The sequence below is a fragment of the Oreochromis aureus genome, linkage group 14 (assembly GCF_013358895.1).
Source record: "Oreochromis aureus strain Israel breed Guangdong linkage group 14, ZZ_aureus, whole genome shotgun sequence".
Lineage (NCBI taxonomy): Eukaryota > Metazoa > Chordata > Actinopteri > Cichliformes > Cichlidae > Oreochromis > Oreochromis aureus.
The window spans coordinates 9,615,159-9,748,763 of record NC_052955.1 but is presented as its reverse complement, the minus strand read 5'-3'; the positions used below and the strand labels follow the sequence as shown (position 1 = coordinate 9,748,763).

General features: G+C 39.3%; 6 protein-coding genes across 16 annotated transcripts in view; 5 read left to right on the top strand and 1 right to left on the bottom strand.

The window, feature by feature from the left end:
• The first annotated feature begins 12,376 nt into the window (after positions 1 to 12,376).
• On the top strand, positions 12,377 to 59,624 carry frya (furry homolog a (Drosophila)). 6 transcript variants are annotated; one of them, XM_039622703.1, is made up of 62 exons: positions 12,377 to 12,498; positions 26,517 to 26,716; positions 29,989 to 30,042; positions 30,893 to 31,032; positions 31,145 to 31,235; positions 31,383 to 31,462; positions 31,553 to 31,633; positions 32,540 to 32,708; positions 32,967 to 33,059; positions 33,359 to 33,457; positions 34,081 to 34,182; positions 34,394 to 34,497; positions 34,947 to 35,055; positions 35,173 to 35,259; positions 35,368 to 35,539; positions 35,671 to 35,803; positions 35,949 to 36,056; positions 36,171 to 36,426; positions 36,535 to 36,717; positions 36,805 to 36,891; positions 37,909 to 38,168; positions 38,373 to 38,562; positions 38,814 to 38,938; positions 39,369 to 39,426; positions 39,592 to 39,683; positions 39,929 to 40,101; positions 40,616 to 40,776; positions 41,011 to 41,121; positions 41,557 to 41,711; positions 42,441 to 42,543; positions 42,631 to 42,802; positions 43,128 to 43,384; positions 43,494 to 43,640; positions 43,743 to 43,911; positions 44,119 to 44,209; positions 44,304 to 44,386; positions 44,873 to 45,023; positions 45,198 to 45,301; positions 45,565 to 45,750; positions 46,538 to 46,736; positions 47,161 to 47,282; positions 47,392 to 47,579; positions 47,836 to 47,930; positions 48,026 to 48,606; positions 48,775 to 48,872; positions 48,946 to 49,116; positions 49,215 to 49,355; positions 49,826 to 50,005; positions 50,807 to 50,971; positions 51,315 to 51,389; positions 51,528 to 51,698; positions 51,902 to 51,910; positions 53,903 to 54,103; positions 54,450 to 54,593; positions 55,378 to 55,541; positions 55,624 to 55,831; positions 56,181 to 56,330; positions 56,413 to 56,511; positions 56,600 to 56,683; positions 57,681 to 57,791; positions 57,894 to 58,099; positions 58,201 to 59,624. In XM_039622703.1, the coding sequence occupies exons 2-62, from the start codon at positions 26,597 to 26,599 to the stop codon at positions 58,457 to 58,459; spliced, it is 8,877 nt and encodes a 2,958-aa protein (XP_039478637.1). In that variant the 5' UTR covers positions 12,377 to 12,498; positions 26,517 to 26,596; the 3' UTR covers positions 58,460 to 59,624. The 6 variants fall into 6 exon arrangements, with proteins under 6 accessions (XP_039478637.1, XP_031583652.2, XP_039478633.1 ...); XM_031727792.2 differs by lacking the exon at positions 12,377 to 12,498 and adding an exon at positions 17,488 to 17,883; XM_039622700.1 differs by lacking the exon at positions 12,377 to 12,498 and adding an exon at positions 21,573 to 21,716.
• Positions 59,625 to 59,891: 267 nt separating this feature from the next.
• Positions 59,892 to 74,277, top strand: brca2 (BRCA2 DNA repair associated). Of its 2 annotated transcripts, none has more exons than XM_039597944.1 (27): positions 59,892 to 60,053; positions 60,353 to 60,439; positions 60,803 to 60,870; positions 61,052 to 61,115; positions 61,429 to 61,481; positions 61,583 to 61,611; positions 61,737 to 61,848; positions 61,932 to 61,987; positions 62,277 to 62,367; positions 62,482 to 63,078; positions 63,194 to 68,599; positions 68,909 to 69,007; positions 69,097 to 69,166; positions 69,258 to 69,721; positions 69,795 to 69,985; positions 70,107 to 70,294; positions 70,403 to 70,573; positions 70,904 to 71,276; positions 71,362 to 71,517; positions 71,594 to 71,741; positions 71,823 to 71,935; positions 72,017 to 72,212; positions 72,317 to 72,483; positions 72,582 to 72,720; positions 72,815 to 73,071; positions 73,421 to 73,564; positions 73,683 to 74,277. In XM_039597944.1, the coding sequence occupies exons 4-27, from the start codon at positions 61,102 to 61,104 to the stop codon at positions 74,034 to 74,036; spliced, it is 9,588 nt and encodes a 3,195-aa protein (XP_039453878.1). In that variant the 5' UTR covers positions 59,892 to 60,053; positions 60,353 to 60,439; positions 60,803 to 60,870; positions 61,052 to 61,101; the 3' UTR covers positions 74,037 to 74,277. The 2 variants fall into 2 exon arrangements, with proteins under 2 accessions (XP_039453878.1, XP_039453877.1); XM_039597943.1 differs by having other exon boundaries at positions 60,637 to 60,870.
• A 746-nt stretch (positions 74,278 to 75,023) lies between these two features.
• Positions 75,024 to 80,386, top strand: n4bp2l2 (NEDD4 binding protein 2-like 2). Of its 3 annotated transcripts, XM_039622265.1 has the most exons (7): positions 75,083 to 75,178; positions 76,906 to 77,068; positions 77,315 to 78,366; positions 78,465 to 78,589; positions 79,318 to 79,406; positions 79,526 to 79,602; positions 79,701 to 80,386. In XM_039622265.1, exons 3-7 carry the CDS (start codon positions 77,315 to 77,317, stop codon positions 79,873 to 79,875), a joined length of 1,518 nt encoding a protein of 505 aa, XP_039478199.1. In that variant the 5' UTR covers positions 75,083 to 75,178; positions 76,906 to 77,068; the 3' UTR covers positions 79,876 to 80,386. The 3 variants fall into 3 exon arrangements, with proteins under 3 accessions (XP_039478198.1, XP_031583596.2, XP_039478199.1); XM_039622264.1 differs by lacking the exon at positions 76,906 to 77,068 and having other exon boundaries at positions 75,024 to 75,098; XM_031727736.2 differs by lacking the exon at positions 76,906 to 77,068 and having other exon boundaries at positions 75,034 to 75,178.
• A 5,901-nt stretch (positions 80,387 to 86,287) lies between these two features.
• trmt9b (tRNA methyltransferase 9B) lies at positions 86,288 to 93,257 on the top strand. The gene is made up of 4 exons (XM_031727735.2): positions 86,288 to 86,588; positions 90,423 to 90,622; positions 90,717 to 90,890; positions 91,242 to 93,257. The coding sequence occupies exons 2-4, from the start codon at positions 90,466 to 90,468 to the stop codon at positions 92,162 to 92,164; spliced, it is 1,254 nt and encodes a 417-aa protein (XP_031583595.1). The 5' UTR covers positions 86,288 to 86,588; positions 90,423 to 90,465; the 3' UTR covers positions 92,165 to 93,257.
• Positions 93,258 to 93,321: 64 nt separating this feature from the next.
• On the bottom strand, positions 93,322 to 97,483 carry hdac12 (histone deacetylase 12). Of its 2 annotated transcripts, none has more exons than XM_031727734.2 (8): positions 97,278 to 97,483; positions 97,035 to 97,178; positions 96,604 to 96,763; positions 96,329 to 96,525; positions 96,093 to 96,243; positions 95,765 to 95,881; positions 94,764 to 94,906; positions 93,322 to 94,657 (listed from the first exon to the last, which is right to left on the bottom strand). In XM_031727734.2, the coding sequence occupies exons 1-8, from the start codon at positions 97,377 to 97,379 to the stop codon at positions 94,634 to 94,636; spliced, it is 1,038 nt and encodes a 345-aa protein (XP_031583594.2). In that variant the 5' UTR covers positions 97,380 to 97,483; the 3' UTR covers positions 93,322 to 94,633. The 2 variants fall into 2 exon arrangements, with proteins under 2 accessions (XP_031583594.2, XP_039454283.1); XM_039598349.1 differs by having other exon boundaries at positions 97,297 to 97,435.
• Positions 97,484 to 107,395: 9,912 nt separating this feature from the next.
• The window catches only part of stard13b (StAR-related lipid transfer (START) domain containing 13b), a 60,919-nt gene continuing 34,709 nt past the window's right edge, over positions 107,396 to 133,605 (top strand). Inside the window, exons 1-5 of one of the 2 annotated variants that reach the window (XM_031727768.2) lie at positions 107,396 to 107,542; positions 108,899 to 109,938; positions 115,422 to 115,565; positions 117,445 to 117,594; positions 122,516 to 122,549. In XM_031727768.2, the coding sequence (XP_031583628.2) occupies positions 109,015 to 109,938; positions 115,422 to 115,565; positions 117,445 to 117,594; positions 122,516 to 122,549 (1,252 nt within the window). In that variant the 5' untranslated portion in view covers positions 107,396 to 107,542; positions 108,899 to 109,014. Of the gene's footprint in view, positions 107,543 to 108,683; positions 108,811 to 108,898; positions 109,939 to 115,421; positions 115,566 to 117,444; positions 117,595 to 122,515; positions 122,550 to 133,605 lie in introns of those variants that run through there. The other variant, XM_039597997.1, reaches the window with a different exon arrangement.

The window sequence follows — 133,605 nt, the reverse complement described above, 5'->3', positions numbered from 1 at the left end:
GAGGATTAGCTCCTCAAGGGGCTCCTCAAAAGTGCTGTATAAAATAAATAAGCATTATTTTGAACTGTGAATCATGCAAAGCAACAAAGCAAAACAGAGTTTTTTTCCTGCAGTCTTGTGAAAAATCAAGTACACCCTTAATTATATCCATGAGAATTAAGATGGTAAATATTAGCCAATCAATCTGCTAATCAAATGCACCTGATAAACTGATAATCAGCAAGTATGATCACCTGTGTAAAAGCAGAAGTTCTGGCACTTCAGGATTGATTCAGCATTCAGGTGTGTGTTAACATACAACGTAATGCAAAGGAGCAAAGAAATCAGCCATGATCTTTAGGAAGCAATTGTGCTGCCCATAAATCTGAAAAGGATTGCAAAGGAAATTTCCTAAAAATTTGAAGTCCATCATTATCAACTGAGAAAGATTATTCACCACTGAAATACATTCAAGACAGTTGTCAATCTTAAAGATGTTGCTGTTCCAGCAAATTCACCCAGTGGTCAGACAGTGCAATTCTCAGAGAAACTGCAAAAAAACCCACTAGCTACAGCTCTGCCTCAGTTTGAATTTTAAAGTTCGTGACAGCACAATTAGAAAAAAGACTGAACAGCTGTGGTGTGTTTGAAAAAATTGTCAGGAGAAAGCTTCTTCTCTCTAAAAGAACAAGGCAGCCCAACTCAGGTTTGCAAAGTTTCATCTGAAGAAACTATAAAACTTCTGGAACCGGGTCTTGTGGATAGAGAAGAACTGTTTGACCAAAATGCACAACAATACATTTGGCATAAACTGGTATACCAGCACAAACCAACTGTGAAGTATCCTGATACACGGTTGATCATTTGGGCTTGATTTGCAGTTACATGGCCTGGGTCACTCTATATGCCAACGTTTTCTAGGTACAAATATGAGGAAATCTGTCTGACATGTGAAGTTGATTGGTGATTGCAACCACTCTGTTGAAAAAGCAATTTTACAACAGAGTGGGTGAAAAAGAAAAAAATCAAGGTGGTGCAATGGCTCAGTCAAAGTACAGACATAAACCCGATTTTCATCTTTCAAAAATCACACATCACATTTAAATTATACAGTTTCCTGTCCCATATTTGAAGTCTCAAGCAACTCAAAACCAACCAGATTATAGCTCAAAAAGTTCCTGCTATAGAAGAATTTGCGCTTGGAGCAACTCTCCTTTCAAAATTGTATTTATTCACATACAGTATAGACTGAAGTCCTAATGACATGGATGATCAGTGTGTAGTTTTTTGCACGCATTTATTAAAAGGTTACAAAGCTCTGAGCAAATCTGACAGCAGCTCTGTCGATAGTCACGGGTTTAGCAACAACGTTAGCTTTAAGAAGCTTATTTTGTTAAGTGAAATAAGAGTAGGAGTTCTGGATTATATGAGATTTCACCACTAGCTCCAGAAACTGTATGAGCATCACAACCTGCACGGGGGTGTGACATGCCTGCAGGATTAGTCAGAAAGGTGCAATCCTGTGAGCCAGACCATAATATATTTGTATATTGCACTTGAATCAATAAATATGACCTGTGGTTTCACTGGTACTTCATATAGAGTTAGTGTATATGCCTTTTGACTAATTTTGCTTTTAAAATTTTCCCTCCTAACAGTGGCACCTGTAAAGCAACTCCAATTCCAAGGGTAGTGACCCTGCCTGAGTTATTTGATATTCAGGCAGTGTTATAATATTACTGCTTTGAAATGGTCCAAGCATAGCCAGTCATGAAATAAAAAGTGCAAAGCATCTCCATGTGCAGGTGCTTCGGTACTGCAACTGCTCCTGAAGCATGGTGTAATGAACTAGTCAGATTTCCTCCCACATGCGTTAACCCTCGTTTATCTTTCAGGCACAGAATGTAGAGAAAAATGGCCACCTGTTCACTTTCATCTCTGCATGAAATGTAACCATTTCGTGAGGTGTGGGTAAGTCAGAGTGGCATAGCTCTGCAGATATATAGTCTTTAATAAGAGAAGAAAAGTCTGGAAATACTGCACTACTAACACACATAAATCTGAGTATAGACAGCCCCCCTCCTGTGGCTCTCCCTTCTATGGACTATACACCTTCCATCATGTGTGCTGAAAGGTCACTACTGACTTTTGCATCACATGGCATTCAGCTTTGCTCTTCCATGTAAAAGCCCTCTGCTTAACCTACCATGCCAACACAGGATGTTTCTCGCATGGACCTTTTTTTCTTCTTTATTCTGCTTTATTTTACTCAACTGGTCTGGTTCGAAAGTCTTCTGTCACAGAGTAGATTTTCTAAAGCTTGAAATGAGGCTAGAGAAGGTGCAAAAGATCCTCTCAAACCATTTGAATATACAGTATACTGAGAGGATATTAGGGAATATTCAATATTTGGTATTATACTTTATGTTAAAAAAATGGAAAGCGACCATTTAAATATCTCAATAGCAATTTTAGTTTGCTTTGTTATATTTATATTAATCCTTCCCTAATTAATGAATAAGGAAATAATGAGTGGGTTGTTCATGAAGTAAGAAATGTGACAATTATTAGTGCAATTATTGCTGCCTTCATCAGCTTTAGCCACTCATGAGCAAAAAGTGCAGTCAGCCATTTCTAAACATTGCTTATGTTTAGCAAATTCATAGATGAAATATTACTGTCACTGTACAAAAAAGCAAACAAACAAAAACATTGCTAACCAATGACATTATTTTTTCCATAGTGGAAAATCACAGTGTGGTTCTTTAGATCATAGATCTCCTATTGAGCCAAAATGATCTGTATGATCTGCACATGTGGCTTTTGACAATAAAGCAGACTTTGACTTTGACAACACAGTTATAAACATTATTTTTGAACAGTATATAATGGCTACTTAATTACATTTGTGAATGGTTTAGTGATCATGGTGGACGATGAATAACAAAACCTTGTAACCTGAAGCCCTTTAGCAAGAATAATATGATGTGATGCCAGAGGGGAGAGCTGTTTCGAACCAGCTAAGTAGGCTACATTTTTTAAAAGGAGCTAATGCCAACAGGAACAATTCCAGATAATATAGAACTGCAAGCAGAGGTGCCACCAGGCAAGGCAAACAACTCCTAGAGGCCCCAGGCCAATGAGCACCCCCCCCCAAAGGGCTGAAGTTACAGCAGTTTACCACTAATGTAATGTTGAATGATGAAATGCTGCTACTCTAGGCGTCACTGTGGTGAGCTAAGAGAGAGGCTTGAATAATCTAACTTTTGCATCACATTATTCATTTTGTTTACTTTTGACCTTTTAGTTAACCTAACTAACATAGTAGCCTATTGAATGAGTCCAAGGTGTGCAATTTATTATTATTGGTAGACTGCTGGGTGGAGGGGCCCCCTATGAATTTTTTCCTAGGGGCCCAACAGACTCTAGGATCGCCACTGACTGCAGGGTGGACTTGGCTGCACTACCAACTATTTTTGGTATGTTGACGTTAACTCTGAGTTAATTACTGCTTCTCTTGAAGCTCGGCGGGCTACACATAAGCAGTTGGGCTTTCATGAAAATACGCTGTGATGCTGGCTTCATACAAAGAAAGCAAACCACATGAACACTCTTGCTCTGTATGTTGACAGTTATTGGCAAATAAGACACAGCATGGTAGCTAGAACTGAATACAATACCTTTCATGCACTAGGCCTCCTGGTGCATTGTCTGGTCCTTATTAATATTCCAGTGCTTGTATCATCTGCTTATAGTTTGTTTGTTTCATTATAATATGGTTTACAGTTTATGATTATACATCAACTGTGAGATATGTTTTTAATATATGCACCTTTGTGCATATTTTTCATTTTATATTAATGACTGTAAACCCTTTGTACTTGTACCACCAGAGTCCTACTATTCTTAGCCTAGCGAGCCTATCCGGAGCCGTATTCAAATGACATCCTCCCCGAGAATGTGGTAAAAGCCTTCTATAGTAATAAAATGTAAAATAAGGAACTACTGCTGTCATTATTTTTTAAAGCAGGATATAGTTTTATATTTCATTCAGGTCACTTTGTAGCCACTTTATATTTTGACTGATCACAGTGTTCACATACTAATTAACTGTACAAGTCTGTGACAGAAACAAGTGGTTCAAATTGTTTGTAGTGAAAACATTATTTCCCTTGAGTGTTTGCATCTTCAGTTTCACCATGTGATAAATGTGAAAGAATAATTATGGTGAATCCTCAAGTGTGTTTGAAATTTTAATCTGAGCAATGAAACTGTCAGTGGTTCCTACATAGGCACAAAAAGAAAAAACAGTTAACAGACACTCGCAGAGTTTTGTTCCTTGTTAGAGTTAATATAACAATAATAAGGATGTACAGGGATACATTTACTGTCATTTCATTTAAATGTTCTTATCAGTGCAGTGTTTCTATAGTAAAATGTTCCAATCATCATTTGTATGACCTAAATTGCCAGTAGTGCAAATATATTATCTGAATGGTCTCCATTATTATCGCTCTAGTCGCATAAAAATCAGGCCTTATGTAAATTTATACAACAGTGATAAAGCCAGAGTGCAGAAAGTTTCAAAAGATCAGTTCAGAAGAGGGAAAACCTAATCAAGCGTGACATTTAAAGTACAATGAAGCTGTTGATTCATCTGTCCTTTCATGCAGTGACTTTGAAGGCAGACACAGATGGTCTCCACTAGGGATGCAACGATACCAATTTTTTCAAACCGATCCGATACCGATACTTGGATCTGAGTACTTGCCGATACCCAGTACAAAAACCGATACTTCTACCACACACAAGTTAAACTTAACCGGTAGTAAAGAAACGACCCCACACAACTCTTTAACACAAACGAAACGTTTACTGAACGTAAGGGCAGAGACAAATACTGTACAACACATCCCTTTTTAAACTCAAATGATATTCCAATTCCTTAACCAAATGAAATACACTGTATAAATGACATAATTCCCTTTCAAATTATATTAAACAACCCAACTTATGTTATCACCTTTTGGTAAGTGACTCACTAATATACACTCCAAAACACGTTATATAAATCCACTAAACATACAATATTCACACATGGGCCCCACACACACTCACATTCACACTTGTTGCAGGCCTGTTTGCTGCTCACGCCGGACGATGGAGAAAATCCTCTTCTCCCAGTAAGAGCACAAAAGTCTGACTTACAGTTCCGTTGCTCGGTAGGTCGCCGTTCACCAGTCCCACACTAAATCCACTCCCTGCGGACCCGATGCTGTCTCTGCTACAGCGCATTAGCCAGTCACTGTCCAGCTCTCCGACAGTCCATAGCAGCTGCCTCCGTGGCGCAGCCAAGCAGTCCGGGCTAGCCTTTAGCCTCGGCGGTCATGGCTGGAAACACAGTTTTCCACGGAAGGTGGACCGTTGAAACAAAAAGTCACTTCACCCACACTCTGTTGCGAACCTCTCACACGGTTAGCTTTCTAGTCACACACTCTTTTGTGCAAGTTAACCTCAGTAAAACTAGCCGAGTCTCTCACTTTGGTTCAGCTAACCTCGTGCATCTCTCCATGCCGTTCTCTTCTGTGAACTGTGAACACCTTATGTGGCGTTCAAGTCCATGGGAATTATGATTATCTACTCCCAAATTCCCATCCGGGCTACATAAGGATCGGTTCATGGTATCGGTTAACTTTTACGAGTACGAGTACGCACACATTTTACAGTATCGGCCCCGATACCCGATACCAGTATCGGGATCGGTGCATCCCTAGTCTCCACTTTTGTTTTATGTAGTTATCTCTATGTGCTTAATATTCTTTCTCACTTCTGTTTGCATAGCTGTTTCAACTCAAAGATGTGTTAGTGTTTGATTCCAGGTTCTTTGGAATACTCTACAGCTAGCAGCTTTGTCAGACCACACTTGTGCACAGCAGTACTTCCTACAGTAGTACCATCAGAATGCTAATTCACTCACAGTGTCTGTGTTAATTTAGTGATTTTCTTTGTTTACGATTTTAGTACTTATGGTTCTAAAATGGAATAATGTAACTTATTTGAATGCTGTACATTTCGTCAGGTCATATTGCAAAATTTTGGATGGATAAAAATTTGGCCTGGTAATGGTGCTACATTTAAAAAAAAAACTAAGAATCTTAAAACATGAATGTCTGAACCAAAATGCCATGATGACCTTTCCAGTACTGGGAAGTAATAGCAAAAAAAGTAATTAGAGTTCAGTGAGTCTGTAGAGACAGCATCAATGCTAACAATATACACTCACAGTCAGTTATGTAAGTACAGCTGTTCACAATGAGGCAACAACTCACTCTATTTATCAAGACAACCAACTGAATTTGAAGCCTGAATTGTGGACAAACGGGGATTTAAGGTACTTTGAACGCTTCAAGGTTGTATTTCAGAAACTGTCAATCTACTGGAGTTTTACCACACAACCATTATACAGATTATACAGGTTATACAGATACAAACATGGATAATAAACACAGCCTCATACCATTTAATACAAATCAAATCAAATCAAATCAAATCACCTTTATTGTCACATCACATGTGCAGGTACACTGGTACAGTACATGCGAGTGAAATTCTTGTGTGCAAGCTTCACAAGCAACAGAGTTGTGCAAAATACAATAACGTGCAACAAGCAAAATATAAAAATGGTTAATCTAAAAAGTAATAAATATATGTACCATATATAAAGGTATATACATTACTGAATGTGTGTACTAAATATGTTTTTCTACGTGTGTGTGTGTGTGTGTGTGTGTGAGTGTGTACACATTTAACACAAATGTTATAACCTCATTGTGTTGACAAAGTTAGTGTCAAAGAATCAGTAAGATTAGTTGAATTTATTAGTACCATCAGTCTCTGTAGCAAAGTTCGTGTCAGGCTGTCCAGTAGTTGGATTGGCTGTTTATCAACTGACAGACACAAACCTGAAAATCTTAAACTTTTCTTGATTGAATGCTGACTTTGTGGTGATACTCACAAAACAGTGAAAGCAAAACAAAGTTCAGATGCAAGTAAGCATGTCCCTATTGCTTGTGTTAACCTCTTCACCCGGACATGATTGCTTTGCCAAAGTTGTAATGGATTTTTATTGTACTGTGCCCAGCTCTGGATAGAATAGCTTTGTGGTCTGTTCACTGTTTATACTGCCGCACTTGAGAAGAAAAACAACAGCAGCATAAATAAATAAGTTAAACATCACAGATATAATTAGCAATGCTTTTGATTGTGTTAATGGGAGATCATATTTCAATATCAGAAGTATGGCAGAACTGTAATATATATATAGACTAAGTTACTTTTATTTGGTTTATTAAATTGAATTTCAAGTCAAGTTCATGAGTAATAGCAGCATTATAAACACTGTAAGAGAATTAAAGTTATATTGTGTATCGTATGATGTCATTTGTCTGTATTAGGTTCCTTATAAATGTGCCCCGGGTGGATTAAAGTCTCTCGTAATAGTTTTAGTCGGCATTCAACTTGGCATCTCTCAGAGATGTATAGTCGCCGATAGAGGTTCTGAACAATCCCGTTATGTGAGGCAAATTGGTGTGAAACACAAGGGGGTGATGCAGAAATTCCTGCAGACATTATTTGATATCACCCTTCTTCATCCTTTAGATCCGTACATACTAATCAAATTAGGAGACATCCAGAGGACAAATTCCATGGTTTACATGCAGACAGCTCACTGGCAGCAAAGCGCTTACCTGCTGAGACAGATGTTTATGTGCTTTCTGTTGCCTGTCAATCAAACTGGTGACAAGTAAGATCAGGGTTTAAATGTTATCAGTAGCATCGCTATAACACTGCATGACTGTTAATGTCGTTTAAGAAAACATTTAGCATTCTCTGACTCTGATGTTTATTGGATTTGAAAGGTGTAAACATACGTGCATCCAGGCAGATTTGATAACCAGTTTGAATCTTCAGTTTCAGTTATTGTAAGTTATATGATGCCCAAGAATAAGCTAATCCCAAAATTGATTTGATAAGATCTTGTCATTTTGAAAGGTATATATTACAGCAGCCTCATAACTTGAAGCTGTGCTCGCTTCTGGTGTGCTACATTCAGAGGAGCAGGTTTTTGATAAAATGAAAGATTAACAAGCGGCCTTTCTGTGTGCTTTTGTGCCCAGACTTGCTATCCTCCAGGGGGAGATTAGCAGGTAGAGGACAGATTGAAACCAGACAGAAAGGGCATGATGAATTGGAGCATCAGTTGCAGGAAAATGATGCACGCCTCACCTCTGCTTTCCTATAGAGCTCTAACAGCAAGACTGATGCTGTCCATCCTATTCGCAGATGTTCCAGTTGCTCTCTAGCTTCCATATCCTCATCTATTCTCTCCATAAACTCATATTAATTAAGCATAATTTAATCTTGCTTCCTGCCTTGCACAGTCAATCGGAATCCCAGAGCCATCACAGCAACAACAAAAAGAGATCATGCAGTAATCACAGATTGTACTAATGAAGCCAGAACTGGTCATTACATTTAACTGAAGTAGCCTAATGAAAAGACCCCAATAGGAGCGAAGCAGCAAGAGTTCATCATTTTTGAGGTAAACTGATGCACACGATCAGAATGAACAGGGCTTAATTATTTTTTACAATGTTTGTAATCACTCATCCAAATGATATTACATTAACAGTTGGCAGCCCTGCCGAATGCACTTCATGAACTACTTTCAAAGTAGTCACCAATAAGAAAAAAGTATGTATAAAAGCTTGTAAGCTTAGAGATATGAAGGTAATGTATTCATTAGTATAAGATTAGTCAGAGGGATTTCCTGTTTACCGACTGGGACAATTCCTGTTATTAGTAATAATGCTAAAAATGCTGCGTGAAATCAGCTGATGGTATTACTTACATTTCTTGTTAAGTTTCTTGTTAAAAGCTGATCATCTAAAACGCACCCAAATGAGACAGGTATGGCTCCAATGGTGTCCTGACCAGCAAGTGGTGGTAAGTTTTGTTGCTAAACCCAAAGTGGAAAGAAAAACCCATTAAAGTCCTCTTAGCTGTGCAGAGCATTGGTGCTGCAGCATGCCGTGCACAGTGTGCCAAGTGGCTAGCTGTGCATAAAAAGAAATCATTGCTGTGGCTGAACCTGCCAGCTCCTGATTTAAACTTAAGTCATTTGTAACTCTTTATTTGAACAGCAGAATATATTGTGTTTTAATTGAATATCATCCTTTTTTCCACTTTGGTTCTTTCTGTGTAAATTTCAAGGCTCTTTGCTGAGGGAGAATTTTTTTCTTTGATTAATAAGTGGGTGAAATGCTACTTAAGGTCTTGGGTTAAGTTGCACCTTAGATTTTCATTTACAGAATGTATTATCTCCATATTATTTTTGCGTTGATAACGCTTACTTATGTTTAAATACTTTCTGTGGGTCTGCACTAAATATGTCTTTTAGTATAGTAGCTTTGAAATCAGCAATGAAGGTGACAGAGCAGCTTTAAAACAGAATGAAGCAAGGTACTAATGGAAACATACACCTGCTTTAGCAGTCTGGATCAAACAGCTTTATAATGATTTGATCTTTGGCTCTCCTTTCCCTTTGGTCTTCTTTGGCATTTCACAATCAGAGCCTTGCTTTCTAAACGTGAGTGGAAGGTTCAGTTTACTGATGATACATGACTCCTGGCTGTCAACAGTTGCCGCCTTTAGGAGCTGTCAGCTTGCCAAGTGAGACTTTGGATGGGGTTCAAAAGACACTGATTGAAAGACTTCCTTTAGTGTTTAACCCTGAAGATGATGGTGTAAAAGCATAAGGCGGCATCTTTAAAGCTCTTCCGAACCTGTATGCAAATTGCATAGGCTCTCCTATGTTTTCCATCTGCCTGAAAGCTATTAGTTGCATCGCCCAGCTGTTTGTCAAATTAAATCCATACATAAATCTCAAGCCTTTCCAAGTAGGCTTCTTGATCATTCTTTTTATACATATCCACTTTCACCTCATTGCATATTTCTCTTCTCTCCAGTAACAACATCACCTGCTGTTTTCAAGCTTCTCTCAAAGAAACCACTAATAATGCCAAGCATCTCTTTGGTAGGAGTTACAAATACCGCAGTCAACTCCAATTAGCTGAACAGCATTAATTAAACCTTTTGTTCCTCACTCTGGTAATTCAAATTATGAGACTAGGCTTTGTGCTGCTGCTGGTTGAATTCTTAGAATGGAGACGAACTGACAATGTCGCTCGTCTAACAATATACAGCCGTGGCAGTTCTGCAGCAAGAAAACGAAATTTTGTGTCCTTGCTCAAACACTTAGCAGAGCTCACTGACGCTGAGGCAGCTCGTCGGTGGCACCATCAATACTGTTTGTAGAATTGTGCGGCACAGCCCAAACCACACACTCAAAGCATTCCTGCACAGCACTAGAGTTTTGATCCACACTCCTGACCTGGTGCTTCAGTGCCTTCTCCCTCTGCAGCACCTCTCTGTAGGGGACAAACCAGTTGTGCTGTAACTCAAAGGCTTCAAAAGCAGACCTGTATTCTCCATTAAAAGAGCCAAGGCATGAATCAAGGGTCATTCTGCCAAAGGCTTTCAGCTGTGAGGCAAGTTCCAAACAGAAAGCGTTCATATTATAGCAAGAAATCTCCCAGTGTAGAGTTGCTGCAGCCATATCAGCAGCCACAGAATATGCCTGAAAAATGTCAAGAGGATACTGAACCAACAACCCTCAAGTGCAAAGTGAAGCATGACTTACTTTAAAGATGTCGCTAATGTGATTATATGCATGTCTGTGTGGGTCACGGCTTTCACAACTGGTTTATGGAATGTCTTTCTAATTGGTTGGCACACTTTCATCTGAGCTCCAAACTACCTGCATGTGCATCAAAGCGCTGCGATGTGACAGTCATCCACATCCTCCTTTATCCCGCATTTCTCTATTCCTCGAAGAAACCAGAAAAGGAGCACTTGGATCAGGTCGGAGCTGTGCTGCTGAGTTATGCAACTGCTTTGAATTTTGTCTTTCTTTTGTGCTGTGGCACTGATGTGTTATTTCATTGTTTGGTAGCTTAACAGAATTATCACCTCAGCCAAGATGTTGCACCCTCGAAAACCTGGCTCACTTCATAAGAAAAAAGAGAGAACACCCAGGAAACGTCTTCCAAAGTATAATCATAAATTTGATTGCACTGCATCTGTGCTGCATCCATACGAGTCAAACTCAAGCTGGTTTAATCACAACAGCACTGCTGTCTCTGCAATCGTGGATGAGTTTGTTTATTTGAAATCACAACTTCTTTTTATTTTTTTATTTTTATTATTTATTTTAGATGATTTCTTCTGTCCTGTCTTGTAGCACACCTGCTCCTCTATAGCTCACTCTCACCATAAAGCCCTGCTGTCATCATGACAAGCCCTGGTGTGTGCATACAGTTGACAAAGCAATTTTGTTATTCTCCTTTGCACAGAGCTCTTGGGCAGGCTATCATGCCGAATCAGGAACATGCTCACCCTGAGTGCTAAAACAGTGACGTCTGAGAGGTTGACGGCCAGCCACTGAACTCTATCCATCTGTGTCAATTTTAATTCCTTTCGAATCTGTAGGATGGTATTAAAATTTTTTATTTTTTTTTTAAATGTAGGTTAATTTGTACTGATTTTAAACCAAAATAAAACATCAAGTCCTGTCAAACTCTGATATGTGCACATATCTTTGGTGAAGTCTGAAACTAATCCCCTTGTACACTTGACTTTTTGTGTCTTTTCCAAATGTTTGTTACTCTTACTGTGTTCTTTGACGCCACCTGCTGGATTCTTATGAAACTAATACCACAAGTCTCACGTTGCTTCTATTGATTCCATAAAACTAATTTGTTTAGGCGAAGGGGGGCGTGGGGCTGTGTGGAGTTGAATTTGTAGACAAGTCTATGGAACAAGAGGTCACCGATGTCTGCTGGTGACAATTTGAGTGCACACTGTTTATTCGCACATTAGGTCTACTGTTGTAATATGTGCAGTGTTATAGATTCCACATTGTTCACAGTGTTGTCATAAAATTGTCTCTCTCTTTTTTAGCTTTCATGGTAGATCTAGTTGAGATAATGTCATTGCGCTTTCCCTTATAATCCCTTTATTATCCATCATGACACTCTCTGTGTCCATTTGAAAGACAGTCCATAGTTGAACTCCATAATGAAATGTGTAATATTTGAACTCAGTGTATTGTAATAACCTGTACTATTTTGTGCTGGGCTATTTAAAAACACATACACTGGCCCAGAGTCAGGTTCATCTTGCAGACTGAGGAGTGTTTTTCATTATTCAGGAGGACATGAGCATGGTGGCTGCCGGGGGCGGAGTCTCTGTCCGAGCTGATGGAGGGAGAAGGTGATAGTGAGAGCAAGTGCATCTTAACAACTGGAGCTCCTGGGGGGATTTCAGGGCTAAAACTTGGACCAACTTCCCGAGAGGAGATGGAGTAAGCGAAACAATTGATTTCTGTCACAGTCAAAGGTATTTATCTGCTTTTAAAATATTGAGTAGTCTTCTGATTGAAGTTTCAGGAGTTCATATTTTACTCCAGTCTTGATTTTTGTTTTTTCTTGTGTTTGTTTTTCTTTTTTAAATTAGAAGATAGTATAACCCGCTTATTTATCTCTGTGGTATTTCAGAGACTAGAGGAATATATGACTTGAAACTGTCTCCATGTTAACTGCTGATAGCTGGAGTAGCTGTCAAGTCGAAACTAATTAAAATCGAGATGGATTTATTGGAAGTAGACTTTAAAAGTTTTTCTCCAAACATTTTTTTCGCATCTGTTTAAAGGAAACTGATTTTTGGTTAATCGTGTCAAATAGTTCCAAAGTCCGTTTGCATGACCAATGCGGGAAGAAAACGAAAGTTACAGAGAGGTTAATCTTTAAACACAAAACTGTAGTGAGTCAGAGGGTGTCTTTTAGCCCAGATCTAATCACGTCACAAGGGGGAAAAGTCCCCGTTGAAGGTTTTTTGTGATTTTGCATGTCATGCTGTACCTGTAATCCAAGTGAGTTTTCCGATTTCCAGCAGTCTTCTTTTCTACAGGGTCAAAGTACTGAGCACTTGAGTACTTAAGAGGGAAAAACGTGAAATTCTATAGTTTATACACTTGCTACATGTTGCTCAAGCTTGGCAGATTAAAACAAAAAACAAAAAAAAAAAAAACCAGAAGTGTTGCCTTGGGGATGCCAAGGTGGCTGAATTCCGAACACTGTCAGTATCCAGAAGAAACCGGCAGGCTGTGAGACTTTTTTGTGGAGCTTGTTTTTTCTACACATTTGTGTTCAAAAAGTAAACAAACAACCAAACAAACAAACAAACAAAAGAAATAAATAAAATAAGTCAGTCTGGTTACAAAACTCTAGCCTATTCAATGCGAGGACAGAGTTAACACTTGTGACCACAGATGATTTTTTTTTCTCAATTCTAACACTTTGTTCTAATAATTGACTTTTGATGTGTGCAGTTTCCAGCAGAAGTAAGTGGCCATCTGTGTTTATTAACAGCTCATCATATGTCCTCCTTCCCATTAAAATAAAATTGCAATAGTGTTACAAAACAATACAATAAAATTAAGGAGTGTCATACCTTGCATGCGTTGTGTAACAACGTTGAAAAACTCCATCTTTTTTTGATATTTGATATTTCATCACAGGAATTCCACTATTAGTTTTTATTTTTGTGGAGAGACTCAAACTGCATCTAAATTAGTTGTGTGTTATTTCAGTTCTTTAGGGTTTTTCTGTGTAACAAACAGAACAAACTTGTTTGAACAAAAAGAGATCGATAAATATGATCGACTTGAACTTATTGTCAAGTGGCATTATTGTTATTTTAGGGAAGCTCGAATTCTGCAACCTTTAAGTAATACACTGTTGATATCAATAGCATTATAACATGAGAATGTTGTAACATACAGTAGTCATACAGATTTGCCAGAATCAGAGTTTTTATTTAAACCTCATCTTCAGCAGAGAAGAAGAACACTTGTAAAGCTTTCCAACCCTTCCTCATGAGAGAGTCTGTGTTTGCCTGTAGGGCAATGAATATAATGAAGGCCTTAACAACGAATCTTAACATATTTTCCCCTTTTTTGACATGTACAATGCTTATGAGTGAATGCCCCCAGGCAATCAGCGTGGCACAAAAGACTGAATCAATAATGAACACATGCTTTCAAGTCAGTCTGCAGCGTGCGCTGTGCTGATATTGTCTCCAGCATCCATTAGAAGCTATCAATACGAGAGGCAAACCTGCACTGTTGATGCACAATGTATAAGAACATAATCACCTCACTGTAACTGGATCTGCTCTCCTTTTTTCAGGGGACACAGTGGCTGCATGTGTTCAGTATGAAACCCTCCCTCGTCAGGCCGATAATAGGCATGCAGAGCAGGGAACAGGTGCTGTTTGTCGACTTGTTTGTAGCCCTTGAATAGTCCTTTTGTGTGCTGACCCATCCCAGATCCAAAGCGGTGTAAAGAATAGGTGGCCCATTGAATAATTACTTTCTGTGGATGCTCGCTTTTTGTTTTTACCCTTAGCTGTTTATGTAAAATGTGGAAACGGCTGGCATGTCAAAGTAATAAAAGGCTTTAGCAGCTGTAAAAATCTGACAGCCTCGATCCCATGTGGTTCTAAATTGTCATTATGCAAAGTCTCTCCATTTAACATTCAGGAAGTTTGTAAATGTTTAAACAGCCCTCTGAAATGTAGATTAATGCTTCTTCTTTGCTGACAGTAAACACTTAAAGAGAAATGCTCTTTCTTGCACTTTCATAAATACTAATAACTTATCATATGTAACATCGCAGCCATTTGTATCCAGCTTTCATTCCCACATTGTGTTTTGCTACTTGTTGCACGTGTCCTATTCGAGAGTGAACGAGCATATCTGGAATTAACCTTCAGCAGGTTTGTGCTAACATTAGGTCCTGATATCTATCAATTATTCATCGTGTTCTGCTGTGCCTGTTCAAATCTAAATGTGTCTCACCATGGAAACAGCCTTGTAGCTCCACCAGAGGGTGTTGGTTTCAGCGGCCATGCCGACACCGGCCTATTTTCCCAGTTTGGCTACTCCTCCTCAACTTTGGTGTACATGGAACAAATTCAGTACATCCATCCAATCGTCTGTTTTCTTATCTCTGTCTGTCTCTCTCTTTTTTTTAAACCACAGAGTCACTTGGGAAGGGGTTGAGCCTGTTCCAACTGACTTTGGGCAACAGGCAAGCTCAATATATTTGAGCATTTTCATTTTTGGATTACATGTTCAGACTAGACATTAGCTCAGTTTTGGTTGATGAATGAAAATTTAATTATGTGAAAGTTGATCAGAGCTTGATGTTCTGGAAGATTCTCATATTCCTCAATGTTAGTGTCATGTTTCTGCTGTCTTTTTGATGCACCATTGAATTGGTGACTTTTTGTTGGTGTTTTTTATTATAATATGAGGTAGTTTAGAACAAATATTGGACTTTTAAGTCACTAATAAATCAATGCCCCCCATAATAAAGTAGCTACAAGTAATATAGTGGTTTAGTAAAGTTTAAGCATTATATATAAATAACTAGTATGCGTCCACCTCACAGTTTAAAAAAAGCATCTAAAAGTTTAAACACCTAAGTTTAAACACCTAATTGGCTCAAGGACACATCAATGTGTCTGAATATTGCAGGGCAGTTCTCTAGATTGAGAGTCTGCAGTTTTATTGGTCAGTAAACTAAATAAACAATTATTGTTTAATGTGAAGACAAAGTTACACTTGCATGTACTTCCCGCTCCTATTGCATTATCAAAGTGTCATAATCAAGTCATAATTGTGGATGTTACTTGAACTAAGGTCATACAGTGACTCAGCAAGCAGATCTATTTTTGTCATGTGTAGATAAAGAAATGCATCATGTGTTGCTAAAAGTCACATTTTCAAACAATGACTGGCTGGAGAAAGGTGGTATTACTTGTCAGTATGCTTTTGACACTAGAGGGTGCTCTATCACTATAACATATTTCCCTCCTAAATTCATTTTCAGTAGCGCCACAGTACAATACAGCAGCTTCTGTCTCAGAAGCTTGGAACGTTTGTGCATTGCTGTAAATATTTTTATTGTTGAGAATGCTTGAAATACTTGACCTGAAAATATTAATCAAACCGTAACTTGAAATATTTGCACAACTGCACAAAAACCACACATGCTCATTAGAAATCAGACTAAAGGGGCCTTTTACTTTTAGTGTTTCAGTACAAAGATATTTAGGTGTGATTTTTTTGTTCTTGCTTTTGGTGGTATGAGTCCAAAACAGGAAGCATGTCTTCAGATGTTGTGACGATAAGACTTTGCTCTGCTTATTATTTACTCTGACAACATGACGGTGTTTTTAAGTAGGTCATGCTCAAACGTGCATGAAAATCAGACTCAGATTCTGGGAATCCCGATGAATGTACTTGCTGCTGAAAAAGTCTTTCATAGTGTTTTCTTTAGGATAATATTTTCTTTGACAGGTGACATTACTGCTGGACTCATTACTTTTGGGAAAGGCATGTTTCCAGTGGCTCCCTGTTGTTCAGTGATTCTCTTTGACAGAGTCCAACTCTACATGTCAGCAGACCATGAAGATAGTTATGTTTGGGTGTGATGGTTGGCTTTTTAACTGTGAACACATTTCTTTGTTCACTGGAAACGCATACAAGTGGTACATAAAGTATAGGCTAGTTGTTCTGTTGTTTCTTCCTAAAACAGAAAACGCCTTTATGTCACATACATACACAGTGTGTTTGTGTTGCTGATGTAGGTCAGACTAGGAAAAACTGGTTCATGTGATAGGTGTGTCCAGTTAGTGTTCACTTCAGTCCTTGAAAAAGACTCACTAGAGTATAAGAATAGAGAAACTAATAAGGATGTTTCCCTGGATTTATGTGTTCACTATTTGTTGGTGGTTTCAGAGGTTTCACCTATTTTTCTCAGTGCTATCCATGTAGGAACAATACATTAGAGAGACAACATGAGCCCTAGCGCAGAGTCACCAATCATGTACTGAACTAATGGAACCTGTTCTGTGCAGCAACTGGAAGATCTGTTTGTTTTTCAAACACAGAACAAACAAAGAAGTTGTCACACAACATTTAATGCACATTTTTCAGCATTCTCGTAGGGATTCACGATCATTTAAGAAATTAGTTTCTATCTAATTATTGCTTCCAGGAGCAAGACATGCCTGTTTAGACAAATACAGGATATTTATTCAGGGCTGCCTCATGGGCATACAGTAGGCAGGGATGTTGTGGCTGTCAGAGCAGCCTCTCTATTCCCTCCCGCCCTCTTTAGTTATAACTTTGCCCCTCTCTTCTCTGCCTCTTGCCTTTTTTGCTGAATGAAGGAGGGGCTGTCTAAGTAATTCAACACCTGCCCAATTCATGAATGTTACTGTAAGTTGCTGAACTGCCCTGACAAGTGCTGTAGGTAAAACACATTAGTAGACTGAAGCCGACAGCACTTGAAGCATCTCTGCACAGCAGAAAGTTAGTGCCCAGCAAGGACGAAGAACTACGTTTGTAACGAGGGAAAGGGAGGAGAAGAAATTAAAAATTGTTCTACAAAAAGAGTGGAAAACCTGGCATTCCTTCAAATGACTCTTTTAGAAGAATGAAAGAAGTAGTGTTGGGCTTCCTGCCATCCAACATGTCTTTAGGGGAGAGTGTCGTGAGAGAAATGGCCAAAAGTGAGACAGATTGCTCTGAGGGACTGGATGAGATTGCTCTGGGGCGCATTGCCAGCTTACCTTTGGATCCATTCCCACCCAAGGACTTCAGGGGGAAGTTTAAAAAGATACGTCATAGGAAGAGGCCCACTATTCTTGAAAGTAGGTGCTGCTTTGACACAGTAAATTTGTAGTAATTTCCTTAGTAATCTGTGTAAAATGTGATTTTGGAAATATCTGGTGAGCAACCAATACCAGTGTTTCAGCCACTCATGCCCCCACTTTGTGAAATTCCTCACCTCCTCGTTGTATTTCTCATAGTTACAGAGGAATCCAGTGACTTGTTTGTAATGGACTTAGAGAGTGTGCATCACATAATTTTTTATATTATGTAGGATGATGAATTAGCTGACCTTTTCAGTTTTTATGGATCTTATTTCTTAAGTAAATTAATCAACAGAGAAACAGAGATGACTTCAAATAAACAGGACATTAAAGAATGTTTGAGAGAAAAAAAAGAAGATAAAGAAGCGAGGGGCACCGGGGGCACCGAGCGAGTGTAGGAGGCAGTAAAGGGTTTGAAGTTGATAACCATAAAAATGGCTGAACTAGACAGACATATTTCACATTCCTCACCTTCATCAGAGCTTGATAATGCCTATAATAAGTGCATAATGTGTTAAAGGCTGTGCCCACTTAAAGCCTAATGAAGGAAAGATGCTTACAGTGATTTTTTTTATAACCAGCAATGCTTTTCTGATTTATTCATCTTCTGTTTGGGTGTTTTGTTAGTGGACATGATTTGTGGAGAAGTTGCCACTGAACTGAAAATGATAAGACTATAACTGGCATTTACAAGACAGTAAGGCAGGTTTCCTTCTTGAGAAGTCTCGCTGATCCTAGCCAGTGTGCCAGCAAACTGCCACTGCTTTATATCTACATGTTTGGCATCAGTTACCCCTCGTTATCCAGACACATTGTTATGCCACAAACAGGGTAAAGAAAGTTTCTTTCAAAGTAACACAAGGTCTTTTCATGATAAACATGTTTGGATGATGCAATGCAATGCAATAACATAACATAACATAACATAACATAACATAACATAACATATTTTTTTTTTTTCAATTTTTGTTAATTCAACTATCTAATCAATCACGTTGTAGCAATTACACATGTAGATATGGTTAAGAGAATCAAACTGAGCATCAGGACAGGGAAGAACTGTGACTGTGACATATTTTCAGAGTGTTTCAGAAACTGATGAACTGCTGGGATTTTCCAGCACAGCCAACTCTAGGGTTTTTGGAGAATGATTCAAAAAGGAGAAAATATCCAGGGTGCGGCAGTTGTCTGGGTGAGATTATCTTGTTGATGTCAGAGGTTGGAGGAGGATGACCAGACCACTTCAAACTGATAGGAAAACAACAGTAACAGTAGTTTTCTCAGCACACTGATCACAGCTTAGACACCACAGTCTACCTGAGTATTGTTGTTGATCGTGGCCATTCCTTTAGTCCACAGTGTGCCCATCTTCCAGCAGGATAATGTGCCACGGCATAAAGCTCAAATCATATCCAACTAACTTCTTGATAACAACGAGTTCACTCTACTCAACAGTCACCAAATCTCAATTCAATAGAGCACTTGTGGAAACTGGTGAAAGAGGAGATCCACATCATTAATTTGCAGTCACAAATGCACTTCATTGAATAAGCGGTGTGTTTTGTATTTAAGTATATAATATATATATATATATATATATATATATATATATATATATATATATATATATATATATATATATATATATATATAGAACCCTAGAAGGTATTTAATGTATTGTATGGGTACAATAAATGTACCCAACACAGGTTTGAAAGTGGCTGGTATTTCCTGTGTATTTCCTGTGTTTTCCTTTTTTCTTTCCTTTCTTTCTCCATCATTCTACCTTTACTTTGGCTTCTTAGTGTTCAGCAACCTTACTAAAAATGATGGAATTGAATAAGTCTTTGCATTTCAAAGAGTCCAGTCAAGCTGACCAGCTAAACATGTTTTAAAAACGCTTCTTAAGAAATGAAGCTTTTTAAAAATCAGAATTGGCAGGAATTGACCATGTATAGTCATGTCTGATTAGAAAACATAATGAATTCTCCTGTTAAAAATAGTGCTCGGCTTAAACAGTTAGTTGTTGATTTGAATTGAGGAGATGTTTGCTGAGAGGGCAATGATACAAGCAACATGTGAATATTTACCTATTAACAAATTATTTAGATTAACTTATCTAAAAGCTTGTAAACTTCAGTTTAGTTTAAACATTTGATATTTAATGTTTTGACATTGCTATCTTAAAAAAGACCAACTGTAAATAAAAGAAGTCAGAAAAACCCTTCCCCTTGTAATATAGATCCCATAGATTGTTGCTCTATGACTCTTTTGTAACTATATCAACAAGTGTGTGAGGAAGTATAACAACCCTCATAAATGATTGCCTAAGTCAACAGCATCTTTTCACTCACTTGTTTATTTATGTCATGACACTTGAAAAACTGCTGTGGGAGGGATTGATTATGGAGTAACACAATGTGTGGAACGCTTGAGTAGACCAAGCAGAAATGTCCTGCTTGGTGTACTCAGGATACCGAACGACTGGGTTGGGTATATCCAGGACACCTGAGCCTCTGAAATGTGTGTTTACCAAACACTGCCACGGCCAGTGGTGGCTTCTCCATCACAGAGTGTATTACGTAATCAAGTGCAAGTGGCTGCCGCTTGATGGATAGGCAGAATTCTGATAGGATTATCCTGAGAGCACTGAGAGGCAGTGGAGGACGGGGGATTGGAGGATGTCTTTATAGTCCATATGGTCAGGCAACTATAGGCAACTTCCTTCTGCTTTCCACATGCCAGAATAATGTAAATATTGGATGAAAAAAAGGAGCATTTTATTATAGTTTACTTTGGTAAAATGATTTCTAGACATGTATATAAAAATAAATAAAAAAAAATTGACACTTTTTTAAATGCTCTTCTTCTTTTTGGATGTTAATCGTCTTGATATTGGGGAAAAATTCCTTTGCCCCTCTGTTTTCAGCTCTGATATATATAAAAATATATATATAAATTAAAATTTATTTCATGTATTTTCAGTAATGCTGTGAACAGTAAACATTAGTCCTTTGCATGGTTTTAAATATAGCTGCAATAACGCTGAAACTGACAAATAAAGAATCTGTGAGATGCAACACTGGACTGTGTGAAAAATTCCAAATTCCAATGTATTCATTTTTGCATTATGTGTAAAAGAGAGGTTTTACACTATGTGACTGACAATTTTTTTTCGGAGAGTCAGCCCCTCTTCCCATATTTATTTTCTACATTGAGTTGATTTTATTGGCTGTCTGATCACTTACAGTTAGAGTCGTTTTCTTTTCGCTCACCCAGATGTAATGTGTCATACTTCCTGATTTCCCATCTCCTCTGTCAGTGGTCGTGACCTGACAGATTCTCTCAGTCATCCTGAAAGACGCACATGCCCACTGCTCTCATCATTATCAGGCCTTGCACGCAGACAAACAGTAGTTATTATTAACTGCTCTCCCCTAAGAGGATTGCTTCCTGCACTCTCAGCCTCCGCGCAGTTATTTAAAGGGAGCTTGCACTGCCGCCCACTGCCTGCCACAGCTTTAGAGAGGGAGAGAGAAGAGTAGAGGGAGGGAGGGAGAGAGGGCTGATAGCCAAGGACAGGACACAAGAGGAGGGGTATAGAAGTGCTAGTGTGTTTTCTCAGGGTCTTGTCATCACAGCATTGTGTGCGTCACAGAGAGGTGACAGCAGGCAATACCTGCTGGTCCCAACCTAAGTGCTGCTGTTGCTGCTACTGGAGGGAAACCACAAGTAGAAAAGGGGGTAGGAAGCTACAGCCATGACAAGCCAGCAGGACTCGGGCTTCTTTGAAATCAGCATCAAGTCTTTGCTGAAGTCATGGAGTGGAAGTGAGTACCAGTTTGTTGTTATTGTAGTGCTCACCTGGCAGAGCTGAATGACTGTTCGTAACCTGACTTTATAGCCTTGTGCTGCTTCTTGGCTCAAATGAAGATCAGCGAAATTTTATAGTTCTGTATGCCAGAAGCTGCAAACTTAATGTACTTGTAGTAACAGCACACCACAGTTAAAACAGCTTTTTAGTTGTCTCTTAGCAACAGCCAGATACATAAGTTCATCAAGAGCGACCAGCTAAGTCATTATACAATAGCTTATGTTACAAGTTTTGCTGATGGCGATTCTGCATCTGATTATATTTAAATTGTGGCCATATTTCACTTATAAACAGAGCCAGAATAGCTCTTATTAAGTGCAAGGACACAGTAATAGGATTACTGGAGGTTCAGCTTGGTTGCATCTTCTGTCCAAAGCTAACAGCTTCACTGCCTTCCAGTGAAACCATCAGAGTGAGATGAAATGCCTTCCTGCTTCAGATCATGGTGCTATTCTGTTTTATGTGAGGTGTGAGAGGTGGCCTACAGAATGAATGCAAAACTAATGAAAAAGCCGAATGCAGGCATTAAACCAGGAAATCGCTTCTTAGCATTTTATTCATGTGTGCTATATCTGTAGATCGCTATACTAAATTGATTAATACCTAAAGTAATACATGTTTACAAGCCAGTTGCATGTCTCAAGCAGTCTGCATTAGCAGTTTAATCTGAATATAAAGAGAAACCATCGAACAAGCTGCCCCTTTCCACACACTAAACATTGAGCCATCTCCTGATGATGTTGCATAATCCCCACACTGGGTCACTTTGCTAAAGTGATAAAGGCACAGGCAGTCATTGTACTGTATCAGCATTTAACATTTTCATTAAATTTGTGCTCTTCCCTAATCTCATCTCTCTGCTTCCATTCTCACAAGCTGTTATATAATGTATCACAAGATGGCAACAGATATAGTGTTGCTAATAAAAGTTCTTTTTTCCTGCATGAGGTGTGAGACACAGTGCCTGCTAATATGTGACTTGAGGAATTATATGTATTTATATATATTTATTTATTTATTTATCTATTTTAGTTTAATATAGAAAATAATAACTTTCAAATTGGTGTAGGATGTGTGTGTGTCTGTGTGTGAGCACAGGGTTAATAATCACAAACATTTTTGGATACCCGGTTTGATAAGTTAGCGTGTCCAGTACTAATAAAACAGTAACAAACAGCAGGACAGAACTGCCATTGTGCAGCAGCTGCATCAGGTTTGTTGTTCAATGTGACTGAAGGCCAGTCCTCCATCAGCCAATCAGAGCAGGAGATCAGCTGTGAGGATCTGGGTAGAGCGGTGCGGTCCAAACATGTTTAGTTACAATTTATTTTCTGACATTTTTAAAAGCTACTATTCAGTTTTTTCTCACATTTTGAATTAAGTTCTTTATTCATTCTTCTTCAATGTTTAGCTTTGTGTAGCAGTATGCAGTACAATAAGAGCTCTATTTTTGAGAAGCTGAAAGTAGTATTTTAATAGGAGCTAAAATTGTACTATGTGCACTTTAAACAGACAGATGTGGGCTTTTTGACCAGGACTTATATAATTGGCCTGAAATGCTCTCTCACAGCAGGCAGTAGTTTCCTGCATGATGTCAGCTGGCTCAAACAGGGCCGATGGTCAATAATTTGCAACCATCATTTTAAGCTGCTTTTCACAGAGGTTCGTAATCACTCTCTCACTCTCACTTTTTGAAAGACTAAAGCTGTGAACTAGTGAAAATATTAGTATAATAATGTTGACTTTCTGTTTCTTCAAGTCCAGAGAGGTTTTAATTAATTATTGGAGAAATGTCACATTTTTTTGTGGAATATTTTAACAAATTGGGTTGTAAATGAAATGTTCTGTCCTAATTTGAATTTAATTCAGAAATATAATTGGTGTGGCACATCTGGCAGGCTAGTAGTTACTCAAGGTCCTGTGATCTGACAATTTATGGCCTACTCGACGCAGCAATTTGTCACAGTATTGTAAACACTTCCTTTTAGTCGAGTAACTAAGGATGTTGCCCCTTTTTTTCCCAGCTTGGAAGAATAGTATAGTGTATACATTTGGAAGCTTCCTTTTCTTCCTGCTATCTCTTAAAATGCAGCGTCAGCTTTAGAGAAGTTGAACAAAGTTTCCCAGAGGTCTATATTGATACTGGAATTTTTGGCCAGCTTAAGAGGTCAGTGGTATCTAAATATCCAGCCACTCTGTTCACAAGCTGCCGCTTAAAGACATTGTTTACTCAGTGGGGATGTCTCTGTGGACTGCATGATTTGTGAGCGTGTATGTGTGTGTGTGTGTGTGTGTGTGTGTGTGTGTTTGTGCAAGAGAGACACATGTCGGCCTGTTTGCATTGTCCTCCAGGGAGTACCACCATGCCCAGGGTGTTTCCAGCATGGCGATGATGTAATGCACGCTGTGCCTGAGCTCCTTGTTTGCAGGGTCACATGTCATGTCTCAGACTTCGTACAGTGCCCAGAGCAACAGACACAGGCTTGATATGCACACTGGTTCCTTTATTTACAGCTCGTCTCTGGTTTAATATTTTGTCAAGGGAAAATTTAGATATTGCTTTATAAATCTGGGGTGTTAAATCACAGACTGTCTGTTGCTGGAACGTTGCCTAAAATCTTCCCCTTAATGACTTTAGTTCTTCTTTAAGAAGTTGTCAGACTTTAAGGGAAGTGCAGTGAAGCAGTCACTGTGGTCAAGAATGATGTTTACACTCTGGTTGTCTGTACCTCGTGGTTTTGCATCACAGATAGGGGGTGGGGGGAGTGCTCTGTCAGTATAGTGTTTACTCCTGGATAAATATAGTCACCAGTCTATGCCACCATAGCATGCTGGACCTCATCGCTGTCCTGTGCCTCAGCTAAAAATTCCCACCTGACCTTCACTGTTGGAAGGCACCGGGTGGTCACAAGGCTGGAGGAAGCCATAGCAGAAGCCGCTGTCAGAGAGAAAGAGAGAGAGAGATCCAGAGATTGTGTGGTCTCCCGTACCAAACACTACTCCCACTTTTTAAAACACACCCGCTGTTGGCTCTGTGCACCATGGAAACTATAACCAGAAGGACAGAGCCAGCTGACACACAAGACATGGAAGTTGGTGGATTTTACTAGCGAGCGTTTGTCTTAAATCAGGACAACCCTGGATACCATATCTTCCTTTCCCACTATGGACGGGACAGCTGTGTGCTGGAGCAAGGCCAGCGTCATTAGCTTCATCAAGGGTCTGGGTAGGTGCTGCGTGGATCACCACGAATGGGGGAAGCATGTTCTGAAAGCCATAAAAGGTTGTTATACATGCTGGGCATTCCTTGAGAGATAGCCGAATGCTTCATGTCCTGAAAAGACCTGGAGAAGAAAACCTGTTTACTGGTACCAGCTTCTCCAACTTCTCTTATGCAATTTGTCAGTGTTGCATAATTTGTGGTTCCTCAAAAAATGCTCATTATGTGTTTGCTCATCTCCTCTCATTATTTTGCATGCAGCTTGTACAGATGCGTAAAATCTAAGGTGCAATTCATTTTTTGGCAATTTACTTAATGTTAGTCGTAAAAAGGTAATAGCTTTTAGCAAAGCAGTAACAGCACAATTTTTAGTCTCTGATGAACCTCGCAAACTTTGTATGAACCTCTCAAACCTTCCTGTTTTGCCTCTCTCATGTGGCATACAACAAATGAAATTCTTAAATTATATTGTTAATTGTCTTGCTTTTTATCTTGTCACAATCTTACTAGACTAAAATATTACATTTCAAGACTTGCATGCAGCCAAATAGTTGACGTAATAATTCTACATCTCTAGAAAAGAAAAGCCTTCAATTGTACATTAAAAATATGAGTACTCTCAATTAAAACATTTTTCAGGTTTTTATGGTTCGGTGAGGTCATTTAAAGAAATATTTGTCAAGCGGCACTGGGATCTCAGGGAAATCTCTCCAAATGAGGGTGTCGCTTTGGATAAATATGCAGCACAAAGTGAGTGAAAATAAAACTAAAAAGGAAAAATGTGATTTGTGACTTTGACAGATGAGCAGTTTGGGCTGACCTTTACTGTTGCTGATTTCTGTCCAGACGTATTTATTACATGCGCATGCACACGTTTACGAAAATATGGTTCTCACTGTAAGTCACTAGCTCTGTCCTTTGACTATTATACTCAAAACCCAGGCAGTTTGTGAGGCTGAGGCCTGGTTAGAAATTGCAGTTATTGCTGAAGGAAAATGTCAAGCTTCCAATAAGATGTTTGTATGCATGTCTTTACTGTATGTAGCAGGTTTGTGTCTGGAGGCACAAGAGTTCAACACCGAGGTTAAATTATTAACTCGTGGGTTTTTCATGGGTTTAAGTGGCCTGAGGCAAGCCATTCGTTATTAAAGGTGGGCCATATCATAACACTGAGTGAAGGATGGTCACACGCACAAGGTTTTTGTTTCCCTCAAAGGACAGTGACGACTTTGGTACAAAACCAAAACACCAGCTGCAGGCCATGGTGTTTTATTTCCATATGTGCTCTGCTCACTGTAGCAGGAGGAAAGAAACAGCAGACTCATGGCAAGACGGTGCCCTTTGGACAGTCTTACTGAGGAATGCTCAACATGTTGGGAGCTTTTTGTCCATGTTTGGAAACTTCTCAGCAATACCCTGTTCGGTGAACTCTTTTTCTCTTGTGGCTGATCCTGTCCCACTCATTGTGCTTGATTTGGCAATGTTTTACTTAATGAAACTGTTTCCCATCTTCTGTTTTTTGCTTCTCCTCCGCAGCCTCGCCCGTGGGGAACGGATATAGTAAACCTCCCATCCCTCCAGTCTGCTGTCCTCAGGGAGAGAAAGGTCCTCCTGCCATGATGCCCATCACCATTGACCCAGAGAGCAAGCCAGGCGAGTACGTCCTCAAGAGCCTGTTTGCTAACTTCACCACCATGTCTGAGCGCAAGATCCGAATAATCATGGCTGAACCGCTGGTGAGTGGGAAGAGGGTTACTGCTCTTTGTGTCCTGTAGTGATTAGTTGACGTTCTGTTTATCTTATAGCCCAGTGAAACTAACAATGTAGCATTAAAGAGTGTTATATTAATTAAAAATAAACAGAAAGTAAAAAGCGTAGAGTAAAAACATAACCCCAGATTTTTTTTCTTGTTTACTATCCTATTAATCATATCCTGAGCCCTTGTGGGTGTTCTGACCCCAGATTATAAATCTCTATAACAGAAAGATGCTGGAAAGACAGGCCTATGTCATTTTTTGTTGACTGTAATGAATTACTTAAGTGGTGAAGGATGTGTTACTTCTAAGAAAATAAAGTTTTAGTAATAATTTAAAAACACACAGTCCAGGTACTCAGAAGCACAGAAACTTCTAATGAACTGAAGAAATTTCAAATCAAATGGTATTAGGAGAAATATATTATCTATTTTATTTTAGACTATTTAAAAGTATATAATATAATTAAGTAAGAATTTTGCTAAATGAGTAATGCTTGAGATGATTGTCCCTTATCGAAGGATTTATAGCTTTTGTTTGACTTTTGTTCTGTCAGTCAGACAGATAACATGAAGTCGCTTTTGTGTCTCAAAAATATGATGGAATTTTTGCACCTTATAGTCACATTAGGAAAACAGTGGTTATGGCATGACCAATATTAATGTCATTATGTGCATTGAATTTGCAACCTCGCTGCCTTTGAAATGGTTTCTTAGAAGACGGGGCCCAGATGTGCACAGTTAGCAGCAAACTGCAATTCTCAAAGCATCTTTGTGTGTCAATGAAGTGCCAATAAGATGGAGTTTTGCTATCAGTTTACAACTCAGTTGTGTCAAATTGGCAATTTCATGCCGTCAGTTTGTGGTCATATGGTGATTAACTGTGATAAATCGATGAAAAGTGCAAATCTGCTGCCATCTGTATACAAAGAAATTCACATGAAGTACTTCCAAATCCAGAAAGAGCCTCGTAGAACTGAAACAGAAATTCAAATATTTCCCCACAAATACTGCCAGGACACATTTAACTGTCTAGGTGCTTGGCACCCTGCTTTTTATGTAAGAATGTAACCAGAATGCAGTCCTTTGGCAACCAGCTGAGTCCCCGATTGCAAAGACAAGTCGCAGTCATCTTCAGACTGACTTAGATCTATTGCAACGTGCAAAATTAGATAGCAATTATTGACAAACCTTTGTCAGCCTGTCTGATTGCAGTCAGACCACGATTATTTGGAAAAAGCCTGCCCTCCACCCGGCGACCTGTGCCATTACCTTTCAATCAAAAGTAGCTCACTTTAAATGTACACCCCCCGCTGATCAGTACTTAGTCACTACAGATACTTGCAATCAATGTCCAGCAGCAAAAAATGTACTGTCACTGAAATAAAGTGAGTCCTCTTCCGAGGCTTTTATCTAGCGTTAATATTTTCATATTTTCACAGGAAAGTACATGCTGTCTGTAAAACTAATTAAGTTTCTCTTCCAATATGTATTCATTTATCATTCATTTTAACCATAAAATTCATATTTAATCAATAGAAAACCACCATAAACTCATTTCTAGCTGTTCTGACTTTGTCTTTATGTTGCAATTAAATATTTCTGGAAAACCAGATGAATGTAAACGCTGGCAATAAAATCTCCAGGAGACTTTTAGTCCAGTGGAGGATGGAGCCGATCCTTTCAGGCCAAAAACAGCTCACAGAAATAATTCTGTGGACTGGTGTATCAGTATCTTATAAGTGCTACCGCCATTTGATGATCATCATCATACATTTTGCTTTACATACTACAGCACTGTTTAATTCTTTGAAACACATAGCTACACTTCCATGTGATTTTTAGCAGGTCTGATAAATTGCGAGTTTACTTGTCGCCTTGTATCAGTGAAGCTGCTGTGGACATTCTGTCTCCAGTTTTAGGTGCTGTGATTTATAGAAAGCTGTTAGTCACCAGCTTCGGCTTGCAGTGAAGTGTTAATTACCACAGGGAAAGCGTGTAGCCCCTCGTTTCGTTCTGTTACCCTCCAGAGGACTGCAGGGAGGATGTGTCTCTCTTGGTTTTTCCTCTCAGTGGAGACCTGGCTGAGTAATTTGTTTTAGTCTCTTCTTGTAGTTTTCCCACTGTTGTTGTGAGTTCATTTTTCAGAATCCATCATGGTCACTGATCTGTAGTCAGCATTTGTTAGGGTAAAGCACAAAAAGACACAGGTTACAAAATACATTTAAAAATGAAAAAAAAAAAATGCTGTAAACCTATGAGGAGGCTAGACCAAATGGCAGTAAAATCTTTAAAAGCCATGCCGAGCTAGAAGCATTGACTTTTCTGTCATTCCAGCACAGATGGGCGTCTCAGATTCAAGCATTTGTCTAAAAACTAAAAGGTTCATCAAACCTTGGAGCTTAGCTGGTGTTCCAGCTGTGAGAGAGAGAAAGAGAGCATTATGGCCCCCACAATGTCACTGTGACACAGATCACACAGTTAGCTTTTTTGGATTAATCAGCAACTGAAGTGCTGTGATGTGCTGCCTGGCTGATGACATGGCAATAGGGAGTTTTTGGGAAAGCAGGGTTGCAAAAAGGGAAAGAAAGCAGACGTTTTTAATTGGACAAGAATAAAGGATAGACGTAGAATGGTGCTATCGTCTGTTTTATGTCAATTTGCCCTTAAATCAGGCTTGCGTTGTGTGATGGACCTTCACCTAAAATGTTGTCTTATCTTTCCAAAAATTGTACCATGCTAACAATTTTGTTACCATTTTCCCAAATGTTTTAAGTAGATATTTGTGTGCTGTATATATGAACCCAGATAAAGTGAAGTGAGTTTCAGAGAGTTAAACCATCTGTGTTACCAACTTTTGTTTTTTTAAACCTTTTAATAAAAAGGATGTCTGGTTGTGAACTGAGGGCTAGAGATTCAAGAAGTCATCGACGGGCCTGTCGCTTTGCCAGGAGATGGGTGCACTGAGAACTAAATCCTTTTGAAGGCTTTTATCTTAGATGATGGAAGACTGTAATAATAAGAACTGTCATAAATGTCCCATCTCTAATATTGTAAGTGACCCTGCCTGCTCCTGCCAGGCAACAGACTGATTGATGGCCCTCTCATTAGCTGGGCTGTGATCAGTCCCGGTTCATACTCCTTAGTCATCAGATTTAGAATTATACTCTTTAAATCACACTACAAAGAACTTGTTTTGTCTGTATTATTGCAAAAATAAGGTTTTAAAATGACTATTTTTTTCTGCCTCTTTAGGAAAAGCCATTAACAAAGTCACTACAGCGGGGAGAAGATCCTCAGTTTGACCAAGTAAGTGCATAGAAATACGAGGACCTAGGACCAAATGCTCACTAGATAAACTATTTGTTTTACCTGTAATATAACCACATTAGATTATATTTTTATTCTATACAAAATCCAACACCAACACAGAGGTAACTGTATTTCCTCTCCCACCTGGAAAATAAGCACGTCGTTGATACTGCTCTAGTATGATGCACTTCAGCCTGAAAAAGTTGATGGTTGAAAGCCCAGCTCACATCCCAAAAGGTCTTTCAGATCCAGTCAGGGGCAGGAGTGTTTACCTTGACAGCTGGCACTGCCTCAGCACTAGGTGTATCGAGCAGGTCTGTGGCTTTTCAGAGAAGGCCCTTTCACAGCCACAGAGGTGTGTCTGTGCTGCTGCGCGAGGCCATTCAGCAGCCACACAGAGCCAGGATTCTTCTCCAGCCTTGTGCTGAATGAAGGGCTCACTGTGTTCCCCAGTCCCACCAGACTCTCCTCCCTTCCTGTGTGCCCGGCCTGTTCCTTCCTTTCGCTCACCCTCCCCCAAGACTGAGGGAGGCAGCCCCTTGGGCGCTGTGTATTTCTGCATACTGTATCCCCAATAAGAACCAGTTCACTCTTCAATCTTGGTGCTTTTTCTAAGTGTTGCTTTTACTTTACTTAAAAGCTGCCCCATGTTGCCCATTTATTGTTAAAATGTTTAAAAAATGCTTGAGACATGAAGAAATGCAAATTAATGCTTGTTTGCTGTTGGAATCGATGTTGAAATTGCTGCTCAAATAAACAAAGGAAATACTGATGGCTATCTTTCACTTTGGTATGTGGACCGCTAACCCCAATGCTCATTTGCGCTATGTATGTCTTGCTGTCCTAGTTGATAAGCTCCATGAGCTCTTTGGCTGAATACAGTCTCCCCTCCATCCTCCGCACTTTGTTTGACTGGTACAAACGACAAAATGGATTAGAGGAGGAGTTGCACGAGTACCGCCCAAGAGCCAACACCAAGTCCAAAAAGTGAGAACAATTAAATTGATTTCTGCACGCAAGCATGAGTCACTTGTAGACAAAAGAATGGCGAGGCTTAGGTGTGTGTGTGATTATAGCAAACGTGTTTTGTCTCTAACAGTGACGAGCAACAGAGAGATTATCTACTTGAAAGGCGGGATTTGGCCATTGATTTCATCTTCTCTCTTGTACTTATAGAAGTTTTGAAACAGGTAAAGTGACTAAACTCTGTACTACACAAAATCTACTTAGATTATCCTATAATTTCATCAGGTTCCCTGATTTATTACTGGTGACAAAATAAACTTAATTTGGCAGACATCTTGAGATGATCATGTTTTCTATTGATTCTTTATCAGATGCCGCTCTACCCGACCCTTGACAGTTTGGTGAATGAAGTCATTAACTTAGCCTTTAAGCACTTTAGATACAAAGAGGGGTAAGATCTCATCTGTCCTTACAAAGTTTACTTTTCATTCAGTCTCTCTAAAATTTGCAGTTTTTGGTATAATGTATTGTTTCCCTGCAGGTATCATGGTCCGAACACTGGCAACATGCACACTGTAGCAGACCTCTATGCTGAAGTCATAGGAGTATTAGCCCAGTCCAAGTAAGGCACAAAAACAGAACAGTGATAATAATTCAGTATTACTGGCTGTGTTTTAACTCTTTTTCACTGAATGATAAATTACTACTCTCTGCTCTGTTGGGATTTGCTGTCATGCCACATCATATTGGTGTGTTACTGTTCCTAATGCCTTCCTGCAAAACACTCCCTGGTTTAAGAGACTGGAACGTACTGTAGGGATGACATACTTCTGGAACGATCCCCTTCATCCCAAACTAGGACTGGAAATGAATGTCTCTGTTTATTTTGAAGTTTTGAGATCACTGAAGAAAGGAATAAGCCCTTAAAATAGAGATATTGCTGATGGGCATGCCACATAACCTTTTCTAAAGGACACTTATAGTGACATATTAGTGAGATATTTACTTTTCTAAAGATCAGGCAAAGGAAGAGGTAATGAATTTGGCTGTAAACTAAAATGAATCGTCTTCAGAAAGGTTGATGCAGTTTTTAAAAAAAAAAAAAAGGTTTTCTGATTTTGACTGTCAAAATAATAATAATACAGCATTTCTTCTCCCAGCTGTATTCACTTTCTTTCAAGTGCAGCTCTAGCCAACAGGGAAGAGGTTAAGAAATGCTCATATGAGCTCCCATGATGAATTATCATCTAAATTTAGACCAGCTGAAGAATCTCATCTCTGGTTCAATTTGGGCAAAGGATCAGGTGCTAGATGAGGAGTTCATCTGGGGGCACAGACTCACAGTCTGCATATAGAGGGTGAGATGAGGGGCTGATATTTCGGGAGGTGTGCACGCTGAATATTATCACTGTATTCTTTCTGAGTCACAACTCTGCTTCTTTATGGAAGTGCTGACTTGGGATTTGTCTGACTGAGCTGTGCAAGCATGTCTTAATATAGAGCCTCATTTAGCTATTTTTATTCTCAGGTTTCCTGCTGTGAAGAAGAAGTTTATGACTGAGCTAAAGGAGCTGCGGCAAAAAGAGCAGAATCCATATGTGGTCCAGAGTACCATTAGCCTCATCATGGGGGTCAAGTTCTTCCGAATTAAGATGTATCCCGTTGAGGATTTTGAAGCCTCTTTTCAGTTCATGCAGGTATAGAGATTTAGTAACTGAATAATTTTTCTGCCTCAGTACATTATAAACTGAATATATATGAATATTGTACTTCTTTCTGTACCCATTCTCTGCTGTATTAAACTCTTCTATACTAATGTCTCTGTTGGGTAGAACTTGTGAATTCAATTCTCAGTACTGTGTTTCCTATTGGCTTTTTCATGCAGCTTACACTACTGAATGTAATGCAGATTCCAAGTCTGTAAGTTGCACAACATATTTCTCTCTCTTCCACAGGAGTGTGCCCAGTATTTCCTGGAAGTCAAAGACAAGGACATTAAGCATGCTTTGGCTGGCCTCTTTGTTGAGATTCTGGTTCCCGTGGCAGCAGTAAGTTTCTTCCTCATCTGATTCTTGTGTGCAATACCCAGTTGTTATGTGTATTTCGTTACAGCAGTGTATCTATAGTGTATAGTGAAAATTGCATATCTTATGAATGTACTATTTACACTATGTAAAAACCCCAAAAAAGGTGATAGTTGCAAATTAGCAGTAACTTTAAATGCTCACAAAATAGCATTAGTTTTAGACTCTGCATTGGAAATGTTTTACACTATATGTAGAAGATCAGTCAGGGGGAGAAGATTTTGTCTTTTTGTGCCATCCTGTGATGTGTAATCTTGTCTTAGGCTGTGAAGAACGAGGTGAACGTACCATGCCTGAGGAATTTTGTGGACAGCTTGTACGACACAACCCTGGACTTGTCCTCCAGGAAGAAGCACTCACTGGTTAGTTCAAAACAAAGTGACACTGATTGTTGGGCCTGTCTCTTTTGTACATCTTCAGTTACATGCTCAGATTCCCTGGATGCCTGTGAATTTTCAAGGTCACTTTTGTGTGTGTTTTTTGGTTTTTTAGTGTCTACAATAGAAAACATTTATGAGGGAAGACAGGCTGCTGTTTCATAGCATAAAAAAAAACACATTAAAAGCACTGCAGTATGTGTAAGCATATTTAAAGTCTCTTCCCTTCTAAGTGTCTTCAATAAAACATTTCACCATGGTAGCTCACATGGACCTGGAAAGACAACAGCCCTTAGACTAGGTCTACCTTCTCCTGAGGCAACGGTAATGGCTAAAAGCTATATTTTATGAATGATGCACCATCAGCAAAAAACATTTTTTTTAAAAGAGGGAACCACATTATGTCTTCAAAAGGAAGCTGGTTTAAGATGCACTTATGCAAAGGTTGCTCAGAGATAATGCATTATTCCACAAATTGTCAACTTAATGGGCAAGTTTGAATATAGTACACAGAAAATCCCCGTGTTTTATTTGTAGGTCGATAACATACAAATAAAAAAACGAGAGAATTTGTTGTAACAAGGCTGCACTTTGTGTCTTCTGTTCAGGCATTTTACCCTTTGGTGACGTGCCTGCTGTGTGTCAGCCAGAAACAGTTCTTCCTTAACAGATGGCACATCTTCCTTAACAACTGCCTCTCAAATCTGAAGGTAATGTAACTTAGTAACTAGAAGTTGTAAAACTGCATTTGTTATATAAAGGATGTGCGTCTCAGTCAGTCCAAATATTACAGCTTTAATTGTCAAAAATAATTGCGTGAACTACATTTTTTATTTGATATTGTGAGCAATAGTGCACTAATTATTTTTCTTCTAGATGGATCTATTATTGACTTCTTTGATCAACCTTATTTCATTACAGAGTAGAGACCCAAAAATGGCTCGTGTTGCACTGGAGTCCCTCTATAGACTGTTGTGGGTTTACATGATCAGGATCAAGTGTGAGAGCAACACTGCAACACAAGGGTGAAAATCTTTTACTGTTTGCATTTACATTTCTTTTCTTTTTAAGTGTCGGTAAATAACTGTTACCATAGAAATATCCTATTTTATATTTTATTACAAAACAAATTGTGAACATGATGATGTGGTGGATTTAAGGAAGATTAAAAAGAAATGTTTTAAAAAAACATTTTGTGTTTTTTTTTTTTTATATATTCTCAGAACTGATTTAGACAGATTTAGGCTCAAACCAATACAAGATTTCCAGTAATAGTTGCCTGCAGGGTTATCAGCTGTTTGCAGATGTTATTAAGTACAAACTGAAGCCCACTTGAGGAATTCCAGATGGGTCCAGACAGATATTTGGGTGCTGATCAAGCCCAAAATAAACATGTCTTAAAATGATCTGTCTAATTTGTTAAATGTTTGCACAAAGTCTTTTTCTAACTTGCTTTCTTTGTCTCATTTCTCAGTCGACTCAACACGATTGTAACAACACTTTTCCCCAAAGGATCCCGCAGTGTGGTACCAAGAGACATGCCCCTCAATATCTTTGTGAAAATCATCCAGTTTATCGCCCAGGTAAATACTTGTGTGCTGTGCTGTACTGTACTGTATGACTGTAAGCAGATGCCACTTGTAATGGAATAATCAGGTTATTTATAACTGATTTGTATTTTTATGTGTATTTTTCTGCAGGAAAGACTGGATTATGCCATGAAAGAGATTATCTTTGACCTTCTGTGTGTTGGGAAACCTGCAAAAGCCTTTAGTCTTAATCCTGAGGTACACGTTTATATAGCAGGATGTCAATTTCATTTTTAAAGGTCCTGCAAGACTAGTAATGGGATGCTGGAAACTGATAACTAACAGGTGACCCTTTTTCATGTTTAGAGAATGAATATTGGTCTGAGAGCATTCCTGGTTGTAGCCGATAAACTGCAGCAGAAGGACGGTGAGCCTCCCATGCCTAACACTGGTTGCACTTTGCCCTCTGGGAACACACTCCGAGTAAAGAAGACATATCTGAGCAAGACACTAACAGATGAAGAGGCCAAAGTCATTGGTGAGAGAGGCAGACCATGGTCACGAATTCTGAAAATGTCATGTTTCTGGATTTTAAATTATAGGAATTAAATTAAAAATATTCCAGTGAGCAAAAGTAGTTCAATAGTTTTTCCTCTGTCATGTTCCCAGGTATGTCTCAGTATTATTTTCACGTCCGAAAGGCTATTGACAACATTCTCAGACACCTGGACAAGGAGGTGGGCCGATGCATGATGATGACCAATGCTCAGATGTTGAACAAAGAGCCTGAGGACATGATCACGTAAGTTTGCAGACATCCCAGCTGACAAAACATTTAAAGGAAAGTCCAGAATGACTGGACTGGACTGGACTCTAACTTAACACTCTTGTTCTCAATACTTGATCAATTTACACTTTCTAATATAACTGAAATGCGACCTTTTCAGAGGTGAAAGAAAACCTAAGATCGACTTGTTCAGGACATGTGTCGCTGCCATTCCTCGCATCCTGCCTGATGGGATGTCTAAGCCAGAGCTCATAGACCTCCTGTCTCGGTGAGTAACCTGATATGAAACAGTACATAGAGGACCTGTCATTCTTCTGCATAAAAGTTATACTTGTTTCATCATTATTTTTGTTTTTTGTTTGGTTTATTTTGTCTTTGTCAGACTGACAATCCACATGGATGATGAGCTTCGACTCATAGCACAGAATTCCTTGCAAAGTCTGCTGCTGGATTTCTCCGACTGGCGTGATGACGTCCTGTTTGGATTTACCAACTTCCTGTTGCGTGAGGTCCAAGACACCCACCAGGGATTGTTAGATACATCCCTTAAATTACTGCTGCAGCTCCTCACTCAGTGGAAGCTCACCCTGGCTGCACCAGGAAAGACGTCTGACACCTCTAAAATGCACACTGCTGAGGTATACATGGTTGTCTTTTACTAACTGCCCATTTTAGAAATAGAAATAAACTAATTTAGTATTGTGCTATTACTACTGGGTAATCAGCTTTTCTTTATTTTATCACAGCTGCTGCAGACAAGCTCAAGTCTCAAGACATCTTCAGAACGAGGTCCACACTCCACTGTGCTGCATGCTGTGGAGGGACTAGCGGTCGTCCTGCTCTGCTCCTGCCAGCTGAGCACCCGCAGACTCGCCATTGCTATCCTAAAAGAGATACGCAGTTTGTTTGTGACTATCGGACAGTGTGAGGTAAAACACAGAAAGAACGTTGAGGAGACATAATATAAGAAAGATATTTTATGTACAGGTTAAAAATGTATGGTTTGCCAACTATAGGATGATGATAAACCAATGATAGAGATCATGGATCAGCTCAGCCCCAGTATATTGGATAGCTTTGTCAACGCTGCAGTCTCTGACACAGTAAGTTGTTTGTACCTTCAGTTTGTGGCACCGCTCCAAAGTAAACTTTGAGATGTTTCTGTTTATTTGCCTATGTTTTATTTTCCTAATATTTGTCTTTCGTCACTGTGTTCATTTCGCATGACTCGACTTACAGAGATGAGTTTGCAGGGACAACCTCAAGCTGTATGGAGAAGATGATAGGATCTGTGGAACTTAAAGCTCCAGCAACACTGGCAGTATAAAAAAACACATTTATTGGCTAACTGTAATGAAAGGACAGTCAGGCAGACCTTTCAGGATTGAGGGAATTTTTTCATCATTGGGTAGAGCAAAACTTGGTTGCACTTTTTCAGCTTAATGCTCTGGAACGTACCGCCTTCATTTTCCACTGAGCACTCTCTGTTGCCTGGGACAATGAGTCACCGTAAAACATGTGATCCAGTTCATTCTTGTTGGTGCCTCATTGTCAGATGTGTGAATGTATATAATTGGTTGTTTAGTATTTTTTCAACTCTTACCCAGGCGACTTGAAAATGCTGTTTGTAATATGTTTTATGATGACCCCGATGAAAGCCACAAACCAAACACGAACAATTAAGCAGTTCTTTCTACTGGAAGTGTTGGTGGAGCTTTAGCTTCTATCTGACTGACATAAAAATATAAAAACAAGATTTTTAACCCCATGTAAAATCTGGTTTACAAAATAATCTTTTAAGTAAGCAGAAAACAGAAGCCAGGTTCATTAATTATCATTTAAAATTAAATAAACAGCTGAGCAGCTTCTGGCCAGCTGTCATTTCAGCTATAAGCATTTTTCTGAGTATAATGAGAGCGGCATGCAACATATGCAACATAAAAAAGCTTTTCTAAATATAGTATGTATTTGTCTGGTTGCCCTAATTACTGCCTTATTCACATTGTAATGAATTAGTCTTACACATTGGTCGACAGTCAGAAAGAAGCAGTGCTTTATATAGATATAATTCAGGCATGTCCCTGACCTCTGACCCTGCTCTGTCACCTGCTTGTTTGCAGGTCACCCTGCCAGCTGGTCACCACGTGGACCTGCAGTGGCTCGTGGAGTGGAATGCACTGCTTGTCAACAGTCATTATGATATTAGGAGCCCGTCACATGTGTGGATCTTTGCTCAGTCTGTCAAGGACCCCTGGGTGCTGTGTATATACAGCCTCCTCCGACAGGACAACCTTCCCAAGCACTGCCCCACAGCTCTCAGCTACGCCTGGCCTTATGCCTTCACTCGGATGCAGATGCTCATGCCCCTGGTAGACCCAAAGTAAGTGCCCTTTCAGACTACAGTGTGGTCAGGAGGGAACATGAAACACTTCTGTTTTTTTATTTTCTGCACATCCGTATTTAGTCTTCCCTTTTCTGTTTCTGCCACCATATTCCAGTTCTTCACTGAGCTTAAAGTCAAAATTCCCCACTGAAAGAAGGTGAGATTATAAAGGATCTAATAATATGTCCTGTTCCTTACCAGTAATCCAGTGTACGCAAAGAAGACCAGTACCTCTGGCAGTGGGGATAACTATATAACCCTATGGAGAAACTACCTGATCCTTTGCTTTGGAGTGGCCAAGCCCAGTATCATGAGCCCCGGCCATCTGAGATCATCGACACCTGAGATCACAGCTCCTACACCTGACAGCAGTGTCAACCTCGATAACAAGGTACCTGCCTCCTTGTCCTCTGGCCTTATTAATTCCCTCTGCGCTTTGTCTCTCCAGGATCAGGTGTTCATACTGAGCTTGTTGACTTTAAAACTCAAAGCATCAAATTACAGCAGCTATTTCACATGAATAGAGCATGAAGTCAATGTGTTCTTAAGCGTACAGACACTTATATCAATGCAGCTCTAAGTAATTAGTGGTCGTGGCAGATTTTATGTGTCTGACTGAGCAGTCGGTGTTTGATGTTTCAGGTTATCGGGAGCCCATCTGTGGCTTGGCTTCTGAAGCAGTTGGTTCCACTGATGAGGGCAGAGAGCATCGAGTTGACAGAGTCATTAGTTCTGGGCTTTGGTCGCACCAATTTTCTCGTATTCAGGTATATCAAAGATCTGTATATTAGGTGCTAAACATTTACTGCTTAACTAAGCAAACAAGCTTTCCTTTTTTTCCTTTTTTCCTGTCATGCTTTGTCATTTTTTCATGGATTAAATATGGCCACTAAACATCTTCAGTTCTGTTTTGTCTTTTTTTTTATTAACCTGTGAAAAGGCTGCAATCTAATATTTTTTCCGTAATTAAAGGCAGCGCATTTGTGTGGCTTTTAAAGTGCAGATGAGCAGAGGATTAGAGTTGAATAATACTTTGATGCCTCACATAGCTGCTTCTAAATTGTTTCCTAGAGGTCAGATTTAATAGCTTTTTTTAATTGTTTTTGAAAAATGTCATTCTGCAGTTTAATTTTTGCTACTGAACTTCATTTTGTATTTTACATTTATATCACGAGTTTGTGTTTTCACTGCACACAGGGAGCTTGTGGAGGAGCTGCATCCCCTTATGAAAGAGGCATTAGAGAGAAGACCTGAGGTATTTATGACTCAATTAATAATATACGCAAAAGATGCACAATCAGAGAGAATTTATAGCTATATTTGACTATATTGTAGCATTTGCTAAAGAGTTCATGTAGTTTAGAACATTTTATTTTTTCAGACTATCTGGTTTTAAAGATGTTCTAATGATGTTTTACAGAACAAGAAGCGGCGTGAACGGCGAGACCTGCTGAGACTTCAGCTGCTGAGGATATTTGAGCTCCTGGCTGATGCTGGTGTCATCAGTGATAGGTTAGTGTGATAGTATCAGTTGACACTGTTAGCCCAAAAAAAGACTGAATCGCATAAAAGGTACTTAATTACAGAGAAGGGTGCCCCGTATTCATGCAAGTGAATTTTTAATACAAATAACTGCCATTAGTGCTACAGTTTATAGGTATTTAAACAGAAGTTAATATGTCATTATTGCATAATATTTTCTTTGTGATGTCAGTGAATCGGGTGTCTCTGTGTGTGTTGTGTTTTTTATGCCACAGTACAAATGGAGCATTGGAACGTGACACACTCGCCCTGGGGGCTCTCTTCCTGGAATATGTGGATCTGACCCGGATGCTTCTGGAAGCTGAGAATGATAAAGATGCAGAGATCCTTAAGGACATCCGAGCTCACTTCAGTGCCATGGTGGCCAACCTCATCCAATGCGTACCAGGTACTACTGCAACTAGCTTAAATTTAAAGTCCTTTCTTGTCAGCCACTGCTCTATAGGTCAGACTGATAAATTACTTAGCAGAGAATGTGAAAGTTCTGTATTCCTTTTTATGAGTGCCTGGTGCAATCCATCTGTCCATTTGCGAATAGTGAATTGTATAATAGGTTTCCATTAGGCTGCCGTTAGAACACTGCATGAAAGACCAGAGTCTTGACATTGATCTTGATTTGGATGTAGCCCAAGGGGAGTGGATCCAAGAATAGTTCTACTTAAAGACAGTGCAGGAAAGGGCAGGTGATGACTCATGAGTTGCCAAGCATTCACAAGTCCCCACTGAATGGCTAATAGTCTGTCAGGGGACATCAAGAAGCTATTATCAGATTGGGGAAATGCACTTTTATTTAGTTGTGAAGGGCTTAAGATGCCGGGATAATTTTTGCTGGCTCTAGACTTTTTTAATAAGCAAACCTATAACAAGCTCTTTCATCCCCTCCACCCCCACCTCCAACCCAGTGCACCACAGGCGCTTCCTGTTTCCACAGCAGAGCCTGCGGCATCACCTCTTCATCCTCTTCAGCCAGTGGGCTGGGCCTTTCAGCATCATGTTCACTCCTCTGGATCGCTACAGCGACAGAAATCATCAGATCACAAGATATCAGTATTGTGCCCTAAAGGTAATCATAATTAGACTCTAAGTAAATGACTAAGTCACAAATTCAGAATAAGTAAGAAGACTCTGATTGTTTAGTATTCAGCTGTGTTGAATGACCACATTGGGATTAAATGTTATGTCACTATAAAAAAAAAGAAAGAGTTGTTGGTGGAACAGTGGCAGAGTGAATAGGGTTGTCTTGTCTTGGTTGTTTAAACCATTAACATGTGAGCATTCTTGGCTGATGTTCTTACAGGCTATGTCTGCTGTGCTGTGCTGTGGGCCTGTGTTTGATAACGTTGGCCTCTCTCCAGACGGATACCTCTACAAGTGGCTAGATAATATACTAGCCTGCCAGGATCAGCGGGTCTGTAGCCAATACTTTACCACTGTGGTGCATTTAAACAAAGAGCTGACCCAGGAAGCCCCTCGGATAGCTTTCTGAAGCCAGCTTTATAAAAAGCCAGCACTAGTGCTTGCCAACTGCTCAGCATTATCTTGCTGGAGAAGGGCAGTTTTCTTTCAGGATAAACTGATTTTGACTTTATTCCCATTTATGATACAAGATAAAGCACCTGCATGTTTATTTTAGATATTTTTCCTTAGCACAATTTATTATGTGGTTTGAGGAGTTGCATTAACTGGTCATTTATCAACTTCTTTGTAGAGCTCCTAGAACCATGCTACACTGAGACCTTAAATCATTTACTGATGACTGATACAAAGTGTGGAGTACAGGGGAGGGGAAAAAAGAAGAAATTCAATTTTAAAAAGTCTGTGTCGGTGTTTGCTCCTGGCTCAGGTCCATCAGCTTGGCTGTGAAGTTGTCATCTTGTTGCTGGAACTCAATGTTGACCAGGTCAACCTATTCAACTGGGCTGTGGATCGTTGCTACACAGGCTCCAAGCAGGTCGCCTCGGGGTGCTTCAAAGCCATCGCTACAGTCTGTGGCAGCAGGTACAAAATCTCAGATGAATTTTGCGTTTTTATTAATTTTCATTTGTTTGTCTGTATAGGTTTTTGAAGTGCATTTACTTTGGCTAATTTGGATTGACATATCTCTCTTTTAGTATTCTGGTTCATTTGAGTAAGTGGGTAGTAAATTAGCCAAAGTCTGAAATTCTGCACTTGCTCTATCTCAAAAATTCAAACATATGTGAAATGATCTATTTGATATCACTGTTGTTCATACAGCATCATTGTCAGAGTTGTTCCAGGACTATCGTCCCTTTTTTTCTTCTTCTTTATCTTCTTCTGCTACAATCTAAACACTTAAACTACTCGATTAAGTCTAGAGAAAGGACTATAGTGTAGGTGAAAAATAGGCCGTTTCACAAACATCATATGTTGGTTTGTTTCTTTGCCAATACTAACGCTTGTCACATTTGGAAACACTTAGTGCTGCACGACACATTTACTGCATAACACACTCCTTTTGCATATGTTCTGAAACAATGATATTATTTTTACAAAGTTTTAAAGAACAAATGTGGGTTAAGTATTTAGTATTTCCTATTTTTCCAGTCAATTAAAACAACGTGATTAGTAAGTTGTGTTGCTAGAACAGCAATAATTACATTTTAGAACAACACCATAATGTGGATGTCAAATCTTGCAACACGAGCCTCTTACTTTGATAACAATGAATAAGTGATTCATACTCATTTTTCTCTGTTTCTTCAAAAGCAAAATCTACCCAAGTGACATAGTAACGCTGCTAAATCTGGTGCTCTTTAAGGCGTCAGACACCAACAGAGAAATATATGAGATTTCAATGCAGCTAATGCAGGTGAGAAACCTCAGTATGCCGAGGTCTTTTATGCAGTTTTCTGTGGTTCCAGCTTAAAGGACACATTCTCCCTCTTTCATTTAACAGATCCTTGAAGCTAAGTTGTTTGCATACTCTAAGAAGATTGCAGAGCAGAAGCCAAACAGTATCCTCTATGGCACACATGGTCCACTGCCACCTTTGTACAGTGTTTCCCTACCTCAGCTCTCCAGCCAGCTGGCAAAGATGTACCCTGAGCTCACACTTCCTCTATTCTCAGGTAGATGTTGATGCTTGTAATAGTAATGTAGTTTACTGTAGTTCAGCTTTTCACAGGGTTGTCATCTTCTCTCGGTTTCTTTCTAAATACTACTCGCTCATCCCCCAGAGAAGCAGACCTCTTTTTATGGACACTTCTGCTAACCACAGACACACAGAGAGCCTAACTTGACTTAGGGACAACCCCCATTTAAGTTTAATGCATATGCGGATCAGGATCAAACTGCCAATTATGGTGAAACTGAATGTACAGCATGTGTTTGAGTTTCTTATAAAATGAAAAAACCACAGTGACCACTGTATTGCCTTCCTTCTGCTTGTTCCAGAGGTTAGCCAGAGGTTCCCCACCACTCATACCAATGGGAGGCAGATCATGCTAACCTACCTCCTGCCCTGGCTTGGTAACATAGAGCTGGTTGATAGCGGCCTGCTGCTCCCAATGTTCTCACCGTGCTCCTCAAGTTACAACTCTTCTAGCCAATTAACCAGCACAGGTTCATCACATCCACTGAAAGGCACTGGCTGGGGCTCCTTACAAGCTACATCTATGGTTCTCAATAATCTCATGTTTATGACCGCCAAGGTAACTGCATGCTTGGGAAATATGATTTTATCAAAAGAGGCGTAGGTAATCTGAGATAAAAGTAGTTAACATGGAGTATGTTCTGTTTTTTAACCCCCTACCTTCCCAGTATGGAGATGATCTACCTGGACCAGAAATGGAAAATGCCTGGAATGCTTTAGTCAGCAATGACAAATGGAGCAACAATCTGAGAACCACACTGCAGTTTCTCATCAGCTTGTGTGGTGTCAGCAGTGACACTGCCCTTCTCCCATATGTAAGATATCAAGCCCTCTTTGTGAATGTTATGTAGCTTTCTTTTTCTTGGTTTTTGTATCCTTACAGTTTCTCACAGAAATTTGTTGGTGTATTTATTCAGATCAAGAAGGTGGTGATCTATCTGTGCCGAAACAACACAATCCAAACCATGGAGGAACTAATATTTGAGTTACAGCAGACTGATCCTGTGAATCCTGTGGTGCAACACTGTGATAGCCCTCCTTTTTATCGATTTACAGCCACAAGCAAGACTTCTGCAGCTGCTTCAGGTACCTCTTTTGAAAAAAGTATATATATATATATATATATATATATATATATATATATATATATATATATATATATATATATATATATATATGTATATGTATATATTTTTTAAACCACCATTAAAATTTCCTTCTGGGAAAGATCCAAATTGTGCATGTGAAGCAGTGTTGGAGTTTAGCCTCACTTGATTTCTGATTAATTTCTAGGCACCACATCAAGCAGCAATACTGTTGTTGCAGGCCAAGAAAGCTTCACTGATACAGACGATACCAAGACTTTAAAGGAGAATGAGGAGAGGTGCAGTGGGCAAAAATGTCTTTAATTGTGTGATTTGACACACTGTTATCATCACCCTAAAATATTATCAAAAAATTTTTTTATGTGACTTCAGGCTTACTCATATAATACGAGCACATAATCGTCTGGAATCACGCTACAGCAACAGCTCGGGAGGATCTTATGATGAAGATAAGAGTGAGTATTCTTCTGTACCACGCACCTGAGAAAAAAAAAAGTGGTTGTAATGGTTTTGATGAGTATAGAATATACAGCCTGGTTGGAGGGTGCATTGGTAATCAGCCATGTGCCATTGATAATTTATGAGCAGTGCAAAGTGGCCTGGGGCTTTTTAAGAGAATCTGTGAGAATTGGCACTAAAATGCAAGGAGTTGAGCCTAGGGCACCCCCACACTGCTGCTAGTGACCCAAAAACAGCTTTGTTAAACCCTCTGAAATGGTTCTGGAGAGAAATGTGGCTAAACATAATCTGCCAATTATTAAAAGAATCCTGGAATTAGTTATGACAACTATATTTCAAAACTGAAGTTCTTTTGTGTATTTACATCATGAGTTTATTATCTAATTACACCTTCCAACTGTAAAATTTGTCCACGTCACCCACAGTCAGCCATGCAGCTTGGGGATTTGCTGGTGTGAACACTGTGCTCTTAAACCATACAGGTGAACCTTTGCCACCCTATGCTGACTGGCTTGTGGCTGTTATTGAGACCAACCAGCCCCATCCTCTGCCCATGCCTCTGACTGGAGGATGTTGGGCTCCACTGGTGGACTTTTTACCAGAGACCATCACTCCCAGGGGACCACTGCACAGGTTAACTGCTATAAGCTGCTATGTCACTTCTAAATTAATTTACTGTAATAGTATTCATCTGTATCCACCATGCTACAGTTTTCATTTAAATCTATCTTAAGAAATTGATTTTCTTAGGATATGAACTGGTGTTTCAGTCAGAGGGTTAACAGTGTGAATGTTTGCTTATTATAGGTGTAACATAGCGGTCATCTTCATGACAGAGATGGTCGTGGACCACAGTGTGACCGAGGATTGGACCATGCACCTGCCTTTGCTGCTACATTCACTGTTTTTGGGTAAATTCACTGTACAATTAGTATTCTCTTTAACAGCTGTAGTATAATAATTACATATCTAATGATGCACTCTAGAGTTGAGTGAAAATTGCCCGCCTTCACTGCTGCTCAGAGAGAATCCCTAATGTTCTCTCTGTAGCATTGTAAGGTTTTGATCTTACTGTGCTACTTCGTGCCAGATGACCACAACGAGTTGCTGAAATTTAAATTTGAATTGACCGTAAAATAGACTTATTTGTCTAATTATGTTGTTTTCATTTAAGGCATGGATCACTTTCGTCCAGAGGTGTTTGAACACAGTAAACGACTTCTCCTCCACCTGCTCATCGCATTGTCATGTGAAAACAACTTCCAGACTACTGCAGCGGTCTTATTACAGACACGTGAGATCAATGGTACCAAGACCCTCACCTGCAAACCAAGCATTCAGATAGAGTACTTGCCTTCAGGTAAGCATCTGCCCTTTTCAAGCATAAATACATTCACTCTTCACTGAGCAGCTGCCCTTTGACATGCGGATCTTGTCTTTGGCTAATATAAACTTGGACATCAGGAAGGAATGGCTAGCATTCCTTTCAGACAATAGATAAGGTTCTTATCTTGAGAGAAAATATTTGGATGCTGTGCCAAAAGCAATATGGAGCCCAGAGCACATCAAAGGTCTTGATTAAAGCATTCCATTCTGCTATTTTTATCCACTTTCCCAAATTGGGGCCATCTGCTAAAGCTTGCATGGCTGGCTTTAGCTCCTCTCATAGCTGATAAAATATTTTGCAAATGTCTTCACATTTTGAAAGTATTTGTTGTCCATTTGACCATATGAAAAAGGAAAATGTATATCCAATAAAACTATATTTTATTAGCAATAGAAAATGCTATAACAATAGTTTAAAAGCAAAAGTAAACATGCTTTGTACAACTTTCTCTTACATGCATGTTATGTTCATGTGTAATATGTGGTTTCTTACACAAAGGTTTGGTTTTTTGTTTATAACAAAAGAGTGGTTAACTTTGCAGCAATAATAATAGGAACTACTGGATCTACATGCCTGAGAATGTTTTAGCACAAGGCATGCTGCTCACTATAGCATCTCTTCTTCTTGCACTGGCTAAATCCATCTGTAGCTTAAAGTTGCAGTTAGGTATATGAAATCAAACATTCAAAACATTCAAAAAATATATGTATATCACTGTAACTTGTTTGTAATCACACACCTGTTCCTGTGATGTGTTCAGGAGGTTTTGACTTCCTGCGGGAGTGTCAGGCATCTCCCGGGCCAGACTCGGGTTTGAGTTCTTCCTCTACATCATCCAGTTTAAGTTTGGGGGGCAGCAACAGCAACCTGCCGGAGATTTCACAGGAGGTGGAAGAGCTGGTGGCCTCCAATAAAATACATGACAAAACCAACAAGCTAATTGAATTTTTAACCACAAGGTATGGACACAGATTTGTAATTCTTCTGTTAGAGTCACTCAGCAAATGCATGAGTTCTTAGACTGTAGTTTTGCAAACAGAGAAAAATGTATGGCTGCATGTATTAAAATATTGCTAGTTATGGGTTTGATATGGTGATTAACTTCTTATATTTCTGGTTTTTGGTTCCCACCTAGTGGTGCTGTTGGAAAATGCAATGTCTTATAAGCATAGCTTAGATCTGAGATTTAAATATGACTGGCATTTCCCACGATTAATTGAGCACACTGTAAATTTAAATTAAAACTGTCATCTTACAAAACTAATTTCAAAAATATTTAGGATTGTATTAATTGATGGGCACCTTATGCTGGACTTGGCACTGTTAATTTAAATGATTCAGAATATAGTTTGTTTTCAGTAACTAAAAATAATTATTTTATAGAGCATATGGACCACTGTGGTGCCATGAAGACATTTCACCAAAGAACCAAATTTCAAAAAGCACTGGGCAGCTGACGAATTTTCTGCGACATGTGGTATCTGTGTTCAAAGAGTCCAAGTCAGGTAATTCCGTATGCCCTTAACAGGAATTCTTTCATTTTCTTTCATTTAATTATGCCTATGCATAACTGAATGACTTTCATTTACACATTTCTGTCTGTGTCTTTGTCAGATTTCCATCTGGAACAGCAGCTTAGCGACATAGCGCTGCAGACAGCCTTGTGTAGCTCATCACGTCACTACGCTGGCCGCTCCTTTCAGGTGTTTCGAGCCCTTCGCCAGCCAATCTCTGCCCACGCTGTGTCTGACCTTCTCTCAAGGCTGGTGGAAGTCATCGGTGAACACGGAGAAGAAGTGCAGGTCAGAGCACCGTGTGTATACTTGAATGGTATCAGTTTTTATGTGAGGATTTCTTGTTTGTATCATTTATGCTGTCAAATATTGATCATCATTGTAGAAAATTCTACTTCTTGGGAAAGTGTAAACAGAGGAAATGTTCAGTACAGCTCATGTCTACATTTTAAATCTTTTTTTTTTTTTTTTACCATCAAATGAATGCCTATTGTATTATTAAATTACACTCTAAAAATCCATGTGTGTCCTTTTTTTCTGCCAGGGCTACGTGATGGAAATATTACTCACACTGGAGTCAGTGGTGGATAACTTGGCTGAGTGTCTCAAAAACAGTGATCTCATGGCTATTTTGACAAGGTTTGTGTCTCCTCTGCATGAATTTATGTTTAAAGAAGGTATTTCTGTGCAAATATGTAGTGATTTTAAATTATTTTTGCATGCTATCATTACAGAGCCTCATCTCCAGAATTCCTCACCAGTTTCAAGCTGCTATCTAACAGGAAGAGCACAGGGCAGCTCAATCTTAGGAGAGAAGAAAGGAGCAGACATCAAAGGAGCTCCTCAGTTCCCAAGAAGTTTGGAGAAGCAGACCGGTGGTCTGATCCACCACGCAGTGCCACACTGGACCGTATCCAAGCCTCTGAACAGCAAGCTCTGTTAGCTAAGGTTCGCAGCTCATCCTCATCTAGGGACAGTGTGACTGACCCGACAAGCATCAACCACCCCAGCAACCTGCTAGCCACCATCTTCTGGGTGGCAGTGTCACTGATGGAGTCAGACTTTGAGTTTGAGTATCAGATGTCTTTAAGACTGTTGAATAAGCTGCTGGCCAACATGTCACTGGACAAACAGGAAAACAGAGAGAAGCTGGAGAAACTGCATAATCAGCTAAACTGGAGCACCTTCACTGGGCTGCAGCAGTTCCTTTTAAAGGGTTTCACCTCCATGTCTACAACCGATCTCACGCTTCATCTCTTATGCCAACTGACTCCTGTGTCGCGAGTGCCTGTAGTGGACACGTCACAAGCCATAGGTATAATGTAGGAATCAATAAATAAGTGGTTTTAAAAGTAAAGAGTGGACATTTATATATTTATACTTTTTGTACTTATGTAAAGGCACATGCTTTGTGACTTTTTTCCAAAATAGTTTATTAATGTCATTTGTTTTGTTTTTGGGTTTGCTTTTTTTTGTCCATTAGGTTTTCCTTTGAATGTTCTCTGCCTGCTCCCCCATCTGGTGCAGAACTTTGATGGCCCCTCACAGTTCTGTCAGGAGGTTGCTGAGAGGATAGCACAGGTTTGCCATTTTTATCCCTTTTTTTCATTTCACTAATTTCACATCTTAAACTAACACACCTTTGTGTGTGTAGGTATGCCTTGAGGAGAACAATGCCAAGCTTTCCAACCTTGCTCATGTCATGGCTCTGTATAAAACACACTCCTACACACGAGACTGCTTCTCTTGGGTCAATGTGGTGTGTCGATATCTTCACGAAGCTTTCTCGGATATCACCCTGAGTCTGGTCACTTATATGGCAGAGGTGTGTACAGCTGAACGGTGCTAAGTCACAATTACAGTGTGTTAAAAGTACTGTGTAAAGTGAGTTTTTTCTTTTCTTTTCTTTTATTGTTGTAATAGCTGTTGGAGAAAGGTCTCCCAAGTATGCAGCAGAGCCTTTTGCAAATTATCTACAGCCTCCTGAGCCACATGGACTTGAGTGTAATTCAAGCCAAACCCTTCAACATAGAGGTGCTCAAGACAATAGAGAAATTTGTCCAGGTGAGTTAAGATATCAACAAAACTATTGGTCCTTTTTTATCCGCAGTGTATTAGTTTGAATATGCAGTGACTTTATGTGCCATCGAACATATTTAAAAAATGGAAGAAGTTGACAATTTTGTAGAAACTCACTAAGATATACTTTGCATGCGTATGTGATCAGTTCAAATCTTTAGCTGAGAGCTCTGCGTAAGAGTCTTGTATTCCTTGCTCTTTTTCTTAGTGCTCATGTGAAAAAAGGAAAAAGCTGTCTTATGTCAGCGCTGTAAATTTGTGGACACACCCAATCTATAAACAGTCTGCTGTTCTACCACGGGCCAGGCCTCTGCTTATTCTCATATGGAATCCATTTCCCTTTAGTACCTCTGTAACTATAAATAAAACTACATGAAAACTGTGTTTTTACATCTTGTGTTGCTCTTTGTCTGCACATACAGGTGACGTTGTGTGTGTTTCTGTTTTTGCCGTAGACTGTTCATTGGAGAGAAGCACAGAATATACTGAAGCTGGTGGTTTCTCGATCGGCCAGTTTGGCACAGCCTTCATTTCCACAAAGTGACCTCTCCTATGAGGACATCAGCCGTGTCTGGGACCGCTCTTCCAAGGCCTTGCCTGGGAAAACGCTGGATTTCCACTTTGACATATCTCAGGTTAGAGGCCATTTCTCTGACTTTCTTTTCACTGTGTGAAAGTCCTTGTTGTTCTCATGAAAAGAAAGGTTAATCCTTGAAATGTATGCTCGCCCCTGTATATTTCCCTGTATTTTCCAGGGTGTGGTACTTGTTGAGGTTGTGTGGAATCTTTTAAAGGTCTTTGGAAAGGAAACATTTCTTCCCCTTCCTTAATGGTGATATTTCTTTTCTCCCAAACCCTGTGAGATTAGCTTGAAAGCGTGAAAGGTAAACACAATTAGTCAAGCAGTGCAGAGCTGGAAAGCGATGTAAAAGATACAAGCAGAGCGGTGTATGTGTGGGAACCGAACAGGGAGCTGTTTGTGTAGCTCATGAATGGCAGGAAATGATGTCAGCTTTTTGCTGCCGTCTTTGTATGTGAGTCAGGGAGTTGTAGTGAGCAGCCAACAGGGTGGCTTTAAACTTTAGACATACTGGGCACACCAGTGATAGTTGTTATGATACTCAGACATTTTAAGATTGAGTATAAAACCGAGGAAGTTGATGTTTTTTTTTTTTTGGGTTTTTTTCCTCGAATGCTCCGTGCATTTGGAATGTCAAGTGGAATAAAAGCTGTGGCCACTTGTAAAAAAGCAATCAGCCTATCTTGACGTATTGATTGCTTTACAGTCATTTTGGAACTGTGAGCCTAGACGAAGCAGGAGCTGTCAAGGAGCCTGAGTAATGGATTGACTAAGCAGAGAAAGACTTTCTCTTCTTCCTGCTATTCCTCATTTTAATTTTGTCCTCACAATTGTTTGTTTGTGTCCATTCTTTCAGACCCCAGTGATTGGTCGTCGTTTTGATGATCTCCGACGCACTCCAGGCCAGGATGTAAAGAGCATGACGACAGCAGTGACCCACAGCACCTCCTCTACCTCCTCTGGATCCACTTCAAACAACGTGCTGGTGCCAGTCAGCTGGAAAAGGCCTCAATCTTCTCAGGTGAAAACTTATTCCCAAGGGGTCAAAGTGTAAAAGTGTTAGGATTTGACAAATGAAGACATTGCATGTAATTGTATTTCATTATGCAAGACAAGCACAGCACAGGATGTATTTGATGCACATGCTGTGTTTGAGATGTCTTCATCCTGTTTATTCCCAAAATTTAAATCCCATTGTATATCCAAATAAGGGAAATTGCATGTTGATGCCAAGCAAATATGAGACCAAATTTGAAAATGGTAAGATACTCAAAGAGATGCAAACGTCAAATGTTCACAAAAAAGTATAATGTGGATCAAATGGATTTATTCACAATATTTGCACGTTCTCTTTCCCTCTGCAGAAAAGAACACGGGAAAAACTGGTGAATGTGTTGTCTCTGCTGGGACAAGAAGTGGGGCTCACAAAAAATCCTTCAGTAAGATATACTTTATATTGTGCGTTGGGAAATTCAACACTCTGAACTTAACCTTAAGATTGTTTTTTTAATCATGGATTTTTTTTAAAATAACAATTTTGCCCTTTTTTGTTTTTCTTTGTTTGTTGCTTGGTATAGGTGATCTTCTCAAGTTGTGGGGAGCTGGATCTTATGGAGCACCAGCCTAGCCAGGTATCCTCTGATGATGGGACTCGGGAACCAGAAAACACGGACGACACCACCTCAGAGCAGCAGTTCAGAGTCTTTAGAGACTTTGACTTCCTGGATGTTGAGCTTGAGGATGGAGAGGTGAGTCACGGGCCTCTTGGTAGAATAATTACTTATACTTTAGATGTTAAAGTAGATGTAAAACAAGAGCAGTAAGAAAACCGTATAAAGACTGTAATGAGAATTTTCCGCTGAGGAGCAGTACTGTGTTGGGTCAAGTCTGCCTGCTCTGTGTAACGGGGTTTCTTTTTCTGTGTTTTTTTTTTTATATCTGTGCTATCTAGGAGCTACAGGTAAGTTTAGTTGTGTTACATTTTTATTTGCTGTGTTTTATGAATGAAAATTTGCTTGTGCAGATATTTTAGTCAACTGATGGCAAAGAGTAGAAAGTGTGCATGCTTGTTGTGTTAGTTACAAAACTGATTCTGCAATGTCCCTGTATTAGAGAGTAGAATATTGGAAACACAGCATGTTATTCTTAGTTCTCTCACCAGGTTTATCATCATGGTCTAGTAGTTGCTATTGAAATATAGGGCATCTTAAAGCCCGTTTTACCAGATTTACCAGTACTTGATCTCACACTGGCACTCAGCCTAAGTGGTTATGTGACTGTGGTTATAAACTCAATAACTCAACCCAGGGTTTTCCAGTCTAGCTACAAGTGTGTTCACACGAAAGGGATGGTGTTGGCAGCATCTGACCAATCAGAAACATTGACAGATCTACAAGCAAAAGAGCAACTAATCTTACAAGGAAAGACAAAATATTAGGAAAATACGGAAAGGTTATTTGCAGAATTCAAGCTGAAACAACAGGCCTGCTGCAGACATGTTGGTAATGTGAGTGTGTGTGAAAGGAACCGTGCGCTTTGTACGAACACATTTTAAGTGCTTCAGTCAGTAAGCCCGGAAAAGATTTTTAATATTGAAGTCTTGACTATGCGAAGTCAGGAGGCAAAGCTGGCACTATGTAAGTTGACAGACTTATCAAGCTGTACCATTAAGTGACAGAAAAAACTGATGGGTTTTAATTGTTATTCCATTAAATTAATGCTTTGATCTATGTCAGTTTGTACAGTTTAATGTTTTTATTCTTTCAGCTGCAGCCTCAGTGGTGTCCTGCAGTCTGAGATGATATAAAATCTGTCAACTTGCTGTGAAAAGTCAGGAAATAAAATTGGATCAATTAATCTATTTTTATTACTGGTGCTCATCAGGGATAAGACTTAGGATGCTCTTTACAAATCTGAGACCATCCAGAGGTCTGAGTGATCTTCAGAGAATTGATCACTTATCTCAAACATAACCTGCAGCACAAGTTAGCATGGGGAGGTACCCCAGTAAGAAGTCAACTGCCTTCATAATACTGAAATCCCAGGGTTAACTCTGCTATTAGCTGAATAAGCTCAAATCCTACTTCGGAGTGCAGGCTTCTGAAGTGCTCATTGTTTGCTGATGCATAACTACGTAATAAGTTATCATAATGTTTATTAATATTTTTTATCATATGATTGACATAAAATTAATACATTTAATCATAATTTTCTATAGTTGTATGGCTATCTGGTCAACATCATATGATTTTCTAAAGCAAGCCACAGTTGTTCATATCATGGAGTGTTGGCTCCATCTAGAGACTCAGTGGAAGAAATTCTGCTCAGGTTTAACCCTCCATCACACTGAAATCCAAACAGTAAATTACCTTTACTAATTGTAAACATTTAAACTGTATTATTTGCCAAGGATGTAAGAAAAAGCTGTTGTTACTTGTTGAGACGCTGAAATATACTTAGTGTGGTTTTTAGGCTTCACTAACACCATATTTTCAGGAAACTCGACCGAAAAAACCTAAATGATTAATATGGGCAAGAAATGTCAAAGTCAGAGCCTTTACTGTGACAGGTTTTAAACTAATCATAGTTGGATATGCTTGTTTTGTCTGTTGATGTGGAGCTTTGGTGGAACGTGAGAGTTGGCTAGCATCCGTGGAGTCACATCAGCTTGAAAAATCATTCTGTTTTTTAAAAATAAGACCAAAGCAATTAAAGCCTGTTAATATTTGAATTGTGACCATGTTAAGGAGGGCTTACTGCATTGAGCACCGCTGTTCCTTCCTTTTTTAGCTTTGAAGGGAAAAAAACTCTCCCATAAACTCTCCCCTCTCTGAACCTGCACTGCATGGTTGTGTAAATGTTGGTGTGAAGTATGTTTATGAAGTTTGTGTTGAAGAAAAGATTATGCTGTGCTACTTGGTACTCGGTATCTAACAGATGTTTACTGTTGCAGGGAGAGACTATGGACAACTTCAACTGGGGTGTGCGTAGACGCTCTATGGACAGTCTGGACCGAAATGACCTGCAGCCTTTGGAGGAAAGTCAGATGTCCAGCAGCATGCCCAGCCTCAGCAAGCTCGCTCATGAAGATTCAGACGAGTCATCTGAGGAGGATTCCCTCACCACCAGCCAGACACTCTCCCACTCACAGCTTGTAAGTTTATTCATTTGTGTTATAATAATTGAAAATCACAATGAAGGTAAAACCTCAAATAACAGTTCAAACCAACTGTAACAAGCAAAAGGGATTTCAAGGACAAACTCTTATTCCAAGACAGAAAGAGCTATTCAGCATTAGCTGAAATTGTGCTAGCTAAAATTGTGGTAGCAGACTGAAATCTGTGGGTCAACACAGCCGTCATCTTCACCTCTTACTTGCTTTTGAGCTTTTAGAAACTCCACTACTGTCGTTGATACAGTTTCAGAGGATTTTGTTGTTTTTAGTTCAGTGTCTGTTTTTTTTAAAGATTCTATTAAATGTTTCTTTGTCTCTTTTTCAGACTGTCAGCCTCTCTCCAACTGCAGAGATGAGTAGCATTGACTCTCCCTCTCCCTTCTGCGATACCACTTCAGCAGATTCGACTCCTCTGAGCACCAAAAATCCAAGTTTCGAGGTCCAACAACCAGAGGACTCGAAGCAGCGGGTGAATAAGGGCTTCAGAGTGTCTGAGATTCTGGGAACTACTAATTCATATCGTAGTTCTATAATGGAGTTCTTTACTAATTTTGCTAAATAGGAGCTGTTCTGTTTTCTCGTGTATTGAATGTTAAATGTGCTTTGGGTTAAGGCAATCATAGGTGTTATTTTGCAACGCTGTGACTTTTCTACATTTCCTTTCTTTAGAGTAGAGCATGAGTGACCTTTTCTTGATATTTCAGTAGTTGCATGCAAAATCATAAAAAAACCAACTAAAATCGACAAGCAGGTGATCTCTAACGCTTTGGGCTCCAGGCTATTTCTTGTCTGACTTTAATTGTGGCAGTTTGTCTGGGGATGTGAGGGGTTGTAGCCAGCAGTAGAAACAAAAAACATTTCTTTCTTTCTGTATCTGTCTATTTAAGGCAATGTGTATACCTATTGCTTCTGTGTGGGTGGCTGTAAGCAAAACTAAAATCTCTCGGCATGTGGAAGGTCAGGAAAGGTTTACACATTGCCTGTTCCAAACTGTGAGTGTGCAGAGCCACGATGATGGCTAAGTTCAATTCTTTTATCCATTTAATTGGCAAAATCTTTGCACACTAAATTTACCAAATAAAAGAAAACACCACAAGGAGTGTCCATAGGGTCCCATGGAAAGGTTAGTGTTACTGTTTAATAACTAAAAATAACAGAGGGAATACATTTCATGCATGCTGCCTCAGTATTTTTGTAATTTATTACGTTAATGTTACCAGTTGCCAACTTCTGTCTCTTCTGCTTTCTTTCAGCATGAGATGTCACAAGAAGATGATGACAACATTGTCCATGAGGACGACATTTCTCTCTCCATCACTGAGCTGCCACCTGAGTATCACTGTGGTGACAGTTTGACAATGGATATAATTAACAATGATTACAAAGGTGAACTAGATCTTGAAGGCTGCTTACCAAGGTACCTATTGCAACATTTAACTATTATAAATAAAGTGCCATGAAAAATGCACTTCTCCTAAGATGTGGTCATATCCATTCAGTCTTGCTGAGGAAGAGCGAGATGACATGCTGGAGTCGCGTTCTTCACCACCACCGTCACCTTTCTTCTCCGCCATCCTTGCGGCTTTCCAGCCAACCGTGTGTGATGATGCAGAAGAGGCTTGGCGAAGCCACATCAACCAGCTTGTGTCTGACTCAGATGGGTCCTGTGCCGTCTACACTTTTCATGTGTTTTCCTCACTTTTTCAGGTATTATAGCTTGACCATGTAGCCAGCCTAATCCCAAAAGACATCAGCGCTATGTGTAGTGTGCAATGTCAAATTGTATAATTAAACCAAAAGGTTAACAGGATTAGCTATAAGGCAAACTGACCTTTCAGAAGAGGACTGCTTAATTGAAAATTGAGGTCACTCCGTAGATGCTTTCAGCTTGAAAATCTCCTGAGATTCATTAACCGGATGTTGTTCACTTCACTGACCAAAGCTGACAGGGCAACGTTTCAGAAAAATTGAAATAATGAAGGATGCACTAGTGCCTTAAATGATGTAGGCGGGATTCTGGTGGTGTTACAGACAGCATGTTTTTTATGTTTTGCAGAATATCCAGACCAAATTTTGTTCTTTGACCTGTGATGCCGTCAGTTACCTTGGTGATGGCCTGAGAGGACTAGGATCAAAGTTTTTGAGGTCTTCTCAGATGCTGACATCATGTTCAGAGTGCCCAACACTATTTATTGATGCAGATACAGTAAGTTGCCTGACATTTATCAATTTCCGAGATTGATGAATGTATTTCAACACATTTAATGACAAAATTGGTATTTTTCCAGATCATGTCTTATGGACTCCTTGAAAAGATGAAATTTAGTGTGTTGGAACTTCAAGAATATTTTGATACTTACAACAACAGAAAGGAGGCAGTTCTCACAGTAAGTGGTTCTTATCATGTGCTTGTCACTCTAGATGTCACCTGTATGTTGTTGCTGAGTTATTTAAATTGACCTCTGTTTTACACAGTGGTTGAGCAACTGTAAAGCTGCTTTTCCCAAGAGTGCTGGGGGTTCGGTGATAACATGTCAACCACTAGAGCATGAGGAAAAGGTAATACATTATTATTATAAATATATTTATTTGAGCATCTCATGCTATCATATCAACAGTGGGATAAAGTAAAGCAGTGGGTTAGTATTTACTTTGGCTTAGATACACTAAGTCAGTGTACAACCAAAATAATTGTTGATTATGTACATTTAACAAAGACTGAACTGAACATATGGATTCCATTTCCTCTGATCTTTCATACTGTACTTTCTGCATTGCGATTACTGTGTGATACTGTAGCTCTGTGAGTGTTACCTCTAATTCTCTTGCACTCTATAAAGTTTTTGACAAACTTAAGTTGATGCACGTCACGTTTAATATTTCATATCCAGTGTGCATTGTGTTAATTTTCAGTTCTTCTGGGCATGGGAGTGAGCTCTCTTATGTTGCAATTTAATCAGGCTTCATAACTGAAGAAGGTTAACAGCAAAATAGGAAGTTTTGCTGTTAAAATGTACGAGTTTCTCACTTAAGTGAGTGCTGATTAACACGCAGAATTTGCTTGGCTTTTCTTTTTCTTTTTTTAAAACATGTTTTTATTTATTTATTTTTTTGTATTTAATAGTTCATGGAAACTATAAGCCCTCTTCATGTTCCTAATTTGCACATACATCTACCCTCACTTTCTTCCTCTGTGCATGTCAATAAAATGACATCAGTTACACCTGTTCTATACTTCTCACCCACTCTATGTTGTAAATAATGACCATTTGCATGAATTTCATTCTCTCTCTGTGTTTTCCTTACTTCTTACTTCTTTTCTACCCCGTAACATGCTTGCTTGATAGCAAATGGAATTTCTGGCTGTAAGTTGGAAAAGGCTTGTCTCTACTTTCCGATTTAAAACAAAACAACATTGTATTTATTGTATTGTCATTTTCAGCAAAAGAAGACTTTTTTTTTAAAGTCTTGAATTGTGGTTGTGCACACATATTAAAAAGGAGGAAACAGGAAGTTAAAGACTTTTTTTCTGATAATCATTTTCTCTTACTTTCAGCAACTGGAGCTCTGTCAAAGACTCTACAAACTCCACTTTCAGTTATTGCTGCTTTTTCAGTCCTACTGCAAACTGATTGAACAGGTCCATGCAATAAGCTCTGTTCCAGAGGTAGGTTTATCTGCATTTGCTTCTCTTCAGTTTTTGAAGGCATAAAACACACTTTTTTATCTGTGTTCCTGTTCAGTAACATAAACCCCTCTCAACATTTAGCTGACAAACATGTCCAAAGAGCTTAATGAGTTGAAGAGCAACCTGAGGTTAGCAGCTGCTTCAGTGGCAAATGATGAGATTGCTGCCTGTGAGAGTTCCTGCTCTGAGCCGGTTTTTAGCTCCTCCGAGGCTGCAGTGCAGGCCATCCTAGAAGGTCTGAAGAACAATGACTTTCCAACTGCTGTTCACTACATTCGTGTGTGCAGGTGAGAAAAGTAAAATTCTTGTTTCAGTGTTTATTAAAAGTGGGGTTTTTTTTTTATAAATGTGTCACTTATTAAAACAAATACTTATGATTTCCTTCCAGAACAATGTGGCCTAATGATATCTTTGGTAGCCATTCTGAGGATGAGGTCCAAACATTGCTGAACATCTACTTTAGACATCAAACTCTGGGTCAGACAGGAACTTTTGCTATGGTGGGCTCAAAGCAAGACTTGACAGAAATCTCTGTCAAGTTGATGGAACTTAATGGAGAAACTCGGGACATGATCCGAAGAGCCCAGGGCTACCGCACCATCACAGCTTTTCTCCCAGACTCCAGGGTTTCAGGCTCAACTCTCTGATGACTCTGACAGCCAGAACTACGAAACACCCAGTGTCATGCCTAGTGTCACCTGTTGTCTGTTGTAGCTGCTATCATCTCAAGGGTGAACTCTCTCTTGGGAATAACCAAAACCCTGTTTCCTCTTCTTGCTTAAAATACATCAGAATGTCATGAAGTCCAATCTTCAGATGTGCAGCAATACTGTTGTTTTTAGACTGATGAGTGACTTTGCTGTTGCAAACATAGTACAGCTTTTATTGCACTAATAATAGAAATGTCACAAAGCAGCCTGTTTGTACCGAAGTACATAATTTTCACATTTAAAGAAAAATGAAATGAAATGAAATGAAATACCAAAGCTGAGTGATTCTCTTTCAGTTATGTTGTTTTAATTGTCAAGGGAAAATGTGCAATCCTTCACTAAAGTGGAAGACCTTTACTGTCTCCTGAAAGAATGTATTTGAATATCATAGCATTGGAAACATGAACACTGTTAGCACAGAAAAAGGGAGGCTTCATTACTTGGTTTGTGTGTGGGTGTAGGTGTGTTATGAGTGTGCTTGAGTGTGTGAATTCAAGTCTGACGACCATCACAGATGGAATTATTAAGACTGATTTGTATATTATAAGTGGTTCATGTTAAAAAGAATTCTGACATGCTGCAGATCTACTGTAATGTCTCTCAATCCTACAAACTCTTGTGTGGGTTATCTGTTACTCAAAACATCTTACTGTACCTTTTAACTGTGCAGCTTTTAGCAAACAGGTAAATTATTTATATTGTTAACAAAAGAAAAACATGCTTTTATCAGACTAGATTTATAGAAAAAATATTTTATTTTATCTGTTAAACCTGCCAAGCGTGCAAATTCTGTGTACAATAAAAATGTAATAGTAAAGTTTATGAACAAAGAGAGAAACTATTTTAAATGAAAGAAAATGTACATAGTGAAATGGGGGGCTTTGCCGAGACTCATCAGATTGTATTTTTATGAAGTTACAGTTAAGGTGCATGCAGAGTGAGTAGCTACATATACATATATAAATAAATCTTCCACAAAAGTGGTGTAGCCTTTGGCCTTGTAAATGCTGTAAAAACTGCCTTTGCAATGTACTGTACTTTGGTGTTCTGTACACTAATACAACAATAAAATTAAGCTTAGATTTCTTATTTGTGGTTGGAATTTGATATTGGAATTTATTTATTTATGTGTTTATTTTTATTTATCTGCTTAAACTGCGCACCCGGAAGTGAGTCTTCCAGCGTAGTATCATATAAAGTCAAAAGCTTAACGACTGTTTACTAAATAATTCAATTGCATTATTATTGTTGTTGTTGTTAGTAGTAGTAGTAGTAGTATCAGTAGCATTAGTGTTAATAAGAATATTAAGGGTTAAAAATTCAAGTGGTCTTTTATTTTGAAGTGCCCTTGAGTTCCGGTGCGCGACGCGCGAGGTTTGTTTTTGTCGCGTGGACGTGCTAGCTAGCAGGCCGAGTTTTTCTTGACTGTCCACTTTTGCATCGTATTTTTTTTAGTTTTATTGTTTCGTTACATCATTATATTACGAGATTTATCGCGACATGAAAGTGCACACTCTTGAACGTCGTCATGGTAAGTCTGAAAAACGTTAAATTCACTTTCCGTTCGCTCCCCCCCATTTGACAACGGTACGGTGTAAAATAAAATGTTTCTCCGTAAAGTTTTTTGCTTATCTAAAACAAACGTAAGCTAACGTTACTCACTGTTGCCCAAACAGTTTCGCTGTCACGGTAGCTTTTAGGAAATGTAGTTGAATAGCGGCTACGTTGTAGTGTGACTGCCTACCCTAGTAAATGTACACCACAACTTTGCTCTGAAACTCAGACCTCTTTCTCCTTTTTATTCAAGTTATGTTAAATTCACATTCTCAGGTATCAAGCTGTAGTACAGTGCAGTCACTGGGATGGATTTGCCCTTAAAAAACATGTACGAGACATTCAAAGACGAAATCTGGAAAGGTAGGAAAACCTATGCAACATCAAAAAGCTGCGATTTTGGTCATCGGTACTTTTTAATCAGACACCTGCAAAAACATTTGCGTTCTGAACATTATAAGTAGAAATGCATTGTACAGATTTACCTTTCTCCTCTAAATCGGTTTGTGGGTTGTCGACTTAATGATGAGTTATTACCCATTTATAATCTAACATTTTAGAACTGGGACCACTGGATCACAACTGGTTTGACATACTGACTGCTCAAACGTCAGCGAATGAGGGCAGTGGCTCTGATCAAGATGAGCTATGTGCCAATCAGGAGGGACATTTTAAAACCCCTTTAGACAAAACTGCAGTAGACAGTCAGCTGTTTTCTACTCCTAGAGTTTTCAGACACAGTCGAATTGTGTCACCTGAAATTGAGGATGGGCAGTCGTTCTCTACTACACAAGGTAATTCATTCAGATTTTAGTTTTTACTTATTTATACTGTAAATCTCCAACATGTTATTCAAACACTTGCTAAATAAAAATATAGGTTTCTGTTTTCACTTAATTGCGATCAAGAAGCTGCTGTAACCTACTTATAAATAGATTAAATCTAAAAATATTGTTTCTCTGTGATACGTCTTAGAAAATGATACATCGCCATGGACGGAAACACAAAGTCCATACTTGTTTCAGATGTCAAAAAAGGGGTGAGTGCAACAATTAATTATCAGTGTTTAAATTCAGAGTTGCTATATGAACTGGCATTTCTATGAATGATGTGGGGTTTTGTTTGTTTGTTTTTGGGGGTTTTTGTAAGTGATTAAATAATTTAAGTGGCTGTGTAATTAAATCAGAACAGGAACAACAATAACTGATTTTAATAACACATACTGAAAAACGGCCTTATTCTGTGATATTTTTTGAGGGGAGCTATTTCATGATAATTTTGCAAAAACAGCTTGGCTTTTTTATGTTTTTCCAGCTGTTGGCTGTTTTTAATGTATGTTTTGTCTTTTTTAGGGTTTCCGATACAAAATATGAGGAAATCCAACCTCAGAGTCAGGACAGTTTTGGTGAGGTGAAAACTAATCTTAGTCTCATTTACATGAATTGCATACAGAAGCCAAGACTTAATCATCACTGCTTAATTTGCTTACTTCTACCATATTTACAGATCCACTTGATACCCCTCATAAATCTCCAGTAAGTATAGCATATCCAATGATTAATATTTTTCCGATAGTATTTGAATGTAGAAAAGTGAATAAAATTTTATTTACCTATCTTTATGGGGGGTTTTTTTGTTTGTTTTTCTTTTAATGATACAGATGAGCTATGCCAAGCATATTTCTGAAAGTCTTGGTGCACAGATTAACCCTGATATTTCATGGACCAGTTCTTTGAATACACCACCCCCTGTTCCATCTACCCTGATTTTGTGTAAGTCAGTAGCAGACTCGCACATTTTAAATGACTGAAAAGGTTATATGTTCATTAATTTTTGTCTCCTTTTAATCTTGCAGCTAAAGTTGATGAGAGTCCCTGTCCAGTGAGTGTTTCTGCAGACAAAAGTGTTGTTGTGAGTACTCAGTCCAGCACAAATATACAACAAACATACCTTTTATCTATTATTTTGATGAATGTCACTTAATGTTGAATTTCTGGTCCTGCTGTATTCGCATTCTTTAAGCTGATATTCTGAAATTTGAACATGTTTAGAATGGTTGAATTGATGATTTGATGTGTTACTAGAAATCAGAATCAGAAATTGCTCTTATTGTATTATTCTTTTTGACATATTACAAGCAAAGAGGTTCAACATTTCAGATTTCTGCTGACACAGTGTTTTGTCCTCTTACCTTTTCCAGTTTGTACGAAAGCTTTTCCCTTCTCTTTCAAATCCTTCCAGAATTGTGGTAGCACCACCCAAAAATGATAATATAACTACTGACAACCACGGTACTGACTTCTCCTTTTTAGTATCACATTAACTGAAATGGTGAATATTTGTGAACTAACTATGCCTCCCAACAATTTTGGCTGACATGCTGATTGTTGCTCTGTCATCAACAGATGCTGTTTTGCCTGAAGTTGTTTCCTCCCAGACTTTATTAACCCAGAATGAGGGTATTTGGCAACAGACACTGCGGGGTGCTAATGGAGATGGCAAAATTTGCAGCACAGTAGCCAGTGCTCCTGATGAATTTCAAAATGCTTCATCCACTTTCCTCGCCAACAGTAGTTCAGCACTGAGAAAAGTGAAACCTGACAGAATCAGATGGAAGCAATTTAAATTAAGTGAACATGACTGCAGCTCTACAGATATCTCAAAAACAAACCAGTCTAATGAAGAGCACAAAGCTGATGAAGAACATAGCACCATTCCATCATCCCCACTGGCAAAAAATGGAAGCACTGCAATCAGTCAATGGTCTCCATTAAATTTATCTGAAATTCCCCCTTGTACTGCAGAAAATAATATTTTAACAGAACTGCAGCCTGACTTTGATACTAGACAGCTTGTCAGGCCACCTATAAAAATCACAGACACTGGATTTATTAGGAAAAAACGAAAATTTGTTTACACTGTTGAGACTTTGAAGCCAAAAGTTAAAGAAAATGAAACTGACTTTCAGAAGATGAACGCATCATCAGGAATTCCAGATACTGGTAACATATTTAATTATTAAAAATACGTGTATATTTTTCTGTTAAAATAGAAGTGTTTTTGTTTTCTACAATGACTGAAAAATTTTGTGTTTTTTATCACCATCCTTTCTTTTAGGACCAGAACTGAGTAGTAAGCAGTCAGAAGATGCCCCAGATGAAGCAAGCTGCTGCAGTAACGAGAGGAATGCAGAAGAAAAACAAGAAAAAAGTACTTTGGAAAATCTGCCTTCATCTGTGCAAGAAAAAGTCCAGGATCTTGACATGTCACAGCTTCACAAAGATTTTGCACAAGACTTCAGCCAAATTTCAGACTCTGGTAGGACTGAAGGAGTTGCAGAAGATCAAAACCACTTCTCACCTTCAGCCTGTCTGTTGGCCATGAAAAAAGCTAAGCATCAGACAAAACAAGCAAGCCTTCACCATGACTATAACAGCATCAGTAACACAGGAAATATGTCTACCACTAATCAAAATTATTCCACCAATGAAGGCACCATAAGTGACAGTGGTTTCCAGTCTGCTGTTGCAGATATCACTCACACTGCTTCTTCTTGTATTGTTCCTTGCTCAGAGAACACTGGATCAAAAACTGATATTCACAGGACTACTCCTTTTCCATCTACACACAGAGGAAATGAAAAATCCCAGCTCAAGGAAAGACAGACTATAGATAGCGAAAGAGAATGTCAGTTGGACATGGAGAGCACATTAACACAACTGCCAAGCAGTCTAAAAGGAACTGATGATGGCCTTAACTGGATTCCACAAAATGGTCAGGTTCATGGCAGACTGCTAGAGAAGACGGGCGTTTCTCTTCCACCCGCCCATGCATCAGGATTCAAAACGGCTTCAAATAAAGGTATACAAATTTCCTTGGCCAACCTGGAGAAGGCAAGGAATCTCTTTGAAGAAAGAGATGGTGATCAGCCCACCAAATGCAACAGTGCCACGAAACATAAAAATAGCCAGAGTAATGGATCCATGAAAAGCACAGTTTCTGTATCAAATCAGCAAACTTCTGTAAGTGAAAGATTTGAGGGTATCAGCTGCCACTTAACAGCTTCACAAAAAGCTGATGTGACAGAACTGTGCACTCTCTTGGAAGAAGCAGATAGCCAGTTTGAATTTACACAGTTCAGAGGTGCAGAAGTAAAACAGCCTTGTCAAGAAAATGCCTGCTTTCTAGAGAAGCCTGACAAAGACCTCGATCCTGATTTTCTTGCAGATATAGATTTTGATGACAGCTTTAGTTCAGATGCTGAAAAGCACTTTGCAATAACTGCCATGCCTGACAAAATGACCTGTGTGGTAGATGAAAAGGCAAATAGTGGGACATCAAACATCACTGATAAATCAGTGTCGAGTTCTGTTAAAAGAGAAAATATCTCTGCTGGAGATGTGCTTTCCTCTTCAGAAAACATTCCTGGAAGAAGTAATTGGCTTATATCAACGAAACAAAAAAGTCTTCACAGAGCTGAGCACGGTGAAGCAAGCAAGATGGAGAAACCAAATCCTTTAATGCTTAGTGTTGCCTTTAAGACTGCAGGAGGGAATGCTTTAAGAGTTTCAAAAACATGTCTAAGCAAAGCTAGAGCTTTGTTTGCTGATTTAGAGATTAATGTGTCAGATCTGAATATGTCACACAAACAGGCTGCTGAGACTGATGCAAAATCCAAAAAGATGTGCAATGTAGATTCTGAAACGGCCACAGATGATTTCAAGTTCACTCTCAAAGACGACTGCCATGTTGAAGAGAAAACTTGGACTTGTTTTTCCAACACCAAACAGCCTGTCTCTGCATTAAAACAGGCCAGAAACATGCAAGACAAAGATACTACCAAAAGTTTTGAAATTTGCAAAAAGGATGCCATTGTAAACATAGAGTTTGAAAATGTAAACTCTGGACTAAGTAGGCCACATCCTGATGATATAGAAATGAAGAGTGTTGGATGTAACACTGTGCTGGAATTTAAAAATCCAGTTTCTTTCCATGAAACCCCATTTTCCACTTCAAAGCTTCTACCATGCCCAGCATCAAAGAGTATTGATTCCTCTGCCATCAGTGAATTGAGCAGTGGTTATGGATTCTGTACAGCCAGTGGAAAGACAGTATCCGTGTCAGCTGATGCAATGAAAAAGGCTAAATGTCTTCTGAATGACACTTATACACTTGAAGACACAAGCAAAAAAATAAGCCAAAAAGAAAATGCTTTAAGAACAGCACAGCTCACTGCTCAAAATAAAGAATCTATTCCTAAAACAAGTGGATTTGACACAGCCACTGGGAAAGGAGTTTCAATTTCATCCACAGCTCACAAGAAAGCAAAATGCCCGTTGAGTGAATCTGATAAAGTATATCATAAAATCAATGCAAAACCATCAAATTACAAGATTCCAGTATATGGCCCACCACCCAGCAATGTAGGATTTCTTGCAGCCAGTGGTAAGAAAATAGCATTTTCCTCCAAGGCCCTTCAGAAGGCCAAAGCACTTTTCAGTGACATCAGTTTCAGTGCAGACAGCCCAGCTGGTCCTCACCCAAAGAACAGTGACAAGAAAAATGACAATTGTGAACATCCAGACAAAATGCAGAGTGGTTTGACCGCAGGGGAAGAAAACGTCCATGTCTCAGAGAAGCACATTTTAAAGGACTTTGAAGATTCTGTTTTAACAAATGCTATGCAAGAGACAGTAGACTGTGATATAGATGTTAACAATGGTGGAAATATTGTGCATATAAGTGGAAGTGACAGTGACTTAGGAATTAGACCAGATCAAAGGGTGACTTCAAACATTTCTGTAGAGTCTGCAAATAAACAAGTGAAACAAAAAGACAGTTTGCCACTAAAAAGTAGTGGATTTGGTCCAGTAAGTGGAAAGGGAGTTTCTATTTCATCTGAAGCCCTTAAGAGAGCAACATCCCTGTTGGGGCAATGTGACGAAGTGAACAATAAAATCAATGTTAATCAGTCACATTTGAAGACTTCAGTTTACAGCCCACTCCCCACAAGTGGTGGATTTCATGCAGCCAGTGGAAAGGCTTTGACACTTTCATCTGAAGCCCTTCAGAAGGCAAAAACTCTTTTCAGTGATATCATTTCCAGTGCAGAGAGCCCAGTTGTTCCACACACACTGAGCATAAAAAATTGTGCAAAGTCTGGAAATGGATGCGCTGAGGACAAAAACAAACAGCTGGGAAAAAAAGAAGCCAGTTTCCCACTACAAAGTGGTGGGTTTCAGACAGCAAGTGGAAAAGGACTTGCAATTTCATCTGAAGCCCTCAAGAAAGCAAAATCCCTGTTGGTTGAATTCGATGAATTGGGTGATAGAAGTGGAAAGCCATCATGTTCAAAGACTCCAGTCCCAGAGAATGGTGGATTTCTTGCAGCCAGTGGAAAGCCTGTGGCACTTTCATCTGAGGCCCTTCAGAAGGCTAAAACTCTCTTCAGTGATATCATTTCCAGTGCAGAGAGCCCACATGCAAAGAACGGTGACAAAAACCATGACAATTGTGAACCTATGGCAAAAATGCAGAGTGGTTTCAAAACTGCAGGCGGAAAAAAGGTTCATGTGTCACAGAAAGATCTTCTGAATGCAAAACATCTTTTGAAGGACTTGGATGATTCTGTTTTTACAAAAGCAATGCAAATGGCAGAAGACTGCGATATGGATGTTAATAATGGCATTTCAGCAAAACACAAAAGTGTAGCACCTATGATTGGAACAGGCAGTGATGAGAAAAACCTTCCAGAAACCAGACTACAGCAAAAGGCGACTTTAGGCTTTTCTGTAGAGTCTGAGAAAAGATACACTAAGGACAAAGACAAACAAGCGGAACAAAAAAATGACACTTTGTCGCTACAAACAGCGAGTGGAAAAGGAGTTACCATTGCATCTGAAGCTCTAAGGAAAGCAAGATCTCTGTTGGGTGAATGTGATGAAGTGGAGGATAAAATTGGTATAAACCCTTCATGTTCCAAGATTCCAGTTCATGACTCACTTCCTCAGAATGGTGGATTTTGTGCCGCAAGTGGAAAGCCTGTAGCACTTTCCTCTGAGGCCCTTGAGAGGGCAAAAGCTCTCTTTGGTGATATAGGTATTAGTGCAGAGATCCCACATGCAAAGAATAGTCACAAGAAATACGACTACGGTGAAAACACACGGAAAATGCAATGTAGCTCCAAAACTGTAGGAGAAAAAGTTTATGTTTCAGAGCAAAACCTTCTAAAAGCAAAACATCTTTTGAAGGAAGCTGATGACACTGTTTCAAAAAAGGCAATGCAAGAGGAAGATGGTTTTGCTAAAGATTGCAATATGGATATTAACTATGGAATTTCAGTAAAACATGATAATACATTGTCTATCAGTGACATTTATAAGGACTCAGGAAATGGATGTACTGAAGTCACAAATGAACACATGAAGCAAAAAAACACTTGGCCCCAACAAAGTGTTGGATTTCAGACAGCAAGTGGAAAAGGAGTCGCTGTTTCATCTGAAGCTCTGAAGAGAGCCAAAACCCTTCTAAGTGAATGTGAAGGAGTTGAGGATAAAATCAGTATAACAGCACCACAGGGCAAGATTTCGGCTCATGGTCCACCATTCAGTAGTAGTGGTTTTCTTGCAGCCGGTGTTAAGCCTGTTGCACTTTCATCAGAGGCCATGCAGAAGGCGAAAGCTCTTTTCAGTGATATTAGTCAGAGCAGAGACACCCCAGCTGTTGCACACACAAGAAAGAACGATAAGAAAATTGATGCTCACAATGGAGAGGAAATGCATTGTGGTTTCAGCACTGCAGGGGGAGTTAAAGTCCAAGTGTCCAAAAAAAGTCTTTTGAAAGCAACCAGCCTTTTCAAAGAATTTGATGATGGGGAATGTCATGATTCACTATTATTTTCAACAAGCCCACAAGACAATCCTATGCCAAATCTGTCAAAAGTAGAAGATGTGGAAGGACCTTCGGGTTCAAACCTCAGCACAGCCTCTGACAAGTACATGTCTACCAAGGGAACTGCTTCTCTTGTAGTTCAATCTGTGCCTTCCTTGCAAGAGTCTGATCTACAAATTGAAAATTTACATGGTTGTAAACAAGGACATGGTTGTACGTCTGTCAATAACAAGGCAGCTAAAGATGCATTTAAGTTTCAGGAAGACACCATAACACCATTTGGGGCAGGCACTCTGCATGATTGCCCTGAAGAGGAAATGCAGTGTCTGCTGGACTATGAAATAAATAAGGAGAGCAGCACCAAGGAGTCTAAAATTTTAAAACCAAATGAGTCTTCAGTTCTAAACTTTCAGTCACTTAACCTTACTGGTTGCACAGAGACCCAGCAAGAATTTCTTGCCCAGGAAGCTCTGGACTGTACTAAAGCTTTGCTAGAAGATGAAGGTCTGGCTGACCACAATCTCTTGATGGCTTTAGAAAATATGCCACTACAACATAACACAAGTGCCGATGGGTGTCAAGAGAGTGAAAAGAGAAGAGGAAAAAGATCAGTGGAAGACACAGAAATGAATGGTAAGTACCTGTATTGCTACTCAGAGTTTAAGTTTAATAATATATTTTTATTGAAACTGTGCTGCTATTTTCAGATCTTATTTAATTAATTTATTAATGTTTGATAAGCAAATTGCATTAATACCTTTCTTGCAACTTAGGATAAAGTTGTATTGCTTACTATTTGGCAATTTTTCAGTTTTTTTTAGAAAGGTTAAATGATACTTTATGACACACAAACCATTGTTTTCAGATGAGTAAACATGCCTGATCATAATTAACTTTAAGCCACAACTCTGCTTTGAGAATAATAGCCTTCTAACTATTTAGGTCAGCCTCCCCTAAAAAGACGGTTACTGGAAGAGTTTGACAGGAGTCTCATAGATCCAAAAGCTTCAACTCTCCACCCAGTCAAAAGTTGTTCCAATGGTAAATTGTTAGCACTATGGCATGTTTTCTGAGAACTGTTTATTTTGTGTTATTCATTAAATAACTATTTGTATTTATTCCTAAATAAGGTTTAATGAAGGACAGGGGAGTTTTTAAATACAGCACCTCCCTTTATCCAAACATTACTCGGCCACACAGGTATGTTCTTGTTGAAGCACCATGTTTTCAAACAGATTAACAAAGTTATAAGCTTTTTCTGATATGTTCTTTCTTTTCTTTTCTGCAACAGTGGAAAAAACTATGTGGAAACTAGATTCCAAAAGACACCACAAATACAGAACTCAACAATGGGAGACCCCAGAAGCAAATCAGCACATTACAAGACATCAGCATTTGTTCCTCCATTTGTCAGAAATGCAAAGACAGAAACCCATAAGAATATGGTGCTCAAGGATAGCATAAGAACACCTTCGGCCTTTGTTCCTCCATTCAAAAAACAAAGAACTATTGTTCAAGAGAGTTCCTGTAAAGCGCATGAGGGGGAAGACAAACACCAAAAACCGTTTGTAATGTCATCTAACAGCAAGTGTTTCGTGCCGCCCACTAAAAAAACACAAGGCGATGCGGATGGAACTGCTGTGGCTCCTGCTCAAAGCGATGATATGAATAATCAAAGCTTACCTGTTGACTTCAGGTCTGACAGTGCTGGTGGAGAGACATCAGGTGTAGATGGCACATGTTCAAGAAGCCAAGGTGCAGTTTGAGCTACATCAGTGTAAAAGTTTCTTTGTGACACAGTTTTTAAAAAAATGCTGTCTGTTTGCAGATGTATATTGGAATCTTCAGAACACTGAGCTGGCACAGGATATGCAAGACATGAGGATCAGGAAGAAGAAGCGCCAGAATATTCGACCTCTTCCAGGGAGCTTGTATCTTAAAAAAACCTCAGGAGTACCCAGGATCCCACTAAAAGCTGCAGTGAATGGAAAGATCCCAGGAAGATACACCCCAAAAAAGGCAAGGCTGTAACTGTTTTTTTTTTTTTTTTTTTTTAGCATTTTTAAGCATACTTAGATTTCTTTGTTTTGGTTTTAAACACAGACTGTGAGACACGAATGTACTTGTTTTTTTTTTTCAGCTTTATGGATATGGAGTCCAAAAATATGTTTCCGATATCACCAGTGAGAATGCAGAATCTTTCCGCTTCAATCTGCTGCAGTTCATCAAACGGGAAGCCTTTACAGATGAAGGTGGAGTTCAGCTTGCTGATGGAGGATGGCTGGTCCCCAGCAATGATGGGACTGCGGGGAAAGAAGAGTTTTATAGGTATTACTGAATCACACTTTGTGTTAAATGAATCATATTGAAGTAATCAGGTTTAGCAATACAATACAAGCTTAATATACTAAATATCTCGTTCTTATATGCCCACAGAGCTTTATGTGACACCCTGGGTGTGGATCCTAAACTGATCAGTGAAGCATGGGTGTACAATCACTACAGATGGATTGTGTGGAAGCAGGCCTCTATGGAAAAATCTTTTCCAGAAATAGTGGGCAGCCGGTGTCTCACACCCGAGCAGGTTCTCCTCCAACTTAAATACAGGTATGTGCAACTAAAGCTTGCTCAGATATTTATGTAGTTGTAGGTCACTTTTTAATATGCGTATCTTGTTGACAAATAAGTGTTGTTATGCTTTTCTAACTGCCATTTTGTGTACAGTATTTTACAGGCAAAATAAATGTTCGAAAATATAGACTTTGCAGTGAATTACACTTTTAGCTAATTATGCTGAATACAATGGAATAATGTTGACTAATGTTAAATTTGGGATAAAAATGTTGGCATCTACCTAGCAAAATAGTTGCTAGGTAATTATTGACTCACTTTAATGTATTTATTGCTTTTTTCTAAAACGTTTTCTGTGTATGTCAGATATGATGTAGAGGTGGATCGCAGCCGCAGGCCAGCTCTGAGAAAGATCATGGAAAAAGATGACACGGCAGCCAAAACCCTGGTTCTCTGTGTTTGCGAGATCATCTCCAGGGGTCACTCCCCAAAAACACAGAGTCACAATGACACCAAAACCCCTCACAGTGCAGATGCAAAGGTTGAAACTTCAGCTGCACTCATTTGGCTGACAGATGGTTGGTATGCCATTAAAGCTCAGCTGGATGAACCTTTGACTGCAATGGTTCACAAAGGTCGACTGGCTGTCGGGGGCAAGTTGATCATCCATGGGGCTCAGCTGGTGGGATCACAAGATGCTTGCTCCCCTCTGGAGGCGCCTGAATCTCTGATGTTAAAGGTAGTCTAAGACAGAGACCACAACTTCTATCTCTACTCAACACAACCAGAAAAGAAGGTGTCTTACTTCCTCTTCATGTGTTTAGATCTGTGCCAATAGCTGCAGACCTGCACGATGGGATGCTAAGCTAGGATTTCACAAGGATCCTCGGCCATTCCTCCTTCCAATCTCCTGTTTGTATAGTAATGGAGGTCCAGTAGGATGTGTTGACATTGTTGTACTGAGAAGCTATCCCATGCAGGTGTGCACTGATATATAATCACAGTCAAATTTGGGTTTTATCCTTTTTAACTCTATGTCTAATATATATTTCTCAGTGGATGGAGAGGAAGCCAGATGGCAGTGTTGTATTCCGTTCTTCACGTGCAGAAGAGAAGGAGGCGAGACGATACAACAGTCACAAACAAAAAGCAATGGAAATCTTATTTGCCAAGATTCAATCTCAATTTGAAAATGAAGAAAAAGGTAAGGATCAGGTTTACAACAAGTTCAACAAGCTGCTACAGTCTGAAATTCGATAAGTTTTTTATAAGCTTATATCTTTAGGGAATATCAAACAACAGCGGCGAAGAAAAACAATCAGTCATCAAGAAATTGCAAATCTGCAGGATGGAGAAGAGCTGTATGAAGCAGTGGGAGATGACCCAGCTTACCTTGAGGTAGTAAAACATTTGCTTTACAGATTGTTGGCCTGATTTCAGCTGTGAAGGGTTTTAGCATATTATTTTTTCCCCTCTTAGACTCATTTGAGTGCACAACAGTTGGAAGCCCTTCATACCTACAGATGCTCTCTGATGGAGAAGAAGCAGGCTGAACTGCAGGATCGATATCACCGTGCTCTGGAAGCAGAGGACAATGAAATGAACTGCCCCAAACGAGAGGTTACACCCGTGTGGAGACTCTGCATTGCCGACTCCATGGAGCTACCTGGCAGGGGTGTGTCTTCATTTGTCTTCTTGTTTGACTCTTTTTTTTTATAATTACTGCAACTTGCAAACTACGGTGTGCTAACTTTTTTTTTTTTTTTATTTTGGTTTTAGTTTACCAGCTGAATCTTTGGCGACCTTCCTCAGATCTACATTCTTTACTAAAGGAAGGCTGTCGATTCAAAGTCTATAACCTCACCACTTCAGATGGAAAGAAACGCAGCTCTATCGAAGCTGTTCAGCTCACTGGGACAAAGAAAACACAATTTCAAGAGCTCCAGGTACTGTAGGAAACAAACTCCCTTTACCACATGTGGAATTTTTTTTACCGTTTATAAATTAGACATATCATTGAAACTTTTGTAATATTTCTATTCAGGCATCACATGAATGGTTGTCAACATACTTCCAACCAAGAGTTTGCACAAATTTTGTGAATCTTCAAAATCCAGATTTTGAGCCACTGTGTGGAGAAATTGATCTTGCAGGATATGTCATCACTGTTGTAGATGGAAAGGGTAGGTGTTTTTTTTGTTTGTTTGTTTTGTCCCTTGCTTTTCTTACAACTGCTTGTATAAAGTTCGCTGAAAAGTCTTCTTCTTTTGAACACAGGTTCATCTCCAGCATTTTATTTGGCTGATGAGAAACTGAATTTTGTGAAAGTTCGCTGTTTCAGCAGCTTGTCTCAGACTGGCCTAGAAGACGTGGTAAAACCACGCGTCATATTGGCTCTGAGCAACCTCCAGCTCAGAGGTCAGTCAATGCATCCCACGCCTGTTGTGTATGCTGGAGATCTGACAAGTTTTTCTACAAATCCTAAAGAGGTTCATCTACAGGAATCTTTCAGCCAGCTTAAAACTCTGGTCCAGGTATGATGCTAAAATCAAAACCTTAAAAGCTGCTGATATTCTTCAGAAACTGCTCTCTCTCACAGCCAAAGTGCTCCGTGATCTGCATGAAGTCATTTGTGTTAGCTAGAATTTAATCAAAGCACAGCTGTAATTGCAAATGCTGAAAAGCAGCAGTAACATTTCTTTTGTCGTGCTCACTGAGTTCACCTTTAAACAATGCTAATCTCCTCAGTACTAAAAATTGTTTTGTAGAAAATGTGATAAAGTAGCGTACTTAACATATTTTTTTTCCTTGTTTATTTTCATTTCAGACTTATTTGAATGCAATAAAATGTTAACCTTTTTTATCACTTTTTTTTCTTTTCAGTGTCAGGAGAACTTCTTTGTAACTGCTGAGGAGAAGCTTTCAGAACTAGTCAGATCAAATGCCCTGAGCTCCAGCTCCTCTCCAGCTCTCCAAAGACAAACACCAGCTTCTCTAACAGACAGAAGACAAGACATAAAGTCAAGTGTGAGTTTAACTTCATGCTGTGGTATCTGGTGTTTTTCAGTATATCTGTTATAACATAATGTAATCTGGTAATATATCAGTTCTAAGCCCATCATCTTGATTATGTCTTTTTATACAGGTCATTTCTCAGAAGCCAGGCAGAAACCTTGGATCCTTCACACCTGTCGGCAGGAAGTCTCCTACACCAACATCTTCAGGAGAAAAAGATCCCAAAAGCCTGAAAAGGAGGAGAGCACAGGACTATCTGTCTCGTATCCCGTCTCCGCCACCTCTTTCCCATCTGGGCTCAGTGGCTTCTCCATGTGTAAATAAGACATTCAACCCACCTCGGAGGTCTGTGACACCAAGCACTTTAAAAACTGTACAGACACCATCTCACAAACCCGCTGACTCACTTGGAGAGGATGAATGGGTGAATGATGAGGAACTGGCTATGATTGATACTCAAGCACTGCGTGTTAATTTAATCTAGATACATACCACTGTGTGATGACAAACACGCTACAGCTTTTGAATTGACTGAATGTAAATGTTAAGGTTCCGTGTGTATATAACACACTTTTTTTTAGGGTTTTTTGTAGACTTGTTGGCCTCATAAAATGGGGAAAGTTAATATTGAAATCATGTCACTTCACAATGTTTTACAATTTTATACTTGTTTCTGTGAGGTTCCTGCATTCAGTGTTAAATAAATTCAGAATTTTATTCTAGCAGTTTTGGTCTGTGGGTCTCTGTTTTTGCATTTAAAGACGAACACCTGCAGGGTTGAGAAACTGGTGGATTCTTCTTTGCTTGCATAACTGAATGCAACCAAAGTTCAATGAACTGAAACAATGTAAAGAAGATATGAGAGGCTGATAAAGTCGTACAGAAAAATGATTCCTCAAGGCTACAAATGAGCAAATTCCTTTAGTCATTTTAATGGTTAAGTGGGAACAACTAATTAAGGGTTATTAATTAAGGTAAGATTTGTCAGTTATGTCAAAATGACAAATATTGATTTATTTTTTGACGCTTTAAAAAAGGTTTATAGGTACAAGAATACAGTATAACTTAAAGAAATTCACCATATAAAAAAGTTTGTAATAACCACTTTGAGTGATCTTGATTCAAAGCGATAAGTCTTTAACCATTTTGGTACACCACTAGTGATTAGTTTGTGGAGATGTCACAAATATATCAATTCAATTTGATTTAGCTGTTTTTTCGCTTAACTGTAATGCTGACTTGGACTTTTTTTTTTTAATTCTGGTCTCTTTCTTAAATTTATTTAGGTATTTTCAATATAAAGATGTCAGGAAGCAGTTTATAATGCAGTCCAGGGCAGTGAATAGCAACGGCTCACATATGCTATAGAAACGCAGGCATTATAAAATACAGCGGGACTCAGTAAAGTAGTCACTGTTCTTTGTACCCATTTTTGTCACTAGCCCGTCGCCTTTCAGTCCCGCTGGTGTCGCTCGCGCATTGAGTGTCCAAGATGCCTGCTGTTAATAAGAGAATAGAAGAAGAAAGTCACTTCCGTAAACACAAGGCAAGTGCGATTTTGAATCTGCACACCGGTGTATTGTTAATGTGGGTTTCCCCGGAATTTATGCATCCCCAGTATGAACGGTAGGAAACCGTGAATATCGACAGTTACTCTATTATTTTACGTTTACGTAGTGAACAGTTTTGTTTATTTATTTATTTATTTTTCTTGTCTTCTGTGCAACTCGTGTTGTGGCACGTTAGCCAAAGGTTAATGGTTGGCTGAAGACATAGTTTCGATTTTAGCTGATTAATCTACGGTGTGTGTAATCATGTGCACTTGTATTTACATATAAACCCAGCCCAGAAAGCAAGGAAAATGTGTTTGGTGGATGTATATATTTTGTAACAGTGGTTATTGACAAAAAGTCTTATACCGTTGAAAAGTCTGTTTATTTCCCTTTAAATTTGTAAGGAAAACGAAAAACTCGCCAAATCTTTTCTGCCAATGTCAAGGGTGTTATTCTGCTATTGACTCTTAGGCCGTTTATCAATGCCCAAGTACGCGAGTACGTACTCGCCGAGAACGCACGGGAGTACGTACCCGCCGAGAACACGAGCACGGACTCGGATATGTACAATTGGAACGCCTGCGTACGTGATGATGTCACAGGTCCGGAGTATTTTACTGCCGTCCCTCCTAATTTAACTGTGAGTAACATACGGTGAAGCTTAACTGTAATCACAGCCAAACCGGATTACTCAGGAACAAATAAAACACTGAAATAAACCAAACATTAACATTTAGAAGTGATCTTGTTGATTTATATATCATTTTTTTTAACCTCAGTAGTGAAACTCTATTAATAAAAATAGTGTACATGTACATACGTGTACATACCTTAATGAAAACAAGCAGGTGAGATGTTAGAACGCTTTTATTTCTATTCTAGTGGACACTCAATACTATAGACAGCTGCTGGGGTTTCTTTAACCTGAGTAGTGAGAAGACCGCGAGCGGGGGTTGAAAACGATGTGGGGAGTCCGCTGTTGAGTTTTGGACGAAATGCATTCTGGGATATATAGCTGTCCCAAGTCCACACCGATGCATGCTCGATAAACGGGCGGATCGAGAACACATCCGGGTTTTTCGCGTTCTTAAATGTGTAACTTCGAAACGAACAGTACTTGGTCTCCGACTGATGACGTATTTCGAGTACACGAGAACGCAAGGGTTTTATTCTGCATATGATAAACGCCCTTATTTTGAGCTTCTGGCACCCCATGTCCTGACAATCACGTGCCTTATTGGTGCTTGATTATCAGCACCTGTGAGTATGGACTCTAATGAGATTTCTCCTATCGCAGTTGGATCATAGAGACAGACTGTGGATAAGATGCAGGGAATTTCTGTTGATTGGATAGGGATAGGGTAACAGCTTTTGGTGGAAACAGTGTGATGATATGAAGTGTCATCTCCCTCACTGTAAAAACAAGGCTTGTCATCACTGGAGGCAATCTTAATGCAGGGAGATCCCCACAGTCTGGAACTAGCCTTTATTTTCCATGGTCACAACGCTCACCCTGACAGAGCGGGGTTTATCAAAGTACCATTGAATATTTTTGGGATCAGCTTAGGCTTTGTGGGCGTTTGTGCCAGAACGACCAACACAACCACATTGGCTGACTTGTGACAAATGCTGGTTGACGAATGGGATGGCATCCCACAGCAGTGTGTGACCAAGCTGTTGACCAGCATGAAGAGGAGATGGCAGGCTGTTGTGGCTGTGTATGGTTTTCGACATGCTACTGAGGCTCCTGTTTGTTTAATTAATAAATTATTAAATTGGCAAAATGCTTTCTTTCTTCAGACTTTAATCATCACACTCCAGTAAATAACACCAAACAAGAGACAGAAGCAGAATAAGATGTGTGGCATCAGCAGAGAAGATTTTTCATGGGTGCAACCCACATATTCAACTCTTCTGCTCAACCCAGAAATGCATTTTCCTTACAAATGCAGCACCATTTCAGGTCAAATAAACAAGCTTTCCACAAGCATAACTTTTTTGCCAAAAAGCATTGTTACAAAGAAATAATCAACCAAACACTTCCCTTACTTTTTCTGCTACGTTTATAAATTGGCATAGCAGCACCGAAAAATCTATAAGATAAAATAAATAAAGCTAAATAATAAGAATAGGAATAACATGCAGTATTATTATGTAGTATTTTTGTGGTGTTTCAATGTTGTAAGTATTCTAATCTGTTTTCATCCAGATGTCTCAGCCGGAATTATGTTGTACAACCTCTGATGCCACAGAAATATCTTGTGTGAGTGAGGATAAAGAAGCTTGTAAAGATGACTCTGCTAACACAAACACTAAGTGTGTGAGCACTGACGGTGGCGCTCCAGACAGCAGTGTCAGGGACCGCGTGTTAAGGGAGGTAGGATTCACCAGCTCTGCCTTCATCGGTCCAGCATTTCCTCCACAAACAACTGCAGCCGAGTCTGTCATTGAAGACTCGCTGAGTGAGTTTTACAAAGAGCTTGAGAAGATCGATACCCCTGATGGTGCTAATGGTAACCCAGGGAAACAAGATGCAGCTTTTGATCAGCCACTTGTACCTCCTAAATTACCCACCAGCAACAAAACTCAGGATGTTCCTGAGGAGAAAATTGCTAACATGAGGGACTTTGAAGAAACAGATGGCTCCCAAAAAAGCAATGGAAGAAAACAGCCAGCATGGCCTCACTGGTATCAAAATGAGCCATACAATCCCAGGAGGCAGAGGCCAGGCCCGGAGCTGAGCTCTCCCCAGTGGCGTCATCCACAACCACTGGACAGGCCACCATACCCGAGATTTCAGAGCCCACCATTCCCTCACCAACCGCCACCGTATGCATTCCCAAATCCACAAAACCCACCACCACATGTGAACCCTACCTTTCAACATTCAAGCATGGCAAACCGCTTTCAAGAGGAGCTGCCGTTTCCACCTTTTTATAGATTCCCACCTCCAAATGTTTCCAGACACCCCTCTCAGGGATTTTATGGAGGTCCTCCACATCAGTTTGACAGGGATGTGCATGGCTCCAGCTATGATGGACACTCAGCTAATGAAAGTGTCAGGTGGCCTAGAGATAGAAATGAAGAGATCTCTCAGATTAATGAAGATTATGACAGGCTCCAGAGATGTGATTCGGAAAATGAACCTTGGGAGGGACAGCACTACTACCAGCCACGTGACGACAAACATGCATGCCATTCAGCCCTGGTGCTGATCTTGATGCGGGGATTGCCAGGATCTGGGAAATCCACACGTGCCAGGTAAATCTGTGTGTAATCTTAATTTAATTTCTATCCATTTATTCTTATCTGAAATTATAGCTTAAAAGCAGAAGTTTGACACCGATTGTTTCCCACAGGGAGCTGCTCTCCACTGGCCCCAGTGGGATCATTTTGAGCACAGATGATTACTTTGCACACAAAGATGGCTACCACTATGACCCTAGTCTTCTTGGAGCAGCACATGAATGGAATCAGAGAAGAGGTATTGACTCATTACATTTTCACTCATTTAATAGGAGTAAAGCAACCACAGTGCCTCTGTACTGTAGTGGTTTACATATTCATCTGACAAAAAGCAAGATCCCCCGGTCTATAGAGTATTTTAAACGAATGAGCCACAACATTAAAACAACTGAAGTGAGTAATATTGTTAATGTGGTGCAATATTCTGCTGGGAAAACTATGAGTCATGGCATTCATGTGGATGTGTCTTTGATATGTACCACCCGTTTTAACACTGGCAAAGATTGGCACACTGACAAATTACACTAACAGCTCAGCAACTCAAAAAAGAGCCTAAGGCATTCACACGGTCTCCTAAACCTCTTTGATGAGCCCAAAGCAGTTGGTAACCAAAAGGATTCACTGTTAACTTTAATGGTGCCTGATATCACAAGAGATCCCTGGAAGTCCCTAATTGGTTAGTGTTGTTTTTTGTGTGGGTTGGCCTACACAATTTTCAGGCAGGTGGTTTTAATGTTGTGCTAATGTGTGAGTGTGTTTATTTGAAGAGGTGTTTCAGTGGCCTGGCTATCCAGTTAAGTAGGTGACTTTTTCACTGATAATGTGTGAGCAACATATGGGCGAGAAATGATTTTTGAAAAAAAAAATCAAATTAAATGGAACATAAAACAAATTAAACATTTTGGTTTAAAAACAGTTTTAATTTTCTTGCCAGAACTTGTCAGAATCTCTTCTTAATCTTCTCAGCTAGAGGTGCTCTTCATGACGGCCGGTCTCCCGTTATTATTGATAATACAAACATTCAAGCCTGGGAAATGAAGCCATATGTCAAAATGGTAAGTGGCCATACTAAATATTTATTATTATTGTTGTTGTTGTTGTTATTATTGTTATTGTTAGTTAATATTTCATACCACTTTAACTAATCCTTTGAATTTTCCAACTCCTGCATCAGGCTTTGGAAAGCGGATACAAAGTTGACTTTTGTGAACCGGACACCAGGTGGAAATATGATCCTTACGAGCTGGAGAAGTATGATTTCTGACTCATGATATTAAAATGCTGTTAGACATAGTGTAGACTTCACATTCTAACATTATCCTCTTTTTTTCTTTTTCTTTTACCTCCAGGAGGAACAAACACGGTGTTCCTCAGGAGAAGATCGCGCAGATGATGGATCGTTTTTCTTTTCCCATATCCATAGACATTGTCATGAATTCAGAAGAACCGTTCCATGTGAACCAGAGACATCGACCAGAGCAGCCACAAATGATGAGGAAAAAGCCAAATTTAAATAATTTCTAAGACAGTTTAACAGCTTCGTAATTTACCTTGTATGACCATTTTTAGTGTAAATATTGCGATTTTTATAATTTGTACCTGTTTTTAATATATTACTTTGTATACTGTAATTTTTTTGTAAGAAAAGAGAAAAAATATTTTTCTGAGGAAATTAAAATCTGCAATTTAGTATGTAATAACAGACTTTTACAGTATGCGTATTCTTCGCATTACAGAACAACAGTGAAAACCAGGAGTTTGCTCTGTTTTAAATTTATTTTTTTACTCATTTACAAGTTGTTACAATTTTTGGTGAGCTTGATCAGGGATTTATCATCTTTGTTGTTGTTCTCTTTCTTTCTTTCTTTCTTTTTTTTTTTAGCTAGAAGTTGTTTCTTCCTGCGAAATACACCAATAGGCAGATTTTCAGTGCCAAAATAGCCAAATATAAACATTGATATGATTATTCTTTTTTTAGTTTGTTACACTGATGTTAGTGTTGTTCTTACATAATTAAAACATTGTTGGTCCAGGATCAGTGTTGCAACTGACCAGTCCTGTTGTCTGGGTATTTAGTTAGCATTAGCCAAGAAGGTAGCTAATGCTATTAAAAACTGTCAAAAGTAAACCGATATGAGTAGCTAAATTTGGCTAACAGCAAAAATAGCTTGATAATATATTGTTATATAGCATACATTAATAAAGGAAACACTTGAAGTGCTTTGGTATACAGAGGAGTTTTTTTTAACAAAACAGACTGATTCTGATGTCTTTGAGTTAAAGTGTTGGTGCATAATGTTTGAAACCAATTGAAATTTGCTAATTTGAACAGGGTGGTTCCTGTTTTTCTTCTGTTCATTGTGGTTATTAGGAAATCCTTTCCTAAGCTTTGCTGAGTCCAAGTTACCCAAAAAAGTGTGCCTGAAGGTAAAATGAGTGTCCAAAAAGTCAGAGTTAAACAAATCAACTGGATAAAAATCTAGTGTTTCTTGTATAAAACAGATTCTTTGTGTTTCTCTTTTTGGGTGCATGAAAGGATGAAAACGAACCTCATCTTGGCTCCTGGTAAACTTTTAAAAACATGTTTTTTTAAACAAAGGCCTGTAAATCGTAATCAGCATAAACAAAAACTAACCCTGTCAGTGCGCAAATGGACAATATTGTTTCTGTCTGCTGGCAGACTTAAAATTGGTGATCCTGTATTTTGTGTGCTCATTTGTGAAAGCAAAGCAGTAATAGGTATGCCTCCAGTTAAAAACTGTTGCGTCTTTGTAAACACAATATGCCTCACAGACAGTTTGCCAAAGCAGAATAACCCATCTACAGCTGCTGCAGCCAATTACTGTAGGGAAACACTGAGTAGAGACCCTATTACTGTAGAAACTCTGATATAGCGCTAAACACCAAGTGTTGAGAGGTCTTTGTCTGATAGCATTCAGTGTTCATTACTGTGTGTCTCACAGGAAATCACATTTCACCCCTCTGTTCCTGCTGGTGCTCATTAATGTGGCACAGAGGTGATGTTTTGTTGACTCTTTTCCCCCAATCAGTGTTGTGCGGGGAACCAGAAATTTTTTTCTAAACCACAGACTATATAGTTAAATGTGTGTCTGCGGTGTTATATTGGTTGAAAATTTTATGTTTTGAAGAAAATTATGTCCTGTTTTTGGAACTGGGACTAACATGGGACAAGTTGGTATTCGTCTTTGGGATCTTCATGTGACAGATCTGGGTTAACTTTCCTGTTTCTCTGCTTCACATTTTGCTGCACCGTTGTATGCTTAAGAACAGCATACTGATAATTGGATGCACATAAACTGAGATTTAACCCAAATGCAGTATGTGTTGGTTTGAGTTAGAGAAAAGGATCAGTGAAGGGTGAAGAAAATACCAGCGAATGAGAGTGGGCAAAGGATTATCGTCCAGAATGAAATGCCACTGTGAGGTCACACTTTTTACCAAATATTAACTTTCACTGGTTGTAGTTTTAATTCTCCTGAAGGCACTGTTTCCGACTGATGCTCTTCCAGTCTTAAAAATATGTGTTTAGGGTTACCTATTTGTTTTTTAGAATGCAGTATTCAGCATACTGCTGTCTGCAGCTTCCTATCTTTTCTGTAGACGGTTTTTAACGCTACACCAACTTTTTGCATTTAATAAATTTTGGTGTTACAAATTTTCCACAAAAAAAAAAAAAATGCAGGTTGATGTGATATGTAAGATATGCAATAATCTCTCTGTTTCAGTGTTTGTGGAAGTTTTAAGACTGAATCTAAGTCTTGCATAAGCTTGATTTTTGATTTTTGTAAATGATTGCCTTATATGTTTAAAGGGTTAATCTACATGGAACTACAAAAAAATGTCAGTGCTAAACTGTGAAAATAAATGGTAGGAAGGAAACCCATAAATTAGATTTAACTGGTAAATAAAAGCTTATTGAATCTTAAAATGCAGAGCTGGCCTCAGGTATGTTCAGTATTTAAAAAGGCTAAGACGTCTCGTTGAGTCTCCCTAAGATATAATCTGACCTTGAGTCAAGAGAATCAATGAGGAGGCCCTTAAAAGGGGATTTCAAATGGATTTGCTTTCTGTCTTTTGATGTCAGTGCAGCCCTGTCTGCAGTGAAGAGTTAGCAGTTGTTGACCATTTAGCCTATTAGATTTTCTTGCAAAATGGGTGCCGGGGGCAGAAGAACAAGATGAAAAGACTTTAATGAGTAACTCAAGTCAATAACAAAGAAGAGAAACCGTTTTAAATTTAATCTAGACTTCACTTTTTAAAGAGAAATTACACCCTCCAAAAACATTTTCTATAAAATTAAAGGCCCTTTGGTTCCACCCTTGTTAGAATAATAATGCAAACAAGCTTGAATTAGTTATTAAAAGTCTTATCAGACCAGGAAACAGTAGACAAATGTATGTTGTCACAATCCGGCTCAAAATGAAGGCTTCACATAGATGATGTTCATTATTTTAATTAAAGTAATAAAGCCAAAAATAGTATGCTTGATTGTCAGCTAATTAATATGTACGCAACGTCTCGGTGAATTGTAAATGAATGAGTGACTGTATGCATGCAAAAATAAAAAGGAAAACCTGAGATGCTCTGTCTGTCAGTATGCCAGCATGGGGGAGAGGAGCAGAGAAGAGCCCCTGAGAGGTTTCGACAGCCCTGCTTTATAGTGCAACCCTAACTAGGTCAGCTTCACCCACCTGTTACCTAGAAGAGAGGCAAAGACATAGCCAAGAAGGAAAAAAGCTGGTCTTGTGCCATCACTGTAATAGAATAAGATCTTTGAACTTTTAAATCACAAACATCAGTGCTGAGCAGCACAGCTGTCGACTCCCTTATCTTTAATGTAAAAGCTTTGACCTTTGTAATCCTGGAGCTGTTTAACAAGTAGGACCTCGATGAAACTCGGGTCTGAATACTGATATGGAGAGGGTTATAGGAAACAGGCCATTTCCAAAGAAACACAAGATTATTCTGATGTCATAAAATCTTGTTTTGAAGGAGGATTGTCGCAGCAGCTATCTAAAGAGGACCACATTTACACAGAGATTGTAGAGGCAGGGAACTACATGGCGTTTTTATGATTTCTATTGACATTTCTATATCAGGTTCCATTATAAAGGGGAGGAAAAAAAGCACTGAAGACTTTGCAGTGCATTGTTCCTTCTGTAGGGGCAGACTTTCAGTCACTGACCTTCTTCAGGCACACTTAGAAATGATCGTTCTATAAATAGAAAGGATAAGAAGTTATTATCACTGTATTGGTGGCTGGATTTAGCAACTCCAACAAACCCTTATCCAATGGGGTTACAGTGACACTGATGATATTTCTCATGCAACAGCACTGGCCAGCAGTAATTAAAAACTACCTTAGAATGTACAGACAATCAACTGTAACACAATTTGCCTCTCAATTACAGGAAGTCAGGAAACAGGAAAACTCATAATTTAAGCAGGAGTTACCACACCCACACTTCCTCCACCACAAAGTCACAGTCTTTAGTTAACAACAACCAGTTAATAAATACAGCAGCAAGTGTTTTGGTGATGCAGTCTGTAGGGAGCAGGCTTGGACTAAAAGGTGCTGGCTTAAATCAATGAAAGGCAAATACTATGAGATAATGTCTGTCTCTGGGAAATATTTTCTGCTGCAGAAAAATAGAAATCTGTGTGCTGAGGACTCATAAGTGTCCTTGATATATAATCATTATGAAGGATGCTGCCTGTCTCCTAACTGAATTCATGATTAAACAGATTTAACAGAGTGTTTGGAGAGACTAAAAGTAATTGCTGTTGTTTAACAGTTGCTAAACCTCTGCTGAGGGGACATCTGCGTTTCTACTTATTTTCATTAGCCGCCAGTTTAAATGTGTTTGTACTGTGTACTTCTCGGGTGCGGAGGTGCGCGTCATTTTAATGTGAGAAAGCCTGCAGCAGAATGGAGCAAAAGTGTGCTTTGAATGATGATGATGTAGGCAGCTGTGATGAGTGCTCTGTGCTCCCTAAATGGCAGTGATGAACCATAAATAAGTTTCTGCTCTTAAGCATCTCGGGAACAAAAATGGCACATGAATTCACAGCTGACATGGGAAGCAGAGGACAAGGAAAAGTGGATGTGACAGGCTAATGTGCACTAATTATTACCAGAGTAGAAAACACATTAAGTGGCTTAATGGTGTAGAACTAAAAGCTGTTTAATTTTTTTTATTTAGTTTTTAATATATGCAGTTCTTGTGTTATTATAACCTTATCATTGCAAGTGGAAGATCGGGATGAACAGGATCCTGTAGCTCATCGTTTGTACTTGGTGCTAATGAGAGTAAGTGCTATTTACAAAGCAATAAAAAAAATGGGGCCATCATATCTCCTTGAGGAGCCTGTAATAGTAATTAATTAGCAATTAATACCAACATGTAGGTGAAACTGTAAAAAACATCTTATGGATTACTGTCAGTTTCTACTTTAATTGAATAAATGTGTTTTTTGTCAGTTTTTCTTGCAGCTTTGGGTTGAAATCAGGGACTTTATAAAAGTTAAAAGCCATTAAGTGAAATGAGAAACGGGTGAAGCATAAAATGAAGGACCTCATGTTCTACCTGTCACGTTGTTTATTGTGGTTGTCACGTGAGGCTCATAGCCAATGACAGCCCTGCTCTGCAACCGCACAGGGTGTCATCTTTTTACACGCTGAAAACCCATCAGTTGTGTCAAGTTATATACAAGAAGAGCGGATGCTACATGGCGTGATTTTCAAAATAAAAGCGCAAGGGTGTGTCTTGTCATAGAAATCAGTAGTGGGCTGAATAGTAAACAGTAAAAATATATGAACATCCAATAACTGGAGAAGGAGTAGGATCTTTTAGATACATATCATGAACGTGGATTACCCATTTTACACAAGTACAATTTTGATGGTTTTAGTTCTGCCTAAAAGTATTTCCAAAAGTTGGTATTAGTCTATCAAAGTCAAATGAAGGAGCATTGCATCATCTATAATACAGAGGTACAATATCAAGCTTAATTTCCATCAAACAGCAGATGAATTATTGTTCCCATAATTAATTATTCACGAGTTAGTGTAGCCATGTGGCATTGTTTCTGTTGTATAGATACTGACTAATTGGTTTGGGCATCTGACACGAGGGTGTCACGAGAGTGGGTGTACTGGATAAAGGATGCTGAACATGAAGCTGCCAGGCAGAAGGAAAAGAGGAAGACGTCAGGGCAGATCCATGTATAGTGAAGGAGGAACAGCAAAGCGTTTGTGTGACAGACGAAAATACTAGTGATAGGGTGAGATGGAAGCAGGTGATCTGTTGTGGCGACCCCTAGAGGGACAAGCTGAAAGAAGAAGATACTGTGATCACTTTTGCAGCTTTATTAATTCATCACCAAAGTTTTTTTTTTTTTTTACTGAGGCACAACTACTGTCACAAACCCTCAGATTTTATGTGGTTTGTATCATTATATTTTTTCTAGATGCAATTTTAGCTCCATCAACTTCAATAGCCTTTAAACTGGAACTGCCTACTAAAATCATGCTAGTTAAACTGCAACATTATCAGTTTAACTATCTTTCAGTAGTCCAGGTATCTTTTTTTTTGTTGTTGTTTAATTCCTTTACCTAATTTCTAACTGTTTTACAGAATTGAATGTGTAGGTTTTGCTAGTTTTACTGGATTATTGTTGGTCCTAATTGTATTTTAAATAATTTCTACTCCATATATTGGTTTTAAATCGTTTTAGTTGTGTATTGTTGGGTTTTTTTTTAACATCAACTTGCTGAATGTACATTTCTTTTATGAGGTTAACATATGGGATTTCTCATTTTCACCAAATCATTGTTACTTTTTTCTTTGAGTTTCGGTCATTGCAGTTGCTCAGTTTGTTGCCCTATTTTGGGTTGCTTTAATTTTGAAACACGTGACCGGAAGTTTTTCCCTATCTTCTCATTGGCTTGACAGGTGTGGAGCTCCCAGTCCTGGATTTGATGCCGTCCTTCGGCCAGTAGACTTCTGGCGGTCACACGCCGCACGTTTTTTTTCTTGCTTTTTTTAATCCGCCGGTACAATGTGGTTGTTGATGAGCTCGGGACCATCTTAAAGAGCACCTTCCTCTGATCCACATGACAGGTGGATCATATAGATCTATCGCATGTGCGGAGAGGGAAGTTTACCTCCACCGACCCGAGGCTAGAGGCGGATAATACCACGGCAGTTTATACGGTAAGTGATTTTGGCAGGGAGGCTGTGCAGTTATTGACACGGATTACGAGAAAGCTGTTTATGAATTGCAAATAAGTTGGTTACATTTTTGTTATTAATGCAATTCAGTATTTAAACTTTAGGCTGGTATACATCAGTTGCACATATATCAATAGAAACTTTGATTTGGACTAAAAGTTGTAGCTCCCCGATACAGAACAAGCCCGGTACCCCACCCATTATTAAATATAATATAATCTAGTAATATAGTTAAATACGGGGCTCATTTAAAAGCTTGGGGAATTAATTGAATTGCAGGTTACTGTCCAGAGATTTCATCTGTCTGCCTTTGAATATATTAACTTGTTATTTACTGCACATTTTACTAATGAGGAGGTCTGGTAGAATAAACCTCAAGATCTCTGCCCACATGTTCACGCTGGCATGCTTCACGGTTAAACCTGCTCTCCTTGGGCTCCCTCTGCTCAGCCGTCGCAGGCTTGTCTGTTCATACAGTCCTAACACCACTACATCACATAAAAGCACAGTGGAGGTCTGAGCTTGTTAACACGGCCTAGGAACGCATATTTAAAGTCACATATTCGCAGAATAGTGTACTCAGTGGCAAATGTTGTACGCTGTGGATCATGTATGATGAAAATATCTAAGTTAATGTCTAAGTTATTGATTACTTACAGAATCTGTGTACAAAAAATGACTAAAGTAATGGCTGATTTTTACCTTTATCCCCTGAATGCCCTGCACCCAGGACAGATCTGTGCACCAGACGTTTTCATCTGATTTAATTTTAGTTCCCATTGTCATTCAGAGGTAGAGCTCTGAGCCTGCCCAGCTGCTGGTTACATAATGTCAGCTGAGGACTGCCACAGTTTAGTGAGCAGAGGGGGAAACTCGAGCGGAATTGAGCACAGACAACACAGAATGAGGCCAGATTACTGCGTTACATAAGGGATGTTTTACTTCCACTTGGCTGAGATGATGCAGATGATGGTGGTCCAGAAATAGGTCTGAGCAAAGGATGCTGCATACAATATATTTACAAACGGTGGAGTGAAGATAAGCTTGTTAATGCACAGAGAATGCTCTGATTGTCAGGTCATAAAGAGAGATATTTGTATTTCATGTAGTGCAAGTCGGGCTTTGTTACTAATATCCTGTGGTAAATGTTTCCAGTAATTTTCATTGTGTGGACACTAAATGGGCAATAGTCTGTATTACATTCAAGGACATACCTAATGCCTTTTGAAAGAAATGGATCCCAAATGTCTGGTGGCTTTCCTCCCTTTTAACCTTAACAAAGCATCCTGTGGGACTGCATGGTTCAGTAGGTTGCAGTGGTCTGAATTACATCTATTAATGTTAATTTCTTTGTAGACAGACAGTCTGTACATGCTTCTGTTGACTGTCCAACCTGAAGTGATAGAAGATTAAGTGGGTTGAAATTTTGTATTGTGCAATGAAGTTACAGATAAACCTCAAAAGTAAACCCATATTTGCTGTGCACGTTGATTTTACGTCATATGTTAGCAGTGAATTTCTGCTGGGATACATTATCACTGCCAGCTCTCATCTATCGCAGCCGATTGAAAACAACTCTTATCTCCCATCTCCGTGTCACACAGAGCGGAAAGTCTTTGTCACATTGCTCAGTACAGGGGGAAAATGAGAAGAGTCTTATGGCACACACAGTCAGTGATTTCAAAGCAGATAATTTGCAAGCAAAAAAGCCAATATTCAGCACTGATTTAACGATCACTTGTTGGTTAATAGTAGTGTGGGTACAAAATATGTTGAAAACAGTTAAAAACAGAGACATCTTCTTTTCTGCTGGCCTTGTCAGGAATCAGCCATTTAATTTTTTTTGCCTTTGAAAGTGTATTTCAATTGTTGATCCGAGACTTAATGAATCCATTTAGGAATTTAAATGGGTATTTGTGGAGAATAGTAGAGTTAGTGTTCCTAGTTGAGGTCAGCCGTATGTTAACAGTATAAGTATGCAACAAATCATGGGCTAAATTTATCCAGGATAAGATTTTTAAGGACAGGGGGGGGTTGAAAGTGTATAATTATTACAGTTTAATTAATTTATTCAGCATTACAAACATGCAGTTTTGTACACATGTACTTCTAAAATCTCCTTGAAGTCAACATGTGATCGAAACTGTTTAGTGTGGGTTCGCTTTGCATGAAATTAATTAAACCACGACACAATAATCAGAAAGATCAAATAAGAACTCTGAATAGCCAGATATTCTTGTCCAGTTCTTTTTGTGGCATATTTTTATCCCCTTCTGTACCTTAATGGAGTGCACAATCTTTCACAGCTATCACAGCACGATGTAACACAGTGGATCATGAATGTTAAAGATGACGAAAACAAGGTGAAACAAAAAGATCCAAAAGAGTTGAATTCATGCCAGAGTCATTGTTTTGGATTTCATTAGTTTTTATGGGTGTGCCTAATAAAGTGGCCAGTGGGGTTAGTGCTTGAGGGAGCCAAAGCAGCAGCACTGCAGGAGCTGTGGGCTGCATCCTAATAAACTGGGATGACTGCAGTGGGAGCTGTGAATAACACAAACGTCACAATTATACAATCCCTGAAATTTTCCATTGAGTTTGAAACTCTAGAGCGTGTCCCTGAAGTTTACATAATGTCGACATTACATACAAATATGCTTGAAAAGAAAACAATAGAAATGTGGGCAACAATGTCCTGTTGTTGTCAAGGTGGTTGCTGTGAGCTGTAGATTTGGGGTTTGCCGCATTGTGTTCATATATATATAAAAACTCAAAGTGGCAGAGTCATTATCCAAACACTAGATGGCCTGAATTTATATAAATATTGTCCAAGAAACTACAACGTAGTAAAAGCATAAGATAGCCAGGCCAAATACTGATAGTATTTATTTTTGTTTGTTGGTTTACTACACTTTGCTCATAAAAGCTAATTTATTAAAAGTATTCATTGCACTATTTTTAAAGTTATCACTTATGATGTAGTTCCAAACCAAATATAATATTGGATCCTGTGAGTACAATATTGTGCATGAAAAGGAAAGTACCCACAATTGTGCATCAACCTAAGCTATAACATATTGATATTCAGTACTGCAGTGCTGTCAGTGCTTTATTTCCATGGAAATTTAAAGTCTTTCTCAGGATTTATGAAGGTCACATTAGGGAAATGTACATCTTACAACAAAAGCTAAAGCTCAGACCTTCCCCTGCATGTGACAGTGAAAGAAATGCTGCGATATATAAACCCCAACAGCAGCATAATGCTTACTTACAGAGTGTGAAGGAATCGATGAAAATCGCTCACTCAAACATGATTCATGTTTGTTTTGCATCCTGTTACTGACACAAAAGTGATTTATGTGTTGACCTTTTGATTCGCCGTTACTGTAAAACCAATTTCTCACAGCTGCTGTGGACATGGACCTGCTAAGAGCTTGGTGAGATGAGGTGTGCCTATTTGCGGTGACTTGGTTAGTTAATTTATATCCCGTAGTCTGTGTTTTTCTGCAGTTACAGACTCAAAGTGACAAATTATACCTGACTTGTATTGGATGGATGTGAGAGAGTGCACTGATGCAGCTGGTACTTGAAGTACAAAGCAGAGGGTCTGATATTAAATTACCACCTGACAGATGTTTGAGTGTGTCCGCTGATTATGGTTTTGAGCTGACCTTGTGGGACCTTGACGAGCATGCAGAGGGGGTCTCCACTGTGCTGTTTCCATTTAACAAGTCCACACTATCACAATATTTTCTTTTTCATAGTGAAATTAACAGTTTAATGGAAATAACCAAAAAGACTCTCTTCTCCTCGCAGTCATGATGCTCTGAGGCCACTGCATGAGGCCGCCTGGGCGAACATGATGGAGGAGGCTGCCAGCCAGCTTGAAAGAGATCATGTACACAATGTCTACGACAAGATTGCTCCATATTTCAACGACAGCCGCTATAAAGCCTGGCCGAAGGTACGGCAGTTCCTCCTGGAACTGCAGCCTGGGAGCATCGTTGCTGACATTGGTGGGTCTCCAGCAGTAATGTGATCCTGAAAGTCCAATTACAGCTGGCTTATATTTTTTGTGTTATGTTGTAGCTGACTGTCTTGTCTTTCCAGGTTGTGGTAATGGTAAGTATCTCCACATCAACAAGGACGTGTTCAAGCTGGGGTGTGACGTTTGTCGCCCCCTGGTGGATTTTGCCTGGAGCCAAGGACATGAGGTCCAGATGTGTGATGGGCTGCATTTGCCTTACAGAGACAGCTGCTTTGATGCTGTGCTCTCTATTGCAGGTAATGGTCAGAACTATAAGCAGTTATTAAAGATGAGATAAGAGGCTTTAAAAAAAAAAAAAATTCACTCAGTAACAGATCACTCCCTTCGTATGCATGAGCTCAAACGTCGCAGCCGTCATCTGCCTCAAATTAAGTTAACACATATAATGATAAACATCATATTACCACAAACTTGCGTTGCCAAGCCAACAGTGTGAAAAATAATTATTGTGTCCTACCAAAAAAAAAAGTGTAATTAGGTCCAAACCGAACAGCTGCACTATTAATTTATCTTGCATTATACACACAGTGTACATGACACCTCATATATCCATGCTTAATGCTGACAAATTCATGTTTTTGTCACAGTCATTCATCATCTGTCCACCAAAGAGCGTCGTATTCGAGCAATAAAGGAGATGGCTCGCACTCTGCGAGTGGGTGGACGCATTATGATCTACGTGTGGGCCATGGAGCAGAAACGTCGTAAATTTGAGAAACAGGACATCTTTGTTCCTTGGAACCCGAATCCTCAATTCCTTCCAGGCCTCAACAAACCGAGGAGGAGAACCACAGCACAGAGTGTGAGCGAAGCCATAGACAACACTGAAAAGCACAGGAAGGTTAGAAGCACATCCTCTGTGGCAGACGAAGAAGATCTCGGTCGCACTACGCCACAGCAGAGGACACACAAACTGTGGTTCTTCTCCAGGTCTCTTGATTCTGTGTTCGACTTCGGGAGCTTGGGGATCTCCCGTTCATCCTCCAGAGACATGAGCACTTTATCTTCACCCACAGGTGAAAATGAGGGGAACAAGTTCAACCTGAGTGGGAGAGGACGAGGGCTTATCAAGCAAGTCTCAAGTTTCTTTTCTCCTCCATCTGTGATTGGATCAGAAGAGGATGTCTTCGTCACAGAGCAGCACAAGGGACCGAATAATTCTGGAGGCAATGGCACCACTAACAACAGCAGCCCAGTGTCTTTAGTCCAGGAGTGTGGCTCTCTGGCTCTACCAGATCTAGTCTCCTTGCAGGGGGAGGACCTAAAGCAGTCTGAAGATGAAAGAGATGGAGGGCTGCTGGGAGAAGAGCTGCAGGAAAGCACACAGAGTCCTCAGGGGAGTGAAGGGCAGGTGGAAGACTCCTGCCTGAGGTACTACCATGTCTTCAGGGAGGGAGAGCTGGCAGAGCTGATAGAGAATCATGTCGAAGAGCTTCATGTGAAACACACCTACTTTGATCACGCCAATTGGTGTGTGGTGGCAGAGAAAATTCAGGTATGGAAAATATGACCGGAACTTGTCATATTTGAGTTCACTTTGCATCGCCTCTGCCTCAAGTTTTAGCACTGAATTCCACATGTGAGAATAATGACATTCTTTTCATTTAAATGTGCAAATGTAGCCATTGTTGAAGGCCTAGGTAACACTAACATTCTCCAGTGCTGTAATTCTCTCGTGAACTGTTTAAAAATTAGATTTTTATCCATGTATTTATTTATTTATTTTAATCTGGAACCAGCTATATGTCAGACCTTTTGGAAAGCAGCAAACAGATATTTTATGGAAGTGTTCAACAGTGGCCGTTACTGTATGTTGTACCAGATTTTTTTTTTTTTTTTTAACTATTTATTCTTTTTCAATAAATCTACAGTGTGTCTTTTAGAGTCAGTGTTTTGTTATTTAACCCTAGTGGGCTGCATCACAGCTATTGATTTGTATTTTAAAAGAACATTTCTTCTCTTTGTGCTTTAAATACCAGCAAAAGAGAAATGTACAAAGCTACAGTATACTCTTCCCTCTGCTGTTATCTTTTAATATATTGATTTCAGTAGAGAATTCTTTCTTTCTTTGTGTCTGCCCGTTTTAAAATCGCATGCTCCTTATCTCTCATTAAAAGGAGCCAAATTTGCAGCTAGTATCAGCTGTGGACTTCTTGGTAACGCTTCCTGTGAAACTGCTCGTGCGTACTTTTTCATTGCACTCTCATACAAGTTTAAAATTGTGCAGAATCTCTTCCAAAACATTAGTGCCATTTTCTTGTTGTTTTACTCTACAAGTGTTCCAGACAACATGTCGCCAGTGGGCGTGTCTGTGTGTGCGCCTTTGATGTTGATATTTGCAATAGTGGCATTGTGTCTTGTAACAATTTGGTATGTCTCAGCAAATCAGAAAACTGCCTCATGTACTGTGAATAAACATTGCACTCTATCACAAGTATATCGCTGCTTGATGTCAGTGAATGACATAAGAATAGGTGAGACTTGAAAGACTGTTTATATCCATTGTGGTGCATTTCTTTATCTGTATAGTTTTTGTGGACCAACTAGGTTTGTCTTAAAAGTGGCAAATGTCTTATGTGAGCTGATGTAAATACTTTTTGTTTTTTTTATTAAATTTGTTTTTGTTCATGGGTGTTGTGTTGCTTTTACTCCCATTAACAACAAAGATCTGTTCATGTACATTTATTTCCAGAATATTTAATTGTCACACAGGTACAATTTGGTAAATGGTAAGCTAAAAGTCTTTATAGCCAACTTACACATACTATACTAGAATCATCACCAACATCCAAATGAAAGCCTTTTTATTTGACTTGTGAGGATTTTTAAATAATTCTTTCACATATAGTTATGTGAAAAAGATTTCCATAGGACTCTATGCAGTCTATACAGTAACTTAATTATTTTACTGTATGACTGTATTGGTCTCTCACATTGTAGTGAAATCCTGGCCCACTCTTCTTTCTAATATTGCTTCAGTTCCATTAATGTTTAATGGCATTTATTTATGCACAGCTCTTAAGAGCCACACCACACTAGCATTTAAATCTAGTCTGGGTCACTATAAAACCTGATCTTTTCCTTTTCAGACATTTTATTGTAGATCAAGGTCGACTCAATGACCACAAGGTGCCCACATCCTGTGGATACAAAACAAACCCAAATCATTACCCCTCCACCACCGTGCTTGACAGCTGATATGTGGTCTTTGCATTGGCATGCTGCGTTTGGTACCTAAACATGGTGCTGTCCATTATGGACAGATATCTCTACTTTAGTCTCATCTGTCCAGAGGACATTGTTGCAAGTTTATTTAGATGCAGCTTTGCAAATCAATTTTTTTTTTCTAATTGCATTGGAATGTAAACATTTCCAAAACTACCCGAGGCTTGTAAAGTTTGCAGCTCTTAGTTTTTTATGCCAAAAACAAAAAAAAAAAAAATCCTCCCTGAGAGTTGCATTGTCTAACCTTTGAGTGAATTTTGTGGAATTCCCACTCCTGGTAAGATTGTGGCATTAACACGGAGCTGAACGCTCCAGACCAGCAAACTAACAGAAACTCTGCTTTTGTGTTTTTGACCAATTAATCAAGAGCATTTGATAAGCAGCACCTCTTGATTCCTATATAAGCAGTTTTTCCACAGGACTGTATTGAGTTCCATGAAAACCTTCTTTTTCACATGAATGTAAAAATATGTTGTTATGGTGGCTGTGATGTTCCTACAACAATATAATTGTAGTTACAAGACCATCATTGCAACAAACCAAAAATGAGTGAAATAATAAGTTCTAATATGTGATCGCGTAAGATGTATCACTCCTACAGTTAACCTTAACTGTGTACATTAAATAAATATGCCAAAGTAACTGAAGTACTGGTCAGTTTCTAATACATTTTTGTAACTTTCCCAATGACCATGGCATTGACTCTCAAATATCAGCTACCCACTGAGGATCCTCTTGATTAGGGAGAGAAGTTTTACATACCACACTCCCTCCAAACCTGAAACATGAATAGCAAGATTATAATGAGAACTCTTTTTTTGAACTAATCATTTATGTACATGGAAGACTTGTTTGTCCAATTTTATCTGCTGTGTTTCATTTACCTGAGTTGCTGCTCTGTGGACGATAGAGTGTCTGAGTGCCAGTCTATCGATGTCTCTCGAGTATCCTCCACCAATAACAGCAGCGATAGGGACACCTCTTTTCACCACAGTCTTCAGCACAAACAAATCTCTCTGATAGAGCCCTACGAGACACTTAAAGTCATTCAAAAAGTCTGTAAAGCTGGGCATACACTGTGTGATTTTTTCAGTCGCGTTATTCAGCTTCTGCTCAAACTGCACGATTGACTTGCAGGGGTTAGAAGTTCGCAGGTCACGATGCAGGGTCTCACACTATACGGCCCGATGCTCTGATGCGACCTGAGTGCTCACACTGTGCGTCCATATCATGAAGGTTATAACAGAAATTCTGTCGCTCGCTCTCCCTTTCTCTCCCTCTGTCTCCCTTTCACTCACACAGACACGCACACCACCACCATCAACTTTGCTAAATTGCTAATGAAAAACATTGATCAGGCAGCTGTGATTGAGCAGCAGTGTAGATCCAACTATTTTCACGGTTGTTGTGGTCGTGATCATTTTGTGAGGCCACATCGAAAAGGCTCGGATGAGTTCTACAAGTTGTGCCTCCATCGCTTGTGTCCAGATCACACGCTGCACTACCGCGCTACTCCGTCTTTTTCACCGACATTTATGTGTTTGCGCGTGCGCAGTGTGAGCGGCTGCGGTGACACCCTCACGACGGTCGGGAGGATTTCAAACATGTTTGAAATCCTCCGATCGGGAGGATTTCAAACCTGTTTGAAATCCTCCCGACCAAGCGATTGATGATCGGGAGCTGGTCGTGAGGTGTTAATCGCTTCTCGTTACCCCACGTATACTACACGATGCACGACGCACGATGAAGGCCAAACTCAGGCCGATCACCAAAACGGTCGCACGACTCAAAAATCGGTTCAAAATGGGCCAAAAATCGCACAGTGTAAGCCCAGCATAAGTGATTTGAAGGTAAAAACACCTGGGTGTAAAAGAGAATGGCTCACCTTGGTCTGTCAGGCGAAGCCTTCCGAGTTCATCTTCCCAGTGAGGATCAACCCCTGCGTCATACAAAACCAGGTCTGGGCAAAAGGTTTCCAGCAGCCAGGGAAGGTGGGCTTCAACTGTTGGGTACACCATCAGACATATTAGTGAGTTTTCAAAAGCATCTTCAATGAAAATCATCTTAACGTACAGAGAAAAACAGTAGTTTCAAAACCAGCAAGGACAAAAACAATGTATAAAAACCTCACAATTCTCACAAATTGAAAACAGTAGTGCTAGAATTGCAATTCAGTGATTAGATATTTATTAATATGGAAAGTATCTACATACCTGTGGAGAGGTAATCCTTGTCCTCCAGCCCATCCTCCACACTGATATCTAGGTCGCTCTGTTGTTTACGGAGTGGGAAGTTTTTCCCACAGTGCACTGAGAATGTAAACACAGAAGGCTCCTCTTTAAAGATGAAAGCAGTGCCATCACCCTGTAGGAAGTTTGACACATGAAAAAAAGTTTCGTTTCTCAACAAAGACAAATGCTAATCCACAACAGAGACTAGTGTACTCCACCTGATGAACATCTAGATCCACAATGAGAACTTTGCGTTTAGTCGGAGAATTGTCCATCATGTATTTGGCTGCAACTGCAAGATCATTGAGGAGACAAAACCCCGAACCATAGCTGGGAAAAGCATGATGAGTTCCTCCTGCTGTGCTGCAAGCCAGACCCCTCTGCAGAGCGACTTCAGCAGCTAGAACAGTCCCGCCTGGCAATGAGAGAGAACGTTAACAGCAAACATAATGCAAACTTTCCGGGTCACGTGCACGTCATGCATTTCTCTCACCTGTTTCATATCGACAGCGCCTTACTATGCCTTCACTCCAGGGAAAGCCTGTCCTCCTTTGCTCTTGCTCACTTATTTTCCCATTTATGAAGTTGTCCAGGTAGTCCTCGGTGTGCACACAGCTCAGTAAATCCTTAGAGGCAATTTCAGGGACCCACACCTACTGTAAGAAAGGAAAAAGCACATCAACAGGAAAATGTGCTTTCCAATAAATACTACTACTACTTTTATTAGCAGCAGTGATATTCACTATTAGTTGATCTTGTTATATTTAGTAATTGGATGTCTGTAAATCATAAAAAGTCCAAGTGTTTTGTCGAAAAAAACAATGCTTGTAGTGACACACATGCAGGAAAAACGTATTATCTGTCATTTATTATCAAATAACCGATTACACTCACAGGCAGACATCATAAAAGTGTCTCGCTCACCTGTTTCTCTGTAATGACCTGATCTCTGAGCAAACACTGTAAAACCCGGGGAAACTTGCCCATTGGAAACCTATGATTGGGTGCGAGGTCACACACATACTTGCTGTGATGAACTACTGGAAGTGCGCTAGATTCGTGTCTCACCTGCGAGATGAAAAAGGTGAGTTTTATAATGCACCCACTGCGGCGTTCAAGGGAAAAAAAATACTTCACTTTGTTTAAATCATCAGACAAACTTCTTACTAGTTCAGCATGGAAGCACCTGCAGGAGGTGAGAGCTTCACCAATCAACCACGCGACTTTGGAGCGAGGTCCTTTAGAAAACAGTCGCTTTATGCAGGTCATTTCTCAGACGGGAAGCGCTGAATGACAGTCGCTTACTTAAGACGGGAGAATGCTACATTATACACAGTTACGATGTTATGAAACGAGACAGGAAGTCCATGAAGTGTCCCGTCTGTACTGTGTAACGGGATGCTTGGCTGTTACAGCGCCTCCTCAATCTACTGCTGCCATCTTCTGTTATGGAGTGCAAATAACTTTCTGTGCTGGTGTCACGGTTTCTTTCTACTGCTTTGTTTTCTACTATAGTACAACTTGATGGTGAGTATTTTTTTTTTAACCAGTTGTATTCTATTTACACGTATATACTATTTCAGTATTATGCAAACATTTTGAACCACCGCTTAATGTTTTATCATTTGCTAGGATAATGTGTGCAGGAGAATAACCACCTTTATTCTTAAACACAGTCTGAACTCTCTCGGTAATATAAGTAGTCTTCACAAATAGCGGTCCAGGTTTACTGAAGGACATTTTAAATTTTTTTTTTTTTAGTTGGCTGGTTTTTGTTCTATTTTCTATCAACATGACCCCACACTGCTTTAATAATGTTGAGGAGAAGCCATTCCATCACTGATAGTGATCCATTATGTGTTTTTCTATCCAGGTGTGCTTTTACTGCATTAGGATTGTGCTTAGAACGATTGTCATGCTGAAATGTACTTCTGATGACTGTAAACACTCATTGTTTTACCTCTCTCATTTGGGTTCATCACTCAATAAGAGCTGCCGTCACTGATTTTCAGTCCAGTCCATTTGTTGGGTAATTTAGCATACCTCAGCCTTTTCTCCCTGTTTCCCTTCCTTAATAATGCCTTCTTGATAACCATCCTTCCACTCAGACCATTTATGATGAAGCTTCAGCAAACAGTAAATGGATCGACTGAAGGACCAAATGTGTTTCTCAATATCTCTCATGTCCTGTATCAAGTCTTATTGTTTCATATTTCTTAAGGACATGACTTGCAGATACTGTTCATCTGGTGGGGATAGTTTTTTTAGGCCTGCTACTTTTTTCTGCTCTCCACTTGTCCAGTTTCTTCATTTTTAAGGACACACTAAACAGGATGTGTCCTTAAAATACTATTTAAGTCCTGTCAGACTGTTTTATCTTTGTTATTTTTCATAGATTCAACTAAAGAAATGGAATCGGTGTTTATGTGACAGGCTGCGCATAACAAAAAATATTTAATTTAAAATTGGTTCTCTAAAATTATCTGCTATGTGAGGAAAAAAACACTGGTTTATCCCTTAAATTAGGCACCTCTTTCTCAAATCAGTGTGATCAACAAACAAACAAACACACAAAAACGTTCCTCTGAAAATGGGTGAAAAAGCAAAACTTTGAAAAACCTTCAGAAAGCCTCAGGAACTATTGCTTAAAACCAATTAAAAAAAACAAAACAAGAAAGCCAGACTCCTTGGAAACAAAATATTAAGAAAGAGGGGTGGAACAAGATTTTTGTACTGTCGTGTGCCTATGTATATGGGTTATTAATGTAACATGCATGTTTCTGTTTAAAATAATTAAATTAAGTACTTCTAAGAACTTAGTGTAGAAATAATATATATATAATTTAAAACTTCAGGTAGGCAAGTACAATTTCCATTTCAGTCATCACAACCAAGCTAAAACTAGAAAAAGCATTAAATGTTTCTAAAACTCTTTATTTTCTTTTATTTGCTTAAGGGTTCATATGAGTAAAGGTCAGTATTGCAGGCCATTCAAAGCCATGTGAAAACAAGTTTTTTGTTTGTTGTTGAGGGAACCATGATGTTACCACATCTGGCTCAAATCCACATCTTGTTCTCCTGATGTTGTAGTTTAGTCGTCATCCAGTGAGCAGCATCTGCTGAAGTAAGCTGCTCAGATTCCTGAGTTAGGGTCAGAAAACAGATGGATTGGCTTGGCCAAAGCTGAATACACATTCTTTATGTGGCTGACTGAATGCCATCTGCTGAAAAAACTAAACAAAAACGTGAGTCTGTTATATCCTGTTTTTTAACATACAAACCTTTTTTGATCAAACATAAGTTTTTAGTTTTCTACCCACTCACTGCTCCTCCTTTCTACTATATTTCCATATAACGGCAGGGGTAATTGTTTTGTTTCAACTTCCTCTCCGATGTTTATCTGTACCCTGACCATCTTTAGGCAATCCTCCTGTGTCCTCCTTTGTTCCCACTGTCAGCTCCATGTCAGCACGCCGTGAACTGAGGTGGTTAATCATAGTGAGAGAGTATCATTTATGGTGTCACAGCAAAATCATGTCAGAGCCTGAGAGATTTACTGTCTTCACTCCCACATGTTCCAGTTAAAAGTTGCAAAAGGGCTCTGTGGCAAGTAAAGTATTACAAATTTCTTTCTTTTTATAGATGTAAAATGTGATAATTTAGCTAAAAAAATACTACAGTGTTCTTGTCACTGTACTGTCGTGGATTTGAGCTGCTTTTGTGTCTGGTTTTACCTCTCTGGCTGTCTGTCTTACATTGCTTGCAGGCAGCTCAGGGCACCGTCTGGCAGACTGCTGGCTCTTCATGAATATGTGTGTGTGTGTTAGAGAGAGAGAATTGTCTGGCTGATTGGGGTTAGCACAGCCCCCTGAGAGTGGCTACTGTGCTCACTGATAGATAAGAAATAAGACGAGCATGCTGGCCTCAGGTGCAGAGGGGAAATCTCTTCATAATAGAGAGAGGAGATTAGAGAGGTAAAATCAATCACTGACTTCATTCCCGTTAACAGGCATTTCGAATAGAGAGAGATGAAGGTGGCTGTTCTTAATTGAAAGACTCCGATATATCTTGACAGAGGGATTGTGCTGGCAATAAAGGTTATATTAATTTATTATGGCGGATTTTCTTTTGCTTTTGCTTTTGCTTCGGTGTTTTGCTAAATTTCATCTCGTCATTGTAAAGACCATGTGCTCAGTCTTTTATGACAAATCACTTGTACATGTGCTGCATGAGTGTTCCAGGCATCCAGTGATTTCTATTAATTTCCCTACAGTATCAAAAATCTACTAGCATATTTGCTGAATTTTCTATTTGCTGTGAGGTGCAGAATGAGTAGAATTCTGGGATTTTCAGTTATTTATTATTTTCATGGTCACTTTGATCCTGAAGATTTATTTTTATGTGTTTCTATTTTATTTAGAGCTTTTTGTGTGTTGTACTGGAGTACTGGGGGGAGCCCAGTCAGAAGCACCCAGTTCGACCTATACAGTTTTAATGAGTTCATAATGGCCTCGGGTCCTAATTTAAAGTATTGCTCACTCTCAGGAAGCAGAGGCACTCTAGCAGACACTGGGAAAGAGACTGTTTTCAATTATTAATGTGGACTGTACAGAGATGAAAGCTGCAATTTGTAAAGAAAAGCATATATTTTGAGCAGCTGGAGCTTTTCAGTATCGAGTTTGCATGTTCTGCCTGTGCCTGTGTGGGTTTTCTCCGGGCACTTCGAATTCCTCCCTCAGTCCAGGGACATCCATGTTAGGTTAACTGGTAATGGAGGAATGGATGGATTGAGTATATGTTTTCATTTTACACAACATGCAATTGTTTTTAGCTTCTCTGATATGTAATTGCTGCTTAAATAATAAACATTATTTGTTATTTGCTGTGTGTTATTAGGATGAGGGCTAACAGTCCAAATATTCAGTTTACTGTAAGGAGGACTAAGAAAACAGTAAATAATCACATTTAAGCAACTAAAATCAGGATAAATAAAGAATTTTCTCATTTGATTCTTTAATTCTTTTTCATTTTCAGGTTTATTTTTTTTTTGTTGGGCACTGTAATCATGCGAAGTGGACCAACATGCAATAAAACATAAATTACATTTAAAAAACATGTTAAAATACTGCACACTTGATATTTACTGTGATTTATTTTAGTTCTAAAACAAGTTCTGGATTGCTGAAGACCAAGAAGACTGTAACAGCACTGACAATGCATCAAATACTGCAGTGTATTACTTTGAAAATCCATCCATCCCCACTATCATATTCAGGTTTACCAGGGTCGAGGGGTTGAAACCTGTCATACAGCGAGAGAGAGTGAGAGAAAATGAGAACCACATTGTGAAGTATGATATCCATGACTTAGATCAGATGTTAGAGTGTGCAAACACACTTCTGTAGTTCTGCAGTATTTTTCACAAGTGAAGCAGAAAGCAGAGTTGACACGCAGCTGTGAGCTGCAGTCTGCTTCAGTGCAGCTGTTTTCAAGGCTTGCAGCTCCTGCATCTCATTGCCAGCAGCAACAAAGAAAGAAGCTGACAACTGCTGGCCTTTGATCTGTTTTTCTCTTTCTCTCATCAGGCAAAATAAGAGCAGGTTGACTTAAGTAAGAAAGCCTTTCTTCCTCATTGTGGCATAAGTTACAATATGTTCCTTGCTTTGAAAGCAAGGTTGGTTTTTTCAACTAAAAAAACAAAACAAAACAAAAAATGTCCCCCGAATAACATTTATTATACACAAATGCATGATCAATTTTATTCTGCACGCAATGTGTTTTTAACCAAATGAATAACCCTATCATCTCCAAATAGCCCTGTCATCTTGGCATGTATTTTCATGTTCCTTTAAGCAGCAAACGTGCTAGTTGCCTAACCCCAGGAGGGGAGTGTGTGGTGCAGTGTTTGCATCAGACACTGGATTTGAACATACCTGTCAATTACACAACAATCACAACATCAAGCCCACAAACCCCTCTGTGCGCACCCTCCACCCCTCAACTCGGAGCGGAAAGAATTCTTTGGTAGATTGCGAGCGCTTGTAGAGCATGTTGCAGCAGGCGAGAGCAGGAGTGGTTATTGGATTGAATTAATTTGTAGCTGCTGTTTCTGTATGATATTGACGGCCTGTTGCTCGGTCCCTCCGAGGCAATCCTCAGGTCACACGAAAAGTATAATGGACTGACTCCTCATCCAGTCATGTGTTCCTATAATCACATACATCCAGGTGAGGCAGGGTGTGTTTGGGCTGTGGTATAATTTTCTGTCGTTTCACCCAGTGTTTACATTTTTCCGTTCATTATCTTCTCAGTATTCCCTGGCATCGCTCATTGTTTGGGAATGTCCTTACAGCTGTTACCCTGACTAATTCTTTCTGTGTGGCTCTCCTTTGTTAAGCATGCTGCCCATATGTGTTGTCAGAGCTGTTGTGCGTGAGCCAATGAGCCAAGATTTCATGAAATGGAGCATAGCCAAAAATATAGACACACAAATATTTGCCAGCGGGGTTACAGTTGAGGTGTGAATGGAAAAGCTCTTGATTTTGAAGTCTCAGCTTTTCAACTTAAGTGGAAAAGATTTGATCAATGCAACAATCTACTGGTCACTAAATCTGAATATTTAACTCTATTTTAAGATAGATATAAGAAGAGAATAGTCTCTGTTGCTGTTTTATCAGCAAAAAAAAGCTTAAGCAACTAACAACACAGGATAACATCTGCTATCACACACTGATGGCCCTCATGGGGGCATTTCAAGAACAGCTGTTCTAATTCATTCAAGAGAGTGTGTTTTATGTCAGAGGGGTGGCTTTAAGATCCGGGATCTGCTGATGTTGCCCTTTTTTTTTTAATGAACTCCAAAATACTGATGAAATATGAGAGCTACTTTCAGCTCCCTTATTTCCATATTTGAGTTGGCAGATTTTCTTTTTTTTTAATGGTGGATGCCTTTCCTAACACAACTCCAGTTGGATTTATGTCTTCTCTCAGGACTGAGTCAATGCTATTTTGATTGCAAAGCAAACATGTAAACTGCAACACTACTGATGAAATATGAGTTTTTATTGTAATAAAAGGATACTCATCCCCAGAGAAGTTGGTAAGCTGTTCACGTGCACATTAAAGTCTTTAACCCTCACCTCACCCGTCAGGCTTCATCATGCATGCTGTCACCTGCTTAGTGAAAACATAAATTTCTCCTCTAAAATGGTTATTACGTTTGATTTCTATAATTATCCAATTTGTTCCCTGTAGCTCTTGTGTTTTGCTTTTTTTATAGCTGGTATTTTAAAAATTATCTCACAGTTATCCACATCTTAGTTTTTCTTAGATCAATTCAGGATAAAATGTGCAATTAACACTACTGTCAATATATTCCCATTCAAATTGTGAGCACACCCCCATGCTTTTATCAGTCTTTGGAGGCTATAATTCAAATCTGATCAGGAGGGGAAAAAACAGTCTGAAAACTGGGCTCCTTATTATCTCTGCACAGCTTTTACGGGGTAGAGCTAAAGTGTAGCTTCATGTGATAATGCAGAACATCTGCCCATGTTCTTTGGTATGCTGTGAATCTGTAGGGGAGTCAGAAAGCAGCAGAGATATTGTGTCAGACTGCGGTATCGCTGGAATGTTTTCTAATGATGTTTGTGTTTTATATTGTATCTGTCTGTTGCCACAGCTCCGTACAGTTTGCGTTGCATAAAATGCGTACAACAGCAATGCTTTATGTTATCAGTGTTGCAGAAGCAGATAAATTATTAATTTTCCATACTGATGCTGTTAGTGTTTCCTGTCTCTTGATCTGTGTAGCAATAGGACATTTCATTGCTGGCAGGCAAACCTACCACCATACAGCCACATGTTTCAACAACACAGCTGGCTCCATTTTCTTTCCCTCACTTTAATCTCACTAAACAATGTGAAGATCACAGCATCTTCAGAGTGTCTGTCTCATCTTGACAGCCATGTTGATATCGCTGATAAGGGGAAGAGAGAGAGAAGAGACAGCAAGTGAATGTGTTTCACCTCATACAGTGTAAATCATCCTCACAAGTCATAAATCTCTCAATATCTTGACATCACTACGTGTATATCATTGTTACGTGTGAAAATATAATTACAGGTGATGTTTGTACCTGTGATCCATAAACAGTTCTCTATATATTTCGTGTTAACTCCAAAAAGTAGAAATAACTACATTTAATTAGTTCTAAAATGATCATGAAAAGTTTGAAAGTAAAAAATAGATCATTCAAACTCCCATGTGCAGCATGTAAAGGATATTTATTTGGAGTTTTTATTTAGTAAATATAAATGGATATAAAAAAATGTTATTGCTTTTTAGCACTATGGGGTTTGGATGACTCTTTTGACAGTTTTTTCACATGACTGTGTGAACTCAAAGGCAAATCTTTACCCCAGAAAGATCTTCCAAAACCTTAGATTTGTCAGACTGTAATGTTTCTAAAAGAGAGAACAGAAAAACAGAGTGATCATGAACTCCTCCAGTTTCAGTCTCTTAAACATCCAGCTGAAGTGAGTGATGAACAGATTGGTAATCTGTCTCTCTGATTGCTCTGTAAATCTGCCAGAAGTATCAGTAATATCCTTTTTCACTCACATTTGCTTCTTTCTGGAGGGTTTGGCACGTAACGCCTCCGCCTGCTGCCTTGGTGGAATTCCTGCCATCTCGAGTAGTTTGCTTTGCAAGCCTGACACATCCCTCCCCAGACCTGTCTTGACATAGTTGTCATAGCAGTGATCTGCAGTGGGAAGCCTTGTCTTGTTTCCACTTTAACAAGCTCTGCGTATGATTGCGGGTCCAAAAGTTGCACTTAGCTTTGGTACTAAACAGTTGAATGTTTCTGGAACCACTAGAATGAAGAAAAAAGAAACTCCAATGGCTACACGGGCCAAAAACATGACTTCTTGGACTTGTTAGTATAAAATCACTCAAGTGCAACAATTCTTTGAATTTAAAAGCCTAGTCAAATTAAATGAATTTTCATTGGCTAAAGTCATAAATTGCCTTAAACAATCGGAGTTCTGCCTTGACATCCAGATGGTAGGATCAGAATTCTTTGCAACCAAGATGAAAGCTTGGATCCATCCTGCCTTGTATCAGCAGTTTAGGCTTCTGCTGCTGTAATGGTGTGGGAGATATTTTCTTGGCACCTCAGTGCCAAATGAGCATCATTTAAACACCACAGCCTACCTGATTATTGCCAGTCCCTTTATAACCACAGTGTGACCATCTTCTGATGGCTACTTCCAGCGGGATAACACAGCACATCACAAAGCTCAAATCATTTCAAACTGGTTTCTTCAATATGACAAGGAGTTCACTGGTGACTGCCACCTGATTTCAGTCCAATAGAGCAACTTTTTTTTAAAAACATACTCGGTTTTTTTTGTTTTTGTTTTTTAAGTTATGCATGCTTTTTTAAAAGCATGACCATTTTGACTGAGAGATGAATGGCCAGGTGGGTGTAGCTGCTAGCTGTGTGTTAGACCAGTGTAAAGTGACTACTGTAAATATACAAAGATATGCTCCCTTTTGTTTCCTCTCTCCTGTTTGGGATCCTGATTCTGACTTTCATTCTAGGTTAGCGTATGAGATCTATCTGACTGTTCTCTCTTCCACTGGCCTTGGACTGTTCACCTGCTCTGATGGGCCTCTCCCCGTTCCTCTTACTTATTCTTTCCTGGATAGATAGCACATATTCTGCTTCATAGTTACACTTGTCTGTTTCAGCTGTATGTACTCAACCAAGACAAGAATATCAAAAAATTTCATTTTTATGAATCAACTTGACAACCACATGTGACCCAGAAATAAGCTATTGTTGTTTTGACCTATTATTATTACCAAACAAGCTTTAAGACTTTTCATGGAGAGATTTATTGGGCTATACTACTTCCCTTTTATGATAACTTTCAAACACCAAAGCTCTTGTGTGCCTCCTGTAACCTTTCCACGTAAGCATTCAGACAGTAGAGGAAATATAAACAGATAAACACATCAAGGACATCAGGAATGTCATGACTGAACAAAAGATCATGAACATGAAAACTCTGCACTCATGTACCCTATCTTAAAGGTCAAAAAGCAGATTTCAATACATATTCAACAAATGCTGTGTTAAGTATTCCTAAATATACTGGAAGCTTTTGCATTCATTTGCAGTCCAGTTTATTTAGCTGAAAATTTTTAGAGGAATCTTTTTAACTTGCTTGTTAAGTCACTTAACACTGACCTATGGATTGTTCAAGCGTAAAATACACACCTAACTCAAACTGTGAACGGCGCAGGAAGAAGGCTGAAGACAATTGGGAAAAGAGGAATAAAGAGCAGGAGGAAGCTCTCAACACTGCTGAGGGAAGATGACAGCCACAGGCTGAATGCAAAGTATGTTATGAATGAGGGAAGCATTTTCTTCCCTCAGGCCAGAGGTCAGCTTGAGTCCAAATGCTTTTTATTTATGTAGAAGTGGTTTCACACATTATTCCTGAAAATTAAAGAAAAGAGACAATTGTTATAAACTTATAAAATCAAGCATAATTTTACTTAAAATTTCTTCTAGAGGCAGTATAAAATAAAATAAAATAAATATACATCAATTAAAAACTATGAAGACCCTTAGGGACTTTCTTTGAACAGACTTTTAAAAAATATTTTCTATACATGGAATAATATAACTAATGTAACTCAGTTATTTGGCATTTCCCAAAGGTGCCATTAAGAATAATGTATTTATGTTTTATAATGTGAATATTACACAGATTAGTACGATGTGGTATCCATGTAAACCAAACAGTCAGTGTTTACTTGTAAATGAAAACTTGAGGAAGCATGCTTCCTTTTCAGCATCTGAATCTTCCGTTTCAATCTTCTCACAAAGATATCATCTTAATCTGTGATTACCTGCTCCAGCCTGATTCCCAGGGTGAATGACTTGAAAGCATTCTTTCCCATCACAGTGTTTCAAAGCTGAACACAGACAGTTCAGCCAGTGAACTCAGCCGTTCCCCAGAGGTTGTTTTTGAAGTCTTGAAACCATTTCACGTTGTTATTTTACAGTACCAACTACTGTTGGTCCCTTTACTCTGCACACCCACCTCCATCTCCTTTCTCCTCCCCTTTCACCTCCCAGCAACTACACATTCTCCCTGCTCATATGCATATTCTGAGTCGTAGTTGCTGGAAGCTGATCAGTCCCCCCCCCAAATCCCAGAGAAAAGCATGAGGAGGAGGAGGGGGTGATGGCAGGCTTGCCAGAAGAAGTCTATGTGAACATGTGTGCCGCTTTGAGGGGCTGTCCAACTCTCTCTCTCTCTGTTTTTACAGGAACCAGGCTTGCTGTTTCTGTCTTGCCATGATTTCAGTGACACTGTTTAGGAAACACAGACAACTCTTTTCTACTCAGCAGGTAAGAGTCACCTTCCATGTGCTTATGAGTGAAGAAACCACGATAACTGTTAATTTCTCTCTTTGCTAATAATGCTTAGCTGAGTTTGTGTGTTACGCTGTATGTTGTTTCTAAGTATGTTGAACTATTCAGGACCTTTTTTATCGCCTTAATCATCCCCCAAAGGTCTTTACACTTGTGTAGATAGTCTTGCCATGTCAGTGAACACACTAAGTCTGTTTTCACTCTGTGACTTCTTCTCTTCATTTAAATCAGCCCGGCATTCATCGGAGGATAATGAGACCTTCTTTTCAAGGAAACACTCTTTTAAAAAAAAAAAAAAAAAAAAAAAGAGCATTTCCTTGAAAGGCACCCTAATCCTCTGTACACTCCACATTTACCATGTAGGGACAGGTTGTACTGCAGACCCTATACAGAGTTTTGTAACCTATTATATAACACTGCCATATGGCTTTGCAAATGCATATGTCTAGTATTGTCTTTCCAGTTAGGGTTTGTCCTTGTCTGAGAATGCCTTATCTGCTTGTTTTCCAAAGTGCATGTGTGCATGTGTGTTTGTGTATGACTGTGTGTCAAGTGTCTCAAGGCCATGTAAAGGCGTTGCCAACTGCTGCTTTCTCAGAGAAACAGCGTAGACCCACATGGGCTAAATTACACAAATTAACTTTCAAAATACACGTAAATACATGTACCTAAATGATGATCTTCTAGATAAACGTTTGGGCTTGCATTGACACTGTGACTTGTTTTGCTTTTAAAACATGCTGATTAGAAACAGCAGGTCTCCTGTAGGTTATGTTTATTTTGGAATCGTCCTGGATCATCTGAAAAAATGTCATTTGACTTAATGAGATGACAAACTTGTTTGGTGGCAAAATAAGGAAATTGTTTGTTTTTCCGGGTACACTTCAAATGTCTCGGGCTTGTCTAAGGTGCGTTTTAAAGAAGGGCTTAATGAAGGGGTGACATCCACGGACATCCTCTGCCCTGATGAATGGTGGAGTGTGTAATAAATCACCAACTGTGGAGGAGCAGTCAGATTCCTCTGTGCAGTGATGTCACCACTATTGGGTGTGAAACAGATCCAGACTTGAACAGCCCAGCATGAGCCAGATGTTGAGTTTAGTTTCACTCCACGCTCTTGGCTGGATGGCATGTACTCAGAGCCGTTCAAAGCTAGATTTAGAGGCCTTATATTACACATGTATAGGGTATAGTGAGGCTGTGGTAATTACAGGACACAGAGACATACGGAAACACACTAAGAAGTATATATCATCTCGTTTTACGTGTACTGTGATCTGTGATCTTGTTCTTTTTCACGTGAATTACAAATGATCTGTCTGTTTGTTTCAGGTTCATTTGCTTCACGGTTTGAGAGTCTTGGATGAAAAATGGCCGTCCGATATATCAAGCTCAAGTACTTGTGGATTTATGCTTTGAATTATGAAATACTATAAAATACAACAAAAATGGAGGTCACATCGGAGGTGAATTTGGAGAATCATCAGTCTTGGACAGTTTTAGGATTGCACAAAGTGACCTTTTTCACAAAAGACTCATCTATAGAATATGCTGCTATCTCAACTAATGACTCACTGGAGCGCAGAGGAGATGATTTTTGTTCTAAAGCCCAAAGCTCACTCTTGGAGCGAAGTGGGGATATAGCCACAAATGAAAAGGCTTTTGTTTGTGCTGTTCAGAAAAACATTCAATCTGTGAAGACTGTGTGCTTTCTGGAGACTGAAGAAAAGTCAGTCATCCCTAGGGAAGCATCTCCAGACACAGCTCAGCTTCTTGAATCGAAACTTATTTCACTCAGGACGAATCAGAACTGCTGTGGTAACTTTTCACCTCCTCCTCCTGAATCAGAAGACCAGTCAAGCAAAGCTGTTCAAAATCATCCTGATGAGACGCTGGATTTTAACTGTGAATATTTGAAAATAGACCGCAAAAACTTTGACCCAGTCGCCCTTAATCGGAACTCCATTCCTACCACTGAGGTCCCTGCAGCTATTCCCGAGTGTGGCTTGAGAGTCCTGGATTTGCCGCACATTGTGAAACACAAACAGAGCTCCATTACCTTCTCAGACTACACCTGCCCTCCGACAGGCAACAGTTATGCTTTTGTAAATGAGAGCTCTGACGACGGAGGCTCATCACAGGAAGGTGAGCAGGAGGACGATGATGGTCATCATGACGGCGACAATGACGACGACGACGATGACGATGTGTTCCCAGAGCTACCTCACGGTCGAGATCTCCTTGTCTATCATAGACAGAGGAACGCAGGCAAAGAGAAAGAGAAAAAGAAACTTTGCATGAGCTCGCGAGCAGGAAATGATCACACACTGAGCTGTGGTTATGAAGCAGAGGGGGAAACCAGCAGTGAGAAGGTATGCTTAATAATATTCTCTTTTGCCCTTCAATTTTAGTATTAATCAATTAATAACCCCTTGCCATGAAAATGGAAGTTATTTTTAGATGCACAACCTCACAAATAAAATATCTGCTTACTGAGCAACAGAAAAGAAACTGGTAATGAAGTGGAAATCTACAACAGCAGATGCTGCCACAGAACTGTTTTCTCCTGCCACATAAAGCAGCACCAACAGCACTCATAAATGACACGTGATATTTATTTTAGATGTCCCCTACAAACCTCCCACCGCAAAACTTTATATTTAACAGATGAAATAACTCAATACAAGAGATAATGTAAGAAGACCCTGCACTTGAGTTTAGCTCATGTGAAATGTTTTCCCACGTGTGCTAAAGCTGGTGAATTATGTCATAAATTCACACAAGATTTCTTGGAGGCAAATAAAATAAAGTGTTTTAGAGCATGATATCTTAAGAAGAGGGAAACGATATACTGATAACACAGGTACAGTTCAGTGTCTGAATTCATGATTTGTCTGTTTTCTTTAGAAAAGTAAAAGTTGACACTGAGAGATAAAACAGAGTTGCTACAAGTGTGTGGGAGTACACAGACTCCACATTGGTACTGATGTACAAAGCTGTTTGCAGTTCTGTTTCCTTGCACTACATCAGAAGGCAGCAACATTTCAGTAGGCCATACTGGCACCGAACTTAGCAGTCCATTACTGAGCTTTCTGCCTCATCTTTGTCTGAGGCAATCACTAATCTTTATTGCCCTTTTAAAATCTTATATGCACATTCGTCTTATAATCCATTAAATATGTGTTCCACTACAGCTGAGGATATCGTATCCAATTGCACATAGCTGTCATGTTTTTTGAACAGTCTGTACATAATAGTGCACATCTGAGCAGGGCAGAGTAAAGTGCATGTCGACTTCTCTGTCTGTTGGTTGGGGAAGATGTCGTAATGCCAGCTTTATGTGCAGAATGATACTCTGCCCTGAATAGGTTGTTTTGGAGAAGAGTTGAGGAATGCAGGGAATCCAGGGAGTCTGTTGTAAATATTATTAAAGGACAGCAACAAACGTTTCTTGTGCTGTCACACGACAAACCGTGTTATCTTATGGCAGGCTGTTATGTGAGGGTTACTGTAAGCAAAGCAAGGCGTGTAAAAGTTGTTTGTGAAGTTTTAAGGAACTAGTGTGTGGATAACTTTTCTTTCTGTGAGCGTGCTTGAATCTCATAGCGTGTTATTAGAAGGGGGAGCCAGTAGGAAAATATATCAAAAAATGAATCCATAAGTGAATAAACTAAAATAAAAAGTAGCAAACTTCAGCGTAGCAATATAAATTAGTTAACTAATTAATTACTTAACTTGTAGTTATTGTTATTTGCTTCATCTCTCAGCGTCATCCTGTCTGATTTTATTCTCTTTTCTGGGTTGGCTCCAGACCTCTGATTGAATAATTTAAATATGTAATTGCAGAAGATCAGAGCTGCACAGTCAAGTTGGTTTTGACTGTAGTAGTGCACATATCTTTCTTTAAAGTCTCTGGAAGTGAAAGATTATTTCTGAAATAGCGCACACAGTTGCAGTAGTTAACATGAACCATATGAGGGCACCATTTGCATAAAGTTAACACTCTGTGGTATCTTCACAACTCCCCCTTTACTTCAACTCATTTAGCTCAAATGTAAGTAAAAGAATCATGCACTTCTTAAACTATCTTTCCTGCTCTACAGATATGGCTGTGGCTGTGTTCATGGGGTATTTTTGCAACACAGGATAGTAGGAATGTAATTTATTCCTCCAAGCAGCCAGGTAGCCGTTGCCCTTTCGCATGACCGGCTGCTACATTTGGATACCTCCATGGTGATCTCTGGCACTCTCTGTGGGTGGCGTAGACTAGGCAGCCAGCCCAGAGCTCACACACTTAACTCCTCATTTCCATGTCAAAGCCAGTATGTTGGGGTTTACAATGTGGCCAATTTGCGCTGATAAAGTTATAGTCAGCTCACATCTTGTTGTGCCCGGATGATGGCATTGATGCATTTATCTAAAGGATTGACTCATACCAGCGCAGTTGCTATGGTGTAGAGGATTCACACAATTGCCAGGGCAGGATTGAGGGTAAAGGCATGACGAGATGAATCAAGGGTAGTGTCTCACTTGAGCATCAAGTCCTCACTGGAATTTGTCTCATTCCAAGTAGAAGTGCCCACATTCCTGAGCAGCACCTTGTGGGGATGTCACAGAAAAGAGGCAGTGTGAGTGTGTTACAGATTTGGCTTGAGCTTATTCCAGAATGAGGCATCTGGCTCTTGCGTTTGTGTTTGTCTGACACCCAGGTTTAATTACCTCACAAGATCTTCAACTTCTGTTCCTTCAGTATTTTCAGTCATTTGGCCTAGAATATATCACCAATATCTTTAAAATGACTATTTCGGCTTTTTGACTCCTGATCAAAAGAGTTCAAATAGCCACAGACAAACATGCACTGAGCAGTGCTCAGTGCTGTATTGGGGCTTCATTCCAGGTTTTTAAGCAGATAGTCTCTCTATCCTGACTTCATAACAGCCTGGGCAGTCTCTGTTTTAACTTTGTTGGACAAATGTGTACTGATGTCGCATTTTTTTTTTTCTAATTTCACAGAACATTTTTTGAATCAGTATATTTTCACTGTGCAAAGCATTACCAATCTTATATCACCATCTTTGCACAACCTAACACTGAAATGAGCTTTAATTTCAGTGTGACGTGTATTTTGAGAGCCTCATAAATACTCATTTATCAAGTCACACACTCTGAAATAACAAAAACCATGATTATATTAAAGGTTAGTACAAGTGATAAGAGACAGAAACTTGTCAGTTTGAACATACAGTCCTTTCATATGTTATTGATATGCCTAATGTTAAGATGCCTTGAGCCTAAAAACCTATTTCAGAGCCTGTAAGAGATGTATTATAAATTTATTTAAAGCACAACTTTATCTAAATACATGAATTTTCAATATATTAACAACTTTTTCTTTCCATGACTGTTTTTCATAAACACAAACAGGAAAATATCTTGTTTTCAATCTGCAGAATACCTCAGACAGACACAAACAGAAGCCGAAACAGAAACACTGAGAATGTGGGAGGATTCTTTTTGGGAATAAGTGTGTATTCTTTCATTTTGAATATGCTGATAAAGCTTGCATGTAAAATCAAAAAAGCTCAGGCACAGATTCATCGTTATCATCATTTCACTTATTAGCGGTGGCCACAAGTTTATCCACCACAGGGCAGAGTTTGTGCCGTCTGGTTTCTGTTCACAATAAGTGAAAATTCCTTTTATTTGTTAAGCAGACAGAGAGGATTGAGCTGTCTAAACATTCCGATCCAATGTCAAGCCTTTTACATTCCCTGATCAGTCTTGAAAAGCAGACCTAGCAGAGAAAGGAAGCTTTATTTTTTCCTCTTTGGTGACCCCTCAGGACCCTTCAGGCCTTAGAGGTCAGCAGGGGATTGGCTAGATTTAGGTCATTCCTCTGGGACTGAGTGAAGGGAAGCACTTTCTCCCAGTGCTGGGTCAGTCAGCTGACCATGGCTGGGCAGCAGGCTGAAAAGTGTGCCTGGTGTCTCCTCCAGCTCATCAAATTTTAGAAAGAATGCAAAATAAGTTTATATAATTATTTAAATGTTTTGCTACACTGAGACTGATTTGCAGCTTTAAGAAAGCTCCTGATAATAAAAACAGCAAAAACTGATATTACTATTAGCACAAATATTACTCCTACTGCTATTAGTGTTACTATTACTTGCCTCAATGTCACAACATTTGTAGAGCCCCATGTGACCAAGGATTGTTTGAGTTTCTTCCTCTGAAATGGAGGTATTTATTAGTGAGAAAGTTACTCTAAGGTAGATGGGATAGATCTTTTCATTAGATCTTCCTTTTTTTTTTCCAAACATTTGAAAATAACGACCTTCTGACTGGAAAGTTACACTTTTCCAAGGCATTGTCAGGAACTCCCCAACAGAGCATTCATCTAGGAAAGTAAGCTTTAATGTTGGAGAAAATGACTTGATTGCAGAAAGCTCAGGCATGGGTTTTAGTTAAAATTCTAGGAAATTACCTAATGGTTTTACGGAGGTGGTTGAGGATCAATGCCTCTGAGTTTAACAGGAAATTAGAGTCAATCAACATTCACTGAGAAAAAGAAAACCACACTTTCTGTAACTATCTGGGATTCTGAGGAAACGTTTAAAAGCCTGGAGTCACGATTGTTACACACTCTTATCTTTTGTTTTTACTCAAAAATCCACATTTAAGCAATAAAGTAGCTGGGAAGGAACTGAGATGACAAAGTTTTAACTCCGTGCAAACTTGAAGACTTCATAGATAAAGATTCAGAATGGCCTTGATGCATCTACCCCATAAAAAACATGAACACAGAAGCTCTACTGGATAAACCACGAGTGAACTTTTGCTGATCTGAACTCAAACTTCTGTTTACTAAATATCCAGCTCTTTGTCCTGGAATACAATTTTAACATACTTACTCTGCAGTGTATGGTATACCTGGAGGAACTCCCTAAAAACTGTTACTACTGTGATAAATCCTACAGAAAACCCATGCTTTCATACTCAGGTTCTTGAAAAGGGTACACACAGGTGCCGTTGGATTTGATCTTCCCCAGGGCTACACAAGGAAAACACACAGTGATATCTTTCCTCTCTGTCAGACTGACATTCTGCTCAGATTACAGAACAGCAATGATAATTTATGCTTTGGTGACTGTAGTGTATCCAGCTGATTAATGAGGATGGACCGACAGAAGCACCGACACAGCTCCTGTCTGTGTAAGGATGGTCTATTTATATACACACTGTGTGTCTGGGGAGTGGTGAAAGCCAGTGCAGGGTATTCCATCATGCTCTGTATGGCACACATGTCTGGAACCTCCTCGTCTGCTCTTTCACCCTGAGGATATCACATTTCATGCATGCATGGCAGCAAGGCAGATCTCTGCTCTAGCATCTGCAATTTACAAGAACTTTTTGGTGGTTTGTCTGTAACTTTTTGAGCCTATGGGGATGTAGTAAATTGACAGATATTACCTGGAAGCTTGCATGTGTAAAATTTGACTAACCAGTCACCCTCATTTGGATTACTTCCATTGCAGTTTTAATGATGACTTTTGATTTTGATGATGTGATCAGTCTATGTGATTTATCTGACAGTTAAAACTTGCAAAAAAATAAGATACAGATGTTTTCTGAAAACTGTGGAAAGTGAAAAGTCTATTAAAATAATATGAAGATAATAAAACTTACAATTTAAAATGGCCAATTTTTTGCAGAATAAAACACCACCTTGATAGTTTTAATTACTAAAAAGTGTCCCTGTATAGACTCTTGAAACCTTTTCAGACTTTTTGGCTGAATACTATATAATAGCATTGTTTGCTTGTCGACTCTTATCTGAGTGCTTGATTACCCACAGGAGTCTCCACAGGTCCAGTCACCCTGGTCGGAGTCAATAAGTCAGCTAATGAGGAAACTAGACCAGCTTAATCTGGACATAGACGAGGCTCTGAGTGCAAGCTCGTCCCCCTCCGACACACCCTGCACCACCCGCAAGAAACAGGTTGGTGTCTGTTCACACAGCTTGATATCATAGCTATAATTAGCAATGCTTTTTGTATTTTGATACTCATGCAGAATTAATAGTACGTCTCACTGTATGTGTTATAAAGCAGCACGCGGGGTGCAGCACTTCCACCTTCAGTACCTTATTCATTGGCTTCCTGTTAAATCCAGAATTGAATTCAAAATCCTGCTCCTCACATACAAGGTCTTAAATAATCAGGCCCCATCTTATCTTAATGACCTTGTAGTACCATATCACCCTATTAGAGCACTTCGCTCTCGCTCTGCAGGCCTACTTGTTGTTCCTAGAGTATTTAAAAGTAGAATGGGAGGGAGAGCCTTCAGTTTTCAGGCCCCTCTTCTGTGGAACCAGCTTCCAGTTTGGATTCGGGAGACAGACACTATCTCTACTTTCAAGATTAGGCTTAAAACTTTCCTTTTTGCTAAAGCATATAGTTAGGGCTGGACCAGGTGACCCTGAATCCTCCCTTAGTTATGCTGCAATAGACGTAGGCTGCCGGGGATTCCCATGATGCATTGAGTTTTTCCTTTCCAGTCACCTTTCTCACTCACTATGTGTTAATAGACCTCTGCATTGAATCATACTTGTTATTAATCTCTGTCTCTCTTCCACAGCATGTCTTTATCGCAGCAGATGGCCCCGCCCTCCCTGAGCCTGGTTCTGCCGGAGGTTTCTTCCTGTTAAAGGGAGTTTTCCTTCCACTGTCGCCAAAGTGCTTGCTCATAGGGGGTCATATGATTGTTGGGTTTTTCTCTGTGTGTATTATTGTGCGATCTACTGTACAATATAAAGTGCCTTGAGGCGACTTCTGTTGTGATTTGGCGCTATATAAATAAAATTGAATTGAATTGAATTGAATTGAATTGAATTATGATATGTGGAGTGTTACAGCCACTTTGGTGTGGTATGTCTGCATTCCTGTGAAGCGCATGCCGCATACTTGGTCACACTTTTTAAACTTTCCTAAATCAATTTAGTTTGCTCTCTGAGAAAATCCCAGTGGATTATTTGGACCTGTAAGTAACAGGTGTTCAATTTTTTATGTCCTGGTCCATTTATTTAAAGAGCTGCATATTAGGGGAGGATATAGACAAGCTCTCAAATAAGGCAGGAATAACCCATAAACCCAGTATTTGGAGGGAGATATAGTGTGCTGCAAGGCTTGTGAGATATGGTAATAAAGTCTGTGACACTATGGGCTTTGTCACGCTGTCTCGAAGTATCTGTGTGCCTCTTAGTCTGTGTAATCATGTAGGTCTGCAGCTCTTAGATGTGATACTGGAATCTACAGTGCTTTAGCCTGGTCAGAGTGGTGCAGCAGGAACAGACTGCTATTGTACTTTTGCCATTACAACTGCGACCATACCACTTCTCATGGTGGCGTGCTTCTTGGAATATCCCACAAGAGTTTGCATTCATGAACAAAAGTGCTCTTTTGGACTCCATATGTATGTACTGCACAGAAGAGCTGTTGTGTTGGAAGGGAGTTTGTATGATTTGGTCCATTAGGAATGGCTGAGAGAGGCTTACATGCCTCATAGGCATCTGCATAACCATCCCAGGCATTCACTATTACTTGCTTTAACTAATGACAGGCAACTGGGCAAGAAGACAAGACATCTTTACTGGGACATTTGACAAGGTCATACTCTCTGTCTTCTCAAAGGAAGATGCACACATACAGGCTCCTTTGTGTGCTTCTGTCAAGCTGATTTGAGAGTGGAGATTTCACTTCCCCAGACACCGACCTCAGCCTCTTGTTTTCTTTTCCCCTGGCCACTGTTGAGCCCATCCTGTCCTTTTCTGTTTGACCAAACAGTGTTGTTGACAGTTTGCTGTTGTGATGTTGTTGCAGTGGGGTGGTGCGCTTCCAAAGTCCACGTTAAACCGAACCCTGAACGACCAAGTTCTCCACAGACCAGAAAGAGAAGAATGCCAGAACAGAGACTGGTCTTCTACACCTCGCAGATCCTCAATGGGAACCAGAGCGAGAACTAAGAAGACGGTAAGTTTTTCTAAGAACCTCAGCTTCCTGCAGGCATCACTCAGTTTCTCTAAGCCAATAAGAGCTTACAGTGTGCAGTACAGGATATTCAAACTCTGCTGTTGTTCAGATCTCCTTCTTTAAGACTGAGCTGCTCAATTAATTTGGTAGCCCCAGCCTAAGATTTAAGTTTCTGGATTTTTATTACAGCATATTTGGGTGACTGCCAATGGGCATTACTCAGTGGACTGCCTGTTAATTTAAAGTAGCTAAGAATTATTTTCTTTCTGTTTCCCTCTAAATTATAATGATCTATAAATAATCCAATGACAAATGATGTAATTTTACCTTTTAGCTTTTCTGCTGCTTTATGACAGATGATCCAAGTCAATAGCTTTTTAGGTTGTCTGTTCGTCCTTGAATCTCATTCTGGTGAATGTAATATCTCAAACATTCAAGTAGTCAAAAGTCATATTTAATGGTCACTGTGACCTCACTAGTTGTTAACAATCAGCGATTAAAAATAAGTCAGTGAATCTCCATAGACTCCCTTTTAAAGTGCCTTTTAAAGTACTTATTTACATCCTGGTACAAAGACAGATTTGTTAATGGCATATGTTATGAGGTAGATTTCAGTTTACACCAAGAGACATTAGCGAGTCAGCAGTTTTTCCTACATTCTGTTAAAACCTGTTTTTCTTTAAATCAATTTCAATTCAATTTTGTTTATAAAATGCCAAATCAGAAACAACAGTTTCCTCAAGGTGCTTAATTTTATAAGGTAAAGACCCTACAATAATACAATAATACAAAACCTCATGCCAAATTACCATCCCATGTGGTAGCCAATGATTTTGATGTGGCGATCAAAGAGACCTTAAAAATTGAATGACATGGGTGAAATAAATGCTGTTGCAAAGCGACCTTTACTAAACCTCCAGGGAGGTGATCGATGTGACTATAAACGAGGGTGAAGAATTTCAAGCATGAAGTCGCTTGAAATTCAGTGACTTCAAGCAACAATCTTTTACCTATCTCTATACTGTTAATATCAAAGTGTGTAGACAAAACAAAATCCCAAAAGTAAACATTTTAAATGTGTAACTATTTTAAAGATAAAGCCACCATTGGGATTTTGATCTTTTTCATTCCCAATCTACACAACATTTCCATCTGTCTACACATCTGTAAATATTTAGGGTTTGGATTTGAAATCAGGTCAGTCAAACATTCTTAGAGAAGCACAACTCACTTCTTATGGCAAAGAATGTGACTGTTTCGCTGCCGTAAAGAAATAACTGAACAAATAACTGAAACTGAAAGATTTCCAGAATATAAAATCAGATAATATGAAAAAAGTCAAATCCATCTAATACATGTTTTTAGTATCATTTTGTGACATCTTCATCCACATTATGATATTTGATATTAGTCTGAAAAGGTTTCATTTTGTTTAGCTGCAACACGAAACTACAGACTGGATTCTGTTGTAGTTAAACAAAATGGATCATTTTGGTCTCTGGAAACTTCAGGTGAAATAACATTGATTTTCAGAATAGGTGACACCTGTATGTTCTGTGAAACCCGTGAGTACCTTTTGGAAATGATGACAGCATGGGTTAAAACTGGGTGTCAGAGCAGCTGTGTATGTTCACATATTTTATAGATGGAGTAATTTGGTTGGATAATGAGTTCTTGTTATTCTTCAGTTATGAAATGTTTTAGGCTGTTCAAGAGATCTGTTCTATGGTCACCAAATACCATATCAGTAACCATAGCACTATCTCTCCACAAGCAAGAAAATGAACATATATCTGCAAATGCCACACAATATAACTAAGTGACCATGCAAAGTTTACAGATATAGGTAAAATGAAATGACATGCAGCATTGCACATGTTGAGCTCTGGGGTCTATATGAAACTTCTGACAGCTGGGAGTTGAGATGAAGTCTGAGTCACAGTCTTGGAGTCAAAGAATAAACAAGCTAAATGTGTGAGACAAAACACACGACTGGAACTGGTAATTGCAGCTTAATTTACAGATGTTTTATGAACCATGTAGCAAAGGTTTGTTGCACCTGGATGACACACTCCCTTATATCTGTAACATCTCTAAATACTGGAATGCAGTTCATATCTTCCTCAGTCTAGACCTTATCTGAGCATGAATGTCTTGGATGCTGATTAAGATAATGCCTTGGTAGAGGAAGATGCACACAGAATTCTTTACACAATGTCTACAGCAAGACGTTATGCGATTTTATAGAAAAATATTCCTTACATGTGGTTCCAATGGGAAAATATGTTTTAATGTTTTCAAAGTTTAGTCACTTGTCTTTCAAATTTCATTATGAATAGCTAAACAGACCTGATTTTAAAAAGGCACAAAGAGACATATCTCTTGCATCTTTTTTTTCTGCAAACAGTTTGATTTCAGTGCTTCTAGCATTAACTGGACTTGTGTCTAAATGGCATTGAACTGAAAGTTCATTTGAATCATACTGCAGCAGCACTCTGCTGTGTCACATGGTGTTTACCTCCTGCATCTATGAAGCAAGTTCAAGATACCCAGAATATCTTACTGTGATCTGGCTTCACTTACCCTAACGTCGGCAATGTAGGTGGTTATCAACTCGATAAATCAACCCAGGGTTTCTCAATCTAGCTACAAGCACGTTCACATGAAAGGGCTGACTTTAGCAGCATCTGACCAGTCACAAACATGGAGAAGTCTTATGGTAGCAAAGATGGGAAGACGTTAAACACTTAATACGGACTAAAAATTAATAGAGCCACTGTAGACAACGCAGTGTTTTGTGAGTTTGAGTGTGAGAGGAAGCATTGCACACTAGTTTAGCATTAAAGTGCTACTCCTTTTTCTTTTTAAGGATGTTTACCTGTTCAAAGAAATCCTTAAAAGCCCAAAATCTCCATGACATTTAGTTCATGATGTGTATATGTGACTATATAGCCTGAAAAATAACAACTTTATTCATGTTTGTACTAGTTATCTTCACCCAGCTTTTGAGACCAGCTTTTTTCAGTGTTCTGTGATTGGTGAATAGAGACGTATTTGGGTTGAGGTTTCCTCCATTAATTGCTGTTGACAAAGGCGGGTATACGGAGGGCATGCTGGTCTCTCATTCAGACTGACTGTTCCCCTAACGGCCTTGTTGACTTGTCATGTGTGTTGAGACAGCAGCTATCATTCACTTACACAGACTTGTCCATCCGTCTAAACATTCTTGTTGGTGCAAGCAAAGGGAAGTTTTTCCTCTGACAACAGCCATGAAAAGATCCTCTGTGCTTCGCTTCTTTTTAGGATGTCACATTTTCTGACCTGTAACCTTTGACATGTGTCTGTGATTGGCCTGAATCAGGCGATGTGTGTTTCAAGTGGGTCAGATCTCAGGATAAGTCAGGTTGAAATACTTTTCCGGGGCTTTTGAGGCAGAGAGAATGATTGATGTGTTCATGTCTTTGAAACCTCTTCAAATTGGTACATCTCCTCTGGGGCTCAGCATCTGGTTTTTGGAGTGTTCATTTTCCTGAGTTTATTTCTGAAACTAGGTCTAAAGCAGGTCTATTGAGACTAACTTACCAGGGCTGCATTTACAGAAAATGTATTTACAGCACAGAGGTAAGGACTTCATGTCTGTACATTAAAGCACTCTTTTCAGTGTTTGGATACGTGATGAAATTCTGCCAGGCTGTGCCAAATCTCACAGTCAATAATGAGGGATCCATCAGTGGCTATACCTCATGGTTTGAAGAGGCTCCACTCAACTCGTCTATGTTTAAACAGAGATAAAAATACACACATAAGGGTATGAGTCATACATTTATGTTTGACTCATACTTGTTTTTGAATTTGGTTCTCAAAGAGAGTTGGATTTTTGTGCCTGGAGGTAACTCAGTGGTTGAGCCTGCTAACCCTGGAGAATTCCCCCTCCACCTGCCAGAAACTTGTTAGGAATTATTCCCTTGATCTCCTTTCAACTGCCTGCTGTCCTTTGTGCTCATTTGCTATATTCCCTAATAGTGTCAATTACTATCTAGAGAAGACAGCAACGTGGACACGACTTTTAGTAGGTCGCTCATCCAGCCTAGAGGTAAAATGTGAGGGTTTATACTGTTTGTAGTAATGAAATCTTTGCTGGTATGTTGATAGAAAATCTAAACAGTGCCCTGTGGGCTAATTGTATGTTAACAGTCATAACGGAGGCTCTGTAGTTTTAGAAAAAAAGACATCTTGGGACTATATGCTGCATTTTTGCCTATTCCTCAATGAACGTGGAATCAGGGCAGGCAAACAAGTGCATAAATCAAACCAGTGAGCCACAGAGGGGAAATGGAAAAGAGAGATGGGCAGGAGAGGAGATCATGTCCGGTCAGGAAAAGATTTTCAGTTTCTTGGCCTCTATAGGCAGTAGTAGAATTATATTAATAACCATTAAACTAAAAGGTTATAAAGAATATGCCGACCAGCATAATTTTACAGTGACAAGTTCATGTATCAGCACTTCATTTCCACACAGGTCTATTTTCCAGCGCTAACAGCATTCCAAAGAAATGATTCTGTAAAATTATCTTTGATAGTTTTTCTTTGGTCTTATTGGGAAAAGCAAGCTGATATAAGTCTCTTTAAAAGGAGATTATTTTACATTTTAAAGAAAATCATTGAGACTTTCTCCCTAAATACAGAGAACTAGGTGCTTGTATCTGAATAGTTTTCATGGCAACTGGTGCATATGTATGGCTGCCAAAGTGAAGCTGCATTCAAGTAAAGCCTTAGTGACTGTTAATTTATTGTTGTTATTATTATTATTAATTTATTATTATTTATTATCTTCTTTTTTGAAAAGTCCCATAAAAAAGAAACTATGTTATATATACAGTTACTGCTACAGTGACCAGTATTTGAATGTTTTCTCCTGCAGATGTTCAGGAAGGTGACGGATGCAGCAGGTGCAGGTAAGACAATATTTCTGTTTTTTATTAGTGGCTGCCCAACAAAATGCCTGTCTGTGCAGTGCATGCTGGGAGAGCATGTGACCAGATAAAGCTGATAGAGAAAATGCTTTCTGAGTATACCAGAAAGCAGTGGGGGGTAAATGCATATCAATAAGCATTGCTTTCACCTGTTGTTTTTAAAAATCAGTATTAGTTAGTATTACACTAAAGCTAAGGGTCATTATTTTTGTAAAGCTATAATCAAGTGTTTAAGTGGACTGGCACCTTCACTTAATAAGGAATTAAATCTGATAAGTAGGTTAATACATATTACTATAACTTCCAGTGATTGCATGGAGGTATTTATTGATTAATACAATTATGGTCCTTACATCTTTAACATATCCTTTTCCCTTCATGTTCATGTGTTCATTGTGCAGATGTAAAGTTGCGCTCACGGTACTTTAGCATCTAGCTAGCTACAGAAGAGTGAGCATAAACAGAGTAACGTTTTTTTGATTGGCGGGTAATTTCTAAAGCAATTTTTCAAATATCTCAGCAAATATAATGCACCATGATTTTTAGTTGGAGGGGAAGGAGATCTGTAAATCAATTAATGTTCACTGTACAGTAAAACTACTATTACATAATAGCACTATTATGTAAGAAAAGGATTAGACGCTGTCACCTTGTAGAATTTTCTTTTGGAGTCTGAAAGCATAAGACCCTGAAATTTTACATATTGATGCCTTGAAATGTTATACCTGGATCATAAAGTGTAATTGTTTAAGGAGTCTTCGGTCTTAGTCCACAGCCAGTTTACCATCAGTGAAGTGCTGTCCTGTATGACAGCGGTCCCCAACCTGCACCACAGAGCGCTTTATGTCCGACAATATTTTCTCGGACCGGCCTTTAAGGTGTTGCGGATAAATACAACAAAATAAAACCTGTATCGGTACAAAAAAAGAAGATTTATTCATAACACAAGGGAAAAGACCCAGGGAAACCGAGTTAACAATATAAACCATTTAAAAAAATAACGATAAAAACCCTGAACACCATAAATTTCACACCCAAGCTTCAACTCTCGCGGTCCAGTACCAAACGACTCACAGACCGGTATCAGTCTGTGGCCCGGGGGTTGGGGACCGCTGCTGTATGCCATGTAATAAAAAAAAAAACCCAACCCTCTGTGAACTCTGAGGCTGGATTGCACGCTGGCTCACATGGTGGCATTCTTCAGGCACCAGACAATAAGACTGATGGCCACAGGTGGCAGCTCCCTCCCAACCGTGTCTTGAGAATGTCCAAATGCACAGATTCTTGTTTTAAAGGCCTTTTATATATTGGTCACATGGTGGTTAAAATTAGGCAGCGTGCCAGATCTTTGTTTCTGTTTTGCTGTGAGGAAATATTTGGCTTGGTGTGATGTAGGCCTTGTGGGGCAGCTGCAGGATTTGGGTAGATGCCATTTTAGACTCAGGTTGCACTCTCACATGACCTCAGTTGTACATGATTGCACCGCACAAGTGGACATTATGGTCTGGAAAAATTCCATGTCACTTTTATGAAGCAGTTAACTAATGTGTGGTCTGGTCGTGTGAATGAGATATGTCCTGTGACTGATTCTTGGAAACCTGAGTGTGCGAGCACAGTGAAAAACATCAACAGATCTGTCAACCCAGATAAAAGATTCCCATCAAATGATTTCTGATGGGAAAAAATTTTATTTAGTTTGGATAGTTTGATAGGGATATTGTGTCCAATCTAGCTTATTCCAATCTACTTTATTAGGTCAAAAAGCACATAGAATCTACAAATGGTTTCGACATTTTGACTTGTAAAAGATGGTCTTTTCTCATTAGGTGTGAGTTTTCCTGGTTGTATTTTGCAGCTGGGCTGCAGGAACCTCTTTAAAGACATGAATATGAGACAGCCAGATGGTCCTCGGTGTAGACTATAACATCACCGTCCACCTCATTACATTGACATTGGCCAGAAGAGGCTTTGTTTTTGTTGTTGCTTTTAATGTGCTAGAAATGTCCTGCAGGCTTATTACACATTCACATGACTTGTATGCAAGGATGCCCAAAAGTTCTTTTACAATGTATAATGCATGGTGGGTTTCTGTAAATTATGTTATTGTAATATTTAATTAATGTATATTATTTAGTATTTATTTGATCGTTATTCTTTTTTTAATTGCCACCATACCTGAGTTTTATTAACAAAGTGTGGAAAAAATAAATCTTTAGTTAGCATGGTGGTCTGTCAGAGCAGCACAGCTTTTAATGGTGTTGAATTCTTTTGAACATTGAAGTTCATGTTTGTAACTTATAATAGGACGAGCAGAGAGCAGAGATCTTTGAAATAGTTCTTCCTACTTCTTGTTGTTTATTTAAGATCATGTTGTGAGTAATTTCTGGAAAACAGTCAACCTTTTAACCTTCTTGACTTTTGGTTTTGTTTTTTCCTGATTCAAAAAAAAAGGCCTAGAGCTTTGTTCAAGCCACATATGGAAACACTCAGAGAAGATTTGATCTATGGAGGGTGGAAAAAAGCTTAATACTGATTTTGAAATGTTTAATTTCTGAAGATATTGCTCAACATTTTTTTAAACCTTGCATAGATGATGAGCAAAAACTACCTTAATCCCCCTCACATACAGTCATTTGTATGGAAATCCAATCCCTCCCATGTCTTTAATTGCTGTGTGGAAATGAATGACTTCCTTTGGTGAGAGGAAGCAACTATGTTCATCCTCAAAACCCCGCTGCCTGACTGATATTAATCATAGATTTAATGAATCCTCAGTGACACTAATGCTGAAAGCTGCATATTCGGCCAGGTTTCTGCCAGAGATACAGATACAGTACAGATAAGTAGAGTAGATAAGTAGTGAAACTGTCTTCACTGAAAGATTTATTTAATAGTAGGAAGAAATTTAGGTTTATTAATAGATGTGTTTTGGATTTTGTGTCCAGCGAAAGTATATTTTCTTAAATTTTACAAGTTTCAGTGAAGTTTAGACACACAGAAATGGCTCCAAGACACAGCTATGTTGAACTCTGTGACTTTAAACTTGCATAAGTAAGTGGTCTTTTGCTTTATAACATGTTTATAACATTGTATTACCCAAGCACCAGTCTGAGAGAAAATCAGGACTCTGTGGCCCAGAACTGTCAGGCTGAGGCTTCCCTCTAATACTCTCATTTACACAGATCCTGTCTCTGAATACATATGCTAATCTACTTTCGGTGTGGAAATCTCTTGCTGCTGATTATAAGAAAAACAAAGGGGGAAAAGAGAGTTTTCACAACTAAGTACACCCTTACTGATTCCTTCGGAATTAAAAGGATAAGTTGCACCAGTGTGCTGCTAATCACATGCACTTGATTAATTAATGATCAGCAAGTGTGACCATCTCTATAAAAGCGGAAGCTTAGGCAGTCTGCTGGTTTGGAGCATTTATGTGTGTTTTAACATAATACCTCAATCTTACCAGAAGTGGACGTCCCTTCAAATTCACCCCAAGGTCAGACTGTGCAATGCTCAAAGAAATTACAGAAAAAAAATACTTAAGAGCTGCATCTCAGTTTCTACAGGCCTCACTTAGAATGTTAAATGTTAAATTTCATGACAGCGCAATTAGAAAATGACTGAACAAGTAAGCTGTTCAGCAGGATTGCTGAGGGCTTAGGTTTGCAAAATTGTGTCTGAACAAACCATTTCTTGACCAATGTTCTTTGGAGAAACATAACCCAAAGTGGAGATGAAATACACAGCGCCACATTCGGCAAAAAACTAACCGAGCACATATGCACAAACACCTCATACCAGCTATTAGGAATTTGGGCTTGTTTTGGAGCCACAAGACCTTGGCACATTGTAGTCATTTAGTCAACTATGAAGGCCTCTGTACACCACAGTATTCTAGAGTCAGATGTGAGGCTATTTGTCTGACAGCTAAACCTTGGCCAAAACTGGGTCATGCAACAGGACAATGACCCCAAGCACAGCAGCAAATCTACAACAGAACAGCTGAAAAACAAAAGAATCAAGGTGTTGCAATACCCCAGTCCAGACCTCGGCCTGATTGAAATACTGTGGTGGAACCTTAAGAGAGTTGAGCATAAATGAATGCATGCAAACCTCGGTGAACTGATGCAATGTAAAGCAGAGTGGCAAAATTTCTCTATGAGAAATTGTACTTCACTTCCACAGAACTGCATAGCATCCTTTGAGAAAAGTTTTCATATGACTGTAAATATAAGCAGTGAAGCTTGAATTTAAAAATAGTTTTTTGCACACTGAATAACAACACATTTTACAGCAGATTTTATTGATCTAACAGAGGGGACAATAATTTCTACATTGAGGAAATGACCAAAATCTATCCTTCAACCGGTTTTCAATAACCACTCATTTAGTTAAGATTACAGAAAAGTAGAAGCCTATCCCAGCTGACACTGGCCCATTGCAGGGCTAACACAAAGAGAAAGCAGACGTCCTATAAACAACTGAGAATCACCAAAATTAACTGAACATGCATGCCATACTTTTGTGTGAAAAGAAACAGGGGCAGATTGAGAAAAACCACAATGGTACACCCTGTGCCAGTGTGTCACACTGGATGCTTACATAACTAATAATGACATGCATAGATGGTAAATTTAATCTGTTATGCTTAAGTGCTTGCATGCACAAAGCTTACTATGGATACAATACAGTACCATCCAAGATCACATTGTGTATACAGTAAGATTCTATTTTAAATGAATTTTTACTTTAACTAATTTGTTCTGCTCACATATTATAGTTACATCTTATTTCCTATGAAGTAATTCGCTCATAGTCCTGATGACTGAGGCTGAACTGCAGAGGGGTTGTAAAATCCACAGTAACAGAGCTAGTTGCTTGCTATGTGTACAAGGCCCAGGTGTTTTTGATCAGACTGTGAAAACTGAAAAAAAACAAAACAAAACTGTACTTATTTATGTGAAACATCACCACAGATGTTTTCTCTTGTCTGCTATTAACAGTATAAAACTAATATGACAATGTTGAGTTCCCTGGACAGTTCCCCTTGGCACCAAGTCAAGTTTAATCAGGCTCCGATGATTGGGATTAATGGCACAGTAGAGCTAGAACCATTTACCAGCCTTTTTCATGATTCCCACAGTGAAACTGGCCAACATGAGAATCCTTCTCACTGTGAAATGACTCCTCTGTTGAGCCTTATGTATACACTGCTATTATAAATCACCAGTCCAGCTATAGATGGTGCACCAGTGGGTATTATATAATGTCCATGGCTACTAATGCATTAAAGCAGGGTTGCTGTTTTTTTTACTCCTGCATATTCTTCAGCTGTTCTCAAACTCCAGTGTCACCCAGGGTCACAGCCTGCTGGTGGAGACTGACTGTGACCTCAGACAGCTGCAGTCGCTCTCTCTGTTTCTCTCCCTGGAGGCTGGTTAGAGGCTATAATATACACATCACAAGAGCATCATGGAAACATGTGAGGAGAAGATGACATAGCCTGACACCTACGCAGTTCTAATCAGAACATATACAAGCAAAGTTGGCTGGTGGGGCTAGTATTGAAATCAGATGTATGTTTTAGGCTGTGTGAAGGAATAATAACTCTGTTGTTATTCTTTGTTATGGTCTGACCTCATTCCATACTTAGCTAAGTGTCGCATTTTTCCCTGGGGAAGAACAAGGAATGGATCATTTTGAAGGAACTCTAGTCATTTTCCTATTTGCCTTGAATTGTTATTCTAGCTTTATTTCTCTTTGTTAGAGCACATTCAGAATCCAGTACAAATATGTTCAAAATTATGTGGACACTCAGAGGAGATTGTGAAACCTCGGAAAACCCATGAGCATGAATATACAGCTACAGTGCTTTGAAAATGTATCTGCCTCCTTCCTCCTTTCTTCTTTCTTCCTTTTTGCACATTTGTTACTCTTACATATTTCAGATCATCAATCAAAATTCAGTATTAGACAAACAACCTGAGTAAATACAAAATGCAGTTTTTAAATGGTGATTTCATTTATTAAGAGGAAAAAAACTACCTATCTCCCTCTGAAAGTGTGAAAAACCTTTTTAGTCGGCAGTGGTTTTCACTTTGGAACTCTCCCATTGAGGCTATTTTTGCCCAGTCTTTTTTCTCATTGTTGAAACATGAACGCTGACCTTAACTGAAACAAGTGAGACATGCAGTTCTTTAGATGTTTCTCTAGATTCTTTTATGACCTCCTGGATAACACTTCAGCTCTTGGAGTAACTTTGGTAGGTCATACACTCCTGGGAAGGTTCACGACTGTTCTAAGTTTTCACTGTGGTGTGCTGTAGTCCCAGAACCTTAGAAATGGCTTTTTAACCTTTTCCAGACCGATAGATGTCAGTGATTTTGATTCTCTGCTGTTCTTGAATGGCATTAGATCATGGCATAATGTTTTACTTTTTGGGGTCTTTTAGTCTGGTTCATTTTGCCATACACTTTTATTTAAGTGATTTATTGAGTCAGCAGGTCTGATATTAATCAGTCCTAGGTGTGACTAGTGATACTGAACTCCGCTTTCCAAAAATGAAAATGAAAAATGAAATCCTCATACAAAAGTGTTTTGTATTTACTCTAATGCTAAACGTTGCTTGATAATCTGAAACATGTAAATGTGTCAAAAAAAATTAAAAAAGAAGAAGTCAGCAAGGGGCAAATACTTTTTCATTGCACTGTATAACAGCCTCCGACTTTTTTTTCTCAAGGCTTTTCACAAGATTCTTACGCCTGACTGCAGAGATTTTGTTCCCATTCAGCCACAAGAGGATTAGTGAGGTCAGCCACTGATGCTGGCGATAAGGGTGGCTTCCAGTCTTCAAGTTCATCCCAAAGGTGCTGGATAGAGTTAGGATGTAAGAATGTCAAGTTCCTCCAAATCCATATTGAGAAATTTGTGCACAGTACCACTGCTGTACACACAAAAAATGTGAAAACTGTTACTGTAAAATTGGGCACACACTGTTGACTTGGCTGCCACATTATTTTATTTTATGTGATATTATTGCTACGAGAGACGGGATATTTTATATAGGCTGTAGGCAACACCAAACCAGATGATTTATTATTCTTGTTAGCAGTAGAATTAACCCTTTGAGATCCAATTCACAAGAAGTGATGACTGACTTAGACCTTATACGGTTCTTCTTCTCCTCTCAGCTGTTTACTTTAGTGGCCATTGCTCCTGATCATCTGCTTCCAACTCCAGTCCCTTGTATCTTGTTCTCCCACACCAACCCACATGTCCTCATTCACTGGATCCATGAATCTTCTCTGTGGTCTTCCTCTTTTCCTTTCCATGTTCAACATCCTTTTTCCAATATATCCACTATCCCTCCTGTGTCCAAACCATCTTAACCTCATCTCTCTAACTTCAATGTCAGCAGCTGAGAGGCTTTTGACCATGCCACATACAAGTATGTATGGCACCTTTAGTCAGCACACAAAGTCCTGAAAGGAAAGGTGCTATGGTTTGCACGTCATGTTTCATGACAAAGATGTGATTGCTGGCCAGAAGTGCAAGGCTTTAGACATCAGCTGTTCTCTCTCATAAAGATGAAAGAAAGAAAAATTCCCTAAATTGATTTACTACTACCACTATTACTACAGAAAAACTAACGTTCATGAAATCGTCCCATTATTTTTACTCCCCTCTGTCTGTTTCCCGACAGGTGCCAGATCAGTGACATCATGCTCTAAATTTATAAGCAGATAGATGCAGCTCAGACTATAAAGGGTGCTGCTGGCATGACAAATGCATGAAAAATTCCACACATGGAAAGATGGAAAACGACTTGTGGTTTCCTGAGAGCAGAGGCCAGCTCGGCAGTTTCAGAGGGAGAGCAGGGGTGGGGGCGGGGGTGGAGGTGGGCTGGACTGCTAGTATTTCTGGACTTTTCTTTGTATATACAGTAATTTGTCAAGGTTGTGAAAACATTACAGAACAGCGTGGTTAACAAGGTCTGAAATCTTCTAAAGTTTTTATTGCAGTTTCAACATTTTCATTGCAATTATTTCAGCAATCATATATACAATAGCACATAATATCATTTAATAATGCCTCCAAGGCCCTTGCACTGAATGAGATCATCATGTTCTACAGTTTCTTAGATCGTGGGGCATAATTTATTGCCCAGTATAAATCATCTGGTTTGATCCTGCCATTGTGTATTGTGTGTGTTCATAAAGCTGTTTGAACAGACACTATCTCCCAAGTGTATGTCCTTCACGGAGCAGAAACGGGTTTATTGTTCTCATTCCCAATTACACCCATGCTGCCAATTAGAGAAAAAAGCAGGCAATAAATCCTTTAGGGATCAGCTTCCTCAGAAACACTCTTTTGACAGTGTGTGAGTGGTGTGTGCGTTGGGGTAATTCAGGCCTGGGTTTTGTAAACTAAGTGGAAGGAGACACGGGCAGCCGTGTCAGGACGCAGGCCAGTTTCACAAGGGCAGAAACTCCGTGTGTGAGTGAGTGTGTGAAGCAACACAAAAGCTACCAGGTTGGTCCACCACTCAGCTGCCAACTGAGAAGAAAAGCAGAAAGAAGATTGAGGAAGTAATGAGCCAGGAAAAGACACAGCACTTTAGGGTCCCACACCAGGATGTTAGTGACTACACAGACAACCAGCTCATGTCCACGTGTCTCCTTTTGTGTGTAAATGTTTACCACTCTACTGGAAATGAATGCAAACAATAACTTCTTCCTCACATAAAGCTTATCGAATCTGGTACTCCACTTTGTACCTCAGTGTTCCTGCAAAACACGCACACGCTCAACTTTCAAGCCAAGAACATTTCCTCAGGGCCAGTTTAGATACAATAACTTCATTGGCTCTTGCAGTGGCCTCCCAAATTTCCCACATAAACCGCGGAGATTCCAGATGTTGCAGGGAAGCGAAAAGTCTGTTCCTCCGCTGGGCCTCGAGCCCTTGCCTCCGCATCCTCAGGTTGACCAATCGCGTGGCACATCTCACATCAAGCACTGTGTGTTTTTGCACTGAAGCAAGGCTACGGGCACCCATGCTGCTGGAGATTTAGATAGCTGTTCGCTTTTCACTTGTACCCAGATAACAAAAAACAACACAGCATGCTCTTAAAAGAAGCTCTGTCCTTGGGCGGTGTAGCACTGCAGCTTTCTTGTGGTTTCAGACCTGATTAAACAATTTGGCTCAGTAATCAAAGAGCAATAGCAGGCAGAAGCAGAGCAGACTTCCTGCATCCTCTCTGCACTCTGGCTCACAGGCTTTAAAACTTAAGGGCCCACTAGGACTTGTTTGTGTCTCAGTGTGAAAACAATACCTGCACTGTACTTCCAGCTTATCATGGTTGATGAGCTGAGCAGAATTTTTGGCAATAGCTTGGCGATTCCACATTTGCTTCATTAAGAAAACTGTTTGAGGGACAGAGATAATAAAAGTACAAATCAAGTGGGCTCTGCCCCCCCGATGTTGTTAACCTAACTTTGTTTTTTAAGCATGTGGTAGGAATTCCCAAAGTGGTAACATACAGGTTGGGAAATACTGTGGTTTACTAATCATAATAAGGAGTTTCAGATCTCTGAAAGCCAACTGTAACAACTTCAAATGTCAAATAGGACTTCTGATGTCCTATTTGACATTTGTCATGGGAGGGGAGAGTACAAACACTTACTGTGGCTTTAATTTTTAGCAGCTGTCAATTTTTCCTTTGGTCTCTGTCAGCATTTTAACTCTGTCTTCTTGGAAAATGCCTATCCTGAACTATAAACAGTAACTTCCTGTTTCAGTTTGTGTCATTAGGGCTAAGGCCCTGCTGAAGAAAAAAAGTTTTGATCTAATATTGTCAAATAATGGGATTCAATGTAATGTAACAGTCATATCTGAGAGGCATATAATCTGTCACTTTGTGTTGCTGCCATAATGCACCAGCGATAGCACCATATGATAGCAGTGCAGATCATGGTCCACTGAGAAACTCTTCGAGCTATATTCAGTTTGTTTGTTTGTGTCTAGTTTTCACTTTCATTCCTTTTTCTTGGTTAAGTTCACAAAAAAAGATTGACATATGCCTGTTCACAAGATTAACCTGTTGCATCTCTTAAGTGTGTGATGAGTCGCTATTGGCTTGACTGGTTGCATCACAGCAAAAAAGTCAAAAGACAGCTTGTGTGTACATTTGAGATGCCAGCGACTTTGACAAAATGGTTAGGTTTGATGCCATGAGAATAAGAACCTCGTCTGAGATGTAATTTCTCCAAAGTAATCCCGTTAGCTGTAATGCTGCTGATTGCTTTGAAGGTACCATGGAGCACAACCTAATAAACATTTTACATCAGCTGTTATTGAGAAGCAGTTATTGAAAGAGAGAAGTGTACCTCTGTGATTAAATCCTCATTGCTCTAATAGAAACCAGGTGCTGGAGAGTTGTGTAAATGTTTTCCCATGGATTTTTGTGGGCAGTGCAGCTTTAAGAGATTCAGACCTGACAGCATTACATGCTTTGTCATTCAATTAAACAATAGCCACATACGCTTGTCATGCCAGTTTTACATTCCTCAAGCCTGTTTTTACAAACTTTGACCCCTGTGGACTTATGCATCTACAGAAGCTTCATGCCATGGGGAATATTTGTATATGTTTTTGAGTTTACCTCACTTATAGTCTAATTCAGGATGTCAAGTTACGTAAGATTCTACTGCAATAACAAGATATGAAAAAATATGAAAAATCTCAGTTAATCTTTTAAAGAGAGATTAAAAGTAAATGATCATCTATTTTGGATTTAATGGCTTTAAAAAGAACAACCCTTACTAAAGGAAGAAACCATTACGTTACAACAGACGGCCCTTTAAGAAAACAGAATTAGTGGCCACTTTAATGGATTGGGACCAAAGTCAGCCCCTCCTTCCACAACCACATAATCTAAACCCAGATATACACCACATGTGTGGCTCTGCTGGAAAAATGAACTCGGCTTGGGAATATATGGTCAGGAAATTTATAGCACATGCCTGAGACAAGCCCTCGG

Coding starts and splice junctions, on each gene's coding strand:
- brca2 (XM_039597943.1), top strand. CDS start 60,385: ATGGATTTGCCCTTAAAAAACATGTACGAGACATTCAAAGACGAAATC. Junction 69,722..69,794: donor CACATGTTCAAGAAGCCAAG/GTGCAGTTTGAG, acceptor GTCTGTTTGCAG/ATGTATATTGGAATCTTCAG. Junction 73,072..73,420: donor AGCTTAAAACTCTGGTCCAG/GTATGATGCTAA, acceptor TTTTCTTTTCAG/TGTCAGGAGAACTTCTTTGT.
- n4bp2l2 (XM_039622264.1), top strand. CDS start 75,045: ATGCCTGCTGTTAATAAGAGAATAGAAGAAGAAAGTCACTTCCGTAAA. Junction 75,099..77,314: donor GTCACTTCCGTAAACACAAG/GCAAGTGCGATT, acceptor GTTTTCATCCAG/ATGTCTCAGCCGGAATTATG. Junction 78,367..78,464: donor GGGAAATCCACACGTGCCAG/GTAAATCTGTGT, acceptor TGTTTCCCACAG/GGAGCTGCTCTCCACTGGCC.
- trmt9b (XM_031727735.2), top strand. CDS start 90,466: ATGATGGAGGAGGCTGCCAGCCAGCTTGAAAGAGATCATGTACACAAT. Junction 90,623..90,716: donor GAGCATCGTTGCTGACATTG/GTGGGTCTCCAG, acceptor TTGTCTTTCCAG/GTTGTGGTAATGGTAAGTAT. Junction 90,891..91,241: donor TGCTGTGCTCTCTATTGCAG/GTAATGGTCAGA, acceptor TTTTTGTCACAG/TCATTCATCATCTGTCCACC.
- frya (XM_031727792.2), top strand. CDS start 17,667: ATGAAAGAAGTAGTGTTGGGCTTCCTGCCATCCAACATGTCTTTAGGG. Junction 35,804..35,948: donor GAGCCTGAGGACATGATCAC/GTAAGTTTGCAG, acceptor CGACCTTTTCAG/AGGTGAAAGAAAACCTAAGA. Junction 55,832..56,180: donor TGTTTTCCTCACTTTTTCAG/GTATTATAGCTT, acceptor TATGTTTTGCAG/AATATCCAGACCAAATTTTG.
- hdac12 (XM_031727734.2), bottom strand. CDS start 97,379: ATGACCTGCATAAAGCGACTGTTTTCTAAAGGACCTCGCTCCAAAGTC. Junction 96,244..96,328: donor TGGATCTAGATGTTCATCAG/GTGGAGTACACT, acceptor AACTTCCTACAG/GGTGATGGCACTGCTTTCAT. Junction 95,882..96,092: donor CAAGGATTACCTCTCCACAG/GTATGTAGATAC, acceptor TGTACCCAACAG/TTGAAGCCCACCTTCCCTGG.